Source organism: Hyperoodon ampullatus (genome assembly GCF_949752795.1).
Source record: "Hyperoodon ampullatus genome assembly, chromosome: 13".
Taxonomy (NCBI): Eukaryota; Metazoa; Chordata; class Mammalia; order Artiodactyla; family Ziphiidae; genus Hyperoodon; species Hyperoodon ampullatus.
In genome coordinates this window covers 38,489,511-38,611,406 of record NC_136926.1, presented here as the reverse complement: position 1 = coordinate 38,611,406, position 121,896 = coordinate 38,489,511, and the positions used below count along the sequence as shown (strand labels likewise).

The following is a 121,896-nucleotide window of genomic DNA, read 5'->3' as shown; positions in this document are numbered from 1 at the left end:
GGCCGCCGCCACAGCTTCTTCACGGCCCTTTCCTTTCGCCGCCCTTGCCAGGTCCAGCCTTCCTGCGCCGCCGCAGCCTCCTAGCGCGCCCTGCCATGCCGCTCTACTCCGGTGAGCGCCCTCCTCGTCCCGTGCTCCACAGTCCCGCCCGGGGCTAGGCCTCTGTGTAGGCCTGGCCTGCAGGGCGGGCGCCCTGCTGAGCACGGGGCGGGGATTCCGCGGCGTGGAGGGGACCCTGGCCCCTTTCTCTCTCCCTGCGAGTTCCGGGCCCTGCTACGCGAGGGAGCCGTGCCCCTACTGGGCCGCCGGGTGGGTGGGGTGGGAGCCGGAGGGGAGGTGGGGAGGTGGGGAAGCAGCGAGCGTCCGCCCCTCCGAGTGATGACTTTGCAGAATAGTGCTGTCTCTGTCCTCGGGTGCGGGGTAGGGTGAGGTTGTGTCCTGGGGCAGCAGGGACCAGGCTGGAGGTGCAGTGGCATTTCCTGGGCCTCTTCAGTGGTAGCCGTAGCCGTGGAAGGGAGCGGCCAGGAGGGAAGCCTCGGTAACGGAGTGATGGAGGGACCAGGGATGTGAGGTTAAGCCTTCCTTCCTTCGTCGTTCTGGGGGTTTCCCTCCATAGTCTCCCTTCGCTTACCAAGGGTGGTGCCACCACCCCGTTTGTACCAATTTCAGTTTTATCCCCAGGCAGATTGCGAGCTTTTTGCTTCATTTTCATTTCATCAAACACTGTTTTGTGTTTCTGTGTCCGAAGCACAGTGGTAGCTTTGAGAGGTAAAGGAATACAAATGTCCGCGGGTATCATTTCCTTTTGATTGGCGTTTGACAGGGTTTTTTTTTGCGTGATGGCATTCCAAGGTGTTGGCCAGGGATCATGTTTTTACTGAGTTAATGGACCTTGCTGTCTCCTAGTGTAATTCAAAATGGCCCCTAAAGTGTATGTGGTGGCTCCAGTTGGCTATGGATGTGTGATTCATTGGCCATCCTTGACACTCTATCATAATTCCTTTATTGAAGATTCAGCGTTTTCAAAGAATGACATCAAACAAAAGAATAATGTTTAAACTTGACATGGATTCTTGATGTTCTAGAATCTTGAATGCTTTAATAATGATTTTTTGTTTGTTTTTTGGTGAAGTATAAAAGAATAGCTTTATTGCTTTGCCAGGCCACAGCAGGCTAATGCCCTCAAAACTGTGTGTCCCCAAATGCTTTAATAATGATTGCTCAACCTCTTTTTCTAAGGCCACAACAACGGAACAATAGAATGGTACTTGAAATCTTATGTTTATGCAATATAGAATTTAAGTGGCATTAATTAAGTAATGGCGGTAAATACCTGTGTATGCGAATACTTAACCACACACAGGTAGTTTGTTCCCCTCAAAAAATGCCTGTACTCACCAAACTTTCTATCTTAGAAATTGAGGTCCATCTTAAATATTTAATCAGATCTTTTCCTCATTTCCAAAATGAGGGAATTGAAGTAGATTTAGAAGGTTTCTTCCTTTGACATCTCCATATTGAGAATCTGTATTTTCAGATTCTGCAAAAAGCCCTATATTAAAACAAGAACATCTTAAGTACTGTCGTAAGTTTTGATAGAAAATTAAACGTCCAGACACTTATGTGTTTAAGCGCTGTAAAAATTAGCGAACACTTTTTTGTCTGGTACAAAGCTAATGTTTTTTATACATGTTGCTTTGTTTTAATTTTCAACATAGTCCCGTGGTACTAGTATAATTCTCCTTTATGGCAGCGGTCCTCAACCTTTTTGGCACCAGAGACCAGTCGTGGAAGACAGTTTTTCCACAGTCCCGGGGTGGGGGGGTTGGGGGGAATGGTTTCGGGATGATTCAAGCACATTACATTTATTGTGCACTTTATTTCTATTATTACTACATTGTAATATATAATGAAATAATTATACAACTCACCATAATGCACAATCATTGGGAGCCCTGAGCATGTTTTCACTTCCCACTCACTGATAGGGTTTTGATATGAGTCTGCAAGCAATTGATTTATTATGGTCTCTGTGCAGTCAGATCTGTCTGCTAATGATAATCTGTATTTGCAGCCGCTCCCCAGCGCTAGCATCACTGCCTCAGCTCCACCTCAGATCATCAGGCGTTAGATTCTCATAAGGAGCAAGCAACCTAGATCCCTGCTTGCGCAGTTCACTGTAGGATTCGTGCTCCAATGAGAATCTAATGCTGCTGATGATCTAACAGGAGGCGGAGCTCACGCAGTAACGCAAGCCATGGGGAGCGGCTGTAAATACAGATGAAGCTTCTTTCCCTCACCTGCTGCTCACCTCCTGCTGTGCGGCCCAGTTCCTAACAGGCCATGGTCTAGTATGGTCCGTGGCCCCGGGGTTGGGAACCCCTGGTTTATGGGTAAGCAAAAAGTTTAACTTGCCCATGGTGACACAGCTAAATAAATTTCAGATAGATTCGTCTTCATTATTTCTAATACTGTTTTGATTTAGTCCTCTCTCTTTTGTTTGTACTATTGTTATATGTTTCTGGTTTGTCTCAATGATTGTAGTCGTTCCCCCTTCAAACCAATATTTTCTCTGCTGCTGCTAGAGTGTTCTAATGTTCAAACCAGACCAAAGTGGCCTTTATGAAAACCTTTCAGGGGCTGCACATATTGTACAACCTGAAACCTGTATGTTTTAACGTGACTTATGTTATCTTCCCTGACTTGACCTTTGGTTAGTTTCTTCTTTTTCAGCTGCTTCCCCTTCACTCTGGGAATTACTTGTATCTCAGAGGACACCATGCTGCTTTATGCTTTTGAGTGTCTTTTCCAGGAATGCTTTTATTCTTATTCTCTGGCTAACACCTGATTTTTTTCTTTGAGACTCAAAGTTGATAGTGGTAACTCAACAGTTAACACTTTCTCCAGAGAATCCTTCCTCCCTCATAAAGCATTCCACTGTGCTCCTCTAGCATTTGTAATATTTATATTGTATTGTTAATTATTTTAACCTTTTTCCTCTCTCCTTTATTAAACTGTGAGTTCGCAGAGAGTCTCCCTAATCCTTGTTACTGGGCTTATCACTGAATGAACGCTAACACGTTAATTGAACTAGTGAAAGAATAGGGATTTGGAGTCAGGGTCACTTTTTTATATTCTGATTTTAGTAATCAGAGAAATTAGACAACTATTAATTATGGGATTCTCATTTTGCGTAGGTATAAATTTTTCAGTGGAAAAAACTATGTACATCCTTGAATGAGTGAGTTTGTTTGTTTGTTTATTTATTTATTTTTGGCTGTGCTGTATGGCTTGTGGGATCTTAGTTCCCTGACCAGGGATTGAAACCAGGTCCTGGGCAGTGAAAGCATGGAGTCCTAACCACTGGACCGCCAGGGAATTCCCTAGTTTATTTATGTTAACATATTTCAAAAGTTAGCTATTTTATGAGATTGAAATTTTTTATTGTGGTAAAATATATGTAACATAAAGTGTAGTTTTAAACATTTTAAGTGCACAGTTTTTAACACTGAGTGCATTCACATCGCTGTGCAGCCGTCATCACCACCCACCTCTGGAAATTCTTCCCGTCCTAAACTGAAACTCTGTACCCCTGTTTGCATTTCCCCCAGCCTCCTGGCAACCCCCATTCTTCTTTCTGTCTCTAGGAATTTGACCACTCTAGGTACCTCACATAAGTAGAATCATACAGTATTTGTCCTTTTGTGACTGGCTTATGTCACTTAGCATAATGTCTCCAAGGTTCATCCATGTGGTAGAATGTGTCAGAATTTCATTATTTTTTTAAGGCTGATTAATATCCATTGCGTGTGTATACCACTGTTGATGGGCACTTGGGTTGCTCCCATTTCTAGGCTATTGTGAAATAATGCTGCTAGGAACATGAGTATACAAATATCAGTTTGATTCCCTGGTTGCCATACTTTTGGGTATATACCTAGAAATGGAATTGCCGGATCACATAGTAGTAATTCTATGCCTGATTTTTGAGGAACCACCATATGTTCTGTCACAGTGGTGGTACCATTTTTATATTCCCAGAGCAATGCACAAGCGTTCCAGTTTCCCCACATCCCTGCCAACACTTGTTATTTTCTGTGGTTTTGTTGTTGTAGCCATCTGAATGGCTGTGAAGTAGGATTTCTATAATTTTTAATGATTTAGCTATATTTTTGGATTCTTCTTAATATTTGACCACCTCTTGCTCAGGAGGCAGACCTTTCAGTTCTTCCACACCTTTCTTCCTATAATCCAGGATCTATATTCCTTAACCTGTTTTCAGTGTGCTTTATTTTCCCAAGAATATTTTTTCTTTTCAAAATATTCTAGCCTTTCTTTCCCCTCTCTACTTCAGCAGTATGTAATATTCAACTGATTTTAATGATTGTTTAAATAAACACATTCTGAAGTCTGTGAACTTTATTCTGGGAAGTGTTTCAGTGTGGTCATATTTTGCAGATATTATTGGAGTAGGATTCAGAAGCCCTGAATATTTACTGACTAGTTTTGTGACATTAATCAATCAGCTTCTTTTAAGTCTCAATTTCCTTATTTATCAAATGAGAAGTTGGATTAGATCCGGTTAAATTTTATCCAAGATCTATTGCATTCACTTCACTCCTGATTTGGTAGGCATTAGGTGTGTAAAAAGATTAATGACATAGTTTGGCTTTTAAGAACTAGCCTAATAGTTCCCTAAGGATCTTCTAAATCTTAAGTCTTGTTATTTTGTAAATTAAAAAAAAAAATTATGGTTTGTTTGCAGTTACTGTGAAATGGGGAAAGGAGAAATTTGAAGGTGTAGAACTGAATACTGATGAACCTCCGATGGTGTTCAAGGCTCAGCTTTTTGCACTGACTGGAGTCCAGCCGGCCAGACAGAAGGTTATGGTGAAAGGAGGAACATTGAAGGTAAAATTTAGTCCAGATTTTCATTATGTACTAGTGAAAATAACTAGCACCAGAAAATGTAGCATTTAAGGTATTTTTTATTTGGTGAGAGTGTATAGTCTGTGGTATTAAAACTCTTATTCATGTTAGTTTAAGGAAGGAACATTGTAGCCATTTCAAAACACTATATTATAAAGCATCCTTAAAATTTTTATTTTAAAATGCATTTTATCAATGATTATCTCTGGGGGTCAGGGGGCTGGGGCACTTTCCATTTATCTGTGTTTGAATTTTTTTCTTATGAATGTGCGTTAAAAGTATTTCATTTTGTATAGACTAAAAAAGTCTATGTGTATTTCCTTAGTAATTTTCAGTTATGGGGTTAGAAATTTTATCTCTGTTAAAACTATGGAACAGTATGGTAAATTTATTTTTTAAAGGCTACTACACAATGTGTTTTTGTATATACATACGAATGTACCAAATTTACTAAGGCCCTGTTTCTGGAATACTGGAAAACTGTTAATTTTTCCTTTGGCCTTTCTTGCATCCTACCATTAAAAAGAGCCCCTTTCTCTTAGAAGTAATCACTATCTAACACCTGCCTGGAGATGGGAGGAAAGAAATTTTTGTTTAAAAGAGAGGGAATTTAAGTTTTCCATTAGTTCCCTTGGAATGATCACATTGATTACAGTTAAGAGTCCAAGCTTACCAGTATCATTGATGAAGGGCCACAGAAAAGATGTGAAGGTATTTTCTTTATTATTGTTTGTAATACTGTATAAGTGTAGTTTTAAAAATACACTTTCTTCAAGAGTTAGATGTGAAATGCTAAAGAGCTCTAATTAACTTTAGAGATAAGGATTGGCTACACTTGTTAGCTGGGCCGTAAAACAGATATTGGTGAAGAAACATTATTTCCCCTCAAGTTGCAGTATGAGCTTTTGGTCATTAGTGAACTTGGTAACGTAATTTGTGCTGAGCTGCGTACTGGTGGTATACTGTGGAGAATTACAGAAAAATGCTAATTAAATGAAACTATGACTAATAGCTACCACTTACTGAATACTTATTCTGTGCCAGGCTTTTGTTTTCTTTAATTTTCAACTGTATGTATATTAAAAATGAGGAAAGTAAATGTATTTTACATATTTTACTGAGCATCAGAGAGGCTTAAGTAACATACAGTAAGGCACCAAAAGAACATATCATTTTCAAGTCAAGCAGATCTGGGTTCATTTCCCAACTTTGTGTGACCTTGGATAAGTAGGAGAAGGCATTATTTGAGGAGACATTTATGGTTATCATTCCTTATGATTAGCAGTAATAGCCCTTAAACTGAGAAGGGCATTTAGAAACTTACTGTTCTACTTTGAAGCAGGATGCCCAAAAAGAAATAGTGGCACCACCAAAGGGAGGTGTATTGAGTGCCTGGTACCTTCGGTAAAAAGGAAGGAGTGATATGGAACTGACTATCCTCTGAAGGGAAGGGCTTTTAGCTGCCAAAATATCTGTGGACCAATCATGGCATTTCAAAAAAAACTTGATTTAAATTGAACATACCGAAGTCAAAGGATTTGTTAATTGATTCATAGATGTGAAATGTAGGACTTGAGAAACATTTGTGGACGCAGCAAATACTATTAAGGGTTAGTTTGCCTTGGGTAGTCTTGTTTACTCTCCTGATATAATTTTTAGTAGCACTTTCATTCTCAAGAGTCTCTTGATTTGGGTGATTAATTATATAATCACCCTAATTATGTAGACCTTATTTCATTTCTGAAGTTATTCTTTATTCTTGTCAAACATATGCTAGTTATTAGCTCTGCTGGTTCCAAATATGCAAAAAATTAGCATCTGTCATTTGTCATCAGTCAAGTGTTTTAAGTACTTTTGGTGCTGCCAAGTTTACTGTCTTTTAGATTGTATCTTACGTAGTTTGAACAATTGTTAGACTCACTAGTTTTAGGACTGCATTTGTTTTTTGTTTTTTAAAAAGTACTTTTGATTATAGTAATTTTAAGTAAAATCTGCATATAGACAATGTCTATTTTGAAGTAGAAATCTAAAATTAGTTGATTTTTAGATTATGTTTGGATTATATGGGGGTGGTTAAATGTTTATTATTTGTCTTTCAAACAGGATGATGATTGGGGAAACATCAAAATAAAAAATGTAAGTATTATCTTAAGAACACTAGTTATAATGCAGTTCCCTAATTATTACACAAAATGTATTCCAAAGGCCTTTTTTTCTGTCTGTATATCCAGTTGTTCCAGCACTACCTGTTGAAAATATTTTCCTTTTCTCGTTGATTTAAGTCAGAGTCTTTCTTGAAAATCAGTTGTTGGTCTATTTTTGGACTCTTGTTTCATTGATATATTTGATTAACCTTATACTAGTACCACATGGTCTTGATTACCAAAGCTTTATAATAAGTCTTGAAATAAGATAATGTAAGTTCTCCAACTTTTTCTGTTTCCTCACGAATATTTTAACTCCTTTGCATTTCCTTATAATTTTAGAATTAGTCAACTCCAGCAAATGGACTCCTGGAATTTTGTTTAGGTTGCATTGAATCTGTAGTTCAGTTTGGGGAGAATGAACATCTTAAAGGTATTGAGTACTGAAATCCTTAAATAAGGTGTACTTCTCCATTTCTCTTAGCTCAGTTTTATAATTTTTCACTATAGAGAGCTTGCACGGTTTTTGTTAGATTCTGGAACTTAACATTTCTTGGCTATTTAATGATACTTTAAAAAAATTTGTTTTCCAGTGTTCATGGCTAGATTATAAAAATACAGTTTATTTTTAACCTGTGACCTTGCCAAATTCACTTTGTAGTTCCAGTAGTTTTTTTGTAGATTCCATTGGATTTTCTATGTACGTAAGCATGCTCTTTGCAAATAGAGGCAGTTTTACTTTTCCCTTTCCAGTCTTTATGGCTGCTGTTTCTTTTTTTGCCTTACTTTACTGGCTAGGACTTCTAATACAGTGTTGAATAGAAAGTGGTGGGAGCGGACATCTTTGTCATTTCCTAGTTCACTAAGACCTTTTAAGTTATGAATGGCTGTTGGATTTTAAGTGCTTTTCTGCTTCTTATTAAAAGGATCATATGATTTTTCTCTTTTATTCTGGTAATCTGGCTAGTCTCATTGATTTTTAACAATTAAGCCTTGCATTTTTGGCATGTGCAGTTCTCAGATTTCTTGGTCTTTGTGACCTCTTTACACTCTCAGAAATTATTTTTTAACCCCAAAGAATTTCATATACATGGGTTACATCGATATTTATTGTATTAGAAATTAAGGCTGAGAAATTAAACATATTATTCATTTAAAAGTAGCAATAGCAAACCCATTACCTTCTTTTTTTTTGAATTATTTTATTTATTTATTTTTGGCTGTGTTGGGTCTTCGTTGCTGGGTGCGGGCTTTCTCTAGTTGCGGTGAGCAGAGGCTACTCTTTGTTGCGGTGCGCGGGCTTCTCATTGTGGTGGCTTCTCTTGTTGCGGAGCACAGGCTCTAGACACGTGGGCTTCAGTAGTCGTGGCTCACAGGCTCTAGAGCACAGGCTCAGTAGTTGTGACGCACGGGCTTAGTTGCTCTGCTGCATGTGGGATCTTCCCGGAACAGGGCTCGAACCCGTGTCCTCTGCATTGGCAGGCGGATTCTTAACCACCGCGCCACCAGGGAAGCCCTATCTACTTCTTTTGTCAAGCATGTTGTAATCTCCAACTATTATTGTGGATTTGATTATATCTCCTTTCAGTTGTATAAGTTTTGTTTTGTGTATTTTGAAGTTCTGTTATTAGGTGCATGCATATATAGGATCGTTAAATCTTGATGAATTGACCTTTCATCACAAGGAACTGTTCCTCTTTATCCTTGGTAATATTCTTTGCTCTCAGTTTTACGTTGATTTTAATAAAGCTACGCCATATTTCTTTTAATTATTGTTTGCATTTCATGTATTTTCCCATCCTTTTGCTTTTAATACATCTGTGTCTTTGTTTAAAATGGATTTTCTTAGGTTAGCATATACTTGGGTCTTGCTTTTTTATCCAGTCTTACAATCTCTACTTTGTAATTGGAACCTTTAGACCACTTATGTTCAATGTTATTATCCACATGTTTGGGTTTAATTTACCATCTTGCTGTTTGTTTTCTGTCTCATTTGTTCTTTTGCTGCCTTCTTTTCGATTATTTTTAATTTTGTGTTTATCTCTGCTTTGCTTTATCTCTTGTTTTGTTATTTATGCTTTTATAATAAGTTTTCTGAGAAAATTCACTGACTATGAAATTCAGCACTCTAAAATGTTCATTTCAGTGTGTTCTGCTATATACATAGAGTTGTGCAACCATCAACACTGTCTAGTTTTAAAGCATATCATTATCCAAAAAGAAACCCTGTGTTCATTAACAGTCATTTTCCATTCTCCCTTCCATCCCCAGAGTTTTAATGATTTCTCTAGGGTAGCAGTTCTCTGAGTGTATCCCGGGAACTCCAGGCAGTACCCAGGACTCTTTCAAGGGATCCTTGAGATCAAAACTGTTTTCATATTTAAAAAACGTATTTTCATGTTGACATTAAGATTTTATTTGCCTTTTCTATTGTTGATTATGTATGTACAGTAATTTTTCAGAGGTTGTGGGACGTGATACTGCAGCAGATTGAATACAGAAACAAATATGAAAATCCACTGTTTTCTCTTAAGCCAAACATTAAAGACATTTGAAAAAATGTAAAACAATATCAGTCTTCACTAGTTTTGTTTTGAGAATATAATTATCTTTCATAAAAATGTTAATTACCTTAACATTAAGTGGGTTTATTGTTTTTGAATGAATATTATTAAAATTTCTCAGTTTTAATTTCTAATATGGTAAATATTCATGGCTAAGACCTACATAACAGAAGTTCTCAATTTTTAAAAATGTGAAGCAGGAACTCTAAGCCAAATCTGGCCTGCAGCCTGTTTTTGTAAGGCGTGCAAGTTAGGAATGATATTTATATTTTTAAAGGGGTGGGGTTGAAAACAACAAAGAATATGCAACAAAGATGGTATGTGGCCCAGAAATTCTAAAATATTTATTATATGGCCTTTAATAGGAAAAGTTTGCCAACTGTTGGTATAAAGGGTCCTATGATGATGTTTGATGTTTCTGAATTGCTGTTGTAGAGTTTATATTATGTATCTATAACGAGTGATTTCAGGCATAGTATAAGACTATTACAACAGTGTATTTCCATTTCCCTGCTTTGTGCTGTTGTCATACATAGATATAGTTTACTTCTACCTGTTAGAAACTCCATACTACATTGCTATTATTTTTACTTTCTACATTGCTACTTTTGCTTTAAATAGTCATTTATCCTTTAAAGAGATTAAAAAAGGTAGAAAACCCATATTTACCATTTCTGGTGCTCTTCCTTTGGATCCAGATCCAAATTGCCATCTGATACCATTTTCTTCTGCCTGAAGAACTTCCTTTTTACATTTTTTGCAGAGCCTATCTATGTGTTTTCTCTGCTTTTGTTTTTCTGAAAAGCTCTTGCTTTCATTTCATTTTTGAAAAACATTTTTGATTGGTATTAAATTCTAGATTAACACTCTTTCAATACTTGAAAGGTGTCTTCTCATTTGTACAGTTGCTGTCATTCTTATCATTGTTCCTCTGCATGTAATGTGTCCTTTTTTCCCTGGGTGCTTTTGAAATTTTTCTCATTATTGGTTTTCAGCAGTTTGTTTTGGTCAGGTTTTCTTTATGTTTATTCTGCTTAAACCTCTTGGATCTGTGTGTTTATAGTTTTTATTAAATTTAGAAAATCTTTAGCTATTTCTTTAGATATTTTTTCTGTCTGTCCTTCTCTTTCCTCTTTTTTGAGACTACAGTTACACATATATATAGCGTAGTTTTGCCCATTGTAGAATTTTGGTCCCTTTTTTACAGGTGTTTTACAGGTTTTTTACAGATGTTCATCAGATTGAGGAAAGTTCTCTTCTATTTCTAGTTTGCTGAGAGTTATGAATGGGAGTTGAGTTTTGGCAAATACTTTTTCTATATATATTGAAATGATTTTTCTTTTTAAATCCTTTAATCTCGATGTGATGAACTACACTGCTTTTTTCGAAATAGTAAACCACTTATATATTTTCCTTTTTATATAATGTGGATTCTATTGGTAGTACTTTGTTAAGTATTTTTGTGTCTCTTTTTGTGAGAGAGATGGTTTGTAGTTTTCTTGAACTGTCTTTATTTGATTTTTGCTATCAGTGTAATGCTGACTGTATAAAATGAGTTATGAAGCATTCATACCTCTCCTCTTTTCTGAAAGAGTTTATACACACACACACACGCACACACACACACACACACACACATTAGTGTCTCATAGAATTCTCTAGTGAAGTTCTCTGGGCTTGGAGCTTTCTTGGTGGAAAGACGTTTTTAATTCAGAATTTAGAGTCTTTAATAAATGTAGGATTATTCAGATGTTATATTTTCTTTACACCGGTTTTGGTAGTGTCTTTTAAGGAATTGGTCTGTTTAGTTTAAATTGTTGGATTGATTGTCATACTACACTCTTACAGGATATCCTACAGGTTCTAGAATCTGTAGTTCTGTCGTTCCACCCCTCCCCCAGCCCCCGTATTGGCAAATTGTGACTTCTTGCTTATTGTCTTTATCATCTAGGCAGAGGTTGTAAAGTTTCATTGATTTTTTTTCTCCCCAGTCCAAAGAATTAACTTTTGCTTGTTCATTTATTATTTTATTGATTTCCCCTCTTTGCTTCATTTCCTCCTTTTACTTTGATTTTAATATATACTTCTGCTAGCTTCTTAAGGTGGAAGCATATTTAATTTAATTTTAAGCCTTTTTTGTTGACTTTCTACTTATCTCTATTGCCCATTTTTCTATTGTGCTTATATATAGCGATTTTTTTTTTTTATTATTAGTTTCTGCTTTATAACAAAGTGAATCAGTCATACATACACATCTGTTCCCACATCCCTTCCCTATTGCGTCTCCCTCCCTCCCACCCTCCCTATCCCACCCCTCCAGGCGGTCACAAAGCACCGAGCTGATCTCCCTGTGTTCTGCGGCTGCTTCCCACTATCTAATATAGCGATTTTTTTTAAGTTTGTCCTTTAAAATTTTGATTGTGGTAATAGGCAAGTTTTTAAGATTTATATAGTTAGAGACTAGAGACATGAGTCCTTTCACCTTTTATGTCAATTTTAGAAAATCTTCCAAAAACAGTAAGATTTTTTAGAAAATAAATGTTTTGTAATTATTTGTTTCATTTTATTTACATTTAAATCTTCAGTTTGTAATTCATTTTGGGTGTGGCATGTCATGAGGTGGAGAACTCAGAGTATTTTTTTTCTAAATTATTGTCCTCAACATTCTTCATTTTGTAATCTATATTCTTAATAATTTCAAAGATATTGTTGTTTTTAGTCTTCTTTTTCAGAAATTTCTTAGCTGTTGTCATGGGTATGAATTTGCTACATGAATGAAACATTTTGTAAAGTTTCAGAAATGAGTTTAGTTAAATTTATATGATAGTTTGGAATCACATCTTTACATAATATTTCTATTCCAGAAATCTTTCATGTCCTTCAGTTTCTTTAGGTGTTTTTTAATATCCCTAAGTAAAGCTTTATAGTTTTCTTATTAAAGTATTACATATTTCTTGTTATGTTTACTCTTAGATATTTGTTGGTATTCTTTCTTTTCCATTGTATTTTCTAACTGACTGTTGCTAGTATATTCCTCAGATATTTGGTTTTCCTGAGACAGTTGTCTTTTTTTTTTTAATAAATGTATTTATTTTATTTATTTTATTTTTGGCTGTGTTGGGTTTTCGTTGCTGCGTGTGGGCTTTTCTGTAGTTGTGGTAAGTGGGGGCTACTCTTCGTTGTGGTGCGCGGGCTTCTCACTGCGGTGGCTTCTCGTTGCGGAGCACAGACTCTAGGCACACGGGCTTCTTTAGTTGCGACACACGGGCTCAGTAGTTGTGGCTTACAGGCTCTAGAGCACAGGCTCAGTAGTTGTGGCACACAGTGTTGGTTGCTCCGGGGCATGTGGGATCTTCCCAGACTGGGGCTCGAATCCTTGTCCCCTGCATTGGCAGGCAGATTCTTAACCACTGCGCCACCAGGAAAGCCCGACAGTTGTCTTTTAAAAAAGATTCTTAGTGATAGCTTAGTACTGCTTTGCTATTATCTTATAGAAAGTTTAAGTAAAAATAATAGGTGATAGAATGAAGATTGTTGGATTTGAACATAGGTACTCATAAGACTATAAGTTTGGTGACTTTACTAATTTTAATCTTTGTCTAGATATTTTTATTTTATTGTCCTTTTTTAAAAAAAACTCTCCTTCTGGCCTTTTTTTTTCTTTTAAACCTCTCTACCCTCTGTCTTTGTCTCAGATGTTTGTGTCTTCCAGAAAGATATTGAATAAGATGTTCACATTTCAGGATTATGAGACTTAGGGTGACAGTGTCTCCATTGTTCTTCTATTGTATGGAATGGTGTACCTGTACTGAATATAAGTATTCCCTTAAGTTAATAATGTGTAGAATTATAAAATTAGATACTTTGAACTAATTTATATGTTTGGTTTGATATTTTCTAATAATGGAGATTTCAATGCTTTCAAAATATTTCTATTCAAATGTAAATAATGGTTACATTTCACAATAGACTTTCATAGAAAGAATCTTATCAGTGCTTAGTGTGTTATGGGGAGAAATGATGCCACTAAATATTAATGATCATTTGAAGAATTCTCTCCTTTCCAATATTGAAAACATTCTCAGCTTTCTTTGTGACCGTGTTTTTTCCATTAGCTTTATTGACGTATAGTATATAGAGAGTAAGATTCACCTACTTTAGTGTAAGAGTTTGATGGATTTGTTTAACTTTATACAGTCATGAAACCACCACCACAGTCAAGATAAAGAAGTTCCACTATTCTAAGAAGTTTCTTTATACCCCTTTTCAGATAAGCAGGTGACCTGTGGCCTGAGGCAGCCACCCTAGTACTTTTTTTTTTTTTTAACAGTTCAGTGATCTTTAATGTATTTACAGAGTTGTGTAACCTTCACCACAGTCTCATTTTGGAATATTTTCATCACCCCAGAAAGAAATGAGTTCCCATTTAAAGACACTCCCTATTCCCACCTTCAGTTCTAGCAACCACTAATCTACTTTGTGTCTCTCTAGATTTACCTTTTGTAGCAAATAGAAGCATGCAACATGTGTTTTTCTGTGTCTGGCTTCTTTCATTGCACATAAACGTGATCAACTTTTTAGCATTTTCATGAAATTAATTTTTTTTAAACAGGGAATGACTTTACTAATGATGGGGTCAGCAGATGCTCTTCCTGAGGAACCCTCAGCTAAAACCGTCTTCGTAGAAGACATGACAGAAGAACAGTTAGCATCTGCTGTAAGACATACCACATTTTATATATTTGATCGCTACTTTTAAGAAGTACCGTTAGTAAGATGCCTTTCAGAAAGCATCTACATGTTTTAAAGATTTAATCAATATTAAGATGTATGTTATTAGCAGTAAATAAAAGTTTTATCTTTGAAATTGGCTCAAGGAATCCTTTTTTAATTGAATAACTCATTATAAAGTCAGTGAATATCTGTAATAAATATGTGTCTGGCAGATAGTGCTATTTAAATGTTTACTATTATTTTATGGGAAAACAGGCTCAAAGAAGTTAAATAGTTTAAATGCTGGGATATTTAAATTGTTAAAACCTTCCATGTTGAAAATATACAATTTATCCTTAATTTAAATGCAGTGTTGGTTTAGAAACTGGTCAACACACACTTTTCAAATATTATTATTATTTTTACTACCCAGCATTTATATAGTACCATTCATTTTTTTGAAGTGTTTCTGTATATATTTTGTTACCCTTTTCCAGTGATAAACCTGCAGATGAGGCAGAACTGATATGATTGTTTTCTTATTATTTTTAAGAAGAGAATTAAAACAGGATGATTGTCCGCATGATGCAAGTAAAATTTTTTGTTAGGGAAATAAAACATTGTTAAGGTAGAATAAATTGGTATGAGTTGGTAAATTGTATTTGCTTCAATGTGTTTAGTGATTTATATATGCTGTATCATCTTATAAAAATGATTTAATCCTTTTCCTTATCAGATGGAATTACCATGTGGATTGACAAACCTTGGTAACACTTGTTACATGAATGCTACAGTTCAGTGTATTCGTTCTGTACCTGAACTCAAAGATGCCCTTAAAAGGTAAGACAGAAGAGAGATTGTTTTATGTCTTTTTTGGGTAACGGAGGTTTGGATGAATAGTGTTGTTTTACGTATATGTGTGTGTGTGTGTGTATGTGTGTGTATACATATATATATATATATATTTAGCAGCTTTATCGTGATATAATCCATTTATCGTACAATTCACCCTTTTAACGTGTTCAATTAGATGGTCTTTATTATATTCACGAGGTTGTGCAACCATCACCACGATCTAATTTCAGAATATTCCCCTGCCCCCCCCAGAAGAAACCTCATACTCATTAGCAGTCACTCCTTATACCTTTCCCACCTCCAGCCCTAGGCAACCATTAATCTACTTTTTGTCTTACAGATTTGCCTATTCTGGACATTTCATATTAATGGGATCATACAGTACGTGGTCTTTTTGTTGACTGGCTTCTTTTACTTAGCATAATGTTTTCTAGGTTCATCCATGTTGTAGCATGATTCAATACTTCATTCCTTCGTATGGATGAATAATATTCCATTGTATGGATATACTATGTTTTGTTTATCCATTCATCAGTTGATGGACATTTGGATTGTTTCCACACTTTAGCTATTATGAATAATGCTGCTATGAACACTCAAGCACAAGTTTTTGTGCAGATGAGTTGTTTTCATTTCTCTTGATTATGAGTGGATTGCTTGGTCACATGGTAACCTGTGTTGAGCAACATTTTAAAAGTATTGTAAAATGTTTAGCTTTCTCCTGCTTCAAGGTTTATGTTGTTCTCCAATTTTGCATATAACTGAACTTCCACATCTGCTAACACCTGCTGAATTGATTCCACTCTGGATTCTAAGGTATCAATTTCTTTTTGGAAATTTTTCTTTGCTTCTAACATTTCTTGATGTTTCTTCTTGAGAATGGTTAATGAAAACATCACTAATCTGATGAGATAGCATTAAGCAGTTGTCATCTGCAAGTGTGATATCCTCACAAGCATCTCCTAAATTTCGGAGCTGTTTCTTTTTTAATTCTGTTTCTTCCTTTAACTGTGTGATTCTACTTGTATTCTGTGCACATTTATCTTTTGTTGATCTTCAGATGTAACATTGACATCTATGCAGTCATCTTCACGGTGGCTGCCATCTTGGGACTCTGTCTTTGATTAAATCAGCCATCCTAAGGGTGAAATGGTATCTCATTATGGCTCTCATTTGTATTTACCTAGTGACTAATGATGTTGAGCATCTTTTCATGTGCTTATTGGCCATTTGTATATCTTTGTAGAAATGTCTGATCACATCCTTTTCCTATGCTTTAAATGGTTTGTCTTTTTATTATTCAGTTGTAAGTGTTCTTCATATATTCTGGGTACAAGTCCTTTTTCAGGTAATTTGCGAATATTTTCTTCCATTTTGTGAGTTGTCTTTTCACTTTCTTGACCGCATTCTTGTAGCACAGAAATTTTAAATTTTGATGTAGTTGAATTTTTTTTTTCTTTTTTTTTTTTGGTGTCATATGTAAGAAACCATTGCCTAATTTTTAGGTCATAAATTTTTTTTTAAGAGTTATATAGTTTTAGCTCTTAAATTTAGGTCTATGATCCATTTTTAGGTGATTTTTTTGTATGGTGGGAGGTAGTTTTCCCCATTCTTTTGCATGCAGATGTCTAGTTCTTTTAGTACCATTTGTTGAGAAGACTAGTCTTTCCTGTTGAAGTGTCTTAGCACCTTTTTTGAAAATTAATTGACCATAATGTATGTAATAATAAGTAAGATTGGATTCTCAATTCTAGTCTAGAAACACATATGTTGTATGTTTATCCTTATACCAGTGAGTAATGGTTTTTAAAAGAAATAGAACTTTGTTTTTATACTATTGTATTTACAAAAGTAAACAGTAAACAGTTATCCATGTTTTGAGAACATATCAAATAGTCTATAAACTGAGGGTCCCTTCTCTTCAGTGAGTATAAATGTGTAACTTTAAAAAATATGTAATTTAATTCTGACTAAATTTATTACATCTATTTTGATTCATACATTGCCAGTTATTAATATGTGGTGGAATTCTGAACTGCAGTTTGGATTCTTAGACAGCTTTATGAATGCTGTGTATTTTTTTCTCCCCTACTGGCTTATGAAATGCTTTGATAAAATTGAGCAGTAGAGAGGAGAGAGAAGGGACATGCAGAAACCTGAGAGTAACTGAAGGTTTTCTGAATTTTTCTGAAGTGAACACTTGTCAGGTATTTACATGAAGTTGCCTAGATTGCCACTAATATACTGCCAGTGCACAAGACAGAGCACCTGTCTTCAAGGTACCGACGGTCTGATGGAGGAAGACTACCAAGTAAACGGGTACTGTTTCAGAACAGCTTTGCTGGGAAATGTTAAAGTCATTTATTTTTCCTCAGAGATTCATAGTTATTTCCCCACTGTTTTAGGGTGCCCATGGTTACTGATGAGAGGTCTAATATCAATCTCTATTCTTAATCTTTTCTGTCAGTAACTTTTAGGGTTTTCTCTTTATTTTTGTTTTCAACGTTTTCCAACAGTCCTAAGGTGTGGGTTTTCTTTTATTTATCTCATTTAGCCCTCAGTGGGTGCTTTCAGTCTGAGGACTGTTGTCCTAAACTCTGGGACATTCTTAGCCATTATTTCTTCAGATATTGCTTCTCTTCTATTTTACCTTCCTCTTACATTCTAAATATTGGAGTTTTTGGATCTGTTGCTAATGTCTTTTTTTCCTTTGCACCTTTATTTTTATGTGCTGTGTTTTGGGAGAATGCCTCAGTTCTGTTTTACATTTCACTGATTTGTATGTTAGCTTTGTTTCACAACTGCTCATTTATCGCAACTTCTTTTTTTTTTGCGGTACGCGGGCCTCTCACTGTTGTGGCCTCTCCCGTTGTGGAGCACAGGCTCCGGACATGCAGGCTCAGAGGCCATGGCTCACGGGCCCAGCTGCTCCGCGGCATGTGGGATCTTCCCGGACTGGGGCATGAACCTGTGTCCCCTGCAATGGCAGGCGGACTCTCAACCACTGCGCCACCAGGGAAGCCCACAACCTTCTTTTTAATAAAATCTCCCTTTCTTAACTTTTGGATATGATTCCTGCTTTTATTTCTCTGAGGCTCCAAAGTACTCTTATTTAAAGGTATTTTTCCTGTTTGGTCCTTTAACTTTGTTCTCTTTGGATATATAGATTGATCTTCATTTCTTTGAGGATGGTATACTTATTTTATGCAGTGTATTCTCTTGTGTCCCAAGTGCAAATTATCTGAATGGTAGCTTGCTGGGGCAGCTCACTGTCATAGAGGGTGGCTAGTTGGGACAGATATGCCTTATTTCCAAGACTTCCTCTTTACTTTTTTCATCTGGGATTCCTTATTATAGTCTCTACTTCAAGGAGAGCTCTCTTTCATGTTTTGGAGTTAACTTCTCTGAGTTTTATATAAGCAGGGAGATTTCATCTTGTTGCTTCCATTTTCTTGAAACCAAGTAAACTATTTTGAATTCTAAGTTGTTGCAAGAGGGTGGAAGCCCCTGTACTTACTAACTTAATCGATACAGAATGACGTGGATGGGGTTGTATGTCTTTGGGAAAATGACACTAACTGATAAAATAGGAATGAAAGAAAAGAGGACAATTCCATGAAAGATGCTTTACTGCTGGAGATGCTGAAGTTCATCCTTAAATGTATGGCAGGTTCTGGAGAGTGGGATGTATACCGATGAAGAGTAGAAGGAAAACGCATTCAAGAGAAACAGGCTGGATTAGCTGAAGAGAGGCAGTGAGGGCCAAGAACAATACCTGCGGATAAAATCTGGTTTGCTTGATGCTGCCCAACAGTGGAACCTCATCTTAATATGGGAGTTCTAAATTTAGAAACTAAAGTGAAATGTGTATATAATAAAAATTACTTTTGAAAATTCTATAAGTTACTTGTAAAAGACAGTATCACATGACAATCTTTTTGTCTTATTGGAGACTGGCAAGCCAACTCTTAATAAGTACAAAATAGTCTTTTCATTAGCAATTACTAGACTGCTATTTTACTTTCATTTTCAAATTTGTAGAGGAATGATCTATTTTTGATAGAACTTACCAATAAAATTGGCTGGACCCAACTTTTTTGGGGGCATTTTATTTATTTTTATAAATTTATTTATTTTTGGCTGTGTTGGGTCTTCATTGCTGCGCATGGGCTTTTCTCTAGTTGTGGCAAGCGGGAGCTACTCTTCATTGCGGTGCGCGGGCTTCTCATTGTGGTGGCTTCTCTTGCTGCAGAGCATGGACTCTAGGCCTGCGGGCTTCAGTAGTTGCAGCACATGGGCTCAGTAGCTGTGGCTCGCAGGCTCTACAGCGCAGGGTCAGTAGTTGTGGCGTATGGGCTTAGTTGCTCTGTGGCTTATGGGATCCTCCTGGACCAGGGCTCAAACCCATGTCCCCTGCATTGGCAGGTGGATTCTCAACTGCGCCACCAGGGAAGCCCTTTCTGGGGCATTTTAAATGTCCATTTTCTGTGTCTTTTTGAGTCAGTTTTGGTAATTTATTTTTTCCTACGAATTTGTCCCTATGTCTTTAAACTATTTTAGCATATGAGTTACTCTGTTTTGGGATCTGTATTTTTTTCTCCATTTTTATTTCGTATTAGTTATTTTTTCTCTTTTGATTACCTTGCCAGAGGTTTGTGTATTTTTCACAGAATCAGCTATTAGATTTATTCACTCAGTTCTTTCAGTTGTCTGATTTGTTCTACTTTTGTTTGTATTAATGTTTTATTTCTGTTTTCCTTAGGCTTGTTTTATTATTTTTTAAGTTGCATGCTTGGATCATTAATTTATTCTCGTGTAGGAATGAAAGTATTTAATTCTGAGGTTTTGCTTGTTTTCTATTCATTAGATGAGATTGCTCAGATGTTTTTTTAAAAATGTTATAAAAGGGACTTCCCTGGTGGTCCAGTGGGTAAAACTTTGTGCTCCCAATGCAGGGGGCCGGGTTTCGATCCCTGGTTGGGGAACTAGACCCCACATGCATGCCGCAAATAAGAGTTTGCATGCTGCAATTAAGTAGTCCACTTGCCGCAACTAAGCAGCCCGCATGCCACAACTAAAGATCACGTACGCCACAACTAAGACCCGGCGCAGTCTAAATAAATAAATAAATAGATAGATAGATAGATAGATAGATAAGTCAGTCAGTCAGTAAGTAAGTATATATTTAAAAAATAAGTTATAAATTCTTATCTTTTCCTTTTGCCCCAGAGTTTTTTGTTTTCTGCTTTTTTTATTGAAGTGTAGTTGATTTACAGTGTTGTGTTAATTACTGCTGTTCAGCAAAGGGATTTGGTTATACATATATATATTCTGTTTTTTTAATATTCTTTTCCGTTATGGTTTATCACAGGATATTGAATATAGTTCTCTGTTCTCTATAGGACCTTGTTTTATCCATTCTGTATATAAAAGCTTACATCTGATAACCACAACCTCCTACTCCCTCCCTCCCCCAACCCCCGCCCCCTTGGCAACCACCACTCTGTTCTCTGTGTCTGTGATTCTGTTTCTGGGATAGGTTCATTTGTGTCATATTTTAGATCACATATAAGTGATATTATATGGTATTTGGCTTTCTCTTTCTGACTTACTTCACTTAGTATGATAATCTCTAGTTGTATCCATGTTGCTGCAAATGGCATTATTTCTTTCTTTTTTATGACTGACTAGTGCTCCATTGTATGTATGTACCACATCTTCTTTATCCATTCAGCTGTCGATGAACATTTAGGTTGTTATGAACATAGGGGTGCATGTATCTTTTTGAATTATAGTTTTGTCCAGATACATGTCCAGGAGTAGAATTGCTGGATCATATGGTAATTCTATTTTTAGTTTTCTGAGGAATATCCATACTGTTTTCCACAGTGGCTGCACCAGCTTACATTCCCACCAACTGTGTAAGGAGGGTTCCCTTTTCTCCATACCCTCGCCAGCATTTGTTATTTGTAGACTTTTTTTAAAGGTATTATTATTTTTTAAAAATTTATTATTATTATTTATTTATACTATTTATTTTTGGCTGCATCGGGTCTTAGTTGCAGCATGCAGGATCTTTGTTGCGGCATGCGGGCTCCTTAGTTGTGGCATCTGGACTTCCTAGTTGCTGCACGCAGGCTTCTTAGTTGCAGCATGTGGACTATTTAGTTGTGGCATGCATGTGGGATCTAGTTCCCCGATCAGGGATTGAACCCAGGCCTCCTGCATTGGGAGTGTGCAGTCTTACCCACTGGACCACCAGGGAAGTCCCTGCCCATTTTTGGATTGGGTTGTTTGTTTTCTCGTTGTTGAGCTGTTATGAGCTGTTCATATATTTTGGAAATTAAGCCCTTGCCTGTTGCATCATTTGCAAATATTTTCTCCTGTTGTCTTTTCATTTTGTTTATGATTTCCTTTGCTGTGCAAAACCAAAGTTTGCTTTTAATTATTGAATTATATAGAAACATATACAAATGAATTATCCCAGAGTGAACACATCCCTGTAACCGATGGGGATCAACAGAACTCTGTTAGCACTCCAAAAATCCCCTCCCCGATCCCTTCCTATCCACTGCCCCCACCCTTCTTTGCAAAGTTGTTATACTCACCTGACTTCTAATTTTGAGTAATTTTGCTTATTTTGAACTCTTCATGAACAGAAATGTACAGATTATGTTCATTTGAGTCAGGCTCATTATATTTGGCTTTTCCATGTTGTGTGTGTGTTCATTCACGTTCATGCTGTAGGGCAGCAGTCCCCAGCGTTTTGGCAACGGGGACTGGTTTCATGGAAGACAGTGTTTTCATGGACCAGTGTGGGGGTGGGGGGGAATGGTTTCGGGATGATTCAGAGCATTACATTTATTGTGCACTTTATTTCTATTATTATTACATTGTAATATATAATGAAATAATTATACAACTCACCATAATGCAAAATCAGTGGGAGCCCTGAGCTGGTTTTCACTTGCCACTCACTGATAGGGTTTTGATATGAGTCTGCAAGCAATTGGTTTATTATGGTCTCTGTGCAGTCAAACCTCTCTGCTAATGATAATCTGTATTTGCAGCCGCTCCCCAGTGCTAGCATCACTGCCTCAGCTCCACCTCAGATCATTAGGCATTAAATTCTCATAAGGAGCAAGCAACCTAGATCCCTCACATGTGCAGTTCACAGTAGAGTTTGCACTCCTATGAGAATCTAATGAGGCCGATGATCTGACAGGAAGCAGAGCTCAGGCAGTGACGCGAGAGATGGGGAGCGGCTGTAAATACAGATGAAGCTTCTTTCCCTCGCCCGCTACTCACCTCCTGCTGTGCGGCCGGGTTCCTAAGAGGCTACATACTAGTACCATTTAGTGTCCCGGGGGTTGGGGACCCCTGCTGTAGGGTACACCATTGTATGTATATACTACTAAGTAATTATTCATTTTTCTGTCAATGAATGTTTGGGTTGATCTGATCTATGACAATGTTGTGAATATTTCACAGATGATAGAAAAGTCAAGACATCCTCTTTTTGTAGGTGATAAAGTATAATAGGCATTAAGTTTATTAATTACATTCAGATTTTCTATATCATTATTTAATTTTTATTTATTTGCAAAGATTAGGAAAGGTACTCTATTGGTTCTTTTGTCTGAAAAACCTCTCAGTATTTTTATCTGTTAAAACTCTTAGTACTCCTGTCAGTTCCTTCTTTTTTCTAGCAGTTTTTTCTTTGTAAAGTTCATTATGAATGTTTGGCTTATTGGATGGTTTTATCTTAATTAGGAATTATAAGTTTTCTTGGTATAATATTGAGAGTTTTAGGGGGATGGTATTAAATTAGCTATGATTTTTCTGTTCTCAGATAATTAAAAAAAGATTGATAATTCATTAATGCAGCTTTTGTCATAAACATAGAAATAGTTACATACTCATGTTACCCTGTAACTAGATGTAAATTCATAACAGTGGCAGTTATGTAATTACATACTTCAGTGATATTATGGGATGCATCTACTTTATGAGTACTTCGTTTTAACTTAAGAAGTGCCCTTTAAAAAGTTGCTAAACTGTCTGACAGGGAAACTATTATGATTTTTATTTTTTAAATGAACATATATAATTTAGACAACATGCATTATTGTATATTGAAAAATTAAGAATTTTTTAGTTGCAAGAGTTTGCAAAAGATCTAAACAAGTGAAAAAAAGAAAATTATTCCATTGAATATAATTTAACGTAATATTTTCTGTGACCTCTTTCATTCACTTATATAAGCACAGAGTTGTTTTTTTTTTCTTGGCTGCATTGAGTCTTCGTTGCTGCGCAGGCTTTCTCTAGTGGTGAGCGGGGGCTACTCTTCATTGCAGTACGTGGGCTTCTCATTGCAGTGGCTTGTTTTGTTGCAGAGCACGGGCTCAGTAGTCACAGCGCAAGGCTCAGTAGTTGTGGCACATGGGCTTAGTTGCTCTGCAGCATGTGGGATCTTCCTGGACCAGGGATCGAATCCATGTCCCCTGAATTGGCAGGCAGATTCTTAACCACTGCACCACCAGGGAAGTCCCCTTTTTTAAAAAAAATTGGAATATAATTTACATCTAGTGAAATGTATGCATCTTATGTGTTTGGTGTGATCAGTTTGGACAAATGCAAATTCTCTGTAACTCATTTTACAGTCAGATTTATAGAACATTTTCATCATCCCGGGAAGTTTTATTGTACCTTTTCCCAGTCAACTGCCCAGCTCCCCTAAGTAACCACTGATCTCATATTAGTTTTGTGGGATCTCTCCCATTGCCCGGTGTTTAATACCTGAATGATAATTTTTGATCCTTTGTCATAAAACATTGTATAAGTAACTACAGTGGTTTGAATATTTCCTTTGGGTGGCCAGTCCTTTGTACTGCTATAAATTAACTGAGAATCATAAAAGTGAATTTAGAAATCATTTAATAGGAAACCTTCATTTTATAGGTGAGAAAACTGACTTGAAATTTAAGTGACTTATTTAGTGTTGTATAGGAAGTTAGTGCTGAATGTAGATTTATTGATTTTGATTTAATGTTTTTGATCTAATGATTTTTTCTTCATTTCTGAAATTACATTTTATTTTCTTTGTAATAATGGACATTAAATATGTGCTTTTTAATTTTATTTTTTTTAACATCTTTATTGGAGTATAATTGCTTTACAATGTTGTGTTAGTTTCTGGTGTATAACAAAGTGAGTCAGCTATATGTACTTTTTTGTTTACACAATTTTTAGAAAATGTTGTAGATGAGTTAGACAAGAGGAAAGAATTTAAAGTAGGCTTCATTCATCTAATTTACGTTTTTTCTTAGCAGTCCTTTTTTGCCCATATAATTCTTAAAGGAACCAGACCAGAAGAGAAGAAGAAAAAATGGTGGGAACAACTCAGAGAAACTTGTAGTTGAGGGTTTCATAATAAGTCCTTGGAACTAATTTCTTCCCATTTGAGTTTCAGAATAAAGTGAATATTTAATTCTGTCTTAATGTTCCTAGGTATGCAGGTGCCTTGAGAGCTTCAGGGGAAATGGCTTCAGCACAGTATATTACTGCAGGTCAGTATCTTAAATATACTAGTTTTCAAGAGGGAGTATGGTATTCAATAAACGTCATTTTTCACTCACAGTTTTTTTAGTATCTTTCTGTTTTCAAAATGTATTTTTAAAACATCACCTCATTAAAATTAGAGTACTTACACTTACATTAAACAACTTGGGACTTTTTTTTTTTTTTTTTTGCGGTACGCGGGCCTCTCACTGCTGTGGCCTCTCCCTCTGCGGAGCACAGGCTCCGGACGCGCAGGCTCAGCGGCCATGGCTCACGGGCCCAGCCCCTCCGCAGCATGTGGGAGCTTCCCAGACAGGACATGAACCCGTGTCCCCTACATCGACAGGCGGACTCTCAACCACTGTGCCACCAGGGAAGCCCCATGGGACTTATTTTATTAACCACATTATAAACCAGTGATGTCTGTCCTATTTGAAAAAATCTTTGGATTAGTGGGTATTCATGTAAGGAAGTTGGATATGAAGTATGAGGAGAAATAGAAATTCTAGAAATATCTTGTTTCTTTATTACATGAGACAGTGTATTCTGCCCCCACTGCCCCATTTTGGACAGTTTTACAAATGAATACTCTCTTAAATCCTTGGGCTGGGTTGATAGGGTTTTTAACAGCCTTGCCTTTTTTGGGGTGGCAGGGGTGGTTTGTAACAGCTTTATTGAGAGACAGTTCACATACCGTACTACTCACCCATTTAAATTATACAATTCACTGTTTTTTAGTTTACTCAGAGTTATGCAGTCATCACCACTAGAAAAGAAACCCTGTAACATTCAGCAGTCACCCCGTTTCCTGTCACCACTACCAGCCCTGTGCAACCAGTAATCTACTGTCAGTCTATAGATTTGCCTCTTCTAGAATATTGATATAAATGGAATTGTACAATATATGGTCTTTTTTGATGGCTTCTTTCACTTAGATTGTTTTTGAGTTTCAGCCACATTGTAAACATGTATCAGTACTTCATTCCTTTTTATTGCTGAGTAAGATTCCATTGTATTGGATATATCACATTTCATTTATCCTTTCATCATTGATGAGACATTTGGGTAGTTTCCACTTTTTGACCAATATAAATATTGCTAAACATTTGTGTACAAGTCTGTATGGACATATGTTTTCATTTCTCTTGGGTATATATCTAGGAGAGGAATCGTTGGGTCACATGGTAACTATGTGAGGAACTGCCAGACTGTTTTCCAAAGCAGCTGCATCATCTTATATTCCTCCCAGCATGTATGAGGATTCTGATTTCTTTGTATCCTCACTGACACTAGGTATTGAATGTCTCTGATTATAGCCATTCTAGGGGTGTGAAATGGTATTTCATTGTGGTCAGTCATTAATCTGTAATACTATAAACAGTAGGTTTCTTTGCATCATTTGGAATTAGTGAGATTTTCCTCTAACCTTTTTCCCTGAAAGTAGATTCATTTGTTGAAATGAAGTTTTTTTTTTTTTTTGAAGATGTTGGGGGTAGGAGTTTATTAATTAATTTATTTAATTTTGCTGTGTTGGGTCTTCGTTTCTGTGCGAGGGCTTTCTCTAGTTGTGGCAAGTGGGGGCCACTCTTCATCGCGGTGCGTGGGCCTCTCACTATCATGGCCTCTCTTGTTGCGGAGCACAGGCTCCAGATGCGCAGGCTCAGTAGTTGTGGCTCACGGGCCTAGTTGCCCCGCAGCATGTGGGATCCTCCCAGACCAGGGCTCGAACCCATGTCCCCTGCATTAGCAGGCAGATTCTCAACCACTGCGCCACCAGGGAAGCCCCCTGAAATGAAGTTTTTACTGGGAAAATGTGATCACATATCTAGTTCATCTGGTAACTTATGTATCTAAGAGTTGCTCAGAATTTCAACAGCTTCTCCAGAGTCTTATAGGAGGCTTGCAATATTGATGGGATGAAAAATACCGTTCTTTACTTCTTGCTTCTTGATTTTTTAAGTTTTTTATTTTGAAATAAATTTAAATTCACAGAAAAGTTGCAAGAATTCACCAATTACTAACTTTTTGTCACATCTGGTTTATCAGTCATTGTAATGCATGTTCGTTTTTTCTGAACCATTTGAGAGTAAGTTGCAGACATCCTGTTTTTTGTTCCTGAATACTTCAGTATGTATTTCCTGAGAATAAGGACATTCATAACCACAAGATGGTTATTTTTCAAAGTCTGGGAGTTTAACACTGATGTTAACTCATAATACTGACTTGATTAAATTTTGCCAATTAACCCTGTATTGCCCATTGCTTCAGGAGCCAATTTAGGATCACACATTGAACTTAGTTATGTTGTTATGTCTCATTAGTCTCTTAATGTATAGTGTGTCTTTTGACCTTTTTCTTTCAAACTAATGAAATATTTGAGATGCTCCGTTCATGGTATATATTAAATTAAATCATTGGGTTTTTTTCTTGTTTTTTTTTAGTGAGAAGTGTATCCTTTAAAGTGTTATTACAATTTAGGCATTTTTTATTTTAAAAATTATTAGCTTAGTAGGGATGCATAATTTCAGCTCTGCCTCCTAAAATATTTTTTAAACATTGTGTTTAGTAGTTTTATTCAGGAACATTTCATTGAGTACTTACTTTGTGCTGAGATGTTGTATTTGCTATGCTAAATAGTCTGTATACTAATGATAACATTTCACATTTTAGTTAACAAAACAATGCAAGATAAGCTAGATTAGAGTTTTGCTATATGTGAAGTAAGGGCAAGGTGTGATAGCTAGGGAGTCAACAGAGAAAAAGTATTCTGAACTCAAGAGCAGGGCTGAGTTTATGACCATGGGATTTATGATGGTGAGAGAGGATAAGCAGAGGAAAGATTTTGAAGAAGGCAAATTAGTTTTGGTTCTTAGCTGTTCAGTACAGTCAGGAAGTTTGTTTAAGGATTTAAACATACTTCATTTAAACATACTCCACATTTCAATACTCAGGAGTTCAGTACACGGGAACCAAGTATGGGCTTAAAGGGAGGAGGGCTGGGAGTGGTTACCTGACGTCCTGATAATGGCGGAACTGTAACATCATGCCTCTGTGATTCCTAGACAGAAGTTATGTGTTGTCTGAATTAAATGAATATACCCTGCTTTGTTAGGGAAGACAAAGGCTGTCAAGGAGAGAGAGACATTGTTTATAGCTAGTGATTGCGTTATAAAGTCTTCTGGTGAGTTAAGATTTAAAAACAAATTATTTTCTTATTAGGGATCCAGCAATTGCAAAAGGAATAGGTATACTTAAAAATAATTAATAAGCATTTCTTGGTATTGAGAATTAATTTACAGTAGCATGTATTAAATATGTCACTATTTTACTAAGGAAGTATTTGCTTTGTTTTTAAGCCCTTAGAGATTTGTTTGATTCCATGGATAAAACTTCTTCTAGTATTCCACCTATTATTCTACTGCAGTTTTTGCACATGGCTTTTCCACAGTTTGCAGAGAAGGGCGAACAAGGACAATATCTTCAACAGGTAATCAGGGCAAGGTTCTGTGGTTTTCATTTTGTAAATGTAAAACTTAGGCGTCCTACACTTACTGGAGTATATTTGGAAATACAAATAATCAGTCCTCTCTAGTTCACACCACCATTATCTCTTGCCTGGAGAGGTGCAGTAGTCTGTTAACTGATCATCTTGCTTCTGCCTTTTGTGGTGTTTCTCTACACAGCCCCCAGAGTCCTTTTAAAAATGTAAATAAGATAGTGTTGGTTTCCGTGTTCAGTATCTCCTAGTGACTTTCTGTCTCAGTCCTAAACAGTCTAGCTCCTGGCTACCTCTCTGAGCTTATCATGTGCCACTCTTCCCCTTGCTCAATTCTCTCCAGATACACTGACTTCCTTGCTATTTTTTAAAAACCCTCCAAGTATCCTGTTTCTATAGGGCCTTTGCTCTTGTTCCTTTGGCTCCCAGGTGCATGGCTTGCTTCCTCATCTCATTCAGGTATCATGACTCAAATGTTAAGGCATCAAAGAGGCTTTCCTTGACAGTCCTATTGAAATAGCACACTTCCCTTCCCCTAATCACTTTTTTTTTTAACATCTTTATTGGAGTATAATTGCTTTACAATGGTGTATTAGTTTCTGCTTTATAACAACGTGAATACATATACATATATCCCCATATCTCCTCCCTCTTGCATCTCCCTCCCATCCTCCCTATCCCACCCCTCTAGGTGGTCACAAAGCACCTAGCTGATCTCCCTGTGCTATGCAGCTGCTTCCCACTAGCTATCTGTTTTACATTTAGTAGTGTATATGTCCATGCCACTCTCTCACTTTGTCTCAGCTTACCCATCCCCTTCCCCTTGTCCTCAAGTCCATTCTCTACGTCTGCGTCTTTATTCCTGTCCTGCCCCTAGGTTCTTTGGAACCAATTTTTTTTTTTTTTTTAGATTCCATGTATATGTGTTAGCATACGGTATTTGTTTTTCTCTTTCTGACTTACTTCACTCTGTATGACAGATTCTAGGTCCATCCACCTCACTACAAATAACTCAGTTTTGTTTCTTTTTATGGCTGAGTAATATTCCATTGTGTATATGTGCCAAATCTTCTTTATCCATTCATCTGTTGATGGACACTTAGGTTGCTTCCATGTCCTGGCTACTGTAAATAGAGCTGCAATGAACATTGTGGTACATGTCTCTTTTTGAATTATGGTTTTCTCAGGGTATATGCCCAGTAGTGAGATTGCTGGGTTGTATGGTAGTTCTATTTGTAGTTTTTTAAGGAACCTCCATACTGTTCTCCATAGTGGCTATATCAATTTACATTCCCACCAACAGTGCAAGAGGTTTCCCTTTTCTCCACACCCTCTCCAGCATTTATTGTTTGTAGATTTTTTGATGGTGGCCATTCTGACCAGTCTGAAGTGATACCTCATTGTAGTTTTGGTTTTCTCTAATGATTAGTGGTGTTGAGTATCCTTTCATGTGTTTGTTGGCAATCCCCTAATCACTTTCTGCTCCCGTATTGCTTTTTTTTCCTTCATAACCCTCTCTTTACTTGAATTTGTTATATTTTGATTATGTTCCCCATCAGGACTTTTTCTCTTTTGTTGACTGCTGTGTATTCCTAGTGTCTAGAATAGTGTTTAGCATAATAATGAATTCACGAAACATCTCTTGAATGAATGAATAAACTATTCTGGAATTCTTCATTGTTTTGAAGATCATATAATATTTAATTTGGCTTAATATTTTTAAAGAAAAAAACTTCCTTCCCCGTCTCTAAGGAAACAGTAATTACTTTGGAAGGATTTTATAGATCAAACACTGTAATAGCTAGGATTACTTACTGTGTCACTTTTTAAATTACAGGATGCTAATGAATGTTGGATACAAATGATGCGAGTATTGCAACAGAAATTGGAAGCTATAGAGGATGATACTGTTAAAGAGGTAATTGAAATATATTTATGAATATGACTTTGATTCTCTATCCCACCCCCACCCTAAAGTCTTAGTTCATCTTAATAGGTAGACATGTACTTGAATACTTTAGATGTTGAATCTGTAGTTGGAACTTGACAGCTTGCATTTGATGCTTGAATTCAGTGCATTATTTGCTAAATATAATCAATTGAGATTATTGAGCATCTGTAATTTTTTGGTAATATTTTTTGATCAGTAGAAGGATTTTACAGAAAGGGATTACATTTTATTTTATTTATTTATTTTTATTTTTTTTTTTTTTTGCGGTACACGGGCCTCTCACTGTTGTGGCCTCTCCCATTGCGGAGCACAGGCTCCGGACGTGCAAGCTTAGCTGCCATGGCTCATGGGCCCAGCCGCTCCGCGGCATGTGGGATCTTCCCGGACCGGGGCACGAACCCATGTCCCCTGCATCGGCAGGTGGACTCTCAACCACTGCGCCACCAGGGAAGCCCGGGATTACATTTTTAAAAGCTTAAATGTGTGTTACTAAACTGGATTGTGTGGGAGCCAATGTACATTAATATCCATGTGAAGTAAAGTTGGAATTTTTATTTCATCTTAACTTTTGCAGACAGATTCTTCATCTGCACCAGCAGTGACACCTTCTAAAAAGAAAAGTTTAATTGATCAGTTCTTCGGAGTTGAATTTGAAACTACGTATCCTTATGAGCCAAGATTAGTATGACTGTAATCATAACTTATTAGAAGTAAATTGGTATGAATAGCGTTGTTGCCTGGAGTGGTGGGTGGGATATGAAGGAAAATTCTTCAGAGGTTTTTATGCTTAAAAAATATGGAAATTAGGAATTTGGAAAAATACACCCTTTGGAGTGCTCTTGAAGTTTAGATAAATGTACTCTTTAAGGACATTCATATTTTTTCCTAAGAACATCTTTAGCAGAATACCTCATTAATTCACCTCATAGAGAATTAATTTTTAATTATGAAATGGGATAAATCAGCTAAATTATATACATGAGATTGATATAATTAATAAAACATGAATTTAGGAGAATACTGTTTTCTACATCATGGGTGGAAACTTAGAAAAAGATTTGTTTATCTATCTTTGGGTTATTAAGACCATTTTAAGACTATAAATACCAACTTATATTTGTTGAGAGTTTATCCTTTTACACACATTCATTAATCCGTATTGTTGGTAAGTGAATGAGCATTTTTAAGTATATTAAAATGAATCTCTATTGGAAGACTGAAATGTTTTAAATGCCAATGAATGCTATTAATTTTAATAGCATTAGGATAACTTATTCAAGATTATATAACAAATTGAATGCCTATTGGCAAATTCCTTATCTTATTTTTCAAAGCATGAAATGTACAGAATCTGAAGAAGAAGAAGTCAGTAAAGGAAAGGAAAGTCAGCTTCAGCTTAGCTGTTTTATCAATCAAGAAGTCAAGTATCTTTTTACAGGACTTAAGTTGGTAAGGACAATTGCAGTTCATCCCCATTGTTCGTAGATTCTGTGTTTACAAATACACCTTCTTGCTAAAATGTATTTGTAACCCCAACATCAGTACTCATGGTGCTTTCATGGTCATTTGTAGATATGCACAGGGTGAAAAAAATTTTGACTCGCCTGACTCACACTGTTTCACCTGAGGTCCCCAAAGGTGACGCTCTGCCTTCTTGTTTCAGTGCTCATACTATAAACAAGTACCCTTTTTGTGGTAATTTTAATGCCACATTTCTTGCATTTTTGTGCTTTTTGTTGGTGATCTTGCTGTTTATAATGGCCTTCAGGCATAATGGTGAAGTGCTGTCTGGTGTTCTAAGTGCAAGAAGGCTGTGATGTGCCTTAAGAAGAAAATAACATTTCTTAGATAAGCTTCATTCAGGGATGAGTTATAGTGTACTTGGCTGTGAGTTCATTGTATGTTAAGGTGTCGTTAAATAGCAGAAACATACATAAAACAAGGTTGTGTATTGACTGGTTGACAAAAATGTGTGGCCAGAGGCTCGAAGGAGGCCTCTGAGGGTATTATAATGAGGATATATTAATAATTGTGAGGTATCAACTGGGGTTGTACTGTGCAAATGAGGGCATGTAGTCATTCTGCCATTGCACTAGCATTAAAGTTGAGGCCCTAGAATTTAAGTGACTTAATTGGTTTGTGGCAGAGCCAGAATTAAAACTTGCCTGTCTTATTCAGTTGGTACTGTTTCCCCAGTGCCATACCAAAGAATCCACTCTAATGAGCAGATTGATAAAATAGAACAATTTTGCTTGCCTAACATTTATTTGATATGGTTTGGGGGAATATGTACATCTCTTGAATGATGGGCAGTGAATTGGGGCAGGGATTACATTGAAAACAAGATTATTTGTTGTCAGGGAGCTCCCATTTACAGTTTGGGGTAAGTTGGTTAGGAGAAGTATTGGTAAATGTTTCTATAAGAAACATAGATAAATAGTGCTATTCTTTGCCCTGTGATACTGAGGGGAGAGTTGTGGTGAGGCATAATGGCGTTTAAGAGAAGTTCACTTGAAAAGCATACGTAAATATATGCAAATCAATCAATGTGATAAACCATATTAACAAATTGAAAGAGAAAAACCATATGATCACCTCTCTAGATGCAGAAAAAGCTTTCGCCAAAATTCAGTACCCATTTATGATATAAACCCTCCAGAAAGTAGTCATAGAGGGAACTTACCTCAACATAATAAAGGCCATATATGACAAACTCACAGCCAACATCGTTCTCAGTGGTGAAAAACTGAAACCATTTCCTCTAAGATCAGGAACAAGACAAGGTTGTCTACTCTCACTGCTGTTATTCAACATAGTTTTGGAAGTTTTAGCCACAGCAATCAGAGAAGAAAAAGAAATAAGAGGAATCTAAATCGGAAAAGAAGAAGTAAAGCTGCCACTGTTTGCAGATGACATGATACTATACATAGAGAATCCTAAAGATGCTACCAGAAAACTACTAGAACTAATCAATGAATTTGGTAAAGTAGCAGGATACAAGATTAATGCACAGAAATCTCTTGCATTCCTATACACTCATGATGAAAAATCTGAAAGAGAAATTAAGGAAACACTCCTATTTACCACTGCAACAAAAAGAATAAAATACCTTGGAATAAACCTACCTAAGGAGACAAAACAACTGTATGCAGAAAACTGATGAAAGAAATTAAAGAAGATACCAACAGATGGAGAGATATACCATGTTCTTGGATTGGAAGAATCAACATTGTGAAAATGACAATACTACCCAAAGCAATCTACAGATTCAGTGCAATCCCTATCAAACTGCCAATGGCATTTTTCACAGAACTAGAACAAAAAGTTTCACAATTTGTAAGGAAACACAAAAGACGCTAAATAGCCAAAGCAATCTTGAGAAAGAAAAACGGAGCTGGAGGAATCAGGCTTCTGGACTTCAGACTATACTACATAGCTACAGTAATCAAGACAGTATGGTACTGGCACAAAAACAGTAATAGAGATCAGTGGAACAGGATAGAAAGCCCAGAGGTAAACCCACGCACCTATGGTCACCTTATCTTTGATAAAAGGGACAAGAATATACAATGGAGAAAAGACATCCTCTTCAATAAGTGGTGCTGGGAAAACTGGACAGCTTCATGTAAAAGAATGAAATTAGAACACTCCCTAACACCATACACAACAATAAACTCAAAATGGATTAAAGACCTAAATGTAAGGCTAGACACTATAAAACTCTTAGAGGAAAACATAGGAAGAACACTCTTTGACATAAATCACAGCAAGATCCTTTCTGACCCACCTCCTAGAGAAATGGGAATAAAAACACAAACAAATGGGACCTAATGAAACTTAAAAGCTTTTGCACAGCAAAAGGAAACATAAACAAGATGAAAAGACAACCCTCAGAATGGGAGAAAATATGTGCAAATGAAGCAACTGACAAGGGATTAATCTCCAAAATTTACAAGCAGCTCATGCAGCTCAATATCAAAAAAACAAACAACCCAATCCAAAAATGGGCAGAAGACCTAAATAGACATTTCTCCAAAGAAGATGTACAGATTGCCAACAAACACATGAAGGGATGCTCAATATCACTAATCATTAGAGAAATGCAAATTACAACTACAATGAGGTATCACCTCATTATAAGTCAGAATGCCCATCATCAAAAAATCTACAAACAATGAATGCTGGAGAGGGTGTGGAGGAAAGGGAACCCTCTTGCACTGTTGGTGGGAATGTAAATTGATACAGCCACTACGGAGAACAGTATGGAGGCTCCTTAAAAAACTAAAAACAGACCTACCATACCACCTAGCAATCTCACTACTGGGCATATACCCTGAGAAAACCATAATTCAAAAAGAGTCATGTACCACAATGTTCATTGAAGCTCTATTTACAGTAACCAGGACATGGAAGCAACCTAAGTGTCCATCGACAAATGAATGGATAAAGAAGATGTGGCATATGTATACAATGGAATATTACTCAGCCATAAAAAGAAACGAAATTGAGTTATTTGTAGTGAGGTGGATGGACCTAGAATCTGTCATACAGAGTGAAGTGAGTCAGAGAAAAACAAATACCATATGCTAACACATATATATGGAATCTAAGAAAAAAAAATGGTTCTGAAGAACCTAGGGGCAGGACAGGAATAAAGATGCAGATGTAGAGAATGGACTTGAGGACAAGGGGAGGGGGATGAGTAAGCTGGGATGAAGTGAGAGAGTGGCATGGACATATATACACTGCCAAATGTAAAATAGATAGCTAGTGGGAAGCAGCCACACGGCACAGGGAGATCAGCTAGGTGCTTTGTGACCACCTAGTGGGGTGGCATAGGGAGGATGGGAGGGAGATGCAAGAGGGAGGAAATATGGAGATTATATGTATAACTGATTCACTTTATTATAAAACAGAAACTAACACACCATTGTATACTCCAATAAAGATGTTTAAAAAAAAAGGGAAAAGTAAAAATAAATTAATAAAAATAAAAGCATACAGATACTAGCTTACCACCCGAAGTCCTATAACAAATTATGATGCAAATATCGGGGCATCAAAACGTGATGTAAATGTTAATTGGAGAGTGTGGGATAGAATATTTCGGCAGGGACTCTCCAGGGTGTATTTTTCATAATTTTATAAAATTCCAGGAAAACTAAGTATACCTGGAACTTCTAGATGATAATGGATTGATGATAATAATATGTAGCTTACCTGATGAGTAACATTGTACCATATATCCTTTCTTTAAAAATATGTATTAATGAGATGTTGTATTTGTTGTCTTGGTAATTTTTTAGATTCCTTATCATCATTCGTTCTTTTTTGAGTAATTTTGCTCCACATTTCTTTACCTCTTTGTTGCCAGATAAACTTGGTTAAATGTTAAAAGGCTGCTCCATGGTGCTTCCTTTTCTAATTAGTAATTTTAAAAAATCAAACCTGAAACAATTTTTATACAAGTGTAACATGCTTGTTGAACATAGAATATATACCAAATAGTTCTCCAAGTTTTCTCCATGTACTAACTCACGTAATTCTAACAGCAGCACTGTCACGTTAAGTGCTGTTAGCACCATTTACAGATGATGCACCATTTACAGATGATGCCCAGAGGGATAACTGTCTTGCTCAATGTCACACAGGCTGTAAGGAGTAGAATGGCAGACATGATGGTTATAAGATATAATGGCTAAAGGCTTTCCCACATTTATTAGATTAACAGGGGTTTTCTGTGTTTTGACTTTTCTCAGATTTAACAATAACTGATTTGTTCTGGAAGGCTTTGCTAAATAAAGCGTAAAGAACAAGGGTTATCTGCATTCTCTTAATTTTCTTCTAATATGAATATTCTGATGATCCATAAGTAGAGGAATACCACGATAGGCTTCCTTAGGTTGTATAAAATACAGTATAAACTCTCAGAATCTGAGCATTTGGGTCATAATTAAAAGACTTCAAGTATTATTTACATTCTGAGGAGTGCATGCCAGTAAAAATTGATGCCTTTTAAGAACTGAGCCATACCTAAAAGCCTTCCCACATTGTCTTCATTCAAATTATTTCTCAGGGGTATAAATCCGTTGACATACTATATGTTGTCTATTGATTAGTACTGTTGATAATTTTTAAAAGAATTAAAGATATAACTGTATTGCAGAAGAAAATTCTTTAATGTTTGGACTTCTGTTATGTTCTTTTTTAGCGACTTCAGGAAGAAATCACCAAACAGTCTCCAACATTGCAAAGAAATGCTTTGTACATCAAATCTGTAAGTTTTGGAATCCAATTCCATTTACTAGAAAGGTTTCCAGCTAATTAATGTTACCCAGTCTTTGTTTTTACCAAACTGAGGAATTAAAAACTTGTGTGGTATTTGTATGTTACAGAATTTCTTTCCACTTTGTCTCCTCAGTCCAAGATCAGCCGGTTGCCTGCTTACTTGACTATTCAGATGGTTCGATTTTTTTATAAAGAGAAGGAATCTGTGAATGCCAAAGTTCTTAAGGTTAGTAATGAACTTTACTATAATAAATTATTGTAATTCTTTGAAGGTAATTCCTAACTTACAATAGGTTTCTTTATTCTTTTAGGGATAAACTCACTTGAAAATACTATAAATAGGGAAGTTATTAACATTAGACAAGTGGTTCTTAATCAAGAATATGCATTGGAATTATCTATTGTCCTTTTTGTTTTAAATCATACACACGCCTGCCCCTCATCCGCCACCAAGCATCTGATTAAGTGAGGCCTTAGGTCTTACATTTTTCAAAAGATTCCCAGGTAATTCTGATGGATGCCCTCCATTCCCCAGAAATATTGCCCTAGACCAGATCCTCAATTCCAGAGATACTGGTCCAGTAGGTTTGGGGATGGGAGTGGGGTAAGGAGCAATATAACACACTATTCTAGGCGGTTCCTTTCTTCCAGGTGAAAGGAGAGTGTTAAATTACCGTTGCCCAAGGAATACTTAAATTGTAATCGTTTGATGTCAGAGCCAACCTTATGATTTATCTGTTTTGTTGAACTGTAGCTCTGCTGTGTATCCATAGAGTCTGATCCTTGGGAGAGGTATATATAATTTTAGCCTCTTGAGCTGAAATTTATAATACATTTTCAGATATACTTAGGGTCATATGAACAGGTTAAATGTAGTTGAAGTATCTGCTAGTCTAGTATTTCTGAAATGCTTCTTTATTGTTTAAATTAAAAAAAGAAACATATTTGGCTGCGTTGGGTCTTAGTTGCAGCACACGGGATCTTCATTGCGGCATGCGGGATCTTTCGTTGTGGCACGTGGGCTCTTTGCAGTGTGCAGGCTTCTCTCTAGTGGCACGCGGGCCCTAGAGCGTGTGGGCTCAGTAGTTGCAGCACTCAGGCTCTCTAGTTGTGGCGCATGGGCTGCAGAGTGCACGGGCTCAGTAGTTGTGGCACATGGGCTCTCTAGTTGTGCGTGGGCTCTAGAGCATGCAGGCTTAGTTGCTCTGCGGCATATGGGATCTTAGTTCCCTGACCAAGGATCGAACCCGTGTCCCCTGTATTGGGAGGTGGATTCTTAACCACTGGACCACCAGGGAAGTCCCTGTTGTTTAAATTTTTGGTAGCTCCTCTGCGGCCAGTTTCATGGGGTAAAATGTTTAATGGAAAAATTAAAAAATTTTTAATCTTAAAGTTAGGACCACGGGCTTCCCTGGTGGTGCAGTGGTTGAGGGTCCGCCTGCTGGTGCGGGGGACACGGGTTCATGCCCCGGTCCGGGAGGATCCCACATGCCGCAGAGCAGCTGGGCCCGTGAGCCATGGCCGCTGAGCCTGCGTGTCCAGAGCCTGTGCTCCGCAACGGGAGAGGCCACACACACAAAAAAAGTTAGGACCAGATTGAAAATAAACACTGATATTTTCAAATGCACAGATTTCCACGTGATTTTTACAGTGCTTATTTTCAACTTTATTTGAATATGAAAGCAGTACTTAAAAAGTGTGATGAATATTTTAAATAACTACCTTTATAAGTCTGTTTACACTTTTTCTTTTTGGTTTGTATATAGGATGTTAAATTTCCTCTTATGTTGGATGTGTATGAACTATGTACACCAGAACTTCAAGAGAAAATGGTTTCTTTTCGATCAAAATTCAAGGATCTGGAAGATAAAAAAGTAAATCAGCAGCCAAAGACAGTAGGTTCTTATTGGTCATTTTCTAATCTTAATATGTTTATCTTTAATCTGTGTCCAGTATTCATTTTATATTGTTAACCTATTAGTAAAAATGGATGAACCTGTGTTTAGCATATATACAAATCTTGCAGGTATTGGTGCAAGCCCTTAAAGTTTTAGGTGTGTTTTAGCATAAGAAAAAGAACTCTAGCTATGTTAAATGGGTCCTTTATGGTAGAATAAACTTAATATTTTCTTTTCCCATAAAAATTATTCCTTTTATATCAGTATTTATTTCCTCAAAGCACTTCACGTAAAATCTTGCCTTGTAAAATTCAGAGTATTTTATTATTTTCCTCGTAAGGCATCTCCATTTTTTAAAATGGCGTTAGTGTTATCGAATATTGCTTCATTATGCCCACTGTGACAACTTAAGTCATATCTTTTAACAAGCACCTATAACTGTTAAAATTATAACCTTAGCAACTTTATATTTAATAAATTGTATATTTTAAATTTAGAGAAGGGACAGGTGAATTATATGTTGGATTGTTTTCTTCAAAAGGAAAAAGATATTTCCTGGTAACTAGGAATATTTCCAGTGTGATATTATATACCAAATGTTAAAATTAAATTCTTCTGCAGGTTACTGTGTGTGTGTGTGTTAAAAGCAGTTTTTAAAAAATTAAATTTTATTTTGAGATAATTGTAGAATCACATGCAGTTATAAGAAATAATAGAGTTCCTGAGTACTTTTTACCCAGTTTCTCCTAGTGGTAACATCTTGCAAAGCTGTAATACAATATCACAACCAGGATACTGACTTTGATGTAGTCTAGATGCAATACATTTCCCTTACCACAACGATCCCTCATGCTGCCCCTTTGTAGCCAAATCCACTTTCCTTTCCCCCTACCCCCTTCTTTTTAAAAAAAAAAAAAAAATTAATTAATTAATTTTGGGCTGTGTTGGGTATTTGTTGCTGGTGCAGGGTTTCTCTGGTCGCACGCGGTGACTAGGGGCTGCTCTTTGTGTGGTGTGTGGACTTCTCGTTGTGGTGGCTTTTCTTGTTGCGGAGCACGGGCTCTAGGCATGCAGGCTTCAGCAGTTGTGGCTCACAGGCTCAGTAGTTGTGGCGTGCGGGCTTCAGAGTGCAGTCTCGGTAGTTGTGGCGCACGGGCCTAGTTGCTCCACGGCATGTGAGATCTTCCCAGACCAGGGCTCGAATCCGTGTCCCCTGCATTGGCAGGCAGATTCTTAACCACTGCGCCACCAGGAAAGTCCATTTCTTGTACTTCGGTTAAATTTATTTGTAACTATTTTATTCTTTTTGATGTTTTTGTAAATGGCATAGTTTTTTTAAATTTCATTTTTGCACTCATTGCAGTTGATTTTTGTATATTGATCTTACATCCTCTACTCTCCTGAATTGATTTATTAGCTGTTTTTTTCTCATTTTTTTGGTAAGAGATTGTGTAGAATTGGTGTTCTCTTTTAAACGTTTGGTAGAATTGTCTTGGTCAGACAGTCTTGGCCTGCAGAGTTCTTTTTCAGGAGTTTTTTTTTGTTTTGTTTTGTTTTGTGGTACACGGGCCTCTCACTGTTGTGCCCTCTCCCGTTGCGGAGCACAGGCTCCGGACGCGCAGGCTCAGCGGCCATGGCTCACGGGCCCAGCCGCTCTGCGGCATGTGGGATCCTCCTGGACTGGGGCACGAACCCGTGTCCCCTGTATCGGCAGGCGGACTCTCAACCACTGCGCCACCAGGGAAGCCCTTTTTCAGGAGTTTTTAAATTAAAAATTCAACTTTATAGTTATGGGCTATTCAAATTTATTTCATATTGGGTATGTTTTGGTAGTTTGTGGTTTTGTGGAATTGATCCATTTCATCTAGCTTGTCAATTTTATGTGTGCAGAGTTGTTCCTAGGATGATGATTATTCTGATGTTTGCAGGGTGTGTAGCGATATTTGTCCCGTTTCATTCCTGATATTGTAAATTTGTGTCTATTTTTTTCCCCTTTGTCAGTCTTTTTTTTTTTTTGCGTTACGTGGGCCTCTCACTGTTGTGGCCTCTCCCATTGTGGAGCACAGGCTCCGGACGTGCCGGCTCAGTGGCCATGGCTCACGGGCCCAGCCGCTCCGTGGCATGTGGGATCTTCCCAGACCAGGGCACGAACCCGTGTCCCCTGCATTGGCAGGCGGACTCTCAACCACTGCGCCGCCAGGGAAGCCCCTCTTTGTCAGTCTTGCTAGAGGATTGTCAATTTTATTGCTCTTTTCAGAGAACTAGCATTTTGTTTCATTGATTTTTCTCTGTTTTTCTGCATCTCGTTTTATTGATTTTTACTCTTATTATTTCCTGTTTTCTGCTTGCTTTGGGTTTATTTTCCTCCTCTCTTTCTAGGTCCTTATGGTGTGGGAACTTAGATCTTTTATTTCAGACTTCCTGTTTTCTGATGTGTGCATTTAGTGTTGTAAATTTCCTCTTAGCAGTGCTTTCAGATTGTGTCCTACAAATTGTTGTATTGCATTTCCATTTTCATTATGTTTCTTGTATTTTTTAAAAAACTGAGACTTCTCTTTGACCTTGGGTCATTTAGAAGTGTCTTGTTTAATTTAAAAGTGTTCGGAAAATTTCCTGTTATCTTTTTGTTACTGATTCTAGTTTGAGTCAATTGTGGTGAGAAAACACACTCGTGTGATTTAAATTCCTTTAAATTTGTTGAGGTTTGCTTTATGGCTCAGGATGTTATCTATCTTGGTACATGTTCCATGGGCACTTGATAGGAATGTGTATTTTACTGTTGTTGAGTGGAGTATTATGTGATGTTGATTAGATCCAGTTGGTTGATGGTGTTGTTGCTTTTTCCTGTAACCTTGCTGTTTTTCTGTCTAGTTGTTCTGTCGGTTGTTGAAAGAGGAGTGGTGAAGTCTTCAACTAAAATTGTGGATTTGTATGTTTCCCCATTCATTCAGTTCTGTTAGCTTTTTGCTTTTCATGGTTTGTAACTGTTATTTGGTGCATACACATTTAGGATTGCTCTGTCTTGGTGGAGTGATTATTATGATTATTACTGATTATGATTATTATGGAGTGTCCCTCTCGGTTCGTGGTCATTTTCTTTGTTCTGTAGTCTACTTTATCTGATATTAATATTGCCACTGCTGCTTTCTTTCTGTTAATGTTTGCATGATACATCTTTTTCCATTCTTTTACTTTAAATTTGCTCATGCTATATTTGAAGGTAGTTTCTTACAGACAGCATATAGTTGGGTCATGTTTTTTAATCCTGTGTTAACCTCTGTCTTTTTATTGGTACATTTAGACCATTTACATTTCATGTAATTCTTAATATGTTAGTGTTTGAATCTATTTTATATTTTGCTATTTGTTCTGATTTTTGTTTCTGTTTTCCCTTCTTGTAGGTTACATGAACATTTTTTAGAATTCTAGTTTATGTATAAGTTTTTTTGAAGAATTTGATTTTTTAAAACTTTATCTATTTTATTTTATTTTTGGCTGCATTGGGTCTTTGTTGCTGCATACAGGCTCCCCCTAGTTGCGGCAAGCAGGGGCCACTCCTCGCTGTGGTGTGCGGGCTTCTCATTGCAGTGGCCTCTCTTGTCATGGAGCATGGGCTCTAGGGCTTTCGCACTTCAGTAGTTGTGGTGCATGGGCTCAGCAGTTGTGGCTTGCAGGCTCTAGAGCATAGGCTCAGTAGTTGTGGCACATGGGCTTAGTTGCTCCGCATCATGTGGGATCCTCGCGGACCAGGGCCTGAAACCATGTCCCCTGCATTGGCAGGTGGATTCCCAACCACTGCACCACGAGGGAAACCCATGTGTAATGTTTTTTAATGTGTTTCTTTGTATAGCCTTTTTTGGGTTGCTCTAGGTGTTAAAAAATATATAAAGGAATGGTTGACCTAATTGCCTTTCTTTGTTGTAAGATCCTTTGGCTTCTTGTCACTTTAGCTGTCTTCTAAACTGCTTGCATTGTCTTCATTATTATTATAGTCTTCAAGAACTTTGTGTCCATATGCCTAAGTAAGTTTTTTTTTTTTTAATTTTTATTTTATTTATTTATTTTTGGCTGTGTTGGGTCTTTGTTGCTGCACGCGGGCTTTCTATAGTTGTGGCGAGCAGGGGCTACTCCTCCCTGCAGTGCGCGGACTTCTCATTGCGGTGGCTTCTCTTGCTGCGGAGCACGGGCTCTAGGCATGTGGGCTTCAGTAGTTGTGGATCGTGGACTCTAGAGCGCAGGCTCAGTAGTTGTGGCTTACGGGCTTAGTTGCTCCGCGGCATGTGGGATCTTCCTGGACCAGGGCTCGAACCCGTGTCCCCTGCATCGGCAGGCAGATTGTTAACCACTGCATGACCAGGGATGCCCCTGCTTAGTTGTTTTTATATTACAGACTGAAATGGGTTGAGGCAAGAGAGTTCCCACTGAAGATCCTTGTCTAAATCACACCTCTTTTAATTTAGGTAAATATTTGCTGAATTAAATATTTCAGTTCATTTGGGCCGAAGTGGCAGGTGGCCATTGCAGTAATTCGACTTCTGTTTTTTTGAGGCAGGTTTTCTTTTGTTTTGTCTTCACCTATGTGGTTTGATAGTGTTCTGGAAAAGTTGCAGAATTGGGTTTTCTTTTTCTACCTTAGAGCAGTGTTTATCTGTACTCTGTATTCACTGGTGTGCTCTAGGTTTAGTGGTTTGAAGTTGGTTCTGTAATCAGGATTTCCTACTATACATATGAGACTGTATGTTGTTAAAGAGTAGGACTTTTGGGTTTACAGTTTTATGTTAACTGTAGCTGTATCATTTGAGCAATTTGTAAGGCAGATCATATTTTTTCTTTGTCTTGCCTTGGTGATTTGCATTATAGACAGTAAATATTTGTGGAGATGGATACTCATTGAGAATATAAATTTTATTTCCAATATCATGAAAACCTAAAATTAAAATTTTTTTCCCCTCAGAATGACAAAAAGAGTAGCCCCCCAAAAGAAGTTAAGTATGAACCCTTTTCTTTTGCTGATGGTAAGTGAAATCTTCATTTGAGTTTTACTGTGTGTAGGTTTTTTTTTTTTAAGGTAAAATTACTGTCTTTCCACATATTTTTTTTTCAGATACTGTTCTTTAAAAAAAAGTTGTTTCCTATAATTTACCTTAGTATGACATAGTAAAAAAAATCACTTTTTAGTGAATATATGTTCTATGAATGATAGCATACTTCTTAAAACATCTTTCATGAACCTTTAATTGGACAGTAGTATCTTATTGGATTTTAACAATAATAGTACTTCTCTAGGCTAAACTTGAGTTGTTCTTGCTTGTTACTTAGCTTGAGAAAGCACATATCTGTTCATTTCTAATATTATTGGGTTTACATCTTTCTTTAGACATTGGCTCCAATAATTGTGGATACTATGACTTACAAGCAGTGCTAACACATCAGGGAAGATCTAGCTCTTCAGGTCATTATGTATCATGGGTGAAAAGGAAACAAGGTAAAGATTCTGTTTTTTTAAATTGTTCCATACTAGTTTGATAAGTTGTTTAGATTTTTACATTTGTTCTCAAACTTTTTGATCTCAGAACTCCTTTTGCATTCTTAAATTATTGAGGATCCCAAAGAGCTTCTGTTTATGAGGATTATCTCTCTTAATATTTACTATAATAGAAATTAAAACTGAGAAGTTAATTCTTTTAAAACTGACAGTAATGAAATCATTACATATTAAAATAAATAACACTTTCAAAATAAAAATTACAATCTTTTCCAAAACAAAAAAAGGCAAAAAATGATTTGATTTACATTTTTCTAAGTCTCTTTTGTTAGGCTTAATAGGAGACAGCTGGATTCTCCTGTTTCTGCCTTCAGTCTGCTGCTTTATCACACATTGTGTAACCTCTGGAGAATTCCAAAGCACACTTCACAGAATGAGGGGGAAAAGGGAAATAATGCTTTAGGAGTGTTATGAAAATTGTTGTAACCTTCATGGAACCCCTGAAAAGATCTTGAACCTGAGTAGTCCCTGGACCACACTTTGAGAACTGTTGGTATGGTATGGCAGATGGAATACTACTGTACATAAAATTACTCAGTACCTTTTTTGCAATGGAAGTCTGAAAAAATCATATATGAGATTAATTTCATTCTTCTCTTTTGCACTTTAGATGAGTGGATTAAGTTTGATGATGATAAGGTCAGCATCGTGACACCAGAGGATATCTTGAGGCTTTCTGGTGGTGGAGACTGGCATATAGCTTATGTTCTACTCTACGGGCCTCGCAGAATTGAAATAATGGAGGAGGAAAGTGAACAGTAATCTTCATTTTAGCTATTTATGCTTAGGTGTGAAATAAATGTTGTTTGTTGATCATTTCTATAACCCAGAGCTTTAAAGGAAGATTTTTAGGTGGTTTTACATGTTTCCCCTCATGTGGAACAAAAGAGGGCAGAAGCAGACCACTCTGTGTTATCAACCTAAAAAATAACAGAAAAGAGAAAATTGCCTTTGGACTGTGCTGCCCTATATAAAGGTGACAGGAAGACATTTTTAAAAAGCTTATATCTTGGATTAATTTTTAAAAATTATGAGTTGAAATGCCTTTCAACCATTAACCTTCTGTGATAATTTTTCTTCCTGTCTTTTTCAGCCCAAGATTCAGCAATCAGATGTTTATTGCACACCTATTACTCTATTACTTGTTGTTTTTGCATGGTTCAAACCACCAGTGATTCAGTGGCTGCCCATCCTTTGCATTATCTAACAAAAATTTTGCCAGGACAGTGGAAAGGAAGTTAAGTGTTGATCTCATTGTGTAACTCAGTGCTGCTGTCCCCATCCCATGGAGAAACATGGATACAATCAAGTATTTGTCCAGCCTGTTGCTGGCTTTTCATGACTTTAAAATAAATTGTGATCAATAATAGTACATTTGATTATACATTTATTACTGTGTCTCTGACGTACTAGGTTTGTACATTTAACTTTGCAATGGTTTTGTAGTAATCAACCTTAAAAATAATGTTGACAAGCTCCAGTTGCTTATTTTTAGAAAATTAGGATATTTAATAAAAAAAACAAAGAGGGACTAACAGCGTTTGACCTCAAGTCTTTTGTCTGTTGAGTGTTGGAGCTTGGCTGAAGTTCAGATGTTTACTACTATTACAGTTTCTGCAGATGGTTAGTTTAACTATGCTCTTAAGCATCCATTTAAAAATACTGTCTTCTTTGCCTGTAGCATAATATTGTTTAAAAAAGGAATAGAGTTGTAAAAGTAATGGAGTTCTTTGGATGCTGAATGCAACCATGTTATCAGATCTGTTCCTTGGCTCAGTTGGGTGTTTCTACTCCCGTCAACTCCCAAATTCTTAATGTCTATCAAAATTTAATACCAATGATTTTTAAAGTGATGGTAGAAATACCAGAGTATGAGATATCTCAATATTGGTATGTTTCTTCCATTTTAATACTCTAGTTAATTCATTTTTGTTTTAGGAGCCTTGCTTGGTTGTGAAAGGATAGAGTATCAGCTGACTTGTCTGATTTCCTTTGAGTTAGATATTTATAATAAAGTTTTCGGGGATTATCATGAAATCTCATCTTTGCTTATGCTGTTTTAATGCTCTGCAGAGCATAGTAGTGATAACTATTAGATTCTTAGAGAATAATGGCCACTTCCTCTCAAGTTTGAACAATGTAATATAATCTAAGAACACTAGGGGATAAAATAAGCATTTCAGGAAAATTTATTTGTAAATAGCTTCAGCTAAGCTTTAATAATTGGCAATCAGTACTCTTTTGCCTTGGAGGGGGTGTAGAATAGAATAGGGAGGATGAGACCATAAGAATTGTAATGATTCTTTTATATATTGGTGTGATGCTTGTAAATTTGTGAAATTTTTTTATTCACTAATTTTGTTCTGAATTTTGAGGACACCGATTTAGGAATTAGAATTCAGATTGTACGATTTGGAGGATGCTGTAGCTACTAGATCAGGTAGGGTTAGAACAAAGTATATAAGCCTTTTACGGAATTAGCATTTTAAATTATAATTCCTTAATTGTCATTACAAAACACTTGACTTCATTTTATTTGATCCAGAAAAGCATTATAAAGTATAAGAAATTGGACTTATACTAGTGTTGTTTTATACTAGTGTTGTTTTAAACTATTAAGGCTATTTTAGAATTCAGCCTTTCATGTAAGATCTTTGAAAAGAGAGAATAAGCAAGAAAATGTCTTGATTGATTCCTGAGCGTGCCTTATGTGCTGTGCCCCTCGCACTGAGGCCCTTTTGATATAGAGCTGTGCTGGATCACTGTTGGACTAGCGAGTGAGGTGAAGCCCCAGCAAGAATATTTTTAGTGACAGGCACTTAGCCCTCCTTCCGGATTCAAAACAATGACCGTAGCGCCCTAAAGGGTAACTTACGTGGGAATGGAAACTGTCTCCAGCCATGACTATAGTGCTTTGCTGTTTGTAGGATGCTTTCACATACATCTCATTTGAACTTCACAACAATCCCTGAGGTATGTATCCCTATTTTAATGACTTGAGAGCTTAAAATAAGTTCTGTAAGGCTGAAAGAAATACGTTTTAGACTTCACCCCATTTCTTTTAAAGTTGGGGGTTGGAGAATATTTTCTGCCATGGGCCAGGTATTTTAAATATGTTTTAAGCTTTGCAGGTCACAAGTCTTTGTTGCAACTATGTAACTTTGCTGTTGTAGCATGAAAGGAGCCATAGACAGTACTTAAAAGAATCAGCATGGTTGTGTACCATTAAAATTTTACTTACAAAAAGAGGTGACAAACAGTCCATTGTTTGCTGATCATCTGCTTTAAAGCATAGATGAGACTAGAGCAGTCATATGGTTTCAGAAAGTATTACTGTGGGATGTTCAGGATAGCAAGTTAAATTCTGTAACTAATGGAATGCAGGAAACCAGTTTGGCATAGTGTATCTTAGGAAACACCATGCCCCTAAATATTGTTTACTGACTTTATAAATGTTTAGTTAACAAAAATATGTGACCTTGAGGTCACTTTACTTTGGCCATTTCCCCAACCTACCCCCTTGTCCCCCCAGACCCTGAGGTCAGTCATCAAGAGCCACCATGCATTCTGTTGTTCTTGGAGCACCAGCCAACTGTACAACTGTTATAAAAATGTTTATTGTTTACCAAAACCAGTGAACCTCTTATCAAATGCTGCTTGGTAACAAAAGCTTATCACAGTTTTAATAATAAAAAAAAAAAGCTTAACTATTTGTCTCATTGTCATTAGTTAGACTTTCTGCAAGGTCACTTAACCCAGACTTGTTGAGTGCATTGATCAGGTTCTCAGGTGTAGCATGCACTCCCTCCTGATCCTGCCAGGCGACTAGCAGCTGCTTAGCTCTCATCTTCATGTCTTCAATGTCACACTCAATTTGTCTAATTTCTGAGTCTTTCATTTCCAAGTAGGGGGCCAGAATCTTCCATTGTTCACCCAGTTTGTTGGCAAATACCTCTATTTGGTCCCCTGTTACAGGTTTGTCTCGCCGAACATCAGGACCTAGAAAACACAGGAAACATAAATTATGAACAAAGTACAAGGATGTGTACGATTCAAAATATAAAATGGAATATGGGGCCACTGAGATATCAGTCACCTTTAATAAGCTTTATTTTAAAAGTAAAACAGTTCCTTTTTATACTTTCCACGGGTTGAATTGACATTCTTATGATCATCAGGGACTCAATCAAAGCTAAAGCTGTTGCCTCTATCATAGTTAGGAAGGCTTCTGAAACCAGCAGCCCCCAATCTAAACCCCAAGAATTAACAGGTATGAGTTGCCTTCAAGTGTAAGTACTTTTCTTCCCAACACTTCCAAATTTTACTGTATAAAAGATACTATTTTAAAAGTTATTATCAAGCAATGTTTTAGATTCCTCACTATAAGAAACAGCTGAGAAAAACAGAAGTTGAGAAGTAGATCAAATAACGTACCTCTCAACAAAGAACCCCAATCTTTTCCAATTTTGTAAAATAGCCAAGAAAATTCAATTCTTACTTTCATTTTCCTTCAGTAAAGCATCATTATCTTCCTCATCTTCATCCTCACCTGTTTTTATTTCTTCAGAAGGAGGCTAAAATGAGTAAAAGAATGTTTTAAAAGAATGCCAACTTCTAAAATCAGGTAACTGGAGATACTTTCTATTTAGTTATGAGATCCAATTACAGGACCCAGAACTTTACCCTTGAGAGTGTTAAATGTGAATGTCAGGTAAGGATCACAGTGGGACAGTGTTAACCTGGAGAAGGAGGGGCGGGGAAGACTGAAGGTTGGAAAGACTCTTACTTCAACCTGGGAAGAAGGGAGCCAGTAAGAAGTATGGTAAGATGACTTGCAAGTACTCAGAATATGGTAATAATGGTCTAGGGAAGACTGGGGGAGCAACCATGTCCTTAACATTTTTTTTTTGAGTAATTTTATTCAGATTTATGCATACAGTATAGTTACTACCATATTGTATTGGAAAAGAGAAAAGAGTAGAAAGATAGGCCAAGCTGCCTACCACTACCCCATGGGCCCTACCTTTGATAAAATATAATGCATTGGCAAACAAAAAATAAGTTAAATCAAAGTATAATAATTATGTTAATAATTTTTTATATAAAGGTACTTTATTTATGTACTTCCTATAAATGTATACTCAAATGCATTTTCTTCCTCATTCTAAAACAAGGGGGTTTATGGATTTTTTTTTTCCACATAATAAAGGCTAAATTCAGCTCTTAGCTCAAACAGCAATAGCAGTTTAAAAAAAAAAGGTAACGCAAACTAAAGGATGTAAAAATTGATCTGTGTTACTTACTGGTAATTCCTTGGCTAGCTTTATTACCATGTTTTCGAGATACTCTGGCAAACTTTTAAACTGCTGGTTGGTTGGCTGAAAGAAGTGAGGGCTTCTCCGTGCTAATAGTCTCAGGGCTCTCCAACCATAATTAGAATTGTTCACAGCCCTACAAAAAGAGATGTCAGTCTTGTAATTTATACTTCTTTATTTCTATATTCCCTTCCAGTTAATGTAGTTCACCAGGCAAAATTCTATACTCCCAGGTCAGTAGCTGAAGGCACCATTCTTCTCATTCTGATCATAGCCCTAAAGAATCTCTCAGTGTGCAGTTCACTTATAAATGGAAACCAAGTCCAAAGAGGCAGGTTCATATGCAGCAAACAGTTTTTAAATTTAAAAAGTTTACATACATTTTAAGTTAAAAGTCAATTAGTATGTGTCCAGGACTGGCTAGATGCTGTGTGTTGCAGGACAGATCATCCCCCTGGTCATTTAGAGAGAAAAATACTCATAGGTTCACTATGTTCAGTTGACTTGATATCCAAATGGGCAATGCCATCTGCACGTGTGAGTTTCATAATATTTTATAAACCCAACAGTTCTCATCATGTTAATTTAATGTTTTTTTTAAATTTATATAACATCTAAACTTTAATTTGCTGAATATCAACCTCAGTGAATAAAAATTACTCCAAAACTAAAAGGGACACATCCAGTAGCCAACACCATCAGCAGTGATACCAAGAACAGAATCCACGAACTGTTCCTTAATATAGGTGGTACACAGTCAGGTAAGAAAAACCTGAGAAACTCTAAAGATAATGTTTTGGAAACAGGCAAGCTACAGAGAATCCAGAGCACAGACTTGTTCCACTTAAGAGTTTTTGTAAGTAACTTGCAAGTCCCCACAAGTTCTTAAGAGTAGCAATCTAGTTTATTAGTCACTGCTCATAAATGAGCCTCATTACCTCTGAGACAGTCTTGGCACCTGAAAAACTACAGCTAGGCAGTGCGTGGTTCAACGTGAACCATCTTATTGAATGCTCAGGATAACCCTGTGAGATGGGTACTATTACTATTTAACAGATAACGAAACAAAGCAAAGAAGGGTTTAAATTAGCCCTTAGAAGCCTAGCCAGTAAGTGGTGGAGTCCCAGGACTGACCTAGGCAGGCTGATGAGAGGGCCCTTGCCCTCGGATCACGATGCCATAATGCCTGTTTAAAACCATGGGGCTGTGTGGTGTCACCTGGAAGATACAGCTAAGACTGACTCCTGAAGTTACTACAAAATTTGAGTTAGATGGAGAGCCAGCAATGGAGACAGACGGTGAGGCAAAGGGAAAAACAGGAGGAGAGTGCATGTCAAGCGAAGAAAACATTATCTAAGCAGGGAGAGATCAACTGGAGAATGCTGCTGAGAGGTCAAAAAATGATCAGAGCTATTTCAGTGGAGTTCAGTGGAGTGATGGGGAGACAGGCATGGGCTGACCAGAGAACAGGAGCTGAGGAAATGAAGGCAGTAATTATCAACCACTGTTGGACATACTGTGATTTGAGGGGGAACAGAGAAAAGAGGTGATAGAGGTGGGCTCAAGGGGGATTTTTCTACTTTTCTGACACAAGCGTGACTCTAAGTCACGCTTAGATGGGAATGGGAATGGTCACTGAAATCAAGATGTGCAGTAATGTGAAGCTGGCACATAAACTCAGCTAAAAGGAAAAGTACTATGCTCTCAACTGTCTGCCTTGATAAGCATTCTAGTATACATACAGTTCTTAAGAGGTATTAGGGAAATTAGTTCATGAGAAACATTACTTACTTGTATTCATTTTCAACCATGTTTTCAGGGTCTGCCTGTTCAATGGCTTCTTCAAAGAATTCCTCCAAAGTTGGCATATATTCCCTGGGCATTAAAAAAAATAACTAGTGAGGATCATGTGTGTTCTTAATGCTCATACAATGGTGGCAATAAAGATTCCAGCATTACCCACACTGATTTTTCAGTTACTTAGGAACTCAGATTTTTAAGGAGGTGACTCAAAAAACAAATTCTCAAAGGGGACAATAAAGAGGAGGGCAGTGTGGTACTACACTGTTTTATATACTATAGTCTATAATGTAACACACACTGCGCTATATACTGTCACATACAACAGCGCTGCTGGTCACAGAGGGTAGCCAGGGGTTTAAGAGCATTTAAATTTTACCAGCAAGCAGGAAATGTTCATGCCATGTCCACATCTGTGGATATTTATTTTTAAAACCAGAATTGAACCAAAACTAATAACCAGACCATATGAATTTAACGTTGAGTTTAGTTTAGATTGTTACCATGGTAGCATGATTGGTTTTTAATTGCATCTTTCTTGCATTTGTATGTAGAAATAAAATTTGATGTAGCCAAGCAAGTAAGACCCAAGAATCTTATCAGAAGACATCTTTGACTAAAATGAGAAAAATGGGCTCTCTAAAGAGAGCCTATTAAATTTTGTAATTTCAATGACTATGTATTTTTTTAAACATTTATCACATCTTTACAAAAATTTTATATACAATTTTAAAGGTTATTTTCCATTTACAGTTATTACAGAATATTGGCTATTTTCCCTTTGTACAAAATGGCTGTATTTTCTTATTGCTACAAGAAGTACTTGTCTTTTCTAATTTGCCTGGTCCTTTTTGAGAGTGCCATGTTCCTTTTAGTTGCTTCTTCTGTCTGCTGATTCTTAGTCATGGTAGCTTGTTTTCTTAAGTTGGATGGTGAGTTGATCTTCAGACTTACCTGTAGAATCTTTGTGTGGCTTAGGTTGAAGGTGTGGCCGCCCTACCCTGCCACAAGCTTTCTATCATCAGCCTGGGACTTTTTAGTTCACCCTCTTAGCTTGAGGGTCATTCCTTTATACTGCTGGTAGTATAAATATAAACTCTAAGACCGCATGACAGCAGACCTGTGGTTATAATTTCTCAGGGAATACTTTTTCCTTTTCACCCACATCTCAGGTGGAAATGGATGAGCTCCTTGCTTCCTGTGCCAGTTAGCAAGTCCCTCCTCCTCCTGCTGTGCCCTTCTTTTACAGATAGTGTGCACTGAGGGCCTCAGCTTTACTTGGGGGAAACTCAGTTACATATTTGTGCAGCCCTAAGGCTCTACTTTCTGTCCTTTTGTGGCTGTTAAAACCCAAGTTCTCTGGTTCCCCAATGTGGGAATCACCTGCACTGCTCCCCAGCTAGAAGCAACCACAGCATTAGTTCTTACTTTGGTTTTTAGTTCCCCCTTCTTTTGCGAATCTTTATTTCTTGTGGTTTCTACAATTATTTTATCAGTACTTCTAGGTGTTTTATGGAAAGCTATATTCTACTGGGCCAAAGTCAACCATAGTAAACTTTAAAATTTCTTTTGAGCTCTGCTTATAGCTGACAAAATTCTACTCTAGTTAACATTTGAGAAAAGCAATAGTTTATATGAAACATTTTAAACCTGCCTTGTCTCTGATTTACAGGCTTCCATATTATCAGGACAGAGATTCCAAAGCCTTGTTAACTCCTCACTGCAAAATAGACAGACACAAAAATAAATACATTTTTTATGGACACCATTCTCTTCTACCTTAAAACTATAAAAATACTTAAATAGTGGATTTTGGGGTGGTGATGAGTTTTAATCATTTTTGGTATTTAGCAAATTTTCTATATGAGGATATATTTAATGATTTTTTTTCTTTTCATTATTGGAGTAAAATTGCTTTACAATGTTGTCAGTTTCTGCTGTACAATGAAGTGAATCATATATGTATACCTATATCCCCGCCCAATCCCACCCATCTAGGTCATCACAGAGCGCTGAGCTGAGCTCCCTTTAATGATAGTGATCACCATTACTTTTTTCTAAAAATATTCAAATGCAGTATAATGCAATGAATAGTTAACTAGAAGGTAAAAGAAATGAAAGGATTATAGTACTGTGCAACAACTAGAAGTAAGCTGGATCAATCTAACAGCAATTGTATTGTCTGTGACATGGAAAAATTGGCAGAACCTAGAGCCGTGGATTTTGGAAGCAGGAGACAAAAAACGTAAGTTTTGTCTCGATGCATGAATCCATGATGGACCCTACAGATTGATAGGGTGTGGTTTGCTTTAGTCATCCGTGTACATACCAAACACACAAAAAACTGGAAGAACACAAAACCTTGGGAGTTCTTACAGTAATATTTTCACAATATAAAAGCCTCTATGATAACATCCCACCTAGGAGACAGGTTAACCTACTTTCCCATCAGAATTTTTTTGTTGGGTCCTTTCCCTAGGAAGTCCTCTGGGGCCATTCTCTTCCGTAGTACTCTTGTCGGCTTGGTATCTGATGTTCTGTGGTGAACAAAACATACTGGAATTTCAAATGTTTAATGTAAAAGAAAATTTAGTTATTGTTTTCTTCCTAAAAAAGCTTCATATGAAAGCTTCACATTATTACACTCATCAGAGAGAAGACAAAAATGCCACACCAGGGGACAAATTACAAGGAGTGGGTACACAGCATTTTTTTTTCCCCAATAATTAATAACAGTTCAGTTTGTTCTGAGAAGTTAATGACAAGAAATTTGAGATAAAAATGTCAAATAGTATATCAAAGTGGTTGTAATTTTTATGGAATACAATTTACATTTTTTATATGAAATACATTTACACATAATCTGTACATAATGTAAAATAATCATACTAAACTATTCTGAAAGCCTTTCTCAATTTACCTTTCTTTCACAAAACTTGGGCAGCCTTCATTTTTCCATGAGTTCCAGTTTTCTTCAGTGTTTAATATATGCTGGGAAAAACAAAGAAATTACATTTCCATAATGAAGACTTTGAAACTCTATTGGGTGCTAAGAAGACTATATAAATATAAGACACATACCTCTACCATCTTTGAAAATCTTTCTCCATCAGGGGGGTTTTCAGATAGTAGCTGTGATTAGAAAGAATATACTAAGCTTTCAACAACTTTCTGCATCATAGGAGTGGTTTGTAGGCAGAGAACCAAGAAGTGTTTGTGGTCTTGTACCTGAGCTTAACTTTATCCTTATTTTCCTATTTGGGGCTGAAACAAAGAAAATTCTAAATTTTCATTTTGTTCAATCATGGGTTTGTTGCGTGATGAACTTACTTGATAAACTGATTTTGTAGTATCTTCAATCCAGAGTGATTGCTCATCAGTTAAAACATAGTTTGAACTAGGAAACAAAGCAATAAAAGCATGCTTGAGTTACAAGAATGTATATTCAATTTTAAGGTTTATGTACTGTCTTGAAGAAACACTGAACAAAGCAATGAATGCTTCCTAAAATAAGTTCAATGTGGGATAATAGCCTCAGAGAAAATGTTAACATACTCCTCTCCAAGATGCACATTCAAATAAGTCACACTATGTTCCTTTAAAACGCATTCAAGATACAATGAATAAAACCCCCAAACTCTAGAGAAGGCTGAAGGCAGACCCAAATTGTTAACAGCTGCCATTAATTCAGCCCTCACTATGTACTAGGTGCTCTATAGTTTATAGCCATCCAACGAATACTGATAGACTGCCATGTGCCAGGATCTAAGGACTTTACATACATTATTCATTTAATTCTCAAAACAAGGACATGTGCATATATTAAACAGACTACAGAGGCTCAAGCCATAAAGCTTGCATTCAACCCCAGGTCTGCCTCCAATTTCTACTATGCTATACCAAACCTCCACAACAGACAGAAGGATAACAAATAACATTTTTGAGTGCTTGCTATGTGTTATCTTGAAATTACAAGTCTGAAAGCTGAACTGCAGCTAGTGGGTGATGAAAGTGGGATTCAAAACCAGAAGGTAGAAAGCCACATTCTTTACAACTAATACAACACTGCTATGCAAACTTCCGATACCAACAGGGAGCTCTGCTTCAGTTTTGGGTGGGACAAGAGGGAGTAGTCCGCCCTACTGGTGGATGTATTCAGACTGACAGCGGAGGTCCTGATTAGGTTTTCTGAAACCCCAAAGAAACTAGAACTCCTCCGTGCTTCAAAGCTTTACTTAATTTTTTTCAGTTCTAACGTCCTTGATAGTCCCACACCTGGAGAAAGAAGTATTATTGGCTGAGTTTGCAAATCAGGTTTGGAGAAGGTCTGAGTGAGGTGAGGAATGATGGAAATCAGGAGCAGAGACCTCCACCCACCAAGACAACTGAGAACTCCCAGGATGCCGGGCTCTCAGCAAGAAAGACACTGGCAGCAGATACAGTCAATGCCTTTTCTCTAAAACAAATACCTTAGCATCTTGTTAAGCTAACAAAAGCCCCTGATTATCTAATATTGCTGCAAATGAAATGTTTCAGAGAGGTGAGCCTTCCACACAAAATGAGCCCGCTACATAAAGATATACATCAGTAAGCAATCATTCTCTTTGCTGCTGTTTATATAAACCATTTACTACCCATATTAACTTACCTTTTAAATTTGACCTGCCCCTTGAGATACTGGAATAAAATGAGATACTGCAACAGGATGTGTCGACGAAAGTTACTGTCGCTCAGTTGTAAATCCATCAGCTACTCGAAAAACAAGCACACACACAAAACACCACATTAAATTCAAGTTCTACCTAAAGGTGCAGGTGATGCTATTACAGAAATGGAAGATTTCAATTCAAAAAACACATGCTGAGAATTCACTGCATGTGAGGCGTTACTGCACAAGCCCCAGGATAGAGTAGCAAAGCTTCATTTAGCTTTCTTAACCATTTCATGCCATGAGGTATTTATGTTGGTGGATAGCAATGTTATATCTGTGGTCCTGAGGTCAGGATAAAGGCAGAAATATAAAAAAGTAAAAGTATGGCTGTCACTTTCCCACATATAAAGAAATAATGGCTAAAGAAGAGGTCCCTGTGGATAAACAATACAATACTGAGGGATGTCGCTCTTTTCTGTAGTCCTAGGAAATGCCTGCAACAGGGTGGGTGCTCAATAACAAGCAAATGAGAAGAATCAGAGGTGAAAAATCATCCATGAATTAAATGGATTGTTTTTATATTTTAGAGAAAATTGTGTCATACCTGTATTATCATAGAATTTGGATTAGAAAGGACTTGAAGGTCATTTATGAGGAAGCTCTTCAACAACACTGCCACCTAGCTGGTCTTGCTGTAAGAATGACCTCAGTGATGAAGGCGTCATTCTGATTCTGTCCCACGTGCTGAGGGAAAGCTACGTCTATGTCCACAAACCCTGTTTGTGCTGTTCTGCCTTCCAGACCTAAAGCAACAATGGAGGCCTCCTTCTTCTAAATGAATAACCAGTGAGACACCTGACAGTCCTAGGAACGAATTTCCAGTTCCAGGTCCCAAGTTCCTTGGGCAACGCATCACACGCTATGCTTTCATCTACTAACACAGCAGTTGGGCTGCACCCCACAGGCCTGCAAGCCCTGTACTTGCCCAGCCTCAAGACAGCAGAGCCAGAGTCAGCAACAGAGACATCAATGGTTTAACGGACGTGGAAGCTTACACGTTTGAAAGCGAGGCCTGGAGTGACACCCCACCATGTGTGGCAGATGGTGGGCAGGATGAGGCAGCAGTCTTCGCTCCCGGGGGGGAGGGGGAGGTTAGAGTTATAGTGGGAATTGATGTCATCGGTTACCAGGGAAACTAGCAGAGGTGCATGCCCCTCACTGCCCCTTAGGTAAGCTCTCCTGGTGGAGATCTCCTGACCTAAAGATTAGAACAATCACCAGCTGGGGCCTGGGGCAGGTGTGTAGAAGGGCAGTCATGTGAGCAAGGTGAAGGTGAAGCAGGCACTGGTCGGCAGGGGATGTACAGAGAGCAAGAGAACAGCCATCCTGGGTGACCTGGTCATGCAGCAGCCTAACATTCATTAGCCATTTACTCACCAGCCACTTCTTCCACAAGGCTGGTTCTTGTTCAAGCAAACGCCATGCCCTTTTTTCTTTTAAACATACGATTGGCCGTCCAGTGGGGGTTCCCTCGCCTTTAGAGATGTGATTTAAGGATCTGATTCTGTTGCTGTATTAACCATCCCAAATTGGCAGGCTGGATGGCATGCTCCCAATCTCCCTTTCCTCCACTCCTGGATGACTTTATATCTCCGCTTGGGCTCTCAGTTCCCTGACCTGAACTCCACTGATAGTCACAGCTCCTCTACTTTGGTCCCCGACTACCATGGCCACAGCTGGACCTGGCTGTCACTTGCAGCTGCCCCAGCTCTGAAATCTAACTCACAAGACACTCACTCCAACCTCCTATCCTTCCCACTCAGTTGTCCCATTGTACCTAATATTTGGACTTTACTGAGACCTTAAGTTCCTTGGACCCTCTATTTTCTGCCTATCTGTAAGTCCCATCCTGTTTTTACTATAATCCTATTTTAGTCTAGGTAAAGGTCAGGAAACGTTTTTTTAGAGGGCCAGGGAGTAAATATTTCAGGCTATGTGAGCCAAGAGGCATATTATGGATATTATGTAAGTACTTATGTAAACATTTAAAATGTATAAAAACACCACAAGACAGGCAGTGGGCCACATCTGGCCTGTAGTCAGCCGACCCCTGTTCTACACTACGTGGTCTATCTCTTCAACGACTTTCTTGCCAACTTCCTTAACACCCTCGTCCCATACTTCTGTCACATCTACTGAGCAAAAGGGCAACTTGGAGCAAACCAACTGCTGGTCACCTTCTCTATCCTAACACTAAGGCTTCCCATCTAGCCGCAGGTGGAGCTGCTTGAAAAAAAATACAAATCAGGGCTTCCCTGGTGGTGCAGTGGTTGAGAGTCCGCCTGCCGATGCAGGGGACGCGGGTTCGTGCCCCGGTCCGGGAAGATCCCACATGCCACGGAGTGGCTGGGCCCGTGAGCCATGGCCACTGGGCCTGCGTGTCCGGAGCCTGTGCTCCACAGCGGGAGAGGCCACAACAGCGAGAGGCCCGCGTACCGGAAAAAAAAAAAAAATCACACAGCTACGCAGATGGTACCACTGCTATGTCACTGTCTCCAACTTAGAATTCTCCCTTGTCTCTAATCAGCAATCTTTATCTTCCAAGGCTGTTCTCCCTCCTATTCTCCACAGCAACTATTTCAAATCCCTTGTACTTACCAGAACACGACTTACTACCCCTCTCGCTCTCAGTAGATACTTCCCTCTACCTTCAACGAGGAGAAAAACTCATTAAAATGGAAGTTTCAGCTGCACCCACATCCTCGTTCGCCTCATTTCCTCTGCCACATCTTCAGGATCTTCGCTGAAGGTGATCCTTCTATCTGGACATCCCATCAGTTAACCACCCTGGTGCCTTATCGTCAACCCTTTCTTCTTTCCAGGCTCCTTTCCATTAGCATTTAATAACTTCTCTCAAAAAGATCCTACAGCCTCACCTTATCCTTCCTGAACAGTAAAGCTTCTTGTAAGAACTGGCTACATTCACTGTTTCCAATCCTCCCCTCAACATGCCTCAACCAGTGGTGTTCTGGGTCACCGATCCACGGAAAGTGTTTTGCCAAGACCACCAATGACTTATTTGTTGTTAAATCCAATGAGCACTCTTCATAGTCCTCATCCTACTCGATATGCTTGGCTTCCATGGGATCATATTTTTCTAGTTCTCCTCCAATCTTACTGGCTACTCTTCTATCTTCTTCTTCTCTCCTTCTCTTTTCCTTCTCCCTCAAATGCTGATTTTCTTCAGGATTTGGTTTGATGCTTTCTTCTCTTTCCAGTCTACACTCTCCTCTTTAATTACCACGTATAAGCTAATAACCAAACTATATACCAAATCTATACTCTCAACCTAGATCTCGCTCCTAATCTCCAGATCTGTGTGCTCAAGAAGCTACTACATATCTCTATATGAATGTCCCACTGACACTTGATCAGATTTTCTGTCCAAAATAAAACACACCAATTTCCTCAACAAAGTCTGCTTTTCTCCGGTGTTGGCTAATTCACCGAGAGGCTCCACCATCCATTTGCCTAAACTACTCCAGGAACACTTCCTGAAAAAGCAGCAACCATGAGCCACAGGAGCAAACCTAAAGTTGGAGCGTATAGAAGAAAGAAACAGGAGGTACAAAGACTGAGGCAAGTAAAAGACTGGCCTCTTTGAAGACCCTGAGGCGTTCAGCTTAGAGTGAAGACAGGAACTCCGGGCTTGAAGAAATAGGTGCTGTTTATGAACTTTTCATCTACCTTGAGCTTTAAGTCCCCTATTCCACATTTATTTTTTATGTTGGATAATTTTTTTGACAGAAACAGTGGATTGAAAATAGGAGTCAACAAGACATTGAATCACAGGTGGGAGGGGACTAGTTTGATCATCTAAACTAACTGCATCACACTATCCTTAAGAAAATGAGGCCCTGACAAGTTAAAATGACCCCTGCAAGGTTACACAGCTAGTTAGTAAGAGGTGGGACTATCAACTGTATTCTTTCTTCGATAATACATATTTTCTAGTCCTGCTTTTCTTCGGTTATTTTTAAAATTACACCATTTACATCATGCATTGGGTCAAATATTTCTTTGTTGTCTTTCTTTTGTGAACAAAGGGCCTTTTATCGTCCTTAGCTTTTACTACACCTCTTAGCTCAGGCCTCAGCCTTCCTGATTATTATTCTAAACCTAAAAAGGCTCAGGCTACTCTTCTTATTCTTATGTGCCTTTCTGTCAATAAATCGTACATACAAACAATATTCCTTTCTGCACATTTGAAACTTTTCATAATAAAAAAATTTAAAAGCAAAACAATGCTCTGGAAAAATTAAACTGAAGTATGAAATCTTCCATTTCTGTTACTTTAACACAAAATGCTTAAAAAATCTTTGCTAAAAAACAAAATATTAAGAGCATTCTCATTAATTAAATTCTTACTAATTTGTGATTATTAACACATCAGATCAAAATATCCAATTTTCAAATTGTGGAGTATTTTTTAAAGTTCAAAAAGGTACAGTTAATACAACATTCATGTCTCACGATCCAGTTACTTATCAAATCCTAACATTTTTACTTGTTCCACATTTCTTAAAGAAATAGAATATTACCAAAACTGTTGAAGCCCCTCTATAAGCTCCCTCCACTATGGAAAGCACTACCATGTATTCGGTGTTGCTGATTCTAATGCATATTTTACACTATTATACATATAGAGGCATCTATAAATATCAAGGTATTTTGCATGTTTTCAAACTCTATACTACACACATTATTCTGCAATAAGCTATCTTTCATATATTATGTTTGACATTTACACAACTTGATACATGTAGCTCTAGTTTAGGGGTTGGCAAATTTCTGTTAAGGATCAGTAAATTATTTTAGGCTTTGTGGTCATACAGTCCTCGTCCCGACTACTTATCTCTGCTGTTGCCATGCAGAAGCAGCCACAGATGACACGTAAAGGAGTGAGCATGGCTGTGAGCCAATAAACTCATTTACAGAAATAGGCAGTAAGTAATGTGCCAACCCCCATCCTAAGTCATCCATTTTCAGTGCTTTATAGAACTCGATGGTATAAATTTACCATAATTTACCACCCAGCCAGTCTCCTGCTTATGAACATTTGGGTCGTTTCCTCACTTTCACTTGCAAACACCTAAGTTACAATGAGTCATCTATTTCCTTGTGCATATGTGTGATTCTCTAGGGCCCACATCTTAGAAGTTTTAACTTTGCTCTTTATTATAAAATTACTCTGCAAAGTGGCTGTATCAATTTATACTTCAACCAGCGGTGTGTTAAAGTTCTCCTTTCCCCACACTTTTGCCAATACATTTCATTTATTGTTAGGATATTTAATTTTGGTCAATTTGACAAATGTGAAGTGATTATCTCATCATTTTAATTTCTTTGGCTACTAGTGACATTTAGCATCTTTTATAAGCTCATTAGCTATTCAGGTTTCTACATCTGTAAATTACCTGTTCATACAATCTTTCCAGTTTTCCATTTGGTTGTCTTTTTGTCAACGGTATATTCAAAATACTAATCTTCCTCAGTTCTGGAGGTGGTGAATATCTTCTCCTACTTTGTGGCTTGTCTTTTCACTTTGTCTAGTCCTAGTTCTTTTTTCTTCTTTATACCTGTACTAATACTTACTGTTTTAATTATTAGAGCTTTATAGGTCTTAGTATCTATATCTGATAGGGCAACTGTTCCTTCTTAGGAGGAAGTAGTTACTCTTGGCTTAGTCACTCCTGGTTTTTTGCTTTTCCATAAAAACTTTAAGATCAACTATTCAAGTTCCCTCAAAAAGCCTGTTTGGATTTGATTTAAAATACACTGAATTTATGGACACATTTGGGGAGAAGTTGCACTGGGTCTTCCTATCTATAAATGTAGTCGTATCTCTTTATTTTTATAATTTTCTCCATGAAGATTACTCATAGGTATTAGTTTTCATTGCTGTTTTAAATAACATTTTGTAACCAGTTACTTATAGGTGATGTTTCTTTTGTAACTTTGCTGAAGCCTCCTTAATTCAAAGTTTCTTGGTTCTCTTGGATTTTCTCTGTAGACAATTATATTGCCTTTAATTAGAGACAGTTCAGTCTTTTCTCTCCAATACATGTAACTCTCATTTCTGTTTTCTCTTATTGAAATGTAGGTCCTCCACTACAGCGCTGAACAGAAATATGGTTGGTAGATATCCGTGTCTTGCTCTTGAAATGACTGAGAATACTTTTGAAAGTTTGATCATTACATATGATGCTTGCTATAGGGTTTTTGTCAACCCCCTTAATCAAGTTAGAGAAAATTCCCTTCTACTTCTGATTTGGTTTTGTAATGAGTATTAGATTGTATTGAAATAATTTTCTTGGTATCTGAGATGATCATAGTTTTTATTTAAAAACTGTTAATCTATTAATTTCATATTAATCTTTCTGGTATTGAATCATACTTATAATCCTGGGATTATTAAAATATTAATAAATATTAAGTCTATTATTTAGAGACTTAAATAATAAATATTATTAAATATTATTATATTATTTAGTCTCTATTTTTTATTTATTTTATTAAATTTATTTATTTATTTATTGGCTGCATTGGGTCTTCGTTGCTGTGCGCAGGCTTCTCATTGTGGTGGCTTCTGTTTGTTGCGGAGCACAGGCTCTAGGCATGCAGGCTACAGTTGTGGCACATGGGCTCAGTAGTTGTGGCACATGGGCTCAGTAGTTCTGGCTCACGGGCTCTAGAGCGCAGGCTCAGTAGTTGTGGCGCATGGGCTTTGTTGCTCCATGGCATGTGGGATCTTCCCGGACCAGGGCTCGAACCCGTGTCCCCTGCGCTGACAGGTGGATGCTTAACCACTGTGCCACCAGGGAAGCCCCTAGTCTCTATTTTTAAAAAATAGCTACTATCAATTTTAAAAGTTGATTTGTGAGTTTTTACAATATATTTTTCATCTCTATTCATAAGTGAAATTGATACTTTTTTTCTTGTTCTGTCCTTATTGGGATTTTATTTAAAAGCTACATTAATCTCATATAAGGACCTGGGTTGCTTTTCCTCTATTCCTTGAAGTGCTGATGACACGTACCTAAAAAAATCTGGGCCTGATGTCATTTGAAAGGTGTCACTTTGATGACTATTTCTTTAATAGTTATATATTTATTCAGGCTTTTAATTTCTTTGTGAATCCATTTTGGTAATTAAGTTTTTCTACAGAATTACTATTTCATTAGATTTGAATATAGTCTCCTACACATTTTACTGTCTCTGTATTTCCAATTACTCCTATTTTGTTTATTGGTACTTTTTCCCTTTTTTCCTTAGGCCTGTTCTACAAGAACTTCTACAAAATTTTTCTTTTCAAAGCCTTGGTTTTCCTGGTATGTTCTATAGTTTCGTTGTTCTATTTCATTAATTTGTGCTATTATTACTTCTCTCTTGAGGTTTATTCCATATCTTTTTTAGCTTCCTGAATTCTCAATTTGTCACTCATAAATTTTTCATTAATGCATTTAAAGTGGTAATTTTTACCTCTCACTTTATTTGTGACCTACACACGTGACATAAAATACTTTGTCCTTCTTCAGAACTAGGCTCCAAATCCAGTCTACACTGGCAGGGTATTTTTTTTAACCCTATCTTTAGTCTTTCCTAAATGGCTGCTTGGCAGCACCAAAGAATTTACTCTTATCTTGCTTGCATAACTATGGATTGACTCACACACAGAAGGGATTCTAAAAATAATAAAAAGAATGATGAGTATGCTCTAAACTTTCCAATATGTTCAATGGTATTTATGGAGCTGCCCTGTGTCAGGCCCACAGAGTACAGGAGTGTCACAATAAAGAGGGCAGCTCATGCCTCCCACCTTGCGGACCATTTCAGATTGATTTTATGCATGTAAAACTTTAGTAATTGTGTTTACCTTTTCAGATGAGTGGAAGTACACCCATATGTTAAAACTGACATGAGTGTCAGCAAAAGTCTTCAAACAAACTGTAGTTTGTAAAACCCTAACAATTCATCAATGCCTTCATGCCACAGAACTGGAATTCAGCAGAGAAAGTCAAACATCAAAAGAGAATTCTGAAAAATAAACTAACCCAAGAGTTTGTATATATTTCAACTACAGTGGTTAGACACATTGCCTACAGCTCATACGACAATGAGATCTATAGTAAACAGAAGATTTGGTTTCTCTCCTTATGAAATATTAATAGTAGGCCAACTAAATTTCTGATACTTCCCCAGTGGCCACCCAAGGGCCAACACTGATGTGCTAGATAATGTTGTGTTAGATTACTTCAAAGCCTGAATCAAGTGTGTCAAATATATTCTAATCACAGTTGTGAGAAGCCCAACCAGTCAACTCAGATGGATGGTGTCAAGACGTAAAGTCTAACAACTGATTTACATTAAGGTTCATCAGTGGAAAACATTGCTCTGTTCTTATTGAGAACTGCTGAGTGCTTATATGATTTTTAAAGTGTAAGGCCTTCCATCTTGGACCTATAAGAAAATGTCAGCGCCACCCATTTAACAGCTTTTTGCTATAACTTTTTTTTTTCTGGGGGCACAGGGATCAATGATCTAGTTTCTACTTAAATTTCTGACAAATCCAGGAACCTCATGGTACACTCCTGGAACTATTTGGAGGGCTGGCTCTATCTCTGGCTGCACACAAGGAAAACTCAAGCGGTGTTCCAGAGTTGTCCAAAAACCTCCCAGTCCTGTCTAAAAGGAGTCCCATATGAAACAACTGATGAAACTAAAGGAAATTATAGGAAAGTGGTTAGCCTGCCTGTCTGTCTATAGGAGGGTCTTACTTCTGAGGTCATTTCCTAACTAGGTTGTAGTTAGGAGGTCTCATAAAAGATGAGACCTGTCTTTGCCTTCACTACATAAACACTCAGCCTTGGCTATCTCTCAAATGGACAGAGAAAGTATGAAAAATTTAAGGCTGTACTGATAGCTTCTTTCTGTCAGGAACTTTTTTTTTTTTAAGTGACTAAAAGTTCTTATTTGAGAGCTCTTCATACAATGCAGAGTCTGGGAAGAATTGTTACTTCTCTTACCTCCAAGAACAAGAATGGCCTAATGACCACACTAGTGTGTGACTGTGGGGCAACCACTCTGGTAACTGATAGCTCTGGAGTATTCCCCCGGATCTTTTTCATTAGGTCACTGAGTCTCAACTGTAAAGGGAAGAGGAGTCGGTATTCTGAAGAACTGGGTAACCCTGAAGCTCATACCTAGTTACTGGCTGGCCTTTTTTCTGTAAGAACTCAAAGATACAAACATACATTCCTTTAACCATCATGCTAACACTCATGATACTTGGAATTTTGTTTTAAAATGTTGGTTCTACTTTTACATGCTACACAGTACTGAGGGAGAAATTCCTGTAATAATACAGTGCCCTTCATACAGTATGATAAACTGGACAATTAGAGGTGAAATCCTCCCTTAAAATTTCTGAGTATGACTCTGGACTAAACTTAAGGAACTGGCAGTTCTCCACTAAAAATAATAATCCAGGGATTATTTTGCTACGTTAACAAGGGAACTATATTGTTGGAAATTAGTGTTTACAATCATACCCTAGGCATGAGTTTCTAGTGGAAACTTCACCTTTAAGAAAGAAGGTATGGTAAGTTAGAAACGAATCTATTTTATCTGTAAAATCTGTGCCTACCTGAAGCTGCTACATGATCGGCCTGTCTCTAACTAGAAAGGTTATATCATCCTTCCTAAGGATGATATAAGGAAAACTCTCCTAAGAAAGTTTGACCACATTCATGTAAGCAAAACACAAGGGTTCTGGGTAATAACACGGCCATCAAATGAGGCTATATGCTCTATTTGAGTGATGAAAGACCTAACCTTGTAACGACAAGACCACTCTCCCAAACCTGCTCACCACTGAAACGATGGGCTATAGAATTATACTCCAAATAATTAAATGGCGTTTGATTTCACTTAAGCTAGCTCTCACTGGCAAGAAATATATCCCTGAAAAATCAAGAGTGTTTCTGTCATTTACCAAATCTACAACCAGAAGAAAGTTGAGAAGTAACATTAGATTGGCACATACTTAGGTGGGATGGCCTTTTCAGAAATCCTGGGATACAAAACATCATGTAAGGTGTTATAGAAATGCTAGAAGGCTTCTTTTAGTGAAGCAGTAAAACATCAAATGGTGCTATAGGTGGTGCATTACAAATATTTTCACTTGGATGCTGAGTAATAAACATTGGAAATACATAGGAAAAATACGAAGATTGCACAGGAAGGGTTCTTTTATAGGTTGAAATTTAAGATAAAGTTACTGCTTAAGAGGCAACAAATGGAAGTGAAGATGCAAAACATCACATGCCTTACATTCTTTGTTGCAATTCTCTGTGCCTTTTTTCTTTCCCATATTGTAAAGTTTTAAGCTTCTAAAACCTGCTTTTCCCTCTATCAAAACGTTACCTAATGGAATTCCAGTGCTTAACCCTGAAAGCTCATGCTGTCTGCACTGCTGGTGAAACAAAGCTCACTCACAAAGAGTCAGTAAGGGAGACACACTATTCAGGGACCAGTTCTGACAAAGTGGTGAATGGAGATCGATACAAAAGCACTGATTTTACATTCCAATGTGGAGATGTCTCTGAAAATGTATAATCCTGCTGCTTTCTAAAATGTCCTTGGAAATGTCAACTGTCCAAAAAAAAAAACATCTTTTAAGATATCCAGGGTTTTGAAATAGTTGTCATGTCCTGAGAAATGTGACCTTTAACTGCTAAAAGCATACAACTCTTACTGGTTGTTGTATTTTTTAACTGTTTTGCCCTGATAATATTATTTAAATTGATATCTCAAGCTTTCTGAAAGGTATATATCTTTGGGAAGCTTCTTTGTTAAGTTAGAGGAGGCTTTGGAATTTTCTTTCCTTTCTAAATATGGTAAAATAAAATTTTGAATTCTTTATTCAACCAAAGAGTTTTATATGTGTTTCATTTAAATGAATAAATATACCTGGATTTAAAAAAATCCAATGTGATAATCTCTCTTATTAGGTAAATTAAATCAGTTTATACAGTCATTGCTGATATATTTGGACTTACCTAAACTTCTCTCTTTTTTTCCTCCCTTCCTGCCATCTGTTGGATTTATAAAGTAGTCTATATTCCTTCTTGTCCCCTTTTTAACCCCTTGCCATTTGAGAGCTACAGGCTGTTTTTCCTTTTGTGGTTTCCCTTTTAATATAATAATGTCTAAAGTTATTCAGCATTCCTTTTCTCCTCCTGAGGATTACAAGGACTGTAGCATATGCTTAAATTACTCACTAAACATCTGTTTTACCCTCCCTGATTCTTATTGTTATCTAGTTTTACATACTACATTAAATTTTTTTAAAAAGTCAGTTATTATGACTTTTTTGTTTTTAATCAATAGTAAACTGAAATATTTTTCAATTTCTGTGCTCACAATTGCTTTCTGTATTCCACTCCTTTCTTATGGATTCACTTTCCTTCTTCCTGAAAATCATCCTTTAGTAGTTTTTCACAATGATGGTCTTAGAGTAGTATGCTTTCCTGGTCTTAGAATGAAAATGTCTTTATTTAATCTACAGTCTTGAGTGCATTTAGCTGGGTATGAAATTCTGGACTGATAGTTTTTTCTCAGAAATATTTCTCCACTGTTTTCTGGTATCTATTATTGATAACTGTTAGAAATCTGTTCCTTTCCAGTATATTTGTGTTTTCTTCCTCCCCTCTTTGGTGGCTTTTAAGGTTTTCTCTCTATACCTGCAGTTACAGCATAATGTACTGAAGTATGGATTCATCTTTCTTTATCCTGCTTGGTAGTTGTAGCACACTTTTAATCTGAGAACTTGGGACTTCCTTCAGTCCTTTAGTTTCTCCAATATTCTCTCCATTTTGTTCTTTGGCAATCCTACTTAGATATATGCTAGAATTTCTCAATCTATCTTCCATGGCTCTTAACTGCTTTCAGGTTAACAAAAAAATCTGTCTCTGTGCTGTGTTCTGGGTGAACTTCTCATCATTAGTACTCTTGTCATCTATGTCCAAACTATAGTTTAATTCTATGTGCTGTGCTTTGGTTTCAGTGATATTTTTTCATTTTCAAGAATCCCAATTAGTTGTCATATTAAACTTTCCTATTTCATTTCAACTGAAATGTTTCAGTTTCACAATTTCTTACTCTCCATGGATGCTGTACTATCAATTATCTCTTTGATTATCCAAAACATATATATTTTAAAGTCTTGGTCATGTATCTAAAATAAACAAACATACATCCCAATAGTTGATTTTGTTGGTGATCTTTCTTAGCACTGGATTTTGGAATTTTAATTTATCAGAGAGTTTTGAATGGAAGGCTTTTGTTTTGGGATTGTTGCTTATTTCTTCTTCTTTATCTCTGTGTATAGCTTTTCCTGTCTAGTAGTTTTGCACTTTCTTTTACCAGGTCCATGGGCCCAAGTCTGGAAAACAGTCTCATGATGACTTTTTGGAACAGCTGTTTCATGAGTATACTGGGGATATCTCATATCTGGTCATAGAGCAAGCAGAGGACACAAAGTTGTGCCTTTGTTATCCCTAGACCCACAACTTCCTATGAAACCACAGCCTTTGGCAGAAGACTGGTAATATCTACCTTAGCTTCTTTTCAAAAGTGGGTTAAGTTCTACCCCAGTCTCTGGCTTCAAGCAGTGAATATGGCTCTGGCTCCTGGTCCCACATGGATCTGGTCTCACTTGTAGCCAAGCTCCCGGTTGCCACCACCTGCTTGGAATATACAGTCAGCAGGCCCAAGGCTTCATTTTCACTTATTACTTGGCAGTTCTGGTCTGTGAGGATATTTATCTTGTCTCTGGAAGCCCAGCTTTGTCTTTTTGGTTTTCTCTTTTTATATTTTACCTGTCATTGCTATGTGTTTGGAGCAAAGGGAGTGAATCAAAACACAAACTCAACGTGCCATCTTGACTAGAAACTTACATAATGCCTTAGCACTGTATTTGAACAAAATTTACTTATTACTTATTAAGCTGTGTAAATAAGATTAACAAGGAATTTTAAAACCCCTTATTTGTACCTAAATGGCAAACTATACAAAATATTTTCATAAATGCAAATGAAATCCTAACTTGAGGTTCAGAATATATGTACTTGAAAGTAACTAAAATGTATTTAATCCAAAATAAATCTACAAAACAGACAATGCAGAACTTTTCACCTTTGAAATTAAGTTAGTCTTACTTCTACAAGAAGAAATAGGACTCTCAAACTAACATTTATCAGTTTTAACCAAAAATAAACTAAGAAACTTTTCTACTGTATTTAACTTAAAAGGATATCAGCTAAATAGAGAAAACAAAAATAAAAACATTTCTTACTATGCTTAGTGAAAAAGAAAGATTTATACCTTTTCACTTGTTAAAAACTTTGCAAAATATACATGCTCTCCTCCTGTTTTCAATTCTTCCATCTTTTTCCTTGAGGCCTGAGTATCATCTAATTTATAACTCTTAAAAACAGCTAGAACTTCTTCAGAATACTGCAAAGTAAAAATATCAATTAGTTTTATTTGGCATTGTTGCCCAATCATTTGTTTAGTGCTTTTCTTTATCAAAATAATGTACAATTTATTCCCAGTTAACCATATATGCATCCTTAAGGCACACTAAACAAGAAAAATTATGATAGCAAAATGAGGGTAAAACTATTGTTTGTGAGATATCATGGTTACTGTAAAAGTAGGAATAAACTCTCTACTTCTGGAAAAATGTGATTTCTTATGCAGTCTGTGTAAGGGGCAAACAGAGAAAGGAATGCTTTGAAAGTATACAGAAATTTACCAGTAAAAGTAGCTGTTTAATCAGCAATGGAACTCTCAAGCATTTCTTGTGCTAAACACTGTGACCAAATAAAAAAATGATGTCAAAGCCTATCCAGTTGAGGAACAATTCCAGATGATTTCTCACTTACCACTTAATCTGAATTTGGATAGTTATGGGGAAAAAAAAGATACTGCATATAAAATAAAAACATTAAAAAGTAACACAGAAAACACACCATGCTACTTTTAAGAGCTACCTATTAACTTTAGATTTTGATTACAACAAAAAGGACAAACTGACCTTTAAGGAGCCAAGAAAAAGAAATACAGAGAATTCTTATAAAAAAGAGGTTAGTAAACTTTTCCTGTAAACAGTCAGATAGCAAATATTTTAGACTATATGGCTCAAATGGTCTCAATCACAACTACTCAAGTCAGCCATTATAGCACAAAAACAACCACAGATAACACGTAAATGATTGGTGTCACTGTGTGACAAAATTAACTTTGTCTGCAAAAGTAGGCAGTAGGCTGGATGTGGTCCAAAGCCATAGTATGCAGAGTCCTATTCTTAGAGGATAGCTGAAATAATTTTGTGCAAAGGCAGGATGTATTCTGCAAAAGTTCATCAATTCATGTTGACAATACTCACTATGTAAAAAAAAAAAAACCCAAGGCAGTAATTACTAAATTTTAAATCCTCAAGTCATTTATAAACTACTCTCAAAATCAATTGTTTATATATTAATTTACAATTTAGCTTCTATATCATGAAATAGATATAAAAACATAAGAGGTAGAACTATATAGTGAAAAGTATGCTGGACAAGAGTCAAGTTCTGACTCTGCCATTAGCTATAAAATATTGGGGCTTTTGGTAGTCTGTAATTGGCAACTCACCTTGAGAAAGGTTTTCCATGAAATTTTCTCATAGCATTGCACAGGGTTCCTAAAGTAATCCTGAAGTGACCAAAATTTTCGGTACAGGTTGTAATCAATTGGAATGGAGCTGATAAAATAAATGTTACGTTAAATAAATCATTTAAGTTCTTTTAGAAATATCTAAATGCTTTAACTTTTCTTGGGTCACAAATCCTCTGAAAAAGGTAATGAAAGCCATGGCCTCTTTCCCCAGAAAAGTACACAAATTCATGAATATTTATATAAAGGTCTATAAATAATTTCAGGGGGTACATAGACCCCTATTCCCTCTTTACCTTCAGTGGTGGAACCCCTGAATTTTGGCTGGATACATTCAGAATTTAAGGCTCTCTTTCCCAACCTCTCCTGCACTAGGTGTGGCCATGTGATTAAATTCTGGCCAGTCAGTGGGGAGCGGAAGTCATATGTCTTATATGGGCCATGTTTTACCATTTTCCCTTTTTGCTGGCTAGAATGCAGATATGATGATGAACCACCCTGGACTATATGAAAAAGAGCAAATACCAAGGCATGGTGGAACAGGAAGTTAGAAGGAACATGGGTCCCTAGACAATCTCCCTGAAGAGTGCTACTGCATCAGCCCTGAACACCTGTCTTCAGACTTTCACATGAGAAAGAAATCAATTTCTATGTTGTTTAAGCTAATGTTAATTTGACTCTAATGGTAAAAGCCCTGGGCATTATATCCTAACCAACACACAAAGACCTAGTATGAAACAAACACATTAGGTACATATCAACTTAGTATTACAAAAATGGCGTTACTAATTCAATTTCTAATTCAGCTATGTTACAAATCTTCAGTGTTAATACATATTTTTTAAACATCTTTATTGGAGTATAATTGCTTTACAGTGTTGTGTTAGTTTCTGCTGTATAACAAAGTGAATCAGCTATATGTATACGTATATCCCCATATCCCCTCCCTCTTGCGTCTCCCTCCCACCCTCCTTATCCCACCCCTCTAGGTAGTCACAAAGCACCAACCTGATCTCCCTGTGCTACGCAGCTGCTTCCCACTAGCTATCTATTTTATATTTGGTAGTGCATATGTCAGTGTTACTCTCTCACTTCGTCCCAGCTTACCCTTCCCCCTCCCCATGTCCTCAAGTCCATTCTCTATGTCTGTGTCTTTATTCCTATCTCGCCCCTAGGTTCATCAGAACCATTTTTTTTAGATTCCATATATATGTGTTAGTATATGGCTCAAGACATGTTTTAATTTTTAATTTTACAAGCAATCATTACACTACAAAATGTTTCAATTTTTGATTTTAAAACAGACGTTTCAGGGTTTATATTAGCAAAATCCTCTATATTACTAAAAACAGCCAATAAAGTCTTTTAAGTAGTAACCATATGTCAAAAATGCTTGAGGTATCAACTGTTTCATATCCTCAAATGTCCACAAAAATTTTCAACATCACCTCTGTAAAATTAATTTTGCCTGTAAACACTATTGTATACTATCTTACTCCATTCTTTCCAAATAAACCTTAACAAGTTGAACCTATGGATTACAGTTAGCATCTGTGCTAAGCTTCATGCCCATACAGATATTCCAAGTAAGACCGTAATTTTATATGGGAAACAGGAAGTAGGTTTAGTGATCCACACAGCACCATGATCTCAAAATGAAATGGAAGAGAGAAGGGAAGGAGTGCGTAGGTTGCCTGTGGTTGGCTTTTCAAACGTTATGAATATATATAAGGTAGGTTACACCTAAACAACGGACTGCCTGCACACAATTTAAAAACCAACTGATACAGCCCATTAGTGATTTTGGAGTTGTAATTTTAAGTGATATACATTAAAGTTACAAACAAAAGAAATCTATAAGCATGATCTCCTTCCTCCCTGTCTACATTCTCACCTTAGTACCTGATAAGTCATAAGGTATTCTCTTTGTAAATCAAGAAATCTGAACTTCTAAACACTCACCAAGTTGTTGGAGCTTCATCATCCCCCATTTCACCTTCTTCCACATCCACTCCTTCTTCTCTGTCCTCCATGTGCTAAATTAAAAGAATGTACATCCTGTCATGAAGCAGTTGTCAGGCAGAGGAGAATTCTATATGACAGGGATCCGAGAACTCAAGAGCAGTATAACAATAATATAAGCTAGTCATGAAGACATGGTGCAGGGACCTCCCTGGTGGTCCAGTGGGTAAGACTCTGTGCTCCTAATGCAGAGGGCCTGGGTTCGATCCTTGGTCAGGAAACCAGATCCCACATGCATGTCGCAACTAAGAGTCTGCATGCTGCAAATAAGATCCCACGTGCCGCAACTAAGAACAGTTGCAGCCAAAATAAATAAATAAATATTAAATGAACAAATATTAAATATTTATATAAATAAATAAAAATAAAAGAATATAAATATAAATACCTATTCATTAAAAAAAAACAACAAAAAACATAGTGCAAAGTTTTAAACCAGTACTTTTCCAAACACAGTCAGTACATTCTCTCTGGGAATAGAGAATCTATGGCAAAATATGATTTGGAAACACAGTATACAATGACTTGTTGGAAAAGTGAGAAGATCATTAGTACAATAAGGATTCCAAGAACCACAGTAAATAACTCAAAGTGATTTAAGTAGTTTTTGTCCCCAACTTTAATTTGACCTTGAAAATCTTCCCCCACCTGTACACATAACACTTATTATCTGGGAACACTTTAGGATATGCTGGGTGTACAGCTCCATATTGAAAAAAAATTTTTTTAATAATTAATTTTTATTGGAGTATAGTTGCTTTACGATGTTGTGTTAGTTTCTACTGTAAAGCAAAACGAATCAGCTATACGTATACATATATCCCCTTTTTTGGATTTCCTCCCCTTTTAGGTTACCACAGAGCATTGAGTAGAGTTCGCTGTGCTATACAGTAGGTTCTCATTAGTTATCTCTTTTATACATAGTATCAATAGTGTATACATGTCAATCCCAAGCTTCCAATTCATCCCACCACCCGACTTGAAAATAACAAGTCTACATAGAATAGTCCAAGAAATACCTAAAAGATACATAAAAGGGAAAGGCAGATTTTGAAAAATCTTAAAGTCAGTATCATTTCCAAATTGACAATGATTACAATTTAAGGGATAAATTAAGTAAGGTACTCTGATTAATTTACAGTGAAATATTAGTTACATCTAATTAATAATTTTTTAAACTTTATAACTTGCTCCTAAATGAAGAGCAGGTGCTGAATGTCCAAAAATTTGCCAGCTCTGGACTGTCTTCTGGACACATCAAAAATAATCTTTAGGGGGTGTCCCTGGTGGTGCAGTGATTAAGAATCTGCCTGCCAATGCAGGGGAACATGGGTTCGAGCCTTGGCCTGGGAAGACCCCACATGCTGCGGAGAAACTTAAGCCCGTGCACCACAACTACTGAGCCTGTGCTCTAGAGCCCCCGAGCCACAACTACTGAGCCCACGTGCCACAACTACTGAAGCCTGCGCGGCTAGAACCCATGCTCTGCAACAAGAGAAGCCACCGCAATGAGAAGCCCGCACACCGCAACGAAGAGTGGCCCCGGCTCGCTGCAACTAGAGAAAGCCCATGCACAGCAACAAAGACCCAACGCACCAATAAATAAATAAATAAATAAATAGGTAGGTAGGTAGGTAGGTAGATAGATAAATAAGTAAATAATCTTTAAAAATAAAGTTGATCTTGTTGATGTCCTTTTGAAAAAATCAGTGGGCAAATGATGGATTATTTAACAAATGGTTCTGAAATAACTGGCTCACCATTTAGAAAAAATTAAATTATAACTCAACTTACTCCAAACTCCAACCTTCCTGCTGGGTAAAAGATTTAAAAGAAAAAATAAAATCATAAAAGCACCAGAAGAGAGACTTCCGGGTAAGATGGCGGAAGAGTAAGACGCGGAGATCACCTTCCTCCTCACGGATACACCAGAAATACAGCTACACGTGGAACAACTCCTACAGAACACCTACTGAACGCTGGCAGAAGACCCCAGACCTCCCAAAAGGCAAGAAACTCCCCACATACCTGGGTAGGGCAAAGCGGAGAGATTCCCGCACAGAGGATCGGTGCCGAGCGGCACTCACCAGCCCGAGAGGCTTGTCTGCTCGCCCGCCGGGGCGGGCGGCGCTGGAAGCTGAGGCTCGGGCTTCGGTCAGAGCGCAGGGAGAGGACTGGGGCTGGCGGCGAGAACTCAGCCTGAAGGGGGCTAATGTGCCACAGCTAGCCGGGAGGGAGTCCGGGAAAACTCTGGAGCTGCCGAAGAGGCAAGAGACTTGTTCTTCCCTCTTGGTTTCCTGCTGCGCGAGGAGAGGGGATTAAGAGCGCTGCTTAAAGGGGCTCCACAGACGGGCGCGAGTCGCGACTGAAAGCGCGGAGCCCAGTGACGGGCGTGGGACGCTGGGGCTGCTGCTGCCGCCGCCAAGAAGCCCGTGTGCGAGCGCAGGTCACTGTCCACACCGCCCTTCCGGGAGCCTGAGCAGCCCGCCACTGCCGGGGTCCCGGGATCCAGGGGCGGCTTCCCTGGGAGAACGCACGGCGCGCCTCGGGCTGGTGCAACGTCACGCCGACCTCTGCCGCTGCAGGCTCGCCCCGCACTCCGTGCCCCTCCCTCCCGCCCGGCCTGAGTGAGCCAGAGTTCCCGAAGAGGCTGCTCCTTTAACCCTTTCCTGTCTGAGCGAAGAACAGACGCCCTCCGGCGACCTACACGCAGAGGCGGGGCCAAATCCAAAGCTGAGACCCGGGAGCTGTGAGAACAAAGAAGAGAAAGGGAAACCTCTCCCAGCAGCCTCAGAAGCAGCGGATTAAAGCTCCACAATCAACTTGATGTACCCTGCATCTGTGGAATACATGAATAGACAACAAATCATCCCAAATTGAGGAGCCAGGAGTCAGTACTGTGCCTCTGAGGTGGGAGAGCCAACTTCAGGACACTGGTCCACAAGAGACCTCCCAGCTCCACATAATATCAAACGGCGAAAATCTTCCAGAGATCTCCATCTCAACACCAGCACCCAGCTTCACTCAACGACCAGCAAGCTACAGTGCTGGACACCCTATGCCAAACAACTAGCAAGACAGGAACACAACGCCACCCATTAGCAGAGAGGTGGCCTAAAATCATAAAAAGTCTGCAGACACCCCAAAACACACCACCAGACGTGGACCTGCCCACCAGAAAGACAAGATCCAGCCTCATCCACCAGAACACAGGCACTAGTCCCCTCGACCAGGAAACCTACACAACCCACTAAACCAACCTTAGCCACTGGGGACAGACACCAAAAACAACAGGAACTACGAACCTGCAGCCGGCAAAAAGGAGACCCCAAACACAGTAACATAAGCAAAATGAGAAGACAGAAAAACACACAGCAGGAGAAGGAGCAAGATAAAAACCCACCAGACCTAACAAATGAAGAGGTAATAGGCAGTCTATCTGAAAAAGAATTCAGAATAATGATAGTAAAGATGATCCAAAATCTTGGAAATAGAATAGACAAAATGCAAGAAACAGTTAACAAGGACCTAGTAGAACTAAAGATGAATCAAGCATCGATTAAAAACACAATAAATGAAATGAAAAATACTCTAGATGGGATCAATAGCAGAATAACTGAGGCAGAAGAACGGATAAGTGAGGTGGAAGATAAAATAGTGGAAATAACTAATGCAGAGCAAAATAAAGAGAAAAGAATGAAAAGAACAGAGGACAATATCAGAGACCTCTGGGACAACATTAAACGCACCAACATTCGAATTATAGGGGTTCCAGAAGAAGAAGAGAAAAAGAAAGGGACTGAGAAAATATTTGAAGAGATTATAGTTGAAAACTTCCCTAATATGGGAAAGGAAATAGTTAATCAAGTCCAAGAAGCACAGAGAGTCCCATACAGAATAAATCCAAGGAGAAATACGCCAAGACACATATTAATCAAACTGTCAAAAATTAAACACAAAGAAATCATATTAAAAGCAGCAAGGCAAAAACAACAAATAACACACAAGGGAATCCCCATCAGGATAACAGCTGATCTCTCAGCAGAAACTCTACAAGCCAGAAGGGAGTGGCAGGACATAATTAAAGTGATGAAGGAGAGAAACCTGCAACCAAGATTACTCTACCCAGCAAGGATCTCATTCAGATTTGATGGAGAAATTAAAACGTTTACAGACAAGCAAAAGCTGAGAGAGTTCAGCACCACCAAACCAGCTTTACAACAAATGCTAAAGGAACTTCTCTAGGCAAGAAACACAACAGAAGGAAAAGACCTACAATAACGAACCCAAAACAATTAAGAAAATGGGAATAGGAACATACATATCGATAATTACCTTAAATGTAAATGGACTAAACGCTCCCACCAAAAGACACAGATTGGCTGAATGGATACAAAAACAAGACCCATATATATGCTGTCTACAAGAGACCCACTTCAGACCTAGAGACACATACAGACTGAAAGTAAGGGGATGGAAAAAGATATTCCATGCAAATGGAAACCAAAAGAAAGCTGGAGTAGCAATTCTCATATCAGACAAAATAGACTTTAAAATAAAGACTACTAGAAGAGACAAAGAAGGACACTACATAATGATCAAGGGATCGATCCAAGAAGAAGATATAACAATTGTAAATATTTATGCACCCAACATAGGAGCACCTCAATACATAAGGCAAACACTAACAGCCATAAAAGGAGAAATCGACAGTAACACAATCATAGTAGGGGACTTTAACACCCCACTTTCACCAATGGACAGATCATCCAAAATGAAAATAAATAAGGAAACACAAGCTTTAAATGATACATTAAACAAGATGGACTTAATTGATATTTATAGGACATTCCATCCAAAAACAACAGAATACACATTTTTCTCAAGTGCTCATGGAACATTCTCCAGGATAGATCATATCTTGGGTCACAAATCAAGCCTTGGTAAATTTAAGAAAATTGAAATTGTATCAAGTATCTTTTCCGACCACAATGCTATGAGACTAGATATCAATTACAGGAAAAGAGCTATAAAAAATACAAACACATGGAGGCTAAACAATACATTACTTAATAACGAAGTGATCACTGAAGAAATCAAAGAGGAAATAAAAAAATACCTAGAAACAAATGACAATGGAGACACGACGACCCAAAACCTATGGGATGCAGCAAAAGCAGTTCTAAGAGGGAAGTTTATAGCAATACAATCCCACCTTAAGAAACAGGAAATATCTCGACTAAACAACCTAACCTTGCACCTAAAGCAATTAGAGAAAGAAGAACAAAAACATCCCAAAGTTAGCAGAAGGAAAGAAATCATAAAAATCAGATCAGAAATAAATGAAAAAGAAATGAAGGAAACAATAGCAAAGATCAATAAAACTAAAAGCTGGTTCTTTGAGAAGATAAACAAAATTGATAAACCATTAGCCAGACTCATCAAGAAAAAAAGGGAGAAGACTCAAATCAATAGAATTAGAAATGAAAAAGGAGAAGTAACAACTGACACTGCAGAAATACAAAAGATCGTGAGAGATTACTATAAGCAACTCTATGCCAATAAAATGGACAACCTGGAAGAAATGGACAAATTCTTAGAAATGCACAACCTGCCAAGACTGAATCAGGAAGAAATAGAACATATGAACAGACCAATCACAAGCACTGAAATTGAAACTGTGATAAAAAATCTTCCAACAAACAAAAGCCCAGGACCAGATGGCTTCACAGGCGAATTCTATCAAGCATTTAGAGAAGAGCTAACGCCTATCCTTCTCAAACTCTTCCAAAATATAGCAGAGGGAGGAACACTCCCAAACTCATTCTACGAGGCCACCATCACCTTGATACCAAAACCAGGCAAGGATGTCACAAAGAAAGAAAACTACAGGCCAATATCACTGATGAACATAGATGCAAAAATCCTCAACAAAATACTAGCAAACAGAATCCAACAGCACATTAAAAGGATCATACACCATGATCAAGTGGGGTTTATCCCAGGAATGCAAGGATTCTTCAATATACGCAAATCAATCAACGTGATACACCATATTAACAAATTGAAGGAGAAAAACCATATGATCATCTCAATAGATGCAGAGAAAGCTTTCGACAAAATTCAACACCCATTCATGATAAAAACCCTGCAGAAAGTAGGCATAGAGGGAACTTTCCTCAACATAATAAAGGCCATATATGACAAACCCACAGCCAGCATCGTCCTCAATGGTGAAAAACTGAAACCATTTCCACTAAGATCAGGAACAAGACAAGGTTGCCCACTCTCACCACTCTTATTCAACATAGTTTTGGAAGTTTTAGCCACAGCAATCAGAGAAGAAAAGCAAATAAAAGGAATCCAAATTGGAAAAGAAGAAGTAAAGCTGTCACTGTTTGCAGATGACATGATACTATACATAGAGAATCCTAAAGATGCTACCAGAAAACTACTAGAGCTAATCAATGAATTTGGTAAAGTTGCAGGATACAAAATTAATGCACAGAAATCTCTGGCATTCCTATATACTAATGATGAAAAATCTGAAAGTGAAATCAAGGAAACACTCCCATTTACCATTGCAACAAAAAGAATAAAATATCTAGGAATAAACCTACCTAAGGAGACAAAAGACCTGTATGCAGAAAATTATAAGACACTGATGAAAGAAATTAAAGATGATACAAATAGATGGAGAGATGTACCATGTTCTTGGATTGGAAGAATCAACATTGTGAAAATGACTCTACTACCCAAAGCAATCTACAGATTCAATGCAATCCCTATCAAAATACCACTGGCATTTTTCACAGAACTAGAACAAAAAATTTCACAATTTGTATGGAAACACAAAAGACCCCGAATAGCCAAAGCAATCTTGAGAACGAAAAATGGAGCTGGAGGAATCAGGCTCCCTGACTTCAGACTATACTACAAAGCTGCAGTAATCAAGACAGTATGGTACTGGCACAGAAACAGAAAGATAGATCAATGGAACAGGATAGAAAGCCCAGAGATAAACCCACGGACATATGGTCACCTTATCTTTGATAAAGGAGGCAGGAATGTACAGTGGAGAAAGGACAGTCTCTTCAATAAGTGGTGTTGGGAAAACTGGACAGGGACATGTAAAAGTATGAGATTCGATCACTCCCTAACACCATACACAAAAATAAGCTCAAAATGGATTAAAGACCTAAATGTAAGGCCAGACACTATCAAACTCTTAGAGGACAACATAGGCAGAACACTCTATGACATAAATCACAGCAAGATCCTTTTTGACCCACCTCCTAGAGAAATGGAAATAAAGACAAAAATAAACACATGGGACCTAATGAAACTTAAAAGCTTTTGCACAGCAAAGGAAACCATAAACAAGACCAAAAGACAACCCTCAGAATGGGAGAAAATATTTGCAAATGAAGCAACTGACAAAGGATTAATCTCCAAAATTTATAAGCAGCTCATGCAGCTCAATAACAAAAAAACAAACAACCCAATCCAAAAATGGGCAGAAGACCTAAATAGACATTTCTCCACAGAAGATATACAGACTGCCAACAAACACATGAAAGGATGCTCAACATCTTTACTCATTAGAGAAATGCAAATCAAAACTACAATGAGATATCATCTCACACCAGTCAGAATGGCCATCATCAAAAAATCTAGAAACAATAAATGCTGGAGAGGGTGTGGAAAAAAGGGAACACTCTTGCACTGCTGGTGGGAATGTGAATTGGTACAGCCACTATGGAGAACGGTATGGAGGTTCCTTAAAAAACTACAAATAGAACTACCATATGACCCTGCAATCCCACTACTGGGCATATACCCTGAGAAAACCATAATTCAAAAAGAGACATGTACCAAAATGTTCATAGCAGCCCTATTTACAATAGCCCGGAGATGGAAACAACCTAAGTGTCCATCATCGGATGAATGGGTAAAGAAGATGTGGCACATACATACAATGGAATATTACTCAGCCATAAAAAGAAATGAAATTGAACTATTTGTAATGAGGTGGATGGACCTAGAGTCTGTCATACAGAGTGAAGTAAGTCAGAAAGAGAAAGACAAATACTGTATGCTGACACATATATATGGAATTTAAGAAAAAAAAAGGTCATGAAGAACATAGGGGTAAGACAGGAATAAAGACACAGACCTACTAGAGAATGGACTTGAGGATATGGGGAGGGGGAAGGGTAAGCTGTGACAAAGTGAAAGAGCGGCATGGACATATATACACTACCAAACGTAAGGTAGATAGCTAGTGGGAAGCAGCCGCATAGCACAGGGAGATCAGCTCGGTGCTTTGTGACCGCCTGGAGGGGTGGGATAGGGAGGGTGGGAGGGAGATGCAAAAGGGAGGGGATATGGGAACATATGTATACATATAACTGATTAAATTTGTGATAAAAAAAAAAAAAAAAAAAAAAAAAAAAAAAAAAAAAGCACCAGAAGAAAACAAAGAATTACATAGTCCTGTGTAGTGGAAGCCTTCAGTATGACACAAGGCTAGAAACACTAAAACAAAAGACCAAAAAATGTTAATATTACTATATCCAAATTTAATAGCTCCATATAGAAAACTATAAAGTTACAAGAAAAACCATAAACTGAGGAAAAAATGTATCAACACACAGTAGGAATGAATTAATAACATTCTATATAATGAGTTTCTACACATCAATAGAAAAAGATGTTTCAGCAGTAAAATGGGCAAATGTCATGAATAGGCAATTCTCTTCCTCATTGTTTCTAATCAGCACAGAAGAAAAATAAATTCCAATAAACATACAGTAAGTTCCTCGACCTCATTAATAACCAAAGAAATGTAAGTTAAAACAAAGACGACTTACCTTTCAAGTATGTATTAATTAAGCAAAAATTTTTTAAAACTGGTAATTCCCCATGTTGGCGTGAGGCTATGGGGAAATGGGAAGGCATTCTCTATGTGCCACTGGGGGTGGTATAAATGGGTACAACTATTTTGAGAAGTACGCGGGCAACAGTTATCAAAATTTGATATATGTATTTATTTTGACACAGAAATTTCACTTATCGAAATTTATCCTAAGGAGACAGCTACATAATTTAGCAATGATATACAAAATACTATTTACTATAATGTTGTTAACAAGTTTTCACTATTAGAGATTATCTAAATGCTCAGTGACAGGAGACTGATATATCCAAAGACTTATCATGAGTCATTAAAACACAGAGACAAATCTAAATGTACTGATGCAGAAATGCAACCATTTCATACTGTTAAAAGAAGAAAGTGAATTTCAGAACAGTATGTATTGTATGACCTCAATTTTGGAATAAAACTACATACACACAAAAAGTCTTGTAAGGACAAAAAAAGAAAACTGTTAAGAGTGGTTATCTTTGGGATTATGGGGTTATCTTTGGGTTATCTTTGGATTATGGGGTAGCTGCACTTTTTATTTTAAATATTTCTATTTTGTTTGCATTTTTTTCTACACAGAATACACATTTCTATAGATTGAAAATAAAGGTTTTCAAAATTTTTGCTTTAGAAGACCCATTCATCTGAGTTATCTCAATAACAAACTTAAAATATGTTATGTTAGATTTCATATCAGCCTCACCTTTTGACCCAATGTGCTTTCCTGCTCATTGGTATTGAAAACAGTGACATTTTCCAGATTAAACTGACTCTGCAAGTTAAGACCTATTAAAAAAAAAAAAAAAGATTTTCAAAGCAAATCCATCAAACACCTAAACTTGTTTAAGAGTATAACTTCGTTGTCATATAACCAAAATACATAAAATGATAAATCCATAATTGAGCAAAAGATCAAGTCAGAATAACATCACACTTGATTTTCAAATTCTTTCTAAAATTCATTTCTTTAAGGTGCCTTTAGAGTATGCCGAATTCTGTATACACTGTAACAGATATATTGATCCTTGTTATTTGTGAATATTCTAGAACAATTTTACAGAATGCAATATGTAGTAATTTATAATTTTGCTGAAGCACAAATAGAAATTGTATTATTCAAAAAGTATGAATGTATAACAATATTTATAGGAAATATAGTTAGTGAGGGCCAGGTTTCTCGCTGTCAGGGAAAGAAGTTATAAATAAGCAGATCTATTGGTGCTAGATTAGACTCACAAGTTATCAGTCACTATGATAGCATTGTTTTCGTTGCTGGTCATTAAAAAAAATGTAGACAGATACAGAAATACAGATGCTTACATATACATGTTAGTATACATATGTATCTTTCCAAGCTCTGTCCACTGAGAGGGCTCAGAAGCAGTGATATTCTAGTAACAATTAGCATTATCTAGGTCCCAGATCTTGTCTTCTAAATACCATTTTTAAGTAAAACAAATCAGGCTCTTTGGAGAAGTGGCTGATTCCAGGGGTTGGGCAGGGAAAATACAAGATGTGCCTGGACTATCCTCACCTACATGAAAGAGCTCCTGATGGGGAAAACTATAAAAATTTGAGCAACAAAGTAAATAATGATATTATGAGATTATAACCCATATAAAATAAATATCCATGAGTTCATACTGAAATAGATGACTGAATTACAAGTAAACAAAGGAGAAGAGACAACTCTTCTTTTCTTTTTTTTTTTTTTTTTTGGCTGCACTGTGAGGCTTGTAGGATCTTAGTTCCCCGACCAGGGATCAAACCCAGGCCCCCTGCATTGGAAACACGGAGTCTTAACCACTGCACCGCCTGGGAATTCCCAAGACAACTTGTCTTTAGAGAAGAATCCCAATTCATAAACGTAGAAGGAATGAAAGAAATAGAAAATCACCACCAGGACAACCTAATAATAATCACTGCAGGCAAGATCCACTGATGAACAGTACTAAACGCAGCCGGCAAAGGTCTAAGGAAAAAAAGTATCTGCATAGCCTCAAAGTATCTCCCTCCAAATATTTATTAATTACAAAGGGGAAAATAGTAACTTTGTAGTAGAGAAATATGGTGATCAAGGATAATATCTTAAATAAGTGATGAAAGATAACACCCCCAGTAAAAAGACACATCAATACCATGTTGAAACGATGCACTGAGAAGGGGCCATCACCTCTGTGATCTTCTTCCCCAAATCCATAACCTCAATCTAATTATGAAAAACATCACACAAACATGAATTGAAGGGCATTCTACAAATTATCTGACCAGTGCTCTTCAAAACTGTCAAGGTCATGAAAAAATAGCAAAGACTGAGGCACTGTCACTGACTGGGGAGATTGGGGAGATTAAAGTGACATCACAACTAAGTAATACAGGATCCCAGATTAGATCCTTAAAAAAGAAAGCACTGATAAAACTGGTAAAATCCAAATAAAGTCTGTAGCTAACAGTGCTGCACCAATGTTGATTTCTTAGTTTTGATAACTGTACCATGGCATGTAAGAGGTTAACATTGGGTGATGCTATTCAGGTACTCTATACTATCTTTGCAATTCTTCACGTCTAAAGTTATTTTACAACAAGTTTTTTTTAAAAGCTAGTATGCTAGATGACGTCATTAAGCTAGTGAATGAACCTGGCTGACCATTTAGCATTGACTACTTAAAATATTTTTGTCCATTTTCTGTTTATTACTCAACAAAGCACATGCCATAATTCTCAGGTTAAAAATCTCAGTCATACTTTACTAAATTTAATGGGTAAATTACATGTTAAGACAGCTTTCTGAAGGTCTTGGGATATACTCTAGTGAATCTTATGCATTTACAAATGTAAAAAAAGAAGAAAAAATACTGCAAGAAGATATCCCCAAATGCCAATCTAGCTTATGTTAGGGTGACAGGATTGATTATGAATTTTTTTTCCCTTCATTTTCCAAATTTTCTGAAACAAGGTTGGGTAATTTTATAATTTAAAAATTAAATTTAAAAATATAATTTATTAAAAGATATATATATAGTTTAAAGCTACCTTTAGCAACATAGTCTTTCAACTAGTTAATAAGAAAAAAGTGATTTCTCTATGTCTTGTCAATTTAGGAATGTAGCATATTGAAAAAGAGGTTAAAATGTTTTTTAAAAAATGAGAGTGGAGGCTGGAGATAAACAGGAAGGACTAAAGAATGGCTGAGAATTGAAACCTTGTTCTTATGTTTTCTGTAAATTCCAGAAAAAGAAATCACAAATCAGTACTTATGAAGGGGCACTTCATTTCACAAAGAGATAGAGTTTCATTCATCAAATATTTAAATAGTGACTAGATATCTGGTATTAGAAGTTACTAGGCACAGAAAATACAAGGTGAACAACACAAACACACTGAAAATGCCAGGTGGTGCTAAATTCTAAGAAGAGATTTGAAATCAGGTGGTGATAATGGGTAACTGTGGTGGCAGGTTTAGATTAGATGCTCAAAGACAGCCTCTCTAAGGTAGTAAAATTTAAACTGAGATTGAGTGACAGCAAAAGTCAGTAATGTGACAATAACGAACAAAAGGATTACAGACAGCAGAAAGAGTGCCAAGGTCCTAAGGTTCAATTGATCTTGATATTTTGAAGGTAAAAAGAAGGCAAGATGCCAATTCAGTGGGAATAGTTTTTTCAATAAATGGTGCTGGGACAACTGGGTATCCACATATAAAAAGAATGAAATTGGAACCCCACCTCACACCACATACAAAAATTAACTCAAAATGGATCATATACCTAAATGTAAGAGCTAAAACTCTTAGAAGAAAACGTAGATATAAATCTTTGTGACTCTGGGTTAGGCCACGGGTCCCCAACCCCCAGGCCGTGGACCAGTAGCGGTTCGCGGCCTGTTAGGAACTGGGCCGCACAGCAGGAGGTGAGCAGCAGGCGAGTGATCGAAGCTTCACCTGCTGCTCCCCATCGCTAGAATCATCGCCTGAACCATGCCCCCCACCAACCCCAGTCTGTGGAAAAACTGTCTTTCACGAAACCAGTCCCTGGTGCCAAAAAGGTCAGGGACTGCTGGGTTAGGCAACAGTTTCTTAGAGATGACACCAAGAGCACCAGCAACAAAAGAAAAAATAGATACATTAAACTTCATCAAAATTTGAAACTTTTTTGCTGCGAACAACACTATCAAGAAAGTGAAAAGGAAATCCACAGAATGGGAGAAAATATTTACAAATTATATATCTGATAAGGGTCTAGTATCCAGAATATTATAAGAACTTGTACAACTAAGTAATAAAAAGACAAATAACCCCATTTTTAAAATGGGCAAAAAATCTTAATAAACTATTTCTTTAAGGAAGACATGCAAATGACCAGTAAGCACATGAAAAGATGCTTAACATCTTTAGTCATTACAAAAATGCAAACCAAAACCATGAGATACCACTTTACACTCACTAGTATGGCTATAATAAAAAAGACAATAAACAGTCAGTGTTAGCAAGGATGCGGGGAAACTGGAACGCACTTGCATCAATGATAAAATGATGCAGCCTCTTTGGGAAACAGTTTGGTAGTTCCTCAAGAACTTAAATACATCATTTGTAGAGACACGGATGGACCAGAGACTGTCATACAGAGTGAAGTTAAGTCAGAAAGAAAAAAACAAATATCGTATGTGAACACATATATGTGGAATCTAGAAAAATGGTACAGATGAACCAGTTTGCAAGGCAGAAATAGAGACACAGATGTAGAGAACAAATGTATAGACACCAAGCGGGGAAAAGGTTGGGTGGGATGAATTGGGAGATTGGGATTGACATATATACACTAATACGTATAAAACAGATAACTAATGAAAACCTGCTGTATAGCACAGGGAACTCTACTTCACTTTGCTGTACAGTAGAAACTAACACAACATTGTAAAACAACTATACCCCAATTAAAAAAAAAAAGAACTTAAATACAGAGTTACCATATGACCCAGTAATTCTACTCTTAGATATCTATCCAGGAGAAATTAAAAGTTACCATATGACCCATCAATTCCATCCTATGTATATAGCCAAGAGAAGTGAAAACATACATCCACATAAAACTTGTACACAAATGTTCACAGCAGCATTATTTACAATAGCCAAAAAGCAGAAACAACTCAAATGTCCATTAACTGGTGAATGGACAAAATGTGGTATATCCATATAGAGAATATCATTCAGCCATAAAAAGGAATGAACTGGGCTTCCCTGGTGGCGCAGTGGTTGAGAGTCCGCCTGCCGATGCAGGGGACACGGGTTCGTGCCCCGGACCGGGAAGATCCCACATGCCGCAGAGAGGCTGGGCCCGTGAGCCATGGCAGCTGAGCCTGCGCGTCCGGAGCCTGTGCTCCGCAACGGGAGAGGCCACAACAGTGAGAGGCCCACGTACCGCAAAAAAAAAAAAAAAAAAAAAAAAAAAAAAAAAAAAGGAATGAACTACTGATACATACAACACAGATGAACCTTGAAAGTATTAAGCTAAGTTTAAAAAGCCAGTCACATGAAGTGAGAGAGTAGCACTGACATATATACACTATCAAATGTAAAATAGATAGCTAGTGCGAAGCAGCTGTGTAGCACGGGGAGATCAGCTCAGTGCTTTGTGACCACTTAAGAGGGGTGGGATAGGGAGGGTGGGAGGGAGGCTTAAGAGGGAGGGGACATGGGGATATATGTATACGTATAGCTGATTCACTTTGTTATACAGCAGAAACTAACAACATTGTAAAGCAATTATACTCCAATAAAGGTGTTAAAAAAAAAAAGCCAGTCACAAAAGACCACATATTTTATTATTCCATTTTTAAAATGTCCAGAATAGGGAAGTCCATAGAGACCAATAAGGAGATTAATGGTTGTTTAGGGCCTGGGAGACAGGGTAAGGATGGAGGTAAGTGGAGTGACAGTTAATGGGTGCAGGGTTCCTTTTGTAAGTTAAAATATTCTAAAATTAGACTGCAATGATGACTGCACAACCCTGTGAATATACTAAAAAACAGTAAACTGTACATTTTCAATAGTGAATTGTATGGTATATGAATTTACATCTCAATAAAGCTGTTAAAAAATATAAAAGGCTGAGCTTCCAGTAACGGAAGGCTAATTAATTAGCTAATTAATTAATTCAGATTAACCCTCTAAGGACAACTGAAAACTTGGATAAATTACATTAATTCTATGAATACTTACAGAGCATAAACCATGTTCACAGCATTGTTTTAGGCAATGAAACAGAAAATTGTTTTCTTAAAAATAGTAAAGAGCTGACATTCAGTGAGGAATATATGGCAAAAATCAAGAAGGCAAGAAAGATAAGCAATGCATCATCAGCACTCAAAGCCACTTTTGCCTTGAGGATATCTGCCAAACAGGAAGAATCAGCTGCAAAACTGAGCTACTCTTTTAGCAGCTTCCTGAAGTGAGGATGATAAAAATAAATCTCTGAGTCCAAGGGAGGTGGGGAATCTAATAAGTCCTACCCCAACCTTCTTCTAGACTGGGACCTACGTCCTCAGGTAAGGATGAACCAAACTGCAGTCCAGTGCCAAGTCTTCTCGATTATCTAAGGAATCACAGGCCTTGAGCTGGGCTAGATTAAGGTAATCTTGGACTAGTAGTAGCACCCTTCTAAGGGTGCCTGGCAGGAGTAATGAAAACTCTTATCTGGAGAAAGGTATCTAACCTAGGCCTCAAAATTATTCCCTCAAATATCTTCTCAAATATAACATCAAACACTAACCAGAAACACAAAGGGGTAAGATACAATGAGTGAGAAACAGTAGAAACAGATACTAGAGACATACCCACAAAGACTAAGACACTGGAATTATCAGACACATAAAAATAACAATGCTTACCCTGGTTAGAAAATTAAAAAACAAGTTTGAGAATATCAGCAGGGAATAAGAAACTAAAAAAGTGATACAGCAGACTTAAAAAAGACTTTCTAGGAATGAAAAAATACAATTACTGAAATTAAGAACTCATTTAGCAGCAGATTATTCATAGCTGAAGAGAGAAGTAGTGAACTGGAAAACATTTCTAAAGAAATTATGCAGAATGTGATGGAGAGTAACAAAGAGATGAAAAATGTAGAAAGTGTAAGAGACAGAGGATACAGTGAGAAGATATAGGATGTCTACTAGGGTTCCATAAAGAGAAAAAGAGAAAGCAGCATATATAATATTTGAAGAAATAACAGCTTAAATTTTTACAAACTGGATGAAGGACAACCAATCCATAAATTCGAGATGCCCACAAACCTGAAGAATGATAAATTTTAAAAATCCATGCTTAGATACATCATATAAAGCTGAAAAAGAAACAAAAAACCCAAATAACAAACAAAAAACCCAAAGAAAAATAAAACCTTAAGAGCAGTTAGAGAGAAAAAAAAACCTAGATTATCTTCAAAGGAGTTAGACTGACATTTGCCTTATCTATAGAAGCTAGAAGGCAAAGTAATGATTATCTCCTACTAAATGAAATCCTATATCCAGTGCCAACCTACAATCTTCTACTGAAACCATTCTTCAAGAGTAAAGAAATAAAGATTTTCAAAGAGAACACAAATCTGCACTAAAGTAAAGTCTAAAGGGGGAAACAGACAGAAGGTCAGAAATACAAGTAGTAAATACACTGATAAATCAAAATTAATCCTGACCACATTAAATAAGAGGAAAGAAAAAAAACAGATCTAGCAGGACAAAAAGAAAGCCACATGTAAAACAACTGCTAACATATACTATAGGTCTTACCATATGCAGGCACTGTTGTAAGCTCTTCACATATTTTAATTCATTTAATCCTTACAACAACATATGAAGTAGGTGGTATATTAGCCTGATATTAAGGAAGGGAAGACTGAAGCAAAGAGATATTAAAATCTGGCATATTTGAACAGATTGTGGTGGGCTCTAGAGAGCCTTGTGGTGGGCAATGTTCCACTTCTGGACCTGGACAGTGGTTACACAAGTATTTGCTTCATAATTATTATACTATATTTACTTTATGCCCTTTTCACATTACCATTATATTTCACAATAATAAATGATAAAAGAAATGAACAAAGTCAATGTGGCTGAACAGTAGTGACTGAAGGAAAAAATGGAAACAGAAAAATAGGCATACATTAGGAAATGAAATAAAAACGTGATTCACAGCTACATATTTCAGTGTGATTCAACTGTACATTATTATTAATAAACTTTGAACTTAAAGAATCAATAACTTTAGGGACTTCCCTGGTGGTCCAGTGAGCAAGACTCTGCGCTCCCAATGCAGAGGGCCCAGGTTCGATCCCTGGTTGGGGAACTAGATCCTGCATGCATGCCGCAACTGGGAGTTGCATGCTGCAACTAAGAGTCCGCATGCTGCAACTAAGAAGTCCGCATGCTGCAACTAAAGATCCTGCATGCCATAATGAAGATCCCGTGTGCTGCAACTAAGACCCGGCACAGCCAAAAATAAATAAATAAATAAATAAATAAAAATAATAAATAGATAGATAGATAGATAGATAGAAACAAACAGGCTTGCAGAAATCAATGACTTTATTTAAGGGTTACCTGTATCATACACTGGGACACGTAAAACTACTTATAAGTAAAATAAAGTGGCAATTTCCTATGTTTTCAACTTTTTAGAACCATTTTTCTTTTTTATCATCATGGTAGATTCTAATCTGGTAAAGATTTTCCTGCAAAGCATTTTATGTACAAAAGCTTACCTGACTTCTCAGATAAAGGGAAAAGTCTGGCCAAAAAGAGCTGAATTCGTCCACAGAAGACTGTATTCTGGGATTTTGATAATCTTCGTAAGAGATCTAACAACACATGGAAACGAAGGTTACACAGGTGAGATCATTCTATGTTTATTACAACCATACCCAAGTTTCTTAACCAGTTTGTCAAAAGTATTTTCCTAAAGCAGTAGTTCTCAAAATGGGGGTAGAAACTATTTTTGTCACAAAAAAGCTCTAGAAAATTAGGAATAAAACTAAACAAGTTTAGCATGGGTAAGACAAGCTTTACTAAATTTTTTTGGTTTTCATTAAGTTTATACCCAGAACAGGAATAGTTTAATTTACAGCAAATGATCAGTTTTAATAAGTCAGACTGCTATTTAAAAATGAAGATACAATCTACTTTAAAAATTTTACCACTTATGTTTAATTCCACCACCTGTTTTCCTGGCCACATTTACTTTTTAAAAAACAATCATTTACTGTTGAATTACTTACCATTGCACATACGTAGTAAATAATTTTTCCCAGCAGAATAGAATGTATTCTGAAATTAAGACAGAAATTATTACTATTGTTCTGAAGTTGCTGCACATTCTTCAATAGTAAGTCACAGGAAGTAAAATTTTAAAGAACACTACTATGCACTGAGAATCTACTATGCCACTTTCACTTTTTGCAAGCAAATAACATTTTTAATGAAATAAAAATATTTTCAAATATATAACAAAACACGATCCTAAGTAACTTTTAAACATGTAAAAGTGTGTGTTTTCAAGTTAATTGTATCTACTCAAATTTTTTTTTTTTTTTTTTTTTTGTGGTACGCGGGCCTCTCACTGTTGTGGCCTCATCCGGTTGTGGAGCACAGGCTCCGGACGCGCAGGCTCAGCGGCCATGGCTCACGGGCCCAGCCGCTCCGCGGCATGTGGGATCTTCCCGGACCGGGGCACAAACCCGTGTCCCCTGCATCGGCAGGCGGACTCTCAACCACTGCGCCACCAGGGAAGCCCTCTACTCAAATTTTGTACTTCCATTTTTTTCCTCCATATGACTTTTACTTGGCTTTTCCAAGAGAGCAGAATATATAATTCTCATAGGGACAAACTTTTTGGCAATCAGCAATATTAGAAATATAAGCAAAAAACAAACAAAAAACAACAACAACAAAAACTACCCTCAGAACTCTGGATCTATAGAAAGATAATATTAGCAGAAAAAGAAACAAAGGCACTTACTGATTTCCAAGTAGCAACATTTTTTTCCACAAAAGTGAATATTGTGTCACACTGATCCAAAGGAAGGCAATCCAAAACATCTCCCAACAATACAAAAGGTGTAGATGCTGTACAAATACCTTCAAGTGGAGCACAAGCCAATTAAAAAGTTTAAAATACTGTTGAGTAAAACAGCCCATGCAAAATAATTTTGTAGAAAATATTAAAGGTATACTTTGTCAATCCTAACAAGGCTGTGAAAGACAAGAAACAGAAGCAACCTAAAGTCCCCAAACAGGATATACTTAAGTAAGTGTTGGTATGTGATGATGATAATCATTTTTGATAACACATCTAGAGCATTTACTATATGTCAGGCACACTAAAGTGCTTTACATGTACTAACACATGTAATCCTTATAACCCTATGAGGTAGATAACATTATCTCCAGTTTATAGAATGGGAAAACTGAGACACAGAAGTTAAATAACTTGCCCAAGATCATAGAGCCAGTAAGTGGTAGAGCTGGGATACGAACCCAGGCAGTCTGGCTCCACAGTCTGTTTTCTTCACCACTAAGCTATTCAAAAGAATATAATGCAGCCAATTAAAAACGATGGTTATGACGACTATAATAACTTGGAAAATGTTTATGATATAATGTCAAGTGAAAAAGGCAGGGTTCAAAACTGTATGGGTATTATGGTTATCACAATAAAATCTTTTAAAAAGACCAGAGAAACTAAAACCATATACCAAAATAAATGGTAGTTTTTTTTTAAAGTAGAAGAATTAGGACTAGTATGTTCCCTTCTCATTTCCAAATGTTCTGTACTATTGCTAAAATTTAAGTTGTCTGTGATTTGAAAGAACTACTTCAAAAAAGATAACAAAACATCATTGTAAAGCAATTATACTCCAATAAAGATGTTAAAAAAAAAAAAGGGTAAATGAACTTCAAATTGAAAATTCTGTTCTTCCACTCTTCCTAAAGCTTTCAAAGCCTTCTGAAGTGGCAAAATAAATATCTGTTTCTAAAAAAAAAAAAAGATTTGATACTGATTTCAACTCATTAAACTTTTACAATACCATTGTTTCAAGGGAAAAAAGGGTAAAATAAAAAGTTGTTTATTTCTAAATTCAATCTTACTAAAGTAAAGCAATAAATTAAAGACTTTAAGGTCATCTAGGCTAGCTAAAAATACTTTTACCTCCCTGCTCATTCTTCCTTCTATTTTTACGTAATAGATACTAACACTTGTTAAGTGTTTAGGAAAAGTAGACACTTCAGCATGATATGTAAAAAAAAAAAAAAGTACTGAGTGTGTACTATTAGCCCAAAATACTGCATTAACACAGTATGTTCAGAAACAGGAAGTAGTATTTCCAGCTCTGCTCTGCACTGGTAAGATCATATCTGGAATGTGATGTGAGGGATACTGCCTAGAACCAGGGAGGCATAAGGCAGCAAATTTCAACTCAATACAAAGGGGAAATTGCACTATCAGAACTATCTAACAGAAATCAAATAGTGAGCTCCAACAATGGGAGTAGAGGCTGGATGACCACCCGCCAAGGACTTCACTGAGGGGAGACAGGATAGGCCAGAGACAAGATTGGACCATATGACCTCTAAAGTCCTTTAACACTTAGATTTGTGATACTTTTATGTCCTGTATATCCAAGAGATTTGAGAGGCATACTCCCTGCCCTTAGCAGAAGTATAGTCTGGCAAAAGTTAACTCACATTAAATAACTATAGAAAATTACCTAAATTCCACTCTCAAAGATTCGGATTCAGTAAAAGAAAGCTAAAGCCTGGCAATCTCAAATTGAGGGGCTTCCCCGGTGGCGCAGTGGTTAATAATCCACCTGCCAATGCAGGGGACATGGGTTCGAGTCCTGGTCCAGAAGATCCCACATGCCGCACAGCAACTAAGCCCGTGTGCCACAACTACTGAAGCCTGCGTGCCTGGAGCCCGGGCTCTGCAACAAGAGAAGCCACTGCAATGAGAAGCCTGTGCACTGCAACGAAGAGTAGCCCCCGCTCTCCACAACTAGAGAAAAGCCCACGCGTAGCAACGAAGACCCAACGCAGCCAAAAATAAATAAATAAAAATAACTAAAAATAAATAAATAAATAAATAGTCTCTTGAACCTATCCCCTACTGCCACTGCCCCATTTTAATTGTCCTCTACCTAGTTTTCCTGCCAGCAGTTTCTCCCAATTCAATGGCTCTTCCATAGGTCCTCTTTAGCATGGCACACAAAGCCCTTTACAAATGGCCCTAACCTACCCCTCCTGCTAATTTTCTTCACCATTCTCATCATCCTCTCACCATTCTGCTCCACATTTTTTTTAGTCATGGTGAACTAGGTCTTTATTTAGCTATATCCTTCTGTTTCTGCCTGACAAATTACTCATCCCTCACATCCCAGCTCTTACGTTACAGTTTCCTTTCTAAGACCATCCTGATTCCTTCAGACTCTGAAGTTTAGAGAATCACTTCAACCATACTTCATTCCTACTTCACCCCCCACCCCAGTAAGACATTTAGACGTGTTTCCTCCATTAGCCACTAGGCTCCTTACAGGCAGCGAATACGTTTTATTTACCACTGAATCTCCCAAGTCCTAGCTCAGTACCAGGCACATAGTAGATGCTCAATAAATATTTACCTGATGAACAGAACAAGTGGAGAACAAAGAAAGTGCCAAAGTGTGCACTGTATACACTAGTGACAAGAAATACCTGTGAGCTAATTTCCATGGGATTTCTTGGCAAAGGGGGTAGGCAGAATTTTAAAAATGAACAAAATCAATTAGGTAGAGAGGTATGGGGAGAATAAGTTTTAAATAAAACATGTCATGCCCAAGATTGCTTTAAAAAAAAACAAAACAAACCCATACTTACCTTCAGTAACTCCCCCAATAGCAAGAGAAATAATAGCTAAAAAGCTTTCACATGATGAATGATTTATCTACCAACAAAAAAGAAAACAGCTTAATTCAGGAGTCAGACTTTAGACTAATTTGATAATAAGAAAAACATATCCTCTGACATTAAATTGATTATCACAAACCCTGGATAAAGATATTTCTCACAGAAGATAAGATTACTTTCTAAGATGAAAATTTAAAAAATGAACAGTAATAACCCTAACTGTACAAGTGTATCAAATAATTAAACAGCAGGTGATTCACTTAAAATCCAAGTCTTAGGAAGATCGTTACATTAGCATGATTAAGGCTGTAAGCTAATCAACTACACATGTGCTGAGGCCATAACTCACTCAATGGCACAGGACAAAGGCAGGGCCAGGGGAATTAATTGTATTGGTCCATCAATATGTCTGAAGGAGGGTTTTAATAGAAGAGAGGTGGTGCTTAGGTTTGATAACATCATAAAATCCAGCATTTATTGAGTGTACATTAAGTGCCGTTTCACACAACCACCATGAAAAAATGGTATTTCCCCTCTTACAAATGAAATTGAGGCTCAGAAAAGCAAAGTAACTTGCTCAATACCTGACAACAGGCAAGTGACTAGGTCTGAAGAAGAGGAAAGAATGAATTTGACATAGAATTGTCCAAAAGAAAGGGACACTGTTTTATGGACACGGGAAAAGGGTCTAGCTTCTTGAGATCTAAGCCTTGCTAAACCAAGAATAAACTATTGAAACTTTTCCTTTCATTTGGGTGCTCCACTAATGGTAAATAAATTCAGATTTTTCATGTTTAGATTAAATTTCTCTACTGAAGTTGGATAGGCTATTGTTATTTTTGCAGGTGAACTGATAAGGGGATGCCATAGGAAAATGAGGGCATGGAATCCCAGCTCCCATGCTGAACACCCTTGGACTAGACCTTTTATGCCACTACAAGATGTGTCACTGTTTGTTTATACAGCAAAGCGAGAGGGTTCACCTTCAAATTACAGTTTTTGCTCAGGAAGACCTCTTATCAAATTTTCTTATACATATTCACTTGCAGAGGGCTCTACTCATTTAGTAAACCAAACCCTTAAACAAGTCAAACTGTGCTATTAAAACCCTTAATCCTTACACAACTCCTATACTAACTATGACCAAGTTAGGTTTCACAAAGTAACAAGTTCACTCTAGAAAAAATAGTCATGTTTAAATATCTATTCTAAGGATAAAAGCAAATTTAAAAATAATATTAATTTGCCAGCAAAATTCTAACGATAAATAAAGGAAAAACATACTTACAATTTCTTCTTCTAGAACACCTCTAAAAGCTTGGTCAAGGGTACATTTTTTTTCATTTTCACTATTAAAAACAAAAAACACCTGCATTTTTAAAGCAGCTCAGGGTAAGTATAAAGATTTCAGCGAGCCTATTTCATGGATATCAACGCCTTACCTTCCAGGCAACTGGCTGAAGGTATTCAACAAGGGCTTGATATTTTTGTTGTTCAGGGCCTCTCTGGTAGATTTCTAGAAAAATAAAAATAGCAAATAAGTAGAAAGATTTCTGCTTACTATTTACTGAAAAACATATCACTCATCAATAGTATGTCTAACTAAAAAATGTTTATACCTGGGAAAAATTACCTATGAGTCATTCTATCAGTAATTCTTATTCAAATACCACTTACTGATATAGACTCATCACTTTAAGCCTTGCAAGAGCTCCCCAGCTAGACTTTCTCATTCCAGGTTTTCCCTCCTCCTTTCTTTTTAAATATCCCATTCATGAGAGTATCCTGCTTTAAAAAAAAAAATCTCTAAGTGGCTCCTTATTTCGTAGCTTCCTCTAAATGCCCTTGATAATGTTATCCCACCCAAGCTATGCAACCTCATTTCCCAGTACCCTCTAACACATACTCTCTACTAGGGTCTAGCCATTTTCCCATCATTTTCTATCAAGCTCACTCTAGTGTATTCATTCCCATTATTCCTCCCACGTGCTCACGCAAATTCTATCCATTCTTCAAGACCGATCAAAAGTCCTACCTCGGAAAAAAAAAAAAAAGTCCTACCTCGTCTACGTAGCTTGCCCAGCACAGTCCCTAACACCAAGTAAACACTGATTGTCTTAAAGTAGTAAACCTGCTGGTTGTCTTAAAGTAGTCATAATTGAAAGACAAAAATATTGCCAAGTCATTCATTCTGTGAAAATTCACATACACTTGGAAAATCAATGTTACCTCACAGGAGTTACATTTATACTGGAAAAGTCCATTCCTGACTCTGCCTGTGAATAGGCTGTGTAATCTTGGGCATACTCCCTTACCTCTGTGCTTCATTTTCCTCACGAGTTAAATATGAGGGTTGTTGTAGATCCTTACTACCAACAGCAGCAGTGGCATCACCTGAGAACTTGTTAGAAATGCAGAATCTCTGGCCCCATTCCAGACCTACTGAACCAGAATCTACATTTAACAAGATCTCCAGGAGATCCCACCCGATGCTCAAGCTTGAGAAGCACTGGGCTAGATGAGCTACCATTAAATGGTCCCCTCCAGGACTAATATAACCTTGGATATTCCTAACAATTACTCCAGGCAGAATTTCAGAGCACTAGGGAGAAATACAGTCAAACAATTTAGTGATGGGCAACATAAAAAGAATACTGGGTTTGAAGTCAGAGAAAACAGTAAAGTAAATCATTTAACTTTTGGAGTGGGGGGAGGCTGTCTCAGTTTCTATCTCATCTACCAGGGATAATAAAACAGCCTCCTGACAGTGCTATTCTAAGAGTTAAACAAGCTAACATGAAAACGCTCTGTAAAGTGTTTCCCAAATGCTTAAACTACTGTTCCCCAATGTGTAAGAATAAAATGACAGCTGACAACCCTTCCCAAGCTGACCTGTTTGTCCTGTCCCACTTAGGACCTTCCTCTTCTTTCTCTTAGGAATGAGATACGGAGGATTAAAGGGTGGTGAATAAGCGGCCAGAACAACCACCTGGCAGCTTAGGAGGCGGGGCGGGAGCCGGTTCTCTGGGCTAAAGTCAGTCCCGCCCTCCCCCTTCAGCAGACCCCTTCCAGTTCTGGAGACACCTGCCCAGCTGAGAGAGCACTGCAGAGGAGCTGGACCCGAAGAGAGGTAGTCTGCGGGTGACCCCTCCACGCAGGGCGCAGACACGCCCAGAACGCGGGGTCCTGGGACCCGCCAGCGGGAAGGTGGAGGCGGACCGCAGAGGACGCGCGGAAGAGACAGGTAATGCGCCTTTGCCACTTCCCAGCCCACGACGAGGCCGGGAGCCCGTCGCCGCCGCGCACACGCCTCTGTCCCTGCTTTACCCTAGAGAAAAATTCGAGTAATTTCAGGGAGAGGAGGGCAAAAAATAGCGCTGAGCCAGGGCCGCACCCACCCGCCTTCCGCTCACCGTAAACCGCGTCCGCGCTTCGGGCAAACTGAAGAGCGGCGGCGTAGGAGACATTTTCTCGGCCGCGCGTGCCCGCCACCGCGCCGCGGCGCCCGCCGATGACGTCAGGGCGGGAGCGAAGAGATTGCCGGCTCCGTGCGCGGCTAGAGCGGCATGTGAGCGCAGGGGCGGGCCCGGTGGGGGATGGGAGCTTCTATGGTGACCGAGGACGGGCGGGCGCTGGGAGCCGGAGTCAGCCGCTCAATGCCCGATTCGGGCTCGTGGGTAACCCCTGAGGTGACGGTGGATGTGTGGCCTTGTCCTGTAAGCGCTGCGGGTTGCAGGCCGGGACGCGCACTTTGGCTGTGGTTTTCCTGTTTGGGGGAAGCCTGGTGAAAGGCGGCTGGTTACGGCTCAATGGGCCGCGAGGGAAGGTAACCGCCGCCCGAGAATCCAAGGCAGGTGGGTTATCCGGGAAAGCTCCAGGCTGGGGAAGTGTTGGCAGTGGCCGTGCACCGCCGGACCAAAGTCCTTTTCGAGGAGTGGTCCCAGCTCCGGATTTGCGTTTCTGCCCTACAGTTCATGGGCCCTGTAGCTCAGGAGCAGCCTCCTCTTCTGAGGAATAGACATAACGCTTATATCTTGGGCTGTGGAGGAACGTCAATGAAATCATGAATGCGCGTGTGACTTGTATAGCAATGCAAGTATTATGAATGTTTGGGGATTCGTTAACTTTGCTGGCACATAGAGGGCTATACTGAAGGAGGAAGATCTTGGAGGAATGCAGTACTCGGCGCTGATTGGATAGCGCGTGGCGCCGCGTCAAGGGTTGGAGGCACCAGCTGCAAAACCTTGTCTCAGCAGTTTCCTCCCTTGGCCAATGAGAGAGGCTTGGCCAATGAGAAGCCAAGTGGCAGTAACTTTTCAGTTGGAATTATGCTGTGGGCGAAGAAGCACTGACCCAAACACTTCCTACCAGCTCTTATTCACCTCCATGTGAACCTAAATGAAGAAAGCTAGGCGCGCTTTATCTTGTTCCCTTCGTTGATATCCGGCGAGAATACAGGACACTAACAAAAAGACAGCTTTGCATAGTCTTGTCCCTAAGTGGGAATTGTGAACAGTGCTGGCTACCTGGAGCGTTGCAGGTTTTTTAGAATCAACAGAATCATTGAGATTTGATTGTGCAATGTAAATTTCCAAATTGCCAAAAATAAACAGGTTTTAACTGATTTAATAGGTAGCTGATGTATTAGGATTATTATTATACTATAGATGATTATTAACTGTGTGGAGCACAACTAAGACCCAAGAGGTAAATAAAATTATTTTTTACAAAATCCAAACAGAAGAAGAGCTTGAGTTTATTGACTCATCCATCAAAGCCTAGTGACTTAGAATTGTGTTTATTCACACATTTGCTGGGCACTTTGTACACAGTGGACAGTATTTGTTGAATGAGTAATAAATATATGGACATATGATTGAATGAACAAAATAATATAGCTTAATTGCTGTTTTGAGGAGCTCAGGTCGACATAAATGAAACAACTGCAGTGTACAATTTTGATCACGAGTAATTTGCATCATAGCTGCTGTAAGAGATCAAAGGAGAGAGGGACCATATGAGGTGGTCAAGGAGCCTTTGTGGAAAAGAGAGAATACGAGCTGGACCCTGAAGGATTCCAATAGACAGGTCAGAGTGTGAAGGGGTGAATAGGAAAGACATTCCAAAGGGTGAGGAAGGTGTGAGCAGAGGTGTGGAAAGAAGAAAGCACAGTGAAAGGTAGCTGTTGACTTTGACTTAAACTTTGGATTCTGAATAGAAATAGAGTTGAAAAACTGGGTTGGAACCAGATTGTATTCGTGTTTCAGGCCAAAGAATGTTACTGGTTTAAAAATGGCATTTGCAGTTCCTCCCAAGTTATAGCCAGCAATATATTTTGTGGCAAGGAGAGAAATGAGCTGTTGTTGCTAATGAGTGAACAAATGCCAGATAAACAGTAGGGGAAAAAAAGCAAACATCAGGGGATAATGGGGAGTTACTGTTTAATGTGTACAGATTTCAGATTGGGATGATGAAAAAGTTCAGGAGATGGATATGGGTGGCGTTTGCACAGCACTGTAAGTGTACTTAATGACACTGAATTGTACACTTAAAAATGGTTAAAATACTAAATTTTATTTATACTTTTCCACAAGTTAAGAAAAAATCTATGTAAAAACAGCAGTCTGATGCCAGATAACTTAAAAAGGGCAAAAACGTCACAGCCATCAGTATGATCTTGAGATCTCAAGGTGAAGTGATATTCAATAAGGCAAGGAAGTAGGTGATGCATTTTAAAAAGTTGTCCATCAAAACTCACTACCATAGAAATGTGTTAGCATTTAGATCAGGTTAATAAATGCCTTATAATTCCCAAAGCACTTAACGTGTAGTAAGACATTTGATCCTTTAAATGATATTTTGATATGAGTAACACAGCGATTATGCTCACTTTACACATAAGGAAGCAAACTCAAAGAGATGGGGTTCTTTTTTTTTTTTTTTTTTTTTTTTGCGGTACGCGGGCCTCTCACCGCTGTGGCCACTCCCGTTGCAGAGCACAGGCTCCGGACGCGCAGGCTCAGCGGCCATGGCTCACGGGCCCAGCCGCTCCGCGGCATGTGGGATCCTCCCAGACCGGGGCACGAACCCGTATCCCCTGCATCGGCAGGCGGACTCTCAACCACTGCGCCACCAGGGAAGCCCCTGAGATGGGGTTCTTGATAGAGGTAACTGGCAACATGAAATTACCCATGGGTTTTGATTTCAATTTTTTAGCTCTACACTGTCATACTGTCGTAAGTAATAGTCAAGTTTTATTGAGTACCTCCTATGAGCCAGACACTTTTCTTGTATTATTCCTACTCCTTACAACAACATTGTACATAGTTATACACATCAGTGAGGAAACAGGCTCATCTGTCCTAGGTCACATGGCTAGAGGAAGCTAGGTTTGGGATTTGAACCCCTAGCTGTAATGCCAAAGCCTATTTTTTTCTCGAGTCTTAACTCATGAATCTTTACAAAGCCATGGGCCTAGATAATGGCTCATAAATTATTTCCTTATAATTAGATAAGGGTGAGGATCATATTGTCATTCATAACATAAGTGTTTAAAGAAGTGTGTGATAATAACATTCCAAGGGCAGACATCCAATAACATGTAAATTCCTCACTTAGGTTTATTGAGCACCTCTTCTTCCTGCTATGCTAGTGAGGTAAGATGGACCAGGGAATGCCTCCCTGTTAGGAAACACCTCCATGGGAAATTCTAGGATGGATGGTTTGGATGGATTCTAAGCATTCACATGTTTATTCCTCTTCTTTTCCTTGGTATGTCTCATTTGGATTCAAGTTATCATTGGTGTGGTGAGATCTAGGAGAAAAGGACCAGGGAGGCAGCTTAGTCTGCTTTCGTTCTGGTCTTTATCCTCTAGCCCAGGCCAAGGAAACTTTGTTCCATGCGAACAAGTCAACCGTGTTAGCATGTTGGATTGCGGCCTTTGCCGGTTTGGGTTCTAGGCCCTAGCCCTCTTTCCTTTCCTCTCCCTAGGGAATTTAAGTTGAGCAAAAAGAATGAGACTCCTGCATTGGGAGAGGAATGTCGCTGAGAAGAAGAATGGAAGAGGTTTGGCACTTTGTGTATATTTTGGGAGTTACATTTTTGTGGAAAAAGAGAAATTGCATGAAAACTGTGTGGGTGCTGTCTTTTTTATAGGGTGGTGGCAATTTTCAAGCGTTTTATATTGTAAATATTGTGCTATTCATTCAATATTTATTGAGTGCCTACTGTTTGCTAGGCACAAGAACAATATTATTGGATTATATATGCAGTATTATTATTTTATTTTATTGTAAGTAGTGTATATATCATTATCTAGTATACGTTGTGAAATCCTATTTGGTGAGCTTGATTGGACCGCATAGATGAACATAATTTAAGGTCAGAAATTGATAGTGGGTGATTCTTACCCTGGTGAGCCCAGCTTCCCTGAAAGGTTAGGCAGAGATTTTGACTGAAATTGACCCATCACTTGGCTTGTATCCCTTTCCTATCCTGTTTCTCTCCCTTACTGGTTTCTCCTGAGAGCACCTTAATCATTTATTCACAAATTCTCCCCTCGGGGTTTGCTTCTGCAAGTCCTGATTGTGTTAGTTTGGGTCTACCAAGAAGCAGATGCCAACATTTGATTAGATGAGCAAGAGATTTATTAGGGAGGGAGCAAGAGCCAGGAGCAGGCAGCGAGAGCTTGCAGACCACAGTGCAGGGCTGACACCTGTGGAAAGAGAGAGGGAGGGAAGAAGTGAGGTGCAGCTCCAGGAAAGGTTTGACTTTGCCAGTGGGGAGATGTCAGGCCAAACTTCTTGTAGGAAGGGTCTGGCAGTTTGCCAGAATGGACCTGCCCTGGTTACCTCTGCCATGCTCAGTCATTGACCTAAAGCCACCCTCAGAAAGCCTGGCCTCGGTACAAGCATGGTGGACCCAGCAGGCAGCAGTGGGGCTGTCAGTCAATTATGTTTTCCACAGCAAATGGTCTGAGGGGAGCGTTTTCATGGCCACCACACTCTCCTAAGTTTTTGATATAATATTTTCTTCATTTGTTTATTCTCAACTAAGATATATATTAGTTGTGTGTGTGTGTGTGTGTGTGTATGTATATATGGATGAACCTGGCACTTTGAACAAAACAGAAGAGTTAACTATCCTCATGGAGTTTTTATTCTATATGGGAGAAAAGATTTTTTAAAAAGTAAAGAAGGGCTTCCCTGGTGGCACAGTGGTTGAGAGTCCGCCTGCCGATGCAGGGGACACGGGTTCATGCCCCGGTCCAGGAGGATCCCACATGCCGCGGAGCGGCTGGGCCCGTGAGCCATGGCCGCTAAGCCTGCGTGTCCGGAGCCTGTGCTCCGCAACGGGAGAGGCCACAGCAGTGAGAGGCCCGCGTACAGCAAAAAAAAAAAAAAAAAAGTAAAGAAAAACATAAAAGAATTTTACTGTGAAAAATGCTATGAAGGAAACAATAGCATATATTGAGTGCCCTTGTGTGCTTGAATTCTTAGTGCTTTACGTGTATGAACTATTTAGCCTTCCCAGCAACCTTGTGAGGTAGGTACTCTTTATTATTCCTGGTTTACAGAAGAACCTGAGATGAAGAGTGCTTAAGTAATGTAGCCCCAAGGTCCCTCAAAACCAAAGGAATGAGAGACTGAGGCAGGGGATGCTCCGGCAGTATTTAACTTTTGAGTTGCCAGAAAAGACCTCTCTGAAGAAATGATATTTAAGCTAAAGCTTAAAGAATGGAAAGGAATGAGCTGTATATTTGTGAGGGTGGGATTTGGCAGAGGAAGGCAAGAAAGACATTCATATGACTGGTGATTTTTCATTCTGTATGTTTACAAATGTTTATAAATGAAGGTCAAGATTGTTCAGTCCTAATCACTGTTGCAGGGCTGCTCAGCACGTTTCCCACTCCTCGCTTGCCATTCCCACCACCTTTGCCCCATTCTTGTAACAGACAAACAGTTGTGGGCATAGGACCAGGCCTGGCCAGCAGTAAGTCTTTGACATTTTTCTCCTGCAGCTGGACAATATGGCGGTTGTACTAGTCAGAGTTTCTCTTTCATAAAACATTAGAAACCTGCTCTGGTTAGTATTTTGAGAAGTAAGTTATTGGGAGGGTATCGGGAAGCTCATACAAATAAAAGGCTGGAGATAAAGCTTGGGCAGGCCTCAGTGGAAGCAAGACATAGCTTCAGTCTTAAGATGCTCCGCCAACACCATTTCTATGGCTTGGCTCTGCTCCTGGATTCGGCAGCCCCTGGGCACTTGTCACCGCGTCACTGAACATTGAGCACCACACCATGCTGCTGCAGCTGTCCTGCATCATCTCCAGCTCTCAGACCTTTGCACGTCTTCCTCGAGATTCAAGTTCGTGGCTGACGGTATCTGATTGGCTATACTCAGGTCTCGTGCTTGTGCTCTAGCTTCCAGGGAACAGGAAGAGTTAGACCTGTCCCTCCTCGCTTTCAGCCTCTGTAGTGAGCTGCAGAGCCCTGTTTTGGGATTTCCCTTCAACTGGAAAGAGTATTTGGATGCTGAACAGCAAGTAGGATGATATCCATTGGTGATGCTGGCTGCCTAGCCTGATTCTCTGTTACCACAGGAGCCGTGGTGAATATTGAGCTAATGCTGCCGTCTTCCTTATCACTTGGAGAAAGCCCATCTTCAGAAAGAGAAAATGAGGCCAACACACAGACACAGAGCTAACAGATGGACTATAGGAAATGAAAAGAGAAGAGGAGGATCTAATGTACAGCTCAGTGATTATAGTGAATAATACTGTATTTTACTCTTGACATTTGCTAAGAGAATAGATCTTAGGTGTTCTCATCAATCACAAAAAAGGTAACTAGGTGAGGTGATAGGTATGTTAATTAGCTTGATTGTGGTAATCATTTATCAAAACCATGTTGTACACCTTAAAATACACAATTTTTATTTGTCAATTATACCTCAATAACACTGGAAAAAATTAAAACTTGCCCTACTAGATATATGCTTATTAGAATCATAACAATTAAGATGCCATACGAATGGTTAAGGGAAAGAAAAATTGCCTAATGAAAGAAAATAAGGAGCCCCCAAACAGACCCACACGTATGAAGAAATTTTATCTATGTTTCATTGTATCACATTTGAAGACATTGTGACTAAGAGCCAAGAAGAAAATGGGAGATTATATGATAAATCATTCTGGGACAATTGGTTATCCACACATGGGGAAAAGATCCCTCATATCACACAAAAAAACTTCAGGTGGATTAATGACACAGTCTGAAATACAAAATTAAATTATTTAGAGCATATCCAATTACCATGGAGTAGGGAGGGATATCTCAAACAAAATACAAAAAGCATAAAACATAAAGGAAAAATGGATAGTTTTGTCTACATTAAAATTAACTTCAGCTCATTAAGAAGACAAGATAGTAAAAATGGAAAGACGGGGCTTAGAGTGGTGGAAGATATTTGCGACTCTTATAACCAGTGATTAGTGTCTAGAATATATTAAAAACTTTTACAAATCAATAAAAAGGCAAACAAGTTAAAAATGGCAAAAGACATAAACAGTAAATTCATACAGAAGAGGAAATATGAAAAGATGCTTAGCTCCCTGAGTAATCAGGGAAATGCTTAAAACAGTACTGAGATATTGTTTTCTCATCTGTGAGATTGGCATGAGTTTAAAAGCCTGATGTGGGACTCCCCTGGCGGTCCAGTGGTTAAGACACCGTGCTTCCACTGCAGGGGGCACGGGTTCGATCCCTGGTCTGGGAACTAAGATCCCTCATACCATGCCGCGCGGCCGAAAAAATAGAAAAAAAATTTTAAAAGCCTGATGCATGTTCGTGAGGAGGTTGGGCCTGTATACTCAGCTAATGGAAATGTAACCTGGTACAGCCATTTTGGAAGAGAATTTGGCATTCTATAAGGTTGAAGGTGTAATACCCTTCAATCCAACAATTCTCTAGGTATAAACACAAGAGGATTTCTTATATTGATAACATGTATACAAAGAGACATGTACACAAATGCTTATTTTGGTACTGTTGGTAACGCCACAGAATTGGAAACACCAAGTGTCAATCAATGAACTGGTGAATAAATACTAAAATAGTCATTTGCTGAGTGTAAGGCAGAGAAAATGAAAGAGCTAGATGTATTTGTTTCAGTGTGAATAAATCTCTTTGGTTGGAGTGATCATGTTTGACTTTTATAATTTTCAATAGGAATGTAATAAGCCAAATGAGAAAGCCTTTGGAGGAAAAAGAGAAAGTTCTGGGATTGCCAAGGGAAAAGCATTTTGTGGACGAAGTTGTTTTTTCCATTAAAATAGGATCATTTAACTTTGCGTCTCCTATCCATAACGCAAATTATCTTAAATTCCATTGGAATGATACCTTCTTTAAAGTAACTTTAAAGAAGTAGTTTAGTAAGTAACTTACTAAAGTTTCTTACCAGGAGAGGTCAGCATTTGCATGGAAATATCTCCTCTAAAGTAGAAAGACGAAGAGACAGAAAAGTGAACTTTTTGTATTTAGATGTATTCCTATCTGAAGTGGATTCTGGTAGTACTGACCTTAACGGCCTTAGTCAATGCAAATTGTAAGTAAGTTATTACTACACAAAATGGTATATACATATAGTCCTGTGTTAGAATACTTCCTTAGTTCTGAGCAACTCAGCAGGTCCATCCACATTACAGAAGTCAGGAAGGCTCAGCTGGACTTTGGTGTTTTTTTCTTTCAAGGAGCTCCTCTAATGGCTGTCTATGTCAGTTTAAAACACAAGTGATACAGACTTACACCAGGGGGAATTACTAAGTTATGACTATTTCATGAGGTTTTGTGACCTTCACTCTAGCATGTGCTATTTTTATTCATAGCTCTTAGAGGAAAACGAAGCACTTTGCCCTCAGGGCTAGAAGAGGCCTCTGCCACTTGGTTCTGGTTAGACTTTCCACTAAAATGTTTTTTTGCCCGACTCTAGCTTCCTTCCTCCCAGTTTGTAAATGGAAAGTCGTGAAGAGGTTCCTGTTTTGATGTCAGCACCAGACCCACACTAAATCGTCAGTGATTGATGGCAATGAATCATAGAGGGGGTGGCTAAGAGAGCATTTTTGTTCAAACGTCTCTCCCACAGTGATTAGCACACTGCCTTGTACTTGAATATCTGCCTTAATGAAAACAGAAATCTGATCAATCCATTCCTTCAGTGGCTCCAAATAGCTTTCAAGACCTAGTTAAATTAGCTCCACATTCAAAGCTATTCATAGCATGGCCCTCTCCAATCCATCAGCCTTATATATTGATATATTCCTATTCATAATAAGTTACTATATGCTAAGCACACATCGTATGCCATCATTGTCTTTTATACTTTATATACATGATCTCATTGATTCCTTTTTGAGATATTGTATGCAAACGAGGAAAACAAGACTCAGAAAATTAAAAAAAAATTCTTTACACGACTAGGATTTGGACTTGAGTGTTTTTGATTCTAAAGTCATAATTATATATTGCATTTCTCTTGTCTCGCCTCATAACCACATACTCTGCAGTCAGACTGAGCTACTCTTAGTTCTTTTTATGTCTAATAACTTTCGTGTACATTTCTGCTTCTTCCGGAATGCCTTTCTTCCCTGCTCTAACTAGTCGAATCCTTCTTGTTTAAAGCTCAGCTTAATCATCACTGCTGTGGTTGACCCTCCCCGATCTATTCAACTGTGTTCATGGCCCCTGCTCTGAGGACAGAGTAGTTTTTCTTAGCATGTACATGAGGGAGTACGGCAGAGGATTCGGGAGTTAACTGCTGACGTTACTCTGGAAGAAACATTGCTCTGGTTCTTCAGAAAAGAACGTGTGGAAATCCACTTTTAGCTTGCACCCCAGCAAGGAAATGTGTTCAAAATAAGGGAGCAAAATAAGTCCATCTCCTTTGACCCTGAGATATAATTACTAGGAGAGGAAGAGTACTGATTGAGCAGTAACTGAAGTTTCAAGAAGGAGCTCCCAAGGTAGAGTTGCAGGGCTAAGAGAATAGAAAAAGATATTACTCGGGTGAACAAATCAAATGGGCAGCTGTGTTTAAAGGTTAGACCTGAAATGAACTCTGAGCCTTTGCAAATACAGGAACCAAAAGGGCCTTGAAAGTGAGGGAGAACAACTGCTACCCAAACTACAGGGAGGACTTGTGTGCTCAGAATGGGCAAATCAGGAGGAAGCAACACTCCTTTCTTAAAATTCTTTCCATAAGGTAGCTAATGGCTATTTTGAGCATGCTACCTGGGAACAGAAACTTTGAGGGATTATATCTCCAACATGCTTTTTCATTTCTTTCTCAAAAATTGGGAGCTAGATTTTCACTTAGGTTTGTACCATGAGCATTGCCTTTCTTATTTCGCAATGGCTTCTTCCTCTTTTTTTTTTTTTTTTTTAAATGTGCATCTTGTACAGTTTTCTAGTTGCTGAGACTCTGGAAATTTCCCGGCAAATTATGGTTCCATTTTCTTAAGAGCAAGGAATTCTTTAAAGATATGGCCTTATTAGTTTCCCATTTCAAGTAATTTATTTTTATCACTCATCTTGAAAAAATATATGAGAAAAGAAAGGGAATTAGTATTTACTGGGGATATGCTAAGTGCCAGACAACTCTTTCACATGCATTATCATAACCCCGCTCCCCCAGGGTTTCCCAAATTTAAATGAAGAATAGACCTCTTTTTAAAAAGGAAAACATTTCCACAGACCCCTTGTAATGATTAAAGTTATTTTATGTTTCTTAAGTGAACAAACATAAAACTAAATACAAACAGCTCATGTATATGGCATTTATGTAACTACAGGACTAAAAGCAAATATACAAATTAAATAGAAACAAAACTTCAAATGACATAAATAATAGACAATGTCATTTTGTTAAAATAAAATTGAGGCTTGCAATATAAATACAATATTGATTCTCATAGTGCAGTTTTTTTTCACTTTGGCATTTCTATCTGCTGTGTGATGATTCCATTCACATTACTGCTTACTCTTTGAACTACTGTGAAAATCCGAGATTTTTACAGCACATCATGATATGATTTAACCTTTGCTTGGCCCAAATGATTATTTCATTATGAAATCCACCTCTGTTCTTGTTTCGTTACAATAAAAAATCAATCATGACAATAAAAATAGAACTATGTCCACTCCTCAAGGGTGGGTCTGCCTTTTTCACTGGTGTATTCTTGGTGTCTAGAACAGTGCCTGTCACATAGTAGGTGCTCAATAAATGTTTATTGGATGGAAGAGTTAATGAACAAAAAACACTTGAGGCCAATACATTATTACCTGTAAGGGCAGTTTCTGAGATCTTATGGTGATAATAGATTGTTCGATGGTCGTCCACATGATTCACAGTGTGCTTATATTGCTGAGATAATATTTTGAGGCATTATTTATTGATTTCTCTCTGTGTTTTCCCTCTCCAGCCCTTCCCTTTCTTCCTGTCCTGACTATTCCAGCAGGTACTTGGTTAAGTCCTTGCTTATCCTCCATCCGTACCTTCAGATCCACTCTCCATTCTTCTCCAGCCTGATCTGTGCCCTTGGAGGCTGCTCATTATGAATTGTATCACTGGTCCCTCTTGTCTTTTGGCTTCTGCTTGGATTTGGCCAGTGGGAGGCACTGGCATGAGACTGAGGGACGTATCTCAGTGGCTACTTGTTTGGACATAAGCCCTTGCTCCCACACAGGCCCCCATGCTTTGGTGTTTGGGACTCTGTGAAAAGACACAATTGAGACAAAGCCCTGGAGATGTGGGGTGAGGGGAGCAAGGAGACCTGAAGTTAAGTTGTTTGTCCTCCTGGTGGAATGGTAGACTCAGGAATTAAGTTTAATTGTAGAGAATTAAGTAATATATTTATCCCTGCTTAAATTTGCAGATTGAGATTCATACCCTCCATGGTACTTTTTTTAAAGGTTATCATTACAGTGGGAACTCCAAACTTAAAAATTGCCCCAGTGAACTCAATGGACCCCATCCAGGAATCCAGTTTGAAATACACTACACTATGTCATACTGACCTTTGGGTTACAAAATTCTAAAAGCTGGTTTCCGTGTGCATGAACAAATACTGTGATTAAAAGTTACACTCTGGAAGCTTCCCTGGTGGCGCACTGGTTGAGAGTCCGCCTGCCGATGCAGGGGACACGGGTTCGTGCCCTGGTCCGGGAAGATCCCACATGCCACGGAGCGGCTGGGCCCGTGAGCCATGGCCGCTGAGCCTGCGCGTCTGGAGCCTGTGTTCAGCAACAGGAGAGGCCACAACAGTGAGAGGCCCGAGTACTGCAAGAGAAAAAAAAAGTTACACTCTGGGAGGCAGCAAAACAGTGGATAAGAATGAGGAATCTGGATTCAGATTCCCGCCTTGCCACCCACCATCTACGTGACTTTCAGTAAGTCTGTGCCTGTTTCCTCATCTGTAAAAGTACACAGAACTTTGAGGATTAAATAAGATAACATGTAAATAACTTAGAAAGGTGCACATAATAAGTTCTCAGTAAGTTTATGGTAATTATTACTCTGATCTCAGTAGTCACTCAAACACCGCTTCATTTCACTGTTTACTTGCCACTCACCCTGCAGTGCACAGCAGAAGGCACTCATGAAAAAATGATTAAAGGGTTTATCTGCTTCCAAGCAGATGGTTAGCCATTCACCAAAAAAAATCCATTTCTTCTTTTTCTTTGGGCAGACAGCTACACTACATTCCTTGCACCCTTACAAGTAGGCATACAATGCAATGAAGTTCTAACCAATGGTTTGTGAGAAGTTTTACATGTCACTTTTGAGCTAGAGTTTCTAAAAGGCAGGGTTTTTAAGTGCCCTCCTCAGTGTCTTGATGCAGAAGATGACAAGGCTTTAGGAGATGACACAGCCACAAAATGGATGGAGCCTGGTTCCTGAATTGCCATGTGGAGGAGAGCTGCCAAACAATATCTCCTTCACAGTGAATTCTGGGAAAAAAAGAAACTCCTGTGGTCTTTGAGCCATTATACGTTTTTTGAGGGGCTGTTTATTATAGCAGCTAGTGTTTTCCAAATTAATATACTCTTCTCATAACTCTAACCATGATGGAGTACATGGAAAAGGTGGATATTTGCAGTCAAATATGTTGTCTATTTGGATTCAGATTTTCAGGAGGGAGAGGGTGGGGCAGAAACTAGAAAAATGGGATCCTTTTATATCTTGTTTTTTCATAAAGCCAGACCCCTCCCAGATCCTTCTGGTCTTACCCATGGTGTTTCACCCTGGGCAGTGTTTCCCCTCACCTCTCTATCATTTTCTTCTTTATGAGAGCTTCCAGGCAGCAGTCTCCTCAGCTCAACCACGAATGGCATCTGCAAACAGTGCTGGCCCCTTTTTCTATCTGGGTCATGCTGTGTGTGTGTTTCTGCATTAGTGGGATAAAGAGCTCTTCCTGACCCTTTGGTTCCTTTCCCAAATGATCCACTGGCAATTTGTAAAGTGAAAGGTTGGTCTTCCAACAGCCCATAAGTAATGTGACTTACTAATCAAAGGAATATCATCATACACAAGGCACTTAACCGGTTTCATTGAAAACAAGGTTTATTGTTATTTTGGGAAAATATTTTAAAATTCCAGATTAACTGTGTATCTACTTCTTGAGACAAAATACCTTACTTTCAGTGAGCACTTTCTAGAATGAAAGGCCCACCCCTTCACTAAATGGCAAAACCACGTGGTAGTTTCCATAGTATTTGGTCACCAACCTCCAATCTAAATTATGTATTTGACAGAGACACTTCTTAGGATACAAAAGAACACCCATTGGACAAATCTGTATATGACCCTAGAATGGCCTAACCAGAGTGGGCTCAAGTGGGCTCATCCTGAGGGTGCTGCTCCGATTCTGGGCAGCCCAGGAAGGCCTGGCTTGGGTCAGTTTCAGCGTGGCTCTGCTCTAGGCTCTGTCTGGAGGCCTCCCTAATGGGAGGTGTTGGTGCTGTCCATTTCTCTGCCTTCTTCAGGGCACTGCCAACCTGCAACCTTGGCTTGAACTAAAACACAACTAAAAACAAATTGTAGGCACATTTTTACCTGGAGTTGCCAGCTGTCCTGGGTTAACCATTCTTATCCAATAAGCAAGCCTGAATCGTAGAGAAAAATAAGCACTTCAGAAACATTTGGAAGTTTCTCTCTTTCTCTCTCTCTTTTAAACTCCTCAAACCTGAAACGAAAAAAAGGCAATACTTCTAAAGTTGCCATAGGTAGATTCAAGCTACATTGATAATTTTTGCTATCAGGACTTCATTTTACATTTTAAAACAATATTCCAACTCTGAAAAAAATTACTCTTTTGGCAGGTTTTCAGGAAATAAATGCTTAACCATGTTAGATTTTAGAAAAAAGGAAAGAAAATTAGTCACTCAATACTTTGAAGCATCCAGTAACTTCTAAGTCCCTGGAAAAATCAACACAAGGCAGACCTCTTGCAGATTTCTTAACTTTTCTATTCTCCTAGAAATACCAGTTTCTCAGCTGGCTGGAACACAATTTGTGAGCCAGGATTGGCCCAAACCAAATTGCGGTTTTTCATTTTTCTACAACAATGGCATTCAAACTGGTAATAACAGCCACAGTGTAAAGTGTACCCTCCAAAACTGGGCAGAGTGGGAGCTGGCACACGGATGTTTTTCTGACCTGCTCTGTAGAGGGTGTCATGTTCTGGCCAGTCGCTAGAGTAGTAGTGACCACCCACTGGGCAAAGAACCTATAGGAGAAACTATGTATTCTCCAGCCTAGCACTACTCTCTGGTTTGGCAGAGTGGAGTGCCAAGGAAAAGCACAGACTTAAGCACCAAAGAGCCTCACTCATATCACATTCCTGCCCTGAACCTACCACAGTGGGAAACTTAACCAGCCACCTGCTATCCATTTACCAGCACAGTGGAAAGAAAGATCATGGGATCTTGGTGCTGGATGGAGATGGACTGCTGCCATGTTGTACCCCCTCTCAGGGTGGCCTTATAAAGGCTCACTTTATAAAGAAGGAGAAGTACCCTGAGATACAGATTGATATGAATTCTTGGGCAAGAGTGAATGGCTTGACTGCTTGGTCGGGGCCCAGAAGGAACAAAATTGGAAGGTCCATGGTGAGGAAATCTGGGTAAGAGGCATGAGGATGTATCTACGGTTGTGGGCACAGAGTATGTGTATCTTTGTATCCTACATTAATGCCCACCAGAGAACCCCCACTGCAGAGGGAACTGTCAACCACAAGGTAGACAAGATGTCTCATCTTGTGGATGTGGACAGCTAGTGATGAGCCTTGGGGAGACCAGACCACCCACTTGGTGGCAGAATGATGTCAATTTCAATTTGTCCTTTCCAGAATTGATATACCTACCCTACCCACATGTCTCTATTAATATCACCACCCAAGGGCTCACAGAATTCCTGATCTATTAAAGATGACACCCTGCACAGCATTGTGGCAAAGGGCACATGAACACGAGGTCTACTGGTCTCCCCAGAGATCTGATCAACCAGAAGTAGCTAGTCTAATGGGAGAGTGCAAAGACTGTTGAAGGCTCAGCTAGGGTTCTAGCCTTGGGGCAATAACCTGCAGAGTTAGGGTGCTGTCCTCCAGGGTGCAGTATATCCACTAAGTCAGTGGCTATAGTGCTATGCTCCCAATAACTAGAATTCACAGGTACAGGAACCAAGGGATAGAAATGGGTGTGGATCCTCTCAGGATCACTGCTTATCAAGCTTGCAACTTTAGACTCTGCCATTTTAAAGGTTCTGGTTTCCACAAGGGGAACACCAAGCAGCAGTTGAACTTGAAGCTGTGACTATGTCAGGTCATTTTAGGCTCCTCATGTCAGTGGAAGAACTGGCAAAGAAAAGAATTATCCCCTTGGTGGGCAAAATTGACCCTAATTACCATGAGGCATAGGATTGCTCCTACATAATGAAAGCATGGAGGAGTTGACTGGAACCCAGAGGACTCACTTGGGTGTCTCTCGGTGCTTCCATGCCAGCAATAACAGTAAGTGGGCAACTTCAACAGCTATGGTTTGATGAGGCCAAGGCAACTGAGGACTCAGGGCTGAGGTTCTGGGTCAGCCCGTCAGGCAGGAAGCCTCAGCTGTCTGGAGTACTGGCCAAAGGTGAGTGAAATCTAGAGTGGGTGGTGGAGGAGGTAAATGAAGGCTTTATCTTGGGATCTGCTTTCCAGGGAACTCAAGAAAGACCCCCAGCTTCTGGCACAGGATCTAGAACATAGTAGGGAGGCCCTAAGAGGTGGACTATATGAATCTTTGATGAATGTATGAATGAATAACTGTGCCTTGTGCTCTGTGGTAAAGATGCTCAAATTAATTCACATTTGAGAAGTGCTTAGGGATCTCAGGGAAGGTCTGTATGTTAACACGTGACACCCACAGCCCCTGTTCAGCAGGGTTCACTCACTGTTCCTCCCACCGAACCAGGGTCTCATGTTGAAAGCTCACACACAGCTTTGGAAGTGCACCAAAGCCCCTCTGTGCTTGCCTCCCCAAGCCACTGTGTCGCCAGCAGGAACTCATTATTCCTCAGAGTCAGAGCGACAGAGAGAAACACGATCCTTAAGGCTTAACCATTTTCTTTCCCCCAAATAAAAAAGCCAAGTCACACGTGGCTATAATTTGGATGCTGTGTCACTTTCACACTTTATTGCTCCACACATAAGCCAGTTGAATGTTTTTTAAAGTGACTGAATGAATTTAGTTTTTAAATTATCCCACGTACCTTACCCTGATAAATTACCAAAATAGATGGCAAGTGTAATATAATTACAGCGTTGACAGTAGTCTAAGGCTCAGTTCTATGAAAAATTGCTTCCCCTCCACCCCTTCATCTCTCTCTCCTGGGATTGGTTGGTGGGAGATGAATTCTCCAACAAATGAGCTATCTTCCTTTTTTTTTTTTTTTTTTTTTTGCGGTACGCGGGCCTCTCACTGTTGTGGCCTCTCCTGTTGTGGAGCACAGGCTCCGGACGCGCAGGCTCAGCGGCCATGGCTCATGGGCCCAGCTGCTCCGCGGTATGTGGGATCTTCCCGGACCGGGGCACAAACCCATTTCCCCTGCATCTGCAGGTGGACTCTCAACCACTGTGCCACCAGGGAAGCCCAAGCTATCTTCTTGAGATGTAATCGTAGGCCTGGAAGGACTTGGAGGTGTTTTTGCCTAGTGCCCAATGCCAAAAGCAGAGGCTCTGCAGATAGGGTCAGAAGTCTATCAGTCTTTCACTCTATTCCCATCTTTTTTGCTTTCTCTTAGTTCTGACATTTTACAGCCTGGCTCACTGATTCTCAGCTCTTACATTTCTAGTCCATTCTCGTATGCTAGAATTTTGGTGGCATTTGTGAAGAGATTGAAATACTCAGAACAACAGTAAACAAGTAAGCAATAAATTACCATGCAGCCACTGCTCGGGTTTAACACTTCCTCAAGGTGTTATGTAAGCATCCACAGTGATTGCCTCATTCACCTGGCAGCTTTTCAGGCCATGTTGTTGTTTCAGAGGACCTTTTTACTGTCCTTGCCTTTTGCTCACATGGTTAAATTAGCATAAAATTTGCCTTTGGTACTAGCCTGATAAAAATATATGCTTTACCGCCTTACAGTAAGTTCCACATAGCTCTATATTGCTTTTCACAGCCTTGTCACCTCTGTGTTTCATTTTTTGAACAACTCTGTAACAGTAAGTATTGTAGTTGTGCCCAAAATGAAATTTATATGTTGATCAGTATTTGGCCACATGTTAGTAATGGATTTGTGAGATGCCACCGTACTATATGTGACCTACCAATTAAGAATCCTGGGTCTAGCTAGTAGTGAAGAAAACAGTATAAGAGTTATGAGTTATGAGATTAAAGCCTTGAATGTTAAGACCTGAAACCATAAAACCCCTGGAAGAAAACAGAGGCGGTAGGCTCTTTGACATAGGTCTTGGCAATGATTTTTGGTAATCTGACACCAAAAGCAACAAGCAAAAATAAACAAGTGGAACTATATCAAACTAAAAACTTCTGCCCAGCAGAAATGAAAAGGCAACAAAATGAAAAGGCAACCTACTGAATGGGAGAAAATGATTGCAAATCATAGATCTGATAAAGGGCTAATATCCCAAATATAAAAAGAACTCATATAACTCAATAGCCAAAAAAAAATCTGATTAAAAAATAGGCAGAGGATCTGAATAAACGTTTTTCCAAAGAAAACATATGAATGGCCAGCAAGTACATGAAAAGATGTTAACATCACTAATCACCAGGAAAATGCAAATCAAAACCACAATGAGATATCACTTCACAGCTGTCAGAATGACTTATCAAAAAGATAAGAAATAACAAGTGTTGATGAGGATGTGAAGAAAAGGGAACCCTTGTGCATTGTCTGTGGGAATGTTAATTGGTGCAACTACTATGGAGAACAATATGGAGGTGGCTCAAATTAAAAATAGAACCATCATATGATCTAGCAATTCCATTTCTGGATATTTTTCTGAGGAAAACAAAACCCTAATTTGAAAAGCTGTATGCAGCACCCGTGTTTATTGCAGCATTATTCACAATAGCCAAGATATGGAAACAGCCTAAGTGTTCATCGATGGATGAATGGATAAAGAAATTTTGGTATATATATACAGTGGAATATTATTCAGCCTTAAAAAAGAATGAAATCTTGCCATTTGTGACAACATGGATGGACTTTGAGGGCATTAATACTAAGTGAAATAAGTCAGACAGCGAAAGACAAATACCATATGATTTCTCTTATATGTGGAATCTTGAAGAAAAACAACAAAAACCAAAAAACTGAGCTCATAGATACAGAGAACACGTTGGTGATTGCAAGAGGTAGGAGGTGGGGGTGAGAGAAAGGGATGAACTTTTTTTAATAGATTGAATAAATTGAACTCAAAAAGTCAAAAAGAATATTATATTTTCCAAGCTAATGTAACCACTAACATAATGTCAAAATAATGTCTAAATAGCAAAACAAAAAGTAGAGAAGGGGGCAAAACAATATTTGATCCAAAAGAAGACAGGAAAGGGGAGAAAGGGAACATGAGAAAGTGAGACACGAAACATGTGATGCTTGATTTAAATCCAAATACACGACAATCACATTACTTATAAGTGGACTAAATATTTCAGTTAAATAACAAAGATTAACCACTATACACCTTTTAGAATAGCCAAAGTCCAGAACACTGAAAACACCAAATGCTGACAAGGATGTGGAGCAACAGGATCATACATTGCTGGTGAGAATGCAAAATGGTACAGCTACTTTGGAAAACAGTTTGGCAGTTTCTGACAAAACTAAACATACTCTTACCATACGATACAGCAATCATGCTCCTTGGTATTTACCCAAAGGAACTGAAAACTTATGTCCACTCAAAACCCTACACAGTTGTTTATAGCAGCTTTGTTCATAATTGCTAAAACTTGGAAGCAACCAAGATGTCCTTCAGTAGGTGAATGGGTAAACTGTGGTACAGCCAGGCAATGGAATATTATTCAGCACTAAAAAGAAATGAGCTATTAAGCCATGAAAAGACATAGAAGAAGCTTAAATGCATATTACTCTTTATTAGTAATATGATAAATAGTAATTGAAAGAAGCCAATAAGAAAAGGTTACATACTGTATGATCCCAACTATATGACATTCTGGAAAAGGCAAAACTATGGGGACACTAAAAATATGTGTTACTAGGGGTTCCAGGGGAGGGGGAGAGGGATGAATAAATAGGTGGAACACAGGGGATTTTTAGGACAGTGAGACTATTTTGTATGAAACTATCAATATGATGATGGCTACATGTCACATGAACCCTAATGTAAACTATGGGCTTTAGTTAATGTAGCACTATTGGTTCATCAATTGTAACAAGTGTAGTGCACTAATGAATGATGTTATTAAGAGCAGAAACTGGGGGAGGGGGTGGTTGAGAGGGGATATGGCAGCCCTCTGTACACTCTGCTCAATTTTTCTGTAAACCTAAAACTGCTCTGAAAAATAATGATTAAAAAAATTTACGAGTTACGTTTTTAAGACAAAATTATCCAAAACTTGGAAATAACATAAAAGGATGAATATATATCCGTGCAGATGTCATTCTGTCGCATTGACCAACAAGCCATCAACGGGCCATCAGAACCTTTAGGGAATGAAACTTTGGCAACTTAATGGCTCAAACGCTGTAAAGCTGGATGTTAATGAAGATAATTGATAAGCTGCCAGTGATTTTTGACCAGTAGAGAAGCAGATGATTTCTGTCTGGCTGAAGACAACTCCAAAGGTTATGGCCCTATTGTCCTGTTAGTGTAGCTTTGTATCTAATTTAGCAACTAAAAAAAATTTATTTTTATTTTTTATTTTTTCACTTTGTAATTCTTTTTGTAATTTTTATTTTATATTGGAGTATAGTTGATTTACAATGTTGTGTTAGTTTCAGGTGCACAGCAAAGTGATTCAGTTATACATATACATAAATTTATTCTTTTTCAGATTCTTTTCCTATGTAAGTTATTACAGAGTATTGAGTAGAGTTCCCTGGGCTATACAGTAGGTCCTTATTGATCATCTGTTTTATATATAGTAGTGTGTGTATGTTAATCCCAACCTCCTAATTTATCCCTCCCCCCACCATTCACCTTTGGCAACCATAAATTTGTTTTCTAAGTCTGTGAGTCTGTTTCTGTTTTGTAAATAAGTTTATTTGTATCATTTTTTAGATTCCACATGTAAGTGATATCACATGATATTTGTCTTTCTGTCTGACTCACTTCACTTAGTATAATAACCTCTAGGTCCATCCATGTTGCTGCAAATGACATTTCATTCTTTTTTATGGCTGAGTAATATTCCATTGTATATATATACCACATCTTCTTTATCCATTCATCTGTCGATGGACATTTAGGTTGCTTCCATGTCTTACCTATAGTAAATAGTGCTGCAATGAACATTGAGGTGCATGTATCTTTTTGAATTATGGTTTTCCCTGGATATATGCCCAGGAGTTGTTATTGCCGTGTTAGTATAGCTTTGTATCTAATTGAGCAACTTTTTTTTAAAAATAGACTTTATTTTTTATTTATTTATTTTTTAAATTGAGTTGGCCAAAAAGTTCCCTTGGGTTTTTTTTTTTTTTTTTTACATCTTTATTGGAGTATAATTGCTTTACAATGGTGTTTTAGTTTCTGCTTTATAGCAAAGTGAATCAGTTATACATATACATATGTTCCCATATCTCTTCCCTCTTGCGTCTCCCTCCCTCCCACCCTCCCTATCCCACCCCTCTAGGTAGTCACAAAGCACCGAGCTATCTCCCTGTGCTATGCGGCTGCTTCCCACTAGCTATCTATTTTACGTTTGGTAGTGTATATATGTCCATGCCACTCTCTCACTTTGTCACAGCTTACCCTCCCCCCTCCCCATATCCTCAAGTCCATTCTCTAGTAGGTCTGTGTCTTTATTCCCATCTTAGCCCTAGGTTCTTCATGACATTTTTTTTTCTTAGATTCCATTATATATGTGTTAGCGTACGGTATTTGTCTTTCTCTTTCTGACTTACTACAAAAAAATTGAGTAGATAGTACAGAGGATTCCCTTAACCCTGCACCCAGTTTCCTTTATCTTAACATCTTACATTAGTATGGTCCATGTGTTATAATCAGTGAACCAATATCGGTTCATTATTATTAACCAAAGTCCATACTTTACTCAGATGCCCTTAGTTTTGACCTAATGTCCTTTTTCTGTCTCAGGATCCCATTCAAGATACCACATTACATGGAATTGTCAGGTCTCCATAGGCTCTCCTAGGCTTTGACTGTTTTTTGTTCCTTGTTTGTTTTTGATGGCCTTGACAGTTTTTAGGAGTACCAGTCAGATATTTTGTAGGATATCCTTCCATAGGAATGTGTCTGATGTTTTCTGCACGAATAGACTGATTTTATGGGCTTTTGGGAGACAGACCAAAGGATAAAGTGCCATTTTCATTACATATCAAGAGTACATGCCATCCACATGATTTATGACTGTTAATGTTGGCTTTGGTCACCTGGCTAAGGTAGCACTTGTCAGGTTTTTCCATTCTCTGCCCTCCCTCCTAGCAACCACTGATCTTTTTACTGTCTCTATAGTTTTGCCTTTTCCAGTTGCTATTATTGGTGATCTCTTACAAGAGAGGTTGTCGAAAGTGCTACCTTGCTTTTAAAGCTCCTTAAGATGATTCTGTGTGCCCTTCAGACTCTTATCAAGTCACATTAAGGATATTGGTATTGTAGACAGAGTGGTGGGAGAGTGGGATGGAAACAGTGCTGAGTTTGAGGACCCCTCTGCTACTCAGTGCCCAGTCCATTAACACTTCAGCCTCAGCTTCCTCATTTTGTAAAGTAAGAAATGTCATAGCAGTGCAATGATACTATAAGTGATAAAATATCCTAATCCACTGAGATGTTTGTCTGAAATAAAATTATATGTGTGAAACACTTCCTAAGCTCTACAGAAAGATAAATTATTACCATCTAGTATAGGGGTTGGCAAAATTTTTCTGTAAAGGAACAGATAGGACATGTCAGCGTTGTAGGCTATCTGGTTTCTATCGCAACTGTTCAACTCTGCCATTGCAGTTCAAGAGCAACCATGGACAGCACTTAAACCAATGAGCACAGCTGTGTTCCAATAAAACTTTATTTATAAAAACACGCAGGGGGGCTGTATTTGGCCCACAGACTATCGCACGCTGACTCCTTGTCTAGAATATGCGTGGAAAGACACAAACCACTCTGCCCCCTTCCTCCTGAAATCTCTTCCAAATATAGTGCTGGTGAGGACATTCAGTAATTTATTGGGAGTCTTGACGCACAGACTACAAAGACCCTAGGTGGATTGAGTCCATACACATATGATATACATAAATAAATGATGGAATAAATTAATAAGAGGGGGAGAAGAGACAGATCTCAAGGCTTGATCCTGAGGCCAGATGCACCACTGTGGTACTGCTGATTTTGAGGAGCTCCAGGGAGTGGTGTATCCTTGAACATTTTATCCTGGGTGTCCGATAGGAGGAGGTTCTGCAGACTAGAATGTCAGCAAGGATATACAGTGCTCAGCCATCGCATAAGACGCCTGGGGAGAGAATGGTGCCAATTTGCAGAAAATAGGAAAAAGGGGGTGTTCGGGTGAGTGGTAAAGGGGTTTGAGTAAGGACGTCAGGGTGCCCCCAATTTCCTGTATTCCCCAAAATTTCCACAAAAGAGAAGAGGTGAAAGGGCTCCTGCTCTGAAGACGGGCTAACAATTGCCATCATGGAGGAACTCTTTTTTTCTTTTTAATTTTGCAAAGTTTTCTAAGTAGGTAGTGTCAGTTTGCAAGCCCCCCCCGAGCTGGGTGCTAAGTATGTGGAGTCTTCGTTACTCATCCTGGGAGGGCTGGCTGCTGCCTTGTCTCAGAGGACAGATTTTATCTTTTTTTTTCTGGAACTGCCTCCTAAATGCCTTGTGACAGCCAAGTTTCCAAGGCCAAGGGCCTCACTCTGCTTCATTCCACCTGTGCAGTTGCAACTGGGAGGAGATGTGTGGGAACTGGCTGAACTTTCTGATCAGTTTTTCCCTAAATCTAAAACTGCTCTAAGAAAGTAATGTCTATAAAGATAAGGAAAAAATGGTCTACTTATAAATGTCATCCTCCCTTTTACCTCCTATCCCCAGATTCCTCCCCACAATGACTAAGAGTCCACCTTTGGAGACACACTTCTTTGGGTGAAGTATCACCTTCCCAGCCTTTCTACCGAGGTTTGTCTCCCTCCCTGTCCCTTCCTCTGTCTCTTGTATTAGTGGCATTGGGTTTTTATTATTAAGATTTGGTTATTCTGGTGCAGACCCTGTAGGGTGAGGCTGGATCTTTTCTGAAGGTTGAGATCTGTGTCGTGTGAATAACTGGAGACAGGTGTCTCCAGGGTGGACCCATGGATCTGTAAGCAGGAGAGGGGCACTTTGGGGGTCTAGATGCCTAAAAGGTGCTTCTGGACAGGGGGTTTTCAAGGTGATGTCAGGGGGCACCCTGGAGTGAGGAAGGGAGCAGTGCAGGTGAGACCTCTCTTCCCTGGAATCCTCCATGGCTGGCAAGCTCTGCTTGTCTAGCAACTGGATGCTCTCTGTGACTGTTTATCTTTTATTGTGCTCTAGCCCTGACTGTAAGCTTTCTCCAGAGCTTCTAACCTAGAGAATGAAAGGGAGGGGTTTGGTCAATACTTGGATGTGAGCATTGACAGAGCAGTGTCCCCCTCCTGCTGTGATGACAGCAGGGATCCATGAGGCCCCAGGAGAATGTGAAGCTTAGGGACACATCAGGCTGTGTGGTCCAGGATGTTATCCTTCAAGTGCTAATCTTGGGGATTGGTTTATTTTCTTTTGAGAAGTGGTATTTTCTTATATAAT

At 38.2% G+C, this 121,896-nt stretch overlaps 2 protein-coding genes across 4 annotated transcripts; one reads left to right on the top strand and one right to left on the bottom strand.

Moving 5' to 3' along the window:
- Positions 1 to 4,795: 4,795 nt before the first annotated feature.
- On the top strand, positions 4,796 to 45,401 carry USP14 (ubiquitin specific peptidase 14). 2 transcript variants are annotated; one of them, XM_079718020.1, is made up of 15 exons: positions 4,796 to 4,911; positions 7,033 to 7,065; positions 14,250 to 14,354; positions 15,087 to 15,190; positions 24,716 to 24,774; positions 28,123 to 28,253; positions 30,100 to 30,180; positions 30,788 to 30,873; positions 31,548 to 31,662; positions 36,425 to 36,490; positions 36,635 to 36,727; positions 38,268 to 38,396; positions 43,354 to 43,414; positions 43,777 to 43,884; positions 44,555 to 45,401. In XM_079718020.1, the coding sequence occupies exons 1-15, from the start codon at positions 4,828 to 4,830 to the stop codon at positions 44,704 to 44,706; spliced, it is 1,407 nt and encodes a 468-aa protein (XP_079574146.1). In that variant the 5' UTR covers positions 4,796 to 4,827; the 3' UTR covers positions 44,707 to 45,401. The 2 variants fall into 2 exon arrangements, with proteins under 2 accessions (XP_079574146.1, XP_079574147.1); XM_079718021.1 differs by lacking the exon at positions 14,250 to 14,354 and having other exon boundaries at positions 4,813 to 4,911.
- Positions 45,402 to 47,542: 2,141 nt separating this feature from the next.
- Positions 47,543 to 97,842, bottom strand: THOC1 (THO complex subunit 1; the record flags this gene model as incomplete). Of its 2 annotated transcripts, XM_079717292.1 has the most annotated exons (21): positions 47,543 to 47,943; positions 48,443 to 48,518; positions 49,248 to 49,395; positions 51,051 to 51,134; positions 52,714 to 52,779; positions 53,501 to 53,596; positions 53,980 to 54,050; positions 54,141 to 54,191; positions 54,390 to 54,456; positions 55,708 to 55,808; positions 69,157 to 69,288; positions 70,471 to 70,579; positions 72,454 to 72,527; positions 82,146 to 82,228; positions 90,199 to 90,294; positions 90,712 to 90,760; positions 91,452 to 91,570; positions 94,346 to 94,412; positions 95,664 to 95,724; positions 95,818 to 95,891; positions 97,789 to 97,842. In XM_079717292.1, 21 exons carry the CDS (start codon positions 97,840 to 97,842, stop codon positions 47,648 to 47,650), a joined length of 1,974 nt encoding a protein of 657 aa, XP_079573418.1. In that variant the 3' UTR covers positions 47,543 to 47,647. The 2 variants fall into 2 exon arrangements, with proteins under 2 accessions (XP_079573418.1, XP_079573419.1); XM_079717293.1 differs by lacking the exon at positions 54,141 to 54,191.
- Positions 97,843 to 121,896: the final 24,054 nt, after the last annotated feature.

Excerpts from the sequence above, each read along its gene's own strand:
- USP14 (XM_079718020.1), top strand. The coding sequence starts at position 4,828 with ATGGTGTTCAAGGCTCAGCTTTTTGCACTGACTGGAGTCCAGCCGGCC. Across the intron at positions 4,912-7,032 it reads TGAAAGGAGGAACATTGAAG|GATGATGATTGGGGAAACAT; the intron begins GTAAAATTTAGT and ends TCTTTCAAACAG. Across the intron at positions 14,355-15,086 it reads AAGAACAGTTAGCATCTGCT|ATGGAATTACCATGTGGATT; the intron begins GTAAGACATACC and ends TTTCCTTATCAG.